The 112,097-nt window shown below is 33.3% G+C and overlaps 3 protein-coding genes across 4 annotated transcripts; 1 reads left to right on the forward strand and 2 right to left on the reverse strand.

The window, feature by feature from the left end:
* Positions 1–34,984: 34,984 nt before the first annotated feature.
* On the reverse strand, positions 34,985–76,999 carry LOC143063428 (uncharacterized). Its single transcript, XM_076235578.1, has 32 exons — positions 76,865–76,999; positions 72,001–72,127; positions 70,540–70,766; positions 68,876–69,059; positions 68,431–68,559; positions 68,053–68,156; positions 66,945–67,042; positions 64,178–64,247; positions 63,502–63,628; positions 62,811–62,966; positions 61,857–62,084; positions 60,344–61,048; positions 59,727–59,834; positions 59,331–59,374; positions 58,170–58,319; positions 53,340–53,605; positions 52,938–53,099; positions 51,970–52,130; positions 51,105–51,167; positions 50,013–50,173; positions 49,329–49,464; positions 48,342–48,524; positions 45,961–46,437; positions 45,218–45,352; positions 44,307–44,384; positions 39,207–40,770; positions 38,197–38,354; positions 37,732–37,872; positions 37,163–37,376; positions 36,696–36,853; positions 36,163–36,184; positions 34,985–35,184 (listed from the first exon to the last, which is right to left on the reverse strand). Exons 1-32 carry the CDS (start codon positions 76,901–76,903, stop codon positions 35,151–35,153), a joined length of 6,609 nt encoding a protein of 2,202 aa, XP_076091693.1. The 5' UTR covers positions 76,904–76,999; the 3' UTR covers positions 34,985–35,150.
* A 78-nt stretch (positions 77,000–77,077) lies between these two features.
* On the forward strand, positions 77,078–95,896 carry LOC143063429 (serine/threonine-protein kinase Nek7-like). 2 transcript variants are annotated; one of them, XM_076235579.1, is made up of 10 exons: positions 77,078–77,198; positions 78,150–78,354; positions 79,368–79,430; positions 85,142–85,252; positions 86,284–86,392; positions 87,271–87,357; positions 87,700–87,807; positions 89,092–89,186; positions 89,812–89,925; positions 91,340–95,896. In XM_076235579.1, exons 2-10 carry the CDS (start codon positions 78,166–78,168, stop codon positions 91,598–91,600), a joined length of 1,137 nt encoding a protein of 378 aa, XP_076091694.1. In that variant the 5' UTR covers positions 77,078–77,198; positions 78,150–78,165; the 3' UTR covers positions 91,601–95,896. The 2 variants fall into 2 exon arrangements, with proteins under 2 accessions (XP_076091694.1, XP_076091695.1); XM_076235580.1 differs by lacking the exon at positions 87,271–87,357.
* A 13,851-nt stretch (positions 95,897–109,747) lies between these two features.
* On the reverse strand, positions 109,748–111,820 carry LOC143063432 (uncharacterized). Its single transcript, XM_076235581.1, has one exon. The coding sequence runs from the start codon at positions 111,753–111,755 to the stop codon at positions 110,151–110,153; it is 1,605 nt and encodes a 534-aa protein (XP_076091696.1). The 5' UTR covers positions 111,756–111,820; the 3' UTR covers positions 109,748–110,150.
* Positions 111,821–112,097: the final 277 nt, after the last annotated feature.

Genomic DNA, 112,097 nt, shown 5'->3' on the forward strand with positions numbered 1-112,097 from the left:
ATCTGAATGGATCCTTCATAGTGAATTGACTAGTATGTAGGTGATTAAATATGTTTTGTATGATCTCAACCCTCCCCTATGCCTCTGACATTTTTTGACGTCATTCTATTGTTGTTTTCGTTCTTCATTTCAGTGATTGGACTATCATATAGCTCTAAGAAACCAAAGGAAGCATAATTGATTCGCTCTAGTAAATGGTAGTTCAAGAACTAAAGAAAAAAACGAAATCAATTCCCATAATGTTTTTCTTCACGTGTACAAAAAAAATACAACCAAAGAACAAATTGAATGACAATTACACACAAAAAAACCCACATTTTATTAAAGTCATCAAGACGGTTTTTTGACTATCAAATTGATTTTAAATAAAGGCAAAGTGGTATACCGCTGTTTCGAAAGTCATAAATCGATTGAGAAAAAACAAATCCGTATTACAAACTAAAACCGAAGGAAACACATCAACTATATGAGGAAAACAACGAAACAGCAGAAACACTAAAGTGCAACAAAAAACCAAAACGGAGTGATATCCCTTTATTGCTAAGGCTTAGCGAGATACCACTTCAGAAAAAAAAATCATAAACATAAACTTCATGATGGAACCTGAGATTAAAGCATTATGTAAACAAATGTCAAAAGATAGTTTTAAATGACTTCTAGAAGATATGCAAGGTATGTAAAAGAGGGACGAGAGATTCTAAAGGGACAGTCAAACTCATAAATCGAAAATAAACTAACAACGCCATGGCTAAAAATGAAAAAGACAAACAGACAAACAATAGTACACATGACACAGCATAGAAAACTAAAGAATAAACAACACGAACCCCACCAAAAACTAGAGGTGATCTCAGGTGCTCCCAAAGGGTAAGCAGATCCGTCGTGTTGCTTATGTAATAAAAAAAATCCAGTAAATAGTCTAATTATGTAGGTCACGTTCATGAAAGGGACGGGGAGTGAAGTTTCGACGTAAGGAACATATCCTATATCATTAGTGAAACGGTTATTCCGTAACGGTCAACCAACTCGTGATGGCGTTCTTAAATCTACGAAGGGATGATTTCAACTTCACCATTTAGAACTCTTGGTTTAAAAGCTTCCTTGTAAGCAGCAACCCTCTATCAAGAAAACCATCATAAGAAATGCAAGCAATGGAATATCGTATCAATTTAACAAAAAAAAGTGGTTAGACCCCGAGTAGGTCCGGTAAGGGCCGATTTCGGCCTTAATTTTCAAGTTCATCTAACGAAAGATTTTAGACACTTTCTAAACACTTAAGTGTCTATTTCAATTGATTCAATTAGTTAATGTGGAAGATTTCAACTTAATAAGTCATTTAAAACGCCCCGATTCAAGCTTAAATATGAAAAATCTATCAAATATGCCAAAAATCGTCACTTTTCAGATGGTTTTTGTCAAAAATGAAAGTGGCCGCATCCGTGTTCATCCTCAATCTTTATATATATCATGTATTATCATCAAATACAACTTACATTTCAATATCATGAATGAACACGAATGCGGCCACTTTCATTTCAGACGGAAACTGTCTAAAATTTAAGTTAAATGCTCCAATAGTGAAGATTTCAGTAATTTAGCATGACTTAATGATGCTAGTACCCGATATATGTGCATTGTGTTGTCAAAAACAGCCCATGTTTATGTAGCAGAAGCATTCTACTTTGCAATAAATATCTAAACGATTACATTTTCACAGTTTTCTAAAACTGCTATATTTTGAGGCCAAAAAGGGGTCTTACTGAACCTACTCCTTTCAAATCAAAACAAAACAAATATGACGTCATAATCAGAGATTTTGTCAAATACAAACACCAACACAAACCAAAACAAAAGAGTTGGGCTGATAATATTACAGATGATCCCAGTCAGTATACAAACCTATATTTCTGACAGAGACCGATGTATTTGGTCCTATTAAACCACTGAGATGACTTACAAACATAGAAATATACAACGCGATTGATACAAAAAAAACCCAGCTGAACGGATAAAGGTATTCAGAGAATCCGTAAGATGAGGCTCGTTTATATGGATAACGGGGAAGACAAACTGTCTCTGTTAGTGACATGAATGAACTTGCATGGCAGGCAAGTTCCACTGCACTCTCAAAATCACCGAAATCCAGGCACTTTACAACCAGATACCAACAGAATTGTAGTGAAAAATGTTCCGATTTCGGATGATGATAGTCAAATACATAGAGCCCTTACATTGCAGGGCTGTGACATACATAGTCTCTTTAGAAAACGGTTACGAGTTAAAGGCAAAGTCACCAACTGCCAAACAGGAGAGAGAATAATAGTAAGTAAGCTGTTGAACAAACCAGTAGCTAGAAACTTACAAACAGGCAAATATATGGCCATAGTTAAGCATACTGGGCAACCTGATTTTGAAAACAGAAACTCTCTCAGTGATAGCATCATAAAACCTTGCTATAAATGCTTACAGGTTGGTAATTTTGTGTATGACTGTCCAAATGATTGGGTATGCAGTAAATTTAAATTACTAGGCCACAAGATGATTGATTGTCAAATTCATTATAAGTTGTAGGCAATAGTGAAAATGATAAATGATACTCAGTCAACTGAACAGGCTGAGAAACTGAAATCTGAGACAAATATGGCAAATAAATCAAAAGGCAGCAATTCAAAAACAACAGATGCTAATTTAAACAATGCAAATAAGCCAAATACTACAAAAACAGGAAAGGGAAAAGCTAGTGTGAATGAGACAAAGTCAAGTAATTCTGACAAAGCACAAGCATATATAGACAAATTTATGAACACACCAAAAAGTCAACGCAGCTATTTGTTGAATCTATCAAATTGCATTGAGTGTCTGAAATAATCATGGAAAAACTAAACTTCAAGTTTCCAATCCTTATTTACTGAGTAACTAGTGTACTTTCTATATCATTATTACATGTGGTTTTCCATTTTTATTTGATCAAAAAGAATATTATTCGTTATTCCTTGTTCTATCTGGTAACTTTGATAGCTATCTATCTGTATGTTTTCAATCTTTCATGTCCTTTCGGTAATGTTTTAGGTCTTCAGAAAGCAGTCAGCATATGCACGGACATTGCAATTACAAAATCTCTATTTAAAAGATGGCACGAAAAAATTATCTCCTTTAAGGAAAGGTTTATCAAAGAAAGAATTATCAAAACAATATCATGTCAATTCGAATTTACCAACTTCGCCCTTTTAATAATATGGTTTATAGTATTAACCTTGGAGTTATGTACTATTGTTAATACATTTTTTTGCAACGATAGATAAAAGAATGTTTGCCTTTGCAAATATCGTGGCGATTTCAGTCATTCTGTTGGTTAAAATAGTAGAGCATTTTGTTTTTGTTAAAATTTATTGCACACACACTCTATTCAAAGACCTTGAAGTTTGGTAATTGTTTTAATGTATTTTTTTGCAATATAGTTGTCTGGAATGTTTCAACAATATGATTTATATCACATCGATCCTAAACCAGTTATTTTGTAAGACAGCAACAAGCTTAGTAGTAATAAAAATCGACGGTAGTCGTTGCAGTCAGCGAACACTGACCAATGTAAACGGTAGTCGTATTGATCAGCACAACGGAATCAATGATTATTTAATCTTAGCAAACCAAGAAGCATCGACATATTCACTCTCAAGATACACATAAAACTATAAATCTGTATCCAGAGATCCTTTTGTCAATGTGTAAACATAAATAAAGGCAACAGTAGTATACCGCTGTTCAAAACTCATAAATCCATGGACAAAAAACAAAATCGGGATAACAAACTAAAACCGAGGGAAACGCATTAAATATAAGAGGAGAACAACGACATAACACTAAAATGTAACACACATAGACAAAATCCCACGAGAATAATATATATAACATCAAAACCAAATACATGAATTTGGGATAGACAAGTACCGTGACACGTCTTATCGCAATGTGAATTTACACTCAAAAATAAGAGAAAACAAACGACACAACGTTATAATGTAATACACACAGAAACGAACTATAATATAACAATGACCATATTCCTGACTTGGTACAGGGCATTTTTAAAGGAAAATATGGTGGGTTGAACCTGGTTTTGTGGCATGCAAAACCTCGCACTTTTATGGCCATGTGTAATATAACATCAAAATGACAACACAGGACTACAATATAAATAAATTGGAGAACACAATTGACAAAGAATCACACGAACAACAGCCAACAAAAGGCAACAAGTTCAAAATTTTAATACGCCAGAAGTGTATTTTGTCCACACAAGACCTATGTGTGACGCACAGATACAAAAGTTTGAAAGCCGAAACGAGTACAAAGTTGAACAGCATCGAGGACCAAAAGATCAAAAAGGTTGTGCCAAAAACGGCAAGGGTTTTCTGTTAAGTTACCAGAAAATCCCTAAAATTTAGAGTAATTTATACTTTTGCAAACAGTAAATTTAATAAAATGAATATTCAAAAGATGTACATGATAAAGCTGAAGTATTAACTAATTACAGGATACAACTGAAATACATTTACATAACCAGACATTTGAAACACAAAAGTAGACACATCCGAATACGTTTAAACCTCTACGCCAAGTGACGTCCTATTTGAAACTGAAAAATGACGAAAAAATGACGTCATTTGAATTAGTAAAACAGAGCATCAAAAAAAGAAAAATGACGTCACATGAGAATGAATAAGATAGAATTAGGATTAATTTAAGATTATATATTTGAACTAAATACTGATATTGCATTTAATAACAAAGCACAAAAAATGTGCAAGTTGGGTCCGGTAAAATATTCTAGTAAACAGATATCTCCTCTGATCTAGAGAAAAAGAATAAAGCACAACTCTTAAAATTTTACAAGAAGAAACTTTATATATCTATTTTCTTAAAGAGTTGTCGACACGGTCATCATAGAAAACTGTATATTAAAAAGGTTGAAACCAGTCATAACAATTTATTATAACGCTTAGACGTAGGCGTTAGACGTGCATCGATTACCAGCGAGACCACTTTCTATCTGAGACCAATGGCAAACTAAATTATACGTCACCGTACAGTTTTACATGATGGACACAACCCTTACCGTATAGCAAGCTTCAAAATATCCCGAAATAACAAAAGCAAACATTTAACTGTAATTTAAATTATGTAAACTTTAGAAGATAGATACGAAAATGTACAGCAAAAAATGGTAACCACTAACATATAGGCTCTTGACTTGGGACAGACACATACATAATGTATATCGGTTTGAACTTGCTTGTGGAAGACAAGTTCTTCTCATAACATGATACGATGATGTAAAAACATATACTAAAATTAGTTGAAATAGGCTTGATTATTTGAAACAGAAATAGACTCGATTGGATGCTGGATATGTACTGATTGATATTAAATGTGTATTTATTAATAGGGAAATTGATCTGATCGATGTTTTGATTTAATTCATTTATTGTCGTGTGTATTTGATATAGCTGTTCGTATCAGCGAGTAATCTCAGATCTATACTTTGTGTCTTTTGTATTGTTAAGGATGCATCAAAACTCGGCTACGTCCGATCTGGGGTTTTTTGTTAGAAGTTTTCGACTTGATGTAAATCTAATAAGTGAAATTATTTTCTACTGGATTTTAATAGTTTGTTCCTTTTATTTTGTGCTGTAATATTACTGTCCCAGATTGGGTAAGGATTGAGTGTCAACAAAAATGATTTACCCTGCACATTCTTTTTATTCATGCCCAAGTTATGGGAATGTATGTTGAATGGTTTGCGTTGATTCATGTCTATCATATTTGGTTTTCGTAAATTGTTTTGTGAAAATTAGGCTGTTTGATTTCTCAATCAATATTTTCATAACGTTCATGTTGGGGCTTTTTATAGCCGACTGTATTGTATTGTTTTTCTCTTTGATGAAGGCCATATGGTTGTCTGTAATTGCTTTCATCCACCTCATTTGAACTTTGGTCGATAGTTGTCTTATTAGCAACCATACCACATATCATTATATTCATATTGGCCATTAATACAGGAAGCCCACCTCCTCCCTCCCCCGATTAAATCACCAATTAATCTTCAAAAAATCAGTATTGAATTGAGATAACTGTAAGTACAGAAAACTAGTTTAAAGCAAAAAAAAAAACATAAAAAAAAAATGGTAAACATCTCATGTCCAATATTAAATAATTTCAGATTTGAGATCTGCCCTGAATGGTATATAGAGGATATAACACCTCCTTCCTCTTCGTCGCAAGTCTGAGATTAAATATTTTTAAATTTGAGACCAACCCTGAGTGGTATAGAGGAAATAAGACCTCCATCCTCTACATTTTATGTCCAAGATTAAATATTTTTAGATTTGAGGACCGTCTTGAGTAGTTCAGAGGACAGAACACCTTCTTCCTCAACATCTCATGTCCTAGATTAAATATTTTTAGATTTGAAGGACCGCCTTCAGTAGTATAGAAGACATAACACCCCTCCTTTACATTTCATGTCTAAGAATAAATATTTTCAGATTTGAGACCGTCCCTGATTGGTAAAGATGACATAACACCTATTTCCTCTACAGCTCATGTCTAAGATTCAACTATTGCAGATTGGAGACCTGCCTTGAGGGGGAAAGAGAAATAAGACCTCCCTCTTTTACATTTCATGTTTAAGATTTAATGTTTCCAGATTAAAGACTCACCCTGACTGGTATAGAAGACATAACCCCTCCTTCCTCTTCATTTCATGTCTACGGTAAAATATTTTTAGATTTGAGACCTGCCCTGAGTGGTATAGATGACTTAACACCTTCTTCCTCTACATTTCATGTCTAAGAATAAATATTTTCAGATTTGAGACCGTCCCTGAGTGGTTAAGATGAAATAACACCTATTTCCTCTACAGCTCATGTCTAAGATTCAACTATTGCAGATTGGAGACCTGCCTTGAGGGGGAAAGAGGAATAAGACCTCCCTCTTTTACATTTCATGTTTAAGATTTAATGTTTCCAGATTAAAGACTCACCCTGACTGGTATAGAAGACATAACCCCTCCTTCCTCTACATTTCATGTCTACGGTAAAATATCTTTAAATTTGAGACCCGCCCTGAGTGGTATAGAGGACTTAACACCTCTTTCATCTACATTTCATGTCCAAGATTAAATGTTTCCAGATTAAAGACTCGCCCTGACTGGTATAGAGGACATAACCCCTCCTTCCTCTACATTTCATGTCTGAGATTAAATATTTGTAGATTTGAGACAGACCCTGAGTGGTATACAGGACAAAATACCTATTTCCTCTACAGCTCATGTCAAAGATTTAACAACTGCAGATTGGACACTTCGCCTTGGGGGGGGGGGGAGAGGAATTAAGACCTTCCTCTTTTACATTTAATGTCTAAGATTAAATATTTTCAGATTTAAGACCCGTCCTGAGTGGTATAGAGAACCTAACACCTCCTTCATCGACATTTCATGTCCAAGATTAAATGTTTTTAGATTTGAGGCCCACCTGGAGTAGTATGGAGGACTTAACACATCCTTCCTCTACATCTCAGGTATAAGATTAAATAATTTCAGATTTGAGATCCACCCTGAGTAGTATAGAGGACAGAACACCTCCTTCCTCTACATCTTAGATCTAAGATTAAATATTTCAAAATTTGAGACGGCCCCTGAGTGGTATAGAGGACATAACCAATCAGGTACCCTCCTTTCTCTACATCTCATGTTTAAGATTAAATATTTTTAAATTTGAGACCAGCTCTGATATGTATAGAGGACATAACACCTCCTTCCTCTACATGTCACGTCTAAGATTAAATATTTTCAGATTTGAGACCCGCCGTGAATGGTATAGAGGACATAACACCTCCTTTCTCTACATTTCATGTCTAAGATTAATTAATTTCAGATTTGAGAACCGCCCTGAATGGTATAGAGGACATAACACCTCCTTCCTCTACATTTCATGTCTACGGGAAAATATTTTTAGATTTGAGACCTGCCCTGAGTGGTATAGATGACTTAACACCTTCTTCCTCTACATTTCATGTCTAAGAATAAATATTTTCAGATTTGAGACCGTCCCTGAGTGGTTAAGATGAAATAACACCTATTTCCTCTACAGCTCATGTCTAAGATTCAACTATTGCAGATTGGAGACCTGCCTTGAGGGGGAAAGAGGAATAAGACCTCCCTCTTTTACATTTCATGTTTAAGATTTAATGTTTCCAGATTAAAGACTCACCCTGACTGGTATAGAAGACATAACCCCTCCTTCCTCTACATTTCATGTCTACGGTAAAATATCTTTAAATTTGAGACCCGCCCTGAGTGGTATAGAGGACTTAACACCTCCTTCATCTACATTTCATGTCCAAGATTAAATGTTTCCAGATTAAAGACTCGCCCTGACTGGTATAGAGGACATAACCCCTCCTTCCTCTACATTTCATGTCTGAGATTAAATATTTGTAGATTTGAGACAGACCCTGAGTGGTATACAGGACAAAATACCTATTTCCTCTACAGCTCATGTCAAAGATTTAACAACTGCAGATTGGACACTTCGCCTTGGGGGGGGGGGGGGGAGAGGAATTAAGACCTTCCTCTTTTACATTTAATGTCTAAGATTAAATATTTTCAGATTTAAGACCCGTCCTGAGTGGTATAGAGAACCTAACACCTCCTTCATCGACATTTCATGTCCAAGATTAAATGTTTTTAGATTTGAGGCCCACCTGGAGTAGTATGGAGGACTTAACACATCCTTCCTCTACATCTCAGGTATAAGATTAAATAATTTCAGATTTGAGATCCACCCTGAGTAGTATAGAGGACAGAACACCTCCTTCCTCTACATCTTAGATCTAAGATTAAATATTTCAAAATTTGAGACGGCCCCTGAGTGGTATAGAGGACATAACCAATCAGGTACCCTCCTTTCTCTACATCTCATGTTTAAGATTAAATATTTTTAAATTTGAGACCAGCTCTGATATGTATAGAGGACATAACACCTCCTTCCTCTACATGTTACGTCTAAGATTAAATATTTTCAGATTTGAGACCCGCCGTGAATGGTATAGAGGACATAACACCTCCTTTCTCTACATTTCATGTCTAAGATTAAATAATTTCAGATTTGAGAACCGCCCTGAATGGTATAGAGGACATAACACCTCCTTCCTCTACATCCAAGATTAAATATTTTCATATTTGAGACCCGCCCTGAATGGTATAGAGGACATAACACCTCCTTCCTCTACATCCAAGATTAAATATTTTCATATTTGAGACCCACCCTGAGTAGTATAGAGGACATAACATCTCCTTCCTCTATATCTCAGGTCTCAGGTTAAACAATCTAAGATTTGAGACCCACCCTGAGTAGTATAGAGGACAGAACACCTCCTTCATCTACATCTTAGATCTAAGATTAAATATTTCAAAATTTGAGACGGACCCTGAGTGGTATAGAGGACATAACCAATCAGGTTCCCTCCTTTCTCTACATCTCATGTCTAAGATTAAATATTTTAAAATTTGATACCCGCCCTGATTTGTATAGAGGACATAACACCTCCTTCCTCTACATGTCACGTCTTAGATTAAATATTTTCAGATTTGAGACCCGCCGTGAATGGTATAGAGGACATAACACCTCCTTCCTCTACATCAAAGATTAAATATTTTCATATTTAAGACCCGCCCTGAGTGGTATAGAGGATATAACACCTCTATCTTCTACAACTCATATCTAAGATTAAATATGTTCAGATTTGAGACCCGCCTTGGATGGTATTGAGGACATAACCCCGCCCTCCTCTACATTTCATGTCTAAAATTAAATATTGTCGGATTTGAAACCCACCCTGAGTGGAATAGAGGACAAAACCCCTCCCCTCCTTTCTCTACATCTCATGTCTAAGATTTAATATTTTAGATTTGAGACTCGCCTTGAGTAGCAAAGAGGACATAACACCACCTCCTCTACATTTCATGTCTAAGATAAAATTATCTTAGATTTGAGACCTGCCCCGAGTGGTATAGAGGACTTAACACCTCCTTTCTCTACATGTCACGTCAAAGATTAAATATTTTCAGATTTGGGACCCGCCTTGAGTGATATAGAGGACATAACACGTCCTTTCTCTACATCTGATGTCTAAGATTAACTTATTTCAGATTTGAGACCCGCCCTGAGTGGTATAGAGGACATAACCCCTTCATCCTCTGCATTGCAGGTCTAAGATGAAATATTTTCAAATTTGAGACTCGCCCTGAGTGGTATAGAGGACATAATCCCTCCTTTCTCTACATCTCATGTCAAAGATTAAATATTTTCATATTTGAGACCCGCCCTGAGTGGTATAGAGGACATAGCACGTCGTACCTCTACATCTCATGTCAAAGATTAAATATTTTTAGATTTGAGACCCGCCCTGAGTGGTATAGAGGACATAATCCCTCCTTTTTCTACATCTCATGTCAGAGATGAAATATTTTCATATTTGAGACCCACCCTGAGTGGTATAGAGGACATAACACGTCGTACCTCTACTTCTCATGTCAAAGATTAAATATTTTCAGATTTGAGACCCGCCTTGAGTGGTATAGAGGACATAACACCTCCTTCCTTTACAGCACATGTTTAAGATTAAATATTTTTAGATTTGAGACTCACTCTCAGTGGTTAAGAGGACATAACACCTCCCTCATCTACATGTCATGTCTAAGATTAAATAATTTCAGATTTGAGACCAAGCCTGAGTAGTAAAGAGAACATACCACCTCCCTCATCTACATCTCAGATCTAAGATTAGATATTTTCATATTTGAGACGGACCTTTTTAAAAATGATTCCAGATATAAGACCCATCCTGGGGGGTATAGAGGACATAACACCTCTTTTTTAACAGATAACACATGAACATTATAGTAAGTTATACATATCGTAACATGTTTATTTTTTGTCTTAAAACATTGTTGTGACGTCATTCTATTGTTTTACCCGTTCTTTATTTCAGTGATTGGACTATCAAAATTACCTAAAAGAAACCATAATGTTACCTTTAGCTGTCCAATATGTTTAAGAATACCCCTCCTCTTTCTTAAAAATATTAGACAGCTTAAGGTAGCATAACTGATTCTTACAGGTAAATGATAGTTCAATCAATGAAATAAAAACTATTAATTACCTAATTTTTTTTCATCTTGTAAAAAAAAAATACAACCAAAGAACAAATGACAATTAAAAAAAACTATTTTATCAAAGTCGCCTTCCGATACAATAATTTTGTCATTCTTCAAAACGTGTCTTTTTTAGCAATAATTCAATAGGTTGATTATGCTCGTTGTAAGTCTTGTTTTTGTTGCTTTTATGCATTTTTTTTCAAATATCTATCCTCGTCCGTCTTTAGGTTACAAAAATTGACTTCTGGTGTTGCTCCTATTCTTCCTACCATAATTTTAAGCAACAATAAAAAGGAAAAAATCAATAAAGTAATGCTTCTAAAATTTGAAATATTTCTTCGTTTTTGCATTAATTAAGAATATACGTTGGCCATTTTATCCATTTTGAAACATAAACGCATGTAAAGGTATTCACGGAAACTATGAGCGGAAAGTATGAGTAGACCTTGCGCACGCATACCTCATGGTACGCATACACTGTGTCTTATTATTCTTGTAGGCTAGCAATAAATGTTGTTTACCTTCAGCTGTACTTTCTTTTTGTTTATTTTTTTAAGTTGAACTATTGTATAAAGGGGCCAACATGTAGGATATATTTTAATGTAATGAAAGTTTATTCACCAAAAAAATGTATATACTTGATGAAAATAAATCTTTGCTTGCATTTTCTTTTGTTTAACCTTTTTCGACATGTTAAACAATGTTTTAAGTAAGATTAAAACCTCCAACAGTCCATTCTGTAAAATATTGAACAGGTCTTCGGCCTGCGGCCTCAGAACTGTCATATATTTTATAGAATGGACTGTAATCGGCTTACATCCCTTACATAAAATTTCATAATTTCTAATAAAATTAGTAGATTTAGCTAACAAAGTCCTTATATTTGAATAAAGTAACATTCTTTTTCAGTGGAAAAACGTTTTAACGTTTATTAGGCTATAATTAAAAATTGTTTGCTAACCCCTCTCTGTGATTAATGTAAGGTAACTCTGGTTAATTTTTCCTACATTCTATCATTATGGGGAGTTACTATAATTCGCAGTTTTCATTGAGTCTTTTTCAAAAAAGTTGAAAATGTTTTATGTGTATGTAGTTTCCAATTATGATTTTTCACTAACTAACATTTGGGATAAGTTTAAAGTTTCTGGAATCAAGTGGTGGCAATGGTGTCCTGTTTTTATGTTTGCGCGTATGTGTGTTTTTGTTATGAGTGTTACACTTCTTTTATGCATTTGTCTGTAGGGGTCGAGAAATGCAGATGAATTAAGACAACATGTCTGTTCCATTTGAGTTCCGACATCATTGTATATACCATATTAAAGCAACCACATGATTTTACAAGTAGCAGGGTCAATGCCGTTTGAAATTATATGCTGCATACAGCAACTTGAAACATTGTATTATTGACAGCAGAATTAAACATGTATTATGCACCTGCATATTGTACTATTAAAAGAAGACAAAAAACTATTTTCATAATAATTATTACCAGAATACGGCGTTTAAGGAGAACAATTTCATGAGTACTTATAATAAGATACTCTATCTCTGATTCGAGAGTAATGCATCTCTGATTCTAGAGTAAACTTGTCTCATCTCACTTGAAAACTTCATGATGACGCGGTTAGTTCTAAGCGACCATTTTCACCAATATATTTTCCAATATATCTATAATAAAATGCTAAGATAGACTTTAATCGCTCTGCCATGCAGCTCGACCCAAGTTTGTTGAATGTGTTTCAAACACTTATAGGTCGCAAGTTTATGCTGTACTGTCTTGGTTCAACCCCTTTTGGTATATAAGGGATAATTACCTTGTTTTTTGGATACTTACGCTTACAAAAAATCTATTTATAAAGAAAATAAGATAGTGTTTTTGAAATACAATTGACGCATGGCATAAATTTTTCTGAAATAAACATCTAGGAAATTAAGCAATATTCAAATGTGTTTAAATCCATCATTTTCTTATTTGACACTTCTGCTTTACAATCATATATTTCATTGAACGTTATTGAACCTCAACAGACGGACTGAACTTTCTTCTGCAACAAAACAAGTAAAGGTTATTGCAATGCGGTGTGTATACGTTTCATAAAAGCATATTGAAAATATAAACTTTCCTTAACTAATGAATGTGCCAGTTGTAAAGAAATAGAAACTATAGAGCATGAATTTTTCGAATGTACAGAAATAAAACAATTTTGGAGAGATTTTTCAAATTGGTGGTATTCAGTTTTTGGAGAAAAACTATTCTTGAATAAAGACAGTGTCATTAATATTACATTTATTATGTAAAGAACACACAATTAGACAGACTGTTCATATCTGTGCAAGCTTTTCTTACATTTTTGAAAAGACGTCTGGAGATATTAGAATATTTATATATTTCTTAAGACAAACACGAGTCATTTGTCAACAGATGGGGGGAATTTATGAAAGCTATTTAATTAGATTTTATTTTTTAATATTGTTATAATATAATGTATTCCAAAGTATTCTTTAGACGTATCATATACTGAATATTCACACCACTATTTAATTCCATAAAAGGTATTTTATAAACAATGTTTTCATATCATAAAAAAAAGGCAACAGTAGTATTCCGGTGTTCAAAAGTCATAAATCGACTGAGAAAAAACAAATACGTTTTAAAAACCAAAACCGAGAGAAACACATCACCTATATATAACATTAAAAATAGACAAACTATACTACTGTGTATGATGGTAATATATAAGCTGCATCTCAAATACGATCGTTTAAATCAAAAATTAAATGAGCTTATCAAAAAGATAAATGTGTAACTTAATTTTAATTAAATAGATGAAACTATATTTACGAAGTTGTCAAACGAATGGAAATGTTATTTTTATATTTAGGTTTCACTGACACCATCTAATTTACATGTGTTTAATATAGCGCTTGGACAGCCACTAATAGTTACATTATAGACCATGTTAGTTATGTTATTGTTGTTTTCTAACTTGCTTGTAAGGCTTATTTTAATTGCTCTGGTATACACTGGTGATTTCAGAGACCATTTTAGAATAACATTATCCTGAGCTGTTTCGATATCCTTTTTCTTAAATGTTTCATTAACTTCATTAGTTTCATTATCGACCTTAGTAGTAATACAAGTGTTGTTTTCTAACTTGCTTGTAAGGCTTATATTGATTGCTTTGGTATTTACTGGTGATTTCAGAGGTCGAATAACAAGTTTCTGTGCTGGTTCGATGTCCAACTGCATGAATGTGTTATTAACTTCATTAAGATACTATAAGTTGAAATTTGATATAAAGTCGACACAAATTGAACGTCAATTACTCGGACTTAGACCTCAAACGAAATTAAAGTCTGATTTCCAAAACCATGTCTTTTGCTGATGTTATCTACGTGTGGAAATATTAAGTCGCTACAAACTGAAAACAGAACAAACGAAATAACAATCGTTTATCTTTAATGTAATATAATTATGAGTTAAACAGTACAATTAGTGTACAATTTATGTAGCTGACACTGATTGACCGACAATTCAAACTAAGTCATGCATGTTCATGCTACAAAAAATAATAGAATAGAATTCATCACAAAATTCTCTGTTTTGGTGATGGTGACTTGTTTGTAGATCCTAATTTAATAAACATTCTTGCAGTTTACAATTATCTTTATCTATAATTTCAACTTGGCCCATCAGTTTCAGAGGAAAAGATTTTTGTAAAAATTAGCAAAAATTAACGAAATATTGTGAAAAATTTACTTTAAAGGGCCATTACTCCGGAAAGTGCTCAATTAAAGTTTTTAGTCATGTTGCCTTATTTGTAGAGCTTACGTTGTTGAACAATTCGCAGTATATCTCTATATATTATAATATACAAGACAATATCCAAAAACTGCAAAATTTTCTTAAAATTACCAATTCAGGGCATCAACCCAACAACGAGTTGTTTGATACGTCTGAAAATATCAGGGCAGATAGATCTTGACCTAATGAACATTTTTACATGTATTAAACTATTAGCATGTCGAAATGTCCTATTGTAATGTTTATTTGTGTATTTCTGTGTCCTGAATGTTCTTGCATTTATTTGTACCTTAGTCCTGTCATGTAATGTTGTCATTTTTATGTTATATTTAACAAATGCCATAAAATTGCGAGGTTTGGGTAGCCGCAAAACCAGGTTCAACCCACTATTTTTTTTCTTAAAAATTCCTGTTCAGAGTCAGAAAAATGACCATTGTTTTACAATAGTTCGTTTCTATGTGTGCTACATTTTAGTGTTGTGTTTCTGTTGTGACTTAGTTGTCTCTTATATTTGATGTGTTTCCCTCAGTTTAGTTTGTAACCCGGATATGTTTTTGGTTTTTTTTTCTCAATCGATTTATGAATTTCGAAAAGCGGTATACTACTCTTGCATTTATTTATTCCATGTCAGATTGTTCTTAATGCATTTTACCGCCACGTTTAGCAATGGCGGCCATCTTGTTTGATGGACGGGGTTTTCAAATGATTTGAGCCAAATTTGGTTTTATTTCGTCAAGTAGTTTCAGAGGAGAAGATTTTGTAAAAGTTTACAGACGACGACGGACGCCAAGATACGAGAAAAGCTCACTTGCCCCTTTTGAAAGAGGGACGAAAGATACCAAAGGGACAGTCAAACTCATAAATCCAAAACAAACTGACAACGCCATGGCTAAAAATGAAAAAGACAAACAGAAAAACAATAGTACACACGACACAACATAGAAAACTAAAGAATAAACAACACGAACCCCACCAAAAACTAGGGGTGATCTCAGGTGCTCCGGAAGGGTAAGCAGATCCTGCTCCACATGTGGCACCCGTCGTGTTGCTTATGTGATTACAAATCCGGTAAATTGTCTAATTCGGTAGGTCATATTCATGAAAGGGAAGGGGATTGTAGTTACGACGTAAGGAACATATCCGATATCATTTGTGAAACGGTTATTCCATAACGGTCAACCAACTCGTGATGGCGTCCGTAAAATTTACGAAGGGATGATTTCAACTTCACCATTTGGAACTCTTGGTTTAATAGCTTCCTTGTTAGCAGGTTGGCTATTAATGAAAGTTCCCGTACTTAATAAAAGCTAGATGAATGCAAATAAAAACTAATAAAAAATCAGGTGTCTAATACTTAAACACCAATCAAAATTCATCTGATAGATTGAGCGAAAAGAGCAAAATACAGTCTAAAGAAAAAAAGAAAGTTTATTCTTAAATGAGGGCAACAGTAGTATACCGCTGTTCGAAATTCAAAAATCGATTGGAGAAAAAAATCCGGGTTACAAGCCAAAACCGAGGAAACAAATCGAATACAAGAGGAGAACCACGACACAACAGAAACACAACACTAAAATGTAACGCACACAGAAACGGACTATAATATAACAATGACCACTTCATGATTTGGTACAGGACAATTTAAGAAAAAAATGGTGGGTTGAACCTGGTTTTGTGGCTAGATAAACCTCCCGCTTTTATGGCAATGTTAAATATAACGCTATAATGACAACACTACATGACAGGACTACAATACAAATAAATTGAAGAACATATAGGATAGAGAAACACACAAATAATAGCTATCAAAAGGTTCCAGGTGTTTAATTGAATACGCCAGACGCGCGTTTCGTCTACACAAGACGCTCAGATCAAAAAAGTTCGAAAGCCAAAATAAGTACAAAGTTGAAGAGCATTGAGGACCAAAAGTTCCAAAAGGTTGTACCAAATCCGGCTAAGATTTTCTGCCTGGGATGAGAAAACTTAGTTACACGGCAATTATCAATTGTAATTGATATACATGATTTTATAGACGAAAACAAAACCAAATGGAAATGAAACAGGTTTAAAATCCACCAGTCATGGAAACAAGACAATTCTATACTAGTACTATGAAAAGGAAAAGAAAGGATAAACAACATTATACAACACTCAAAATAGAAACTAGAGTCTGAGCAACAAGACCTACTCCAAAAAAGGGATGTTTTCATATCCTCCGGAAGAATGAGAAGATGCTGCTGAATTAGTGGTAGATGAGACTTAGTGCTTGTTATATATGACGTGACTCTGTACTTATACATCCCGCCATTGTATTATTGTGATATGGTAGATTTTGTTTTGCTTTGTTGACATATTTGTTTAAAGATGATAACACAATATTGACTGCTACACCCCTATTGTTCACATTTGACCTATTATATCTATTTGTCCTTTTCACACAAAGTTGTCTGAAGGGATTTAATGCGACTGTCATACAAGTGAGAGGTTTAGCTTGGTTTAAAATTAGATTTTGTCCACCATTTTCATCATAATAAATGCCTGTACCAGGTCAGGAATATGACAGTTGTTATCAATTCGTTTCATGTGTTTGAGCTTTTGATATTGTCATTTGATAATTAGTGACTTTCCGTTTAGAGTTTTATTCGGAGTTTTTTTATTTTAATTTTTGCATGTCTTACTTGCCATAATGCCGAATATGGATTTTTATCTACTTTTAGCGGTTTATGTGGCTTCAGTCCTATTTCTTTAATTCCAATTTCTTTATCATTTAATAAGCTGACCACGTTTGTCATGCCTTTGCCCCAAAACGACTCTTTATGTACAGAAGATAAGATATGGTTAAAACTACTGTCACGGACCTGAAATGGTTGTCCCTCAATGTAAGCTGTATTGTTACTTTGGAAAGTAAACTGTACTGGGTATGTTTTTAATTCTATAACAATGTAAATCATCTATTGTATAAAATTTATCAACAGATACGACCAAACTGCACCCAAACGGTTTTTACAAAAACTGACAATAAATTAAAAGTTCATGTTCATTTGTTGTCTTAATAACGTTGAATACTTCCTTTAAAGTTACACAAAACTTGTTAAATGTATTTTGAAAATTGTCAGTAGCTTTTTTTTGCTTGTTTATAACAAAACCTACTGACCATGTGCATATAAATTACTGTTGCATTCAAATAATATCTAAATGGTTTTGAGTTATGCGCATTCCGTGAGTAACAAAGATAAACCTTGCTGAATATCGGATCCATGTATTTATTTTGATGAGTCAACATTGTATATCAATGACAATATTAATTTATAACAATTTCTTGAGACATGATTTGAATGTTTTATGCAACTGGTCAAAAGTCCATACCCTTCGGGTTTAACACAATAATATTTTTATCACAATGTAATAAAACCTTCAAGGTAAACTTAATCTACAAATAATCCTAATCACATGAGTGTTAATAACGTTTACATCCCAGCTACTTTGTTCTAACAGGGATGATCTGAGCCGGATCTTTTTGACTGTCCCTTTGGTATCTTTCGTCCCTCTTTGATTTTACACTTTTTCAAAAGTGGGGCGAGTCGGTAAACAAAAGTGGGGCGATTTTTTTTACAAAATATAGTGTGGGCCGATTGGCAAGTAGGGCGAGTTGAAATTTTTTGATATCTATTCATCGTGTTTGGGGGTCATAAAGGGTATACATCATATAGTAATATATAAAGTATATTGTAATGGTTGTGTGGCGTTCTAAACTAGATTTTATGAATTGTAAATGGTTTTTCGTCTAATCTAAAACAGCTGGGATGTAAAATAGTTATCCTACTCGGACTTGATGTGTCAGTGTTAGATGTAACACTGACACACCGCGTCCTTGTGGGATAACTATTAATGAATCCATGTCCGTAACCAATATAAAAATAACGAGTTGAAAGAACGAAGGCATTACTTAATACTTTTTTAACATATGTTTTCTCGTTGCATTGAAGACCTATCGGTGACCTTCTGCTGTTCTCTGATCTATGTTCGGGTTGATGTCTCTTAAACACATTCCCCATTTCCATTCTCAATTTAATTTCCGCAGACAAAATCTTCAAAATTGACATAGAAGGGAAAAAGTTATGAGATCAGAGAATTAAGTGATTTGAACGCATGGTTAACGATATAGTAGAATTGAAAAAAACATTAATATAAAAAAAAATGGTATCCATATATTTAATTACCAACTGAGATTATACAGATTGAGAATAAAAGAAAAGACCACGAAAGAGTCGCCACATCTCTAAATCCATACTCGCACCATGAATACATATATAATTCCAAAAATTTACTCAGTGAAATACAATGTTCCCAACAAAAACGAATATTATGTTTATCCACAATGCAAATACGGTAAAATCATAATTGTCAATTTGTCTGGTGAGGAAATAATCAACACCCTGAAATGCAATGTGTAACAAATAATAAAAAAAGCATTTTCCTGCAAATAACCATCATAGCAAAAATATTTGACATGTTGCAATATACTCCGATTGATAATGTCCCAAACATATGGAAAAATAATAAAGCAATTACAAAATAATAAAGAAAGTACCAATTGAAGCTTATATATGTTCCAGACTTTCCTTAACCTCATGCACCCTATTCTGTGCGCAGCGCCAATTGTTACATATAACCTTCTTTTTATTCCTTTGAATATTGATCTGATTTGTAATATCCATATTCCTAAAGTTGGTTCTCCTGATTTTCCCTGCAATTATTAAACATTTAGAAATTGTATTATATTTACATCATTTGAACTTTGGTGGATAGTTGTCTCATTGACAATCATACCACATTCCCTTAGTTTTGCATTATAGGAAACTTGTGTTGTAAACAAAGTCCAATGCATTTAAACTTTTCGTTGATATATCTTATTAAAAATGAAACTGGGGATTAATTAAATTGATACCTCTCGATTCTTGATAAACGTACGAAAGTTGTAAATATTGAAATATCACATTTTAGAAAACAATTAGAAATTAAACTACAGGCTCTAAAGAGCCTGTGTCGCTCACCTTGGTCTATGTGCATATTAAACAAAGCACATACATTATAGAAAAGGATAGAATTCATGACAACATTCTGTTTTGGTGAAGGTGACATGTTTCTTTAATTGAACAGTCTTGCTGTTCATAATATTTATCAAAGGTGCCAGGATTATAATTAGTACGCCGGACGCGCGTTTCGTCTACATAAGAGTCATCAGTGACGCTATTATCTCTATCTATAATGAACTTGGCCCAGTATTTTCAAAGGAAAATATTTATGTAATAATAAACCAAACATTACGAAAAATTGTGAAAAATTTACTTTAAAGGCAATAACTCCTTAGGGAGTCAATTGACAATTTTTATCATTTTTACCTGATTTGTAGAGCTTACTTAGCTGGACATTTTTCCTGTTTACAGTATATCTCTTTCTATCATATCATTCAAGATAATAGCAAAACAATGCCAAATTTACTTATAATTATCAATTCAGGGATAGCAACCCAACAACCAGTTGTTTGATGCGTCTGAAAATTTTAGAGCTGATCGATCTTGACCTGATGAACATTTTTACCCCTTTTTAAGAATAGAATTCAAGACAAAATTCTGTTTTTGGTGATGGTGACATGTTTGTAAAAGATTTGTGTAAAAGTTAACCGACGACGACGACGACGGACGCCAGGTGAGCTAAAAAGGGGCTACTTATATTAAAAAAAGGTACTCGCAAAGTAGTTTGTGTTCGTTTGGTCAGATAAAGCAGCCAACAATGTGGTGTTGGTGTGACATGAAGACAAAACGGAAATGCTGAGAGTGCTTCACAGAAAGCAATAAGATAAACAATCATCATAAAGCATGCCGACAATTTGTTGAACAATATATATTGTAAACAGGAAATTTATTAAGATGACCATAAAATTGATATTCATGTCAACACCGAAGTGCTGACTACTGGGCTGGTGATACCCTCGGGACGAAACGTCCACTAGCAGTGGCATCGACCCAGTGGTGTAAAATAGTTACCAAAGGTACCAGGATTGTAATTTAATACGCCAGACGCGCGTTTCGTCTACATAAGACTCATCAGTGACGCTCATATCAAAACAGTTAAAAAGCCAATGAAGTACAAAGTTGAAGGGCATTGAGGACCCCAAGTTCCAAAAGTTGTGCCAAATACGGCTATGGTAACTTTCCCCCAACAAATTCTCGGCATTCCTATGAGAACGAACCGTGTGTCTCCCATAAGCGACCTCTTCTTATTTTCAGATGAGTCGAAGTTCCTTCAGATACTTGTCAAAAACCAGAAAATCAAAGAACCCAGATCATTTAATTTCACATTCAGATATATTGGAGATGTTCTTTCCATTAACATTCCAAACTTTTCTAATTTGGTTCCATTAATATATCCAACAGAACTAGAAATTTAAAACAAAAACAACAGAGACGGCTTCCTCTGCCTCATTTTTAGACTTATAACTCGAATTTGACTTCAGCGATCGCTGTACTTGAATCTATGACAAACGAGACGATTTCTGTTTTGAAATTATCGATTTTCCCAACCTTAGTAGCAATATTACAACTTCACCTGCATACATTTCTGAACTCATTTTGTATTAGATAGCTTGCAACTGCTACTTCCTCTTTGTAAAACACCACCAGTGTCTGAGCAAAAAAGTTAATGAACCATGGGTTTGTCAAAGAACGTTAAGGAACGTATCGTTCTTTTTCTAAAAGTGTGTATTGGAATATACAAAGACCTTGATGATAAATATTTCGTATCAACTTCACAAATAATACACGATGGTCTAGAATAATAGATTATAAGTACTGACTTGATAATAAGTGATAATATTATTTAATTGTCTTGGTAAATTATTAATTTTAACTGGTTTTTTTTGTAATATCTATTTGACGTGGCTCGGTATTTATACATCCCGACATGAATTTATTGTGCTATGCTACATTTTTGTGTTCTTGTCTTTAGTTTTTGTTCATGTGCTTTGTCTAAATGTCTTTTTGTTTTTCTTTGGTGACATATTTGGGTTTTTTTTTTAAAAGTGCATGAGATTACAACACAATGTTGACTACTCCACCCATATTTTTGACATTTGTACTTATTATGCACGTTTGTTTTGTCAATATAATGTAATTTTATTAGACTGGCATACAAGTGAGAGGTAAAGATTGCTATAAAACTAGGTTTAATCTTTTATTGTCTAAAAAAGAAAATGTCTGTACCAAGTCAGGAATATAACAGTTGTTATCATTCGTTAGGTGTGTTTCATCTTTTAATCTTGCCATTTGCTTAGGGACTTTCCGTTTAGAATTTTCATCGGAGTTCGGTATTTTTGTTATTTTATTTTTTAACCATCCTTGTCTTGGATATGTGATATCAATTTTGTGTGTACTTCCTTCAGTAGAAACTTTAATTTAATTTCTCTCTGTTTCCCTGAATAGTTGGGTCAAAAGCTTATTTCGTCTGGTGAAAATAATGTTTAGTCTTTTTGGACATTTTTTTCAAAACACTTGTCTTACCTTGAACAGAAGGATAAGATGTTTAGGTCAAAGAAACATCACTTGTATTGCTGTTCTTTATCTGTCAGTTGGTTTTGTAAATCAATTCGTTACCGTCTTGCAGTAGATTGTCTCATCATTCTCTTGTAATAGAACACCATAAACCACTCAGTTGCATAAGGATAATAAGCCTGATATCTATGATGAATTTATTTATCCATCCGTTAATCCGGTATTGAGTTTCTTATACGTATACAAATCTAATGACAAAATCAGTCGTTTTGTTATATTTCATCAGTTTCTTTTATTACTTTTTAAAATTTCCGACGCATTGCCACTTCAGACAAAACCATCATATTTAGATTTTTTTTTTCTGTCTCCTGTCTTCTGTGTCATGCATATTTTCTCGTTGTCGATAACTTTTGAATAACTGTTTCAATTTTGAAATAACAGCGCGTGTTTACTTTCTACAATATAAATTTTCATAAGCCAATTTTTAATATACTGTGGATTCATTAATTTTCACATACCCTTGAAAATGCAAGGTTTCTGCAATCTACGAAAATTGGTACCCACGAAAATAAATGAATCTACAGTATATGTTCATATTTTAGAATAAGTGCTGGTTACTTTGACATGTTCATATGATCACAATGTTTTTTCGTCAGTTCTAAAGGTATGTACTCCTCATTGAAGACAAATAGTGTCTAAAGGAAAATACGTATCAGTATTCTTTAGACAAATGTAAGTAAGAATTATATACTTTTAAAACATTCTCTTCCGATTTCCCAAAGTCGTAAAAAATATCAAATGTTGCCCGTTTTGTATACACATTTTGATCGGTGGTGCCAAGATTAAAACAGAACAATTAAAAAAAAAAACAGAAAATATACGGACGCCATCACGAATTAGTTGACACATATTGAACAGAATCTGCGTACTCTTTAGAAATAAACAAATAGAAAAACACAAGTAGATTTTATTTCACATTTGTCTCACTCGTCGTGTTGTTCAAGTGAATACAAACACGTTGATAAGTCTGATTCGATAAGTCAAGTGAATACAAACACGTTGATAAGTCTGATTCGATAAGTCAAGTGAATACAAACACGTTGATCAGTCTGATTCGATAAATCAAGTGAATACAAACACGTTGATCAGTCTGATTCGATAAGTCAAGTGAATACAACCCCGTTGATAGGTTTGATTCGATTAGTCAAGTGAATACAAACCCGTTGATCAGTCTGATTCGATAAGTCAAGTGAATACAAACACGTTGATATGTCTGATTCGATAAGTCAAGTGAATACAAACACGTTGATAAGTCTGATTCGATAAGTCAAGTGAATACAAACACGTTGATAAGTCTGATTCGATAAGTCAAGTGAATACAACCCCGTTGATAGGTTTGATTCGATTAGTCAAGTGAATACAAACCCGTTGATAAGTCTGATTCGATAAGTCAAGTGAATGCAAACACGGTCTGATTCGATAAGTCAAGTGAATACAAACACGTTGATCAGTCTGATTCGATAAGTCAAGTGAATACAACCCCGTTGATAGGTTTGATTCGATTAGTCAAGTGAATACAAACCCGTTGATAAGTCTGATTCGATAAGTCAAGTGAATACAAACACGTTGATAAGTCTGATTTGATAAGTCAAGTGAATAAAAACACGTTGATAAGTCTGATTCGATAGGTAACATTCGAGGTAAATAGGCCGAGTTTATGGTTACGACAATTCAAACATATCCATCGTCATCTGTGAAACAGATATTCCAATATTTAACCAGCTCGTGATGGTTTCCGATAACCTTTTTCTGTTTAATTGTTCTAACTGTTTTAGTTTGGTCAACTGCTTATCTTGCCTTAGCATCTGATATAAATGAACGTATAATTGTCACAATTGCTACAAAATGTATTGAAGCCAGTTGAAATTTGGTCTTCTCATCAGAAATTTACTGCGTTAAAGTGGCTAATCAAAACTAAAACAAATTGAATATAATCAGATGCTTTTTCAAGATTCAAAGTTTTATTTAGAGTCGATATTCAATAAACTACATAACACAAGCTCCAGTGAGCTTTTCAAATCGACTTATAACAATTTCACAATACACACACACACAATACAATACACACATACAAAAGTCATGAAAACAACACAATTTTAAACATATAATGCATAGTAAGATACCATAATGACATATATAAGTTAAAAGCATATAGTACACTTAAAACATAGCACAAGTTAATAATAAGATTGCACAAATCATGTAGTCACACAAAAAATAAAAGTAAAATAAAACAGGCATACACACTATATGCATGCACTGCACTGGCATGAGCTGTTACTTGGATCCCATGTTTGTACTAATTTTTTGAATTGGTCGAAAGATGTTTCCACTCGACTAAACATACTTAATTGTCATACCTTGATACTCAGTATCAGAAACCACAAAGGGGAGAAAAGAGAAGCGTCCAAGGGAAAAATAAACAAAAAGTAGAGGACAAAGAACATCAACAATCACTCAGAAAATATATGACCTTATATGCTGTGTAGAACCCATAGCGGTATAAATAGCCACAGTATAACAAAATGTGGAACTACAAAAAAACAGAGAAGAAAACTAATCTAAAAAAAAGATTTTTGCCTTGAACACCTTGTGCATGATAAATAGCCATGAACATTAGCTAGATGAAGTATTAAAATCATACATAGAAGTGACAAGATACTAAAGGGACAATAAATGCAATAAAAGAGGGGCGAAAGATACAAGAGAATTATTCAAACTCATGTGTTTGTATGAATAAAAACAGACAACGCCATGGATAAAAAAGAAAACAACCAATAGACTAACAAATTTACACAAAAACCAACATAGAAAACTAAAGACTTAGTGGTAATGCCAATGAGGAGCTAAACGAAAGAGCATATTCATCCATGTGTAATGTATTTTATCTTTAATTTTGTTTTACATATTTTTTTAATAACATTTAATCTTTTCTAAGGTGGAGTAGTACTTTTAAAATTACTTGACAGATTTAAATAGACATTATCATCAACCTTTGTGCATCTGAGACATGTTAAACATGTTAATGGTTCATAATTTATCTTTGTGTTCTGGCTGTCGACCGATGACCTCGGTCATATTATTAGTTCATCTATAAAACAAGGAACCTTTACATCATAATACGGGAAAAAAAGAGGACATGAGGATAATTCTAATTGCATACGGTATTAATGCATGACTTCTCATAAAGTATAAATATATATTATACCGGTATGTTGTATGCATATTAACTAAAACATCCATTCGGAAGAAACATTTGTTTGTATTCTCATGCAGACAGAAGTTATAACTTAACTTGTTATGTACCATGGATAACATATAACGGGATGACATAACATCATTAAGGTAGGTTAAACATCAAGTCATTTTAATTTTACAAGTTATTTTTGTTGAATTTCTAATTTACTTTTGGAGGGAGTCGTGTTGCTCATTTTTTCAGTTTATTGTGATGAGCTGAAATCTGAGTCTGAATATTGTTTCCACTATTTGAAGAAAACTAAAAGAAATATAGAAGACTTATAATTGTAATTCAATGACTTTACTTTGTAAACCAAAGAATATGTAACTTTGAAATCAAGTAACAAATCTCATTTTCCTACCGAATATTTTCTATGGGCACTCCAGCTTCGTCCACCAACAAAAAAAAACTGACCACCACTAATTAGCACAATAGTACTGTAAAGGGCATTAAACACCAATCAATCAAATGTGAATATCTAGATATGGAACGTTATCATGGAAATTTATCCATTTTACATCATTTTCCAAATGGTAGAAGGACTGATAAATTATTACTGATAATGTTGATAGCTTTTCACTTATTTTGACAGATTTAAATAGACATTATCATCAACCTTTGTGCATCTGAGACATGTTAAACATGTTAATGGTTCATAATTTATCTTTGTGTTCTGGCTGTCGACCGATGACCTCGGTCATATTATTAGTTCATCTATAAAACAAGGAACCTTTACATCATAATACGGGAAAAAAAGAGGACATGAGGATAATTCTAATTGCATACGGTATTAATGCATGACTTCTCATAAAGTATAAATATATATTATACCGGTATGTTGTATGCATATTAACTAAAACATCCATTCGGAAGAAACATTTGTTTGTATTCTCATGCAGACAGAAGTTATAACTTAACTTGTTATGTACCATGGATAACATATAACGGGATGACATAACATCATTAAGGTAGGTTAAACATCAAGTCATTTTAATTTTACAAGTTATTTTTGTTGAATTTCTAATTTACTTTTGGAGGGAGTCGTGTTGCTCATTTTTTCAGTTTATTGTGATGAGCTGAAATCTGAGTCTGAATATTGTTTCCACTATTTGAAGAAAACTAAAAGAAATATAGAAGACTTATAATTGTAATTCAATGACTTTACTTTGTAAACCAAAGAATATGTAACTTTGAAATCAAGTAACAAATCTCATTTTCCTACCGAATATTTTCTATGGGCACTCCAGCTTCGTCCACCAACAAAAAAAAACTGACCACCACTAATTAGCACAATAGTACTGTAAAGGGCATTAAACACCAATCAATCAAATGTGAATATCTAGATATGGAACGTTATCATGGAAATTTATCCATTTTACATCATTTTCGCAAATGGTAGAAGGACTGATAAATTATTACTGATAATGTTGATAGCTTTTCACTTATTTTTACAAGTTTATTGTATAATATAATATGTAAGTAGTTACAATGTAGTATATCTATATCGATACAAAATCTTTATGTTCTGACCAAAATAGGTCACTTCAGTAACAAACATTTGTAAACTACTAGTACCTACATGTTATTTTATTGTTAGGATCTCATACTTTTCTTTTATTTCAGATGAGCAATTCTGATATTACGTGTACATTATGTTCAAAGAGAAACATAAGTAATATTGCAATCGTGTTATGTGCCGTGTGTGAGGAAAGATTTTGCCTGTCGTGCAATGAAGTCCACAAATATTTAAAGACCAGCAGCAGCCATGAAGTCACAGCATTAGATGTGCATAAACATTTACCAACATTTATTTCGTCCTTGAAGCAGACATGTGACAGTCACGGGGAACATTTCACATTGTACTGTCCTACTCACAGGGAGCCATGTTGTTACAAGTGTACAACAACAAAGCACAAGACATGTCATGGATTTCAAACGCTTGACAGTTTAATAAAACACTCATCAACACAGTTTCAACATTTAGAATGTACGATTGATGAATTAAGCATTAACATTGAAAAAGTCTTCAACAATCGAAAAGGAGCATTGAAAAATTTAGATGATAAAATTTTGAATATAGCAAATAATATAAAGACGACGGCAGAGAAAATAAGAGAAAAACTTGACAGCAATGAAAAAAGCATCCTCCATCAGCTGTCGGTTGTTCATTCGAAGTATAAGGATAATTTTGAAACTATGGTTGGTGAACTTCAAGGAAAAAAAGTTGAAATAAAATTGATACAGAAAAATATCAAAGAAATGAGAGACTTCGCTTCAGACTATCAGATTTTTCTTGGTTCTCATAAAATCAAGTCAAAACTTGAAAAAGAAATGAACAGTTTAAGTAAATATTTTGAAAATGATCACAAATTACGACAGAAGAATGTATGTTTAAAGTTTATACCAGGGCAAGTTTTCCATCAGGACAGATTTCTTGGAACGTTAGAAGTGGAGGAGGTCGACTGTGAAATTCCTTTTGCCAAAAATACGAGTTTTGAGACAAAACTACCGCTGAATGTGTTTCATGACATTGATTCCGTTCAAATTCGAACCAATTCGCAATCTAGAATAAAAGAAGGTTCTGCGACTAGAAATCTAGCAGGTTGCACATTCCTAGAAAATGACCAAATGTTGTTAACCGATTGGAGTGAGAACAAGGAACTCCTGGTGTTTGATGAACATGGGAACATCTTGAGAAATATCATTCTGGATAAAAGAGCATTTGATGTAGTTTATATTGGTAATGGCTGTATTGCGATGACATTTCCAGACACGAAACAAGTTGCGGTTTTGAATTTGAAATCTAAACAGGAGAAAATTCACGTTACGTTTGAGAACCGAGTCTGGGGTATCACATATTCCGAAAATAAATTATTTGTTCGAGAATATTCCGTAGGGATTCATTGTCTAGATTTAACCGGGGCTATTCACAAAACAATCCCGGTACATGGTTATATCACTCATATAACTAGTCTAGGCGGGAAGCTGTTTTACACAGAACACACCCCTGATGTTATACATTGTTGTGATTTTAACGGAACAGAATTATGGCATTTGCAGCTGGTTGGTCATGGAGCACCAAAAGGAATCGCAGTTGGAAAATATGGTTTCCTATTCGTTGTATTAGAAAATGAAAGAAAACTTTTAGTTGTTTCACCAGACGGAACACATCATAGGGAGCTATTGAATGAAGAAAACGGCCTACACGAACCACATGCAATCAACTATGACATGAAAAGAAACAAGTTACTCTTAGTTAAAGACAAAACTAGGATGGCAGAGATATATGATGTCTTGTATTGAATTCATCAAATTTTCATTATGAGGGGTCTTTCCTGATAATAATATATTGAAATGTCAATAAAGATAAAGTCGGGAAAAGATTAAATTAATGAATTCATGACAAGATATACGTACACTAAACCAGATCAGAATGTCCTATGATTTATAAATCATTAATCGTTTGGAGGACTTGTTGTTCAACAAACTATCGGCATTCCTATGGGAACCAAATGTGACAACAGATATCTTGACTTACACCTAGAAATTAAAAATGAGGGTCGGTTGAAACACAATTTCACGACAAAAGAGATGATTTCAGTTTGCTGCTCATAAGAAAGCTATTAAACCGAGACTTCCAAATGGTGAAGTTGAAATTATCCCTTTGTAAATTTTACGGACGCCATTACGAGTTGGTTGACCGATACGGAATATCCATTTCAAAGCTGGTAGCGGATATGATCCTAATGTCGTAACTACCTTTCAACGAATGTGACGAACCGAATTCGACTCATTGCCGGCTTTGTAATAACATCAGCAACACGACAGGTGCAACATGTGGAGCAGGATCTTCTTTTGTAGACGAAACGCGCGTCTGGCGTATATATAAAATTTAGTCCTGGTATCTTTGATGAGTTTATTTACAACCACTGGGTCGATGTCATTGCTGGTGGAGATTTATTTCCCCGAGGGTATCACAAGCCCAGTAGTCAGCACTTTTTGTGCTGACATGAATTATCATTGATATTGTTATATTTATAAATTAACTGTTTACAAAATTTGGAATTTTTTGAAATACTAAGGCTTTTCTACCTCAGGAATAGATTACCTTAGCTGTATTTGGCAACACTTTTAGGAACTTTGGATCTCAAAGCTCTTAAATTTTGTACTTTATTTGGCATTTTTAACTTTTTTGGATTCGAGCGTCACTGATGAGTCTTTTGTAGACGAAACGCGCGTCTGGCGTATATATAAAAATTAGTCCTGCATGGTATCGTTGTTGAGTTTATTTACAACCACTTGGTCGATGCCACTGCTGGTGGAGATTTATTTCCAAGAGGGTATCACAAACCCAGTAGTCAGCACGTTTTGTGCTGACATGAATTATCATTGATATTGTTATATTTATAAATTAACTGTTTACAAAATTTTGATTTTTTTTAAAAACTAAGGCTTTTCTACCTCAAGCATAGATTACCTTAGCTGTATTTGGCAACACTTTTAGGAATTTTGGATCTCAATGCTCTTCAACTTCGTACTTTATTTGGCATTTTTAACTTTTTGGGATTCGAGCGTCACTGATGAGTCTTTTGTAGACGAAACGCGCGTCTGGCGTATATATAAAATTTAGTCCTGGTATCTTTGATGAGTTTACTTACCCTTTCGGAGCACCTGAGATTATTCCTAGTTTTTGGTGGGGTTCGTGTTGCTTATTCTTTAGTTTTCTATGTTGTGTCTTGTGTACTATTATTTGTTTGTTTATCGGGGTTTTTTTTAGACATGGATGGCGTTGTCATTTTATTTTCTATCTATGAGTTTAAATGTACCTCTGGTGTCTTTCGCCCCTCTTTTATTGATTATTATTGTTTAAAGTTGATAATTACGATGAACTCACCATAAATACCAAGTTTAAATTGTTGTACCTAAGACACGCACTTCATCTATAAAAGACTCATCAGTGACGCTCGGATGAACAATTTTAAATAAATATATTTGACCCTTGAACTTTTCAATTCAATATTATGGAGAAATGAGGTGAAATGCACATGATTTTTTTTTTTTAATTTCCTGGAAAAAATATGTCTATGGTTTCAGAAAAGGTACCACTAGAATATTTTCATTTTGAAAATATTAATTTCCCCCACCTTAATAGCAATATACCAACTTCACCTGCATATGGGATATTTCCCCAACTTATTCGGTTTTAAAGAGCATGAAGCTGCTACTCACACTTTGTAAAACGTCACCACTGTCTGAGTAGAAAGTTTGTGAACCAAGGGTATGTCAAAGAAAGTCTCGTAATTTTTCTATAAAGTTTCATCGGAAGGTGCCAAGACCTTGTTCATAGATATTCCGTTTCGGCTTCACATGTGATACACGATGGTCTTGAGGTGTAAATTCTGGGTACTGACGTTGTTCGTCTTCTTGGTAACGTGTTATAGTATTCGTAAATTTGTGTTTTTGGTAACGTATTATAGTATTCCCCGATTTTTCTTTATGAATATCCTTTAACTGTTTAGTCTGTTTATGGTTATATCCGTTTGATGTGGCTTTGTACTTATACCTCAAATCCTTGTGTTGTTTTGCTGTGGTAAACATTTATATTCTTATCTTTCGTTTTTTCTAATGTGCCTTGTTTTTACGCCTTTTTGTGTTTATTTATTGGGATTTTATGCGACTTTTAAACCAGTGAGAAGATTGGTTAGCTATAAAACCAAGTTTAATACACCATTTTTTTTTAAGAAAAAGTCCTGTACCAAGTCAGGAATATGGCAGTTGTTATCAAATAGTTCAAGGTATGTTTGCGGGTTTTGGTTGTTTGTTTGTTTGTTTTTTTTTTTGTTTTTTTTTTGTTTTTTTTTTTTTGTTTTGGGGGGGGGGGGGTGTTAATCTTCAATATAGTTGATGTGTTTCCCGCAGTTTAAGTTTGTAATCATAATTTTTGTTTTCTCTCAGTCTATTTAAGACCTATGAACACTGGTATACTACTGTTGCCTTCATTAATGGATTGAAATTCTTCTTTGGACCAAATTTCGGGGATTTTTGTTACATTTTCATTCGCCTTTTTTGCAGTATTTTCTATCAAATAAATACAACTTAAAGCCATGGTTACACCAAAAAAGAGATTGTTTTTAACCATTTTAACAAAAGTAAATACATGGAAGATGATATTTCCGAACATATGCACGTGTATAACACAAACATAAAGCCATATCTGTTCGAAGGGGAAAGGGGGTGGTTAAAAATTATGAGAGTCACTTTGATTTTTTGTCCAGACTGTGTTTTGCTACCTTAGTGAAAAATAAGGCACACGTTCGAACATTAATTGCGTAGTTCGGTTTTAAGAGGTAAAAAGTTGAAGGTTTAGAGTTAGATTTAACTTTAGTTAACGATAACGTTAACACATGTGCAGTGCATTCTAAAAAAAATCACAAGACTAACAAAGGCCAGAGGCTCCTGATTTGGGACAGGCGCAAGCGGCGGGGTTATATATATATATGAGAAATTGCTTCTTGTTTTTGAACACCATTTGAAATTGAACGAGAGAAATACAATGCTCCAACCTAATTGAGGTGATAAAGTCTAAGACTAACACCTGGTTTTCCCGGTTTTCTTGAAAAATTAATTTGCATGGTGAATAAAAATACTCAAGTTCTACCTAGATTTACCCGAATTCGTGACAATTATCACCAACGAAAATAAACCAAGAAAACAATTGGTTTGCATTGTGAAAAAGTAAATTCAATAAAATACTGAACTACGGGGAAAATTCAAAACGGAAAATCCCTAATCAAATGGCAAAATCAAAAGCTCAAACATATCAAACGATTAGATAACAACTGTCATCTTCCGGACTTGGTACAGGCATTTTCTAATGTAGAAAATGGTGGATAAAGCCTGGTTTTATAGCTAGCTAAACCTTCCACTTGTATGACAATCTCGCCATGGGTTAGGGTTATGGTTAGGGTTACACAGACTCAAGTTCTCTTTTTGATTTATCGGAATTCATATCATCAATGAAATGGAAACAAGAAAATATTGGAAAGCGAAGTTAGTTGATAATTGTTTTCCTTATTCATATTATTTTCCTACAAAAGATAATGTATAGCCGTCTTTGATCCCATGATGATTCTGTACACCTGAATATAGTGCTCACCATTGATGTGAAATTGTTGCATTGCAAAACAAAAAGTAAGCATTGGAATAGACATTTTTCTGGTGGACTGAAAGTCATAGAAATTTCATTTTACATAGCAAGCGAAACAAGAACAGATATTATTCTCTTAGAAAAAAATCAGCTCCTGAAGTTCCATTATTGATTGAAAATAAGCTGTGAACTTCCATGGAAAGAAATGAATTTTTGGTTTAAGAAGAGAGCTAATATCAAAAGAATCATACCACGGAGACAACTTTCAAATTATTCTCTAAGTTAATATGTTAATGTATGTCCTAAAAATAAAGCTATGATAAAACAAAAATTGCCACCAAGATGATGGACAACTCATCGCCCATTACAATAGCTGAGATGACTTTCTGATCATAATAAATTTGATGTGAAAAGCCATTTAGATCAAGACAGTATTCATACATAAAACTATCAAGATCCATGAAAATATGGTAAGATAATAAGTACCCTGCCAGAATATAGGCTGCTTCCAATAATCTGATGCATTATTATAGTTGACCTATCGCTTGAAATATTTAAGAAACTTATATTATCTTAAAAAACCTTTATTTAAGCAGTTAACCAGAAATGAAAGTGAAACCTGCCCGACAGACATGATCAACAAACCATCATTCAATATACCAAATATAGTGACGTTTAAAGTATCCGAAGAAGAATGCACATGCTAAATAGTCTTGCCTACTTTACTTATCACTATTTAATATATGTAGAAAATGAAAACTTCACTTCATAAATTTCATGCTTCTGAAGCGCTTTTTAGGATTTACCTTGATCAGGAGCACTTAATGTCAAATATTTGACAAGCCAAGGGTGTATAAGAAACAAAACAGTTGAGAGCTATACGACGAAAAAGGACATAAAAAATAGCCAAATCCATCTAAGGCTATATAGAAAGCATGTCATATAAAATTTAATTACAAGTATAAGAAGTATAACATATACTGAACTCAGAGTAAATGATGTCAGATGAACCCTGTTAGACAGACATGAACACCTTACAATCATGTCATATACAAAATATATCTTGTTTATTGTTTATAGTATCAGATTATTAGACCTATTTTGGAAAAGTGAACTTTAACCAACTATATAAATGAGATCAAGGTTAGATGAACCAGAGACTTGTAATCCTCTTTTGTAAGCTATGAAGAGGAAGAGGGAGAATCAGATACCCTTACTTAAAGTGGGACAGACATCTCTTTTTACAAAAATAAAAAAATAAAGCCAATTTATTGAATAAAATAGAAATTATTTGAGCCAATCTAGTTACACTCTGCAATTAACTCTGTAAGACGTTTTATAAACATGAAGATATGGTATGAGTGCCAATGAGACAAATCTCCATCTGTCGCAACGTACAAAAAGTAATCAATAATATGTTAAAGTACAGCCTTCAACACAGAGCCTTGGCTCACACCAAACACCAAGCTATGAAGGGCCCTAAATTGGCTAGTGGAAAATAAGTCAAACTGGAAAACCAATTATCTAATCTAAATAAAAAACAAGAAACGAGGAAACACTCCACAACTTTCCACACCAACAATTAACAACTACTGATCAACAGGCTCTATACCAAAGTTTATGGCAAATGATATGTTACTGGAAAAAGAAGTTGGCAGAATTATGAATCTATATTGGAGTTTATGCTTATAAGATCAAAACCAAAAACAGATATATACATATGTAACTGTATCTTTCTCAGGAAATAGGTGTATTAGTCTTTCAATCTTTGGTAATTCTAGATATCCTCTAAATGTATTATACAAAGCTACTTTCAAATTTGACTACTAGTTACTATAATTGGTCTGGAGGAACAGAGAGACTTGATTCCTAAATCCATCCAAAAACAAGTTTGAGTCGCAAATAATACTTTTTAGACTATGCATTTGCATAAATGTCTTCATAATTTATTTTTCAAATTCAAATATATTGCTTGATATATTTTAATAAATCACAAAATCAACACATTGTTTAACAACTGTCTTTATAACATTGTGTAAAGTCTTTAATGTGAATCCTTCTCAGGAGGTTGTATCAATGTTTGTCAGTAATTTGTTTCAGTTCTTATAGTTGTCAACCTGCTTATCTCACAATTAAGACCTATATCCAGAGAAAGATGGATTACTTCTGAAAATGAATAAATATTTGAATTAAATAAATTATAAATACAGGCTAGCTACACATGCTTTGCAGCCAAAAACAATCAGAAATCTGATTGGCAGTCATATTACTGATGCCCTACTGTAAAGTATCTTGATTTCCCCTCCCCCCTTAATATTACCAATCAAGCCATGTCTAGTTAACTTTGCAGGTATGTATCAAAACATAGGATATATTTTTAGTACATGTATGAGATTTTGATATACATATATGTTAAACAACTTATAAAAATCTGCAAAACATGTGTTAAAAACATAACAGATAAGACGTATGAATGATTACATCATTGTTCCAGAGTGAAATTAAATTTAATATCTATTTTATAATTTTTACATAATTTGATCAGTATATTTTTCGTCATCATGTATGTTAGTAGATATGTTAAACACATGTTTAACATCCATTAAACATTAGTTATGTGGAAGGAAAATGTATCTTCATTATTAAACACATGTTTAACATTCATTAAACATTAGTTATGTGGAAGGAAAATGTATCTTCATTTACATGTGTTTTAAAACATTTGTTTTACACTTGTTTGGAAGTAAAATCCTTAAATCAGACAATGTTAATTTTTTTGTAAAAATATCAAAGTTGCCATAAACAAGTGTCAAGTGTGCATGTTTGACCTTTGGGAGTACATCAACGCGCATTATGGTGTGATAGGTGCTTACATTTTTACTTTAAACATATATTTTTGATTTGATTGTAAAATTTTCCCAAAGCCTTTCAATATGACTTGAATATGTATTGAACTTTGGGGGTTTTCTTGTTCTAAGAGCATTTTTATTCCTCTTTTTAATCCAATTTTTTTTTTATCTGTATACAAAACTCTGAATATCACTAATTCTAATTTCATAATTTTTTTGTCACAAGTTTAATTCAAATTTCCTTATTTAAAAAAATTGAACATTGACTTATCATGTATATATATATCATACTTACGGTGGAGTTGTTTGGCCGAAACCTGTAATGTATAAACAGATTAAATAATATTATGAATAAACTGAACAAGAATTTATGATATTTTTATATATACAATGTCTATAAAATAAAATTGGTTTTAAAATCTGTATTAATTAAAAGTCATATTACATTACAATTATGTAGAGAAAACTATCCCTTCATGACATACTTTTCAAATATTTCAGTTTTTGAGGTAAAAAAACCCTTTTTCAATACTTTTTTCAAATTAATAAAACAACTGTTGAGCAAGGTGTTACTTATGAGAAGAAGATGTGGCATGATTGCTAGTGAGACCAAATTAACATGGAAGTTACATTCTATAGGTCATCTTACAGGCTCTTGACCCCAATATTAAACACCAATCAATCAAAAACAAATCTAAAGTTATTTGTTTTCTTGAAATGTTGATGCATGTATTTGCATAACATTCTTGAAGCTTTTATACAGAGCATGCAGAATTTTGGACTTTTTCAACAAACTTCACAATCTCATGTATGCTTAGTTATATTTACCTGGTTGTTGCTGAGTTGATCCAAAACCCCCTCCTCCTCCTCCTCCCCCTCCAAATCCACCTCCAGGACTTTGTTGTTGTGACAAAGCACCAAATGTTGGAACATTACTACTCCCAGCTAGAGCCTCAAATGTGGGACTGCTTCCTGTACCACCATATCTAAAATATAAATGTATACAGCAACTCTGAACCAACAATATAAACATAACTCCTCCCTGCTAGAGCCTCAAATGTTGGACTGCTTTCTGTACCACCATATCTAAAAATCTAATTCATTGAAAGTTTGTTAATTGCAAGGTAAAATCTGAATCATTGTGAGTTTGTTTATCAAAAGTAAAATCTGAAGCAATGTGAATTTGTTAATTGGAAAAGAAATTCTGAATCATTGCAAGTTTGATTAATATCGAAAATTAAATCTGAATCATTGTGAGTGTGTTAACATGGAAAGTTAGCAGAAAAATGTCTTACCCTGCAAATCCAGCTGCTTGTCCCTGCTGTGGAGATCCTCCAAACATAGTATTGCCACCGACTGGATTACCAAAAACTGGTTGGCTGCCGAAACCTGTTCCACCGCTGCCACCAAATGTTGTGGGACTACTCCCGAAGGCTTGACTGGTACCAAAAGCTGGAGCAGTTCCAAAGGAAGGACTTCCCCCAAAAGCAGCAGGAGCTCCAAATCCAGCTGAAATACATTCAATATACAAAGACATATAATAAGTCAGTAAGAAACTTTATAATAGTTATTAAAATACACAATAAATATTGATAATATGTATGAATACTGTGGACTGGTATTGCTGAGAGTCCCACTAAACATTGGATGAAAAATATCAGCTCCATGTTCCTTCCTAACATATACCCACAATGATGACCCTGGATAACCTTCTTTTAATAAAGTTCAGATGGTCTTCTACTCAATCCTTTTTCGTTGATTCACATTTTTCAGGTTGAGGGCTTTTATAGCTTGCTTTTGTAATTTGTTTAAGGGCTGTTGGATTTGAAAGCTTGTTTATATTACGTAATGTCTAGAGACTTACATGGACTGGTCTGTTGTGCTGCGACACCAAACCCTGAGGCAGCTACACTACCTCCACCACTGGTAAAACCTCCTACCCCTCCAAAACCACTGGTACTCTTGGCCCCAAAAGTGGAACTACCTTGGTTACCAAAGATGGAACCTGAAGAAAAAAAAATAATGAGAGTTTTATTAGGTCCAAGTTACAATAACAAATTTCAATGTGTTACCTTTCAATAATTGTTAACACACACAAGCATATTTATTAGAAAATCAATCTAACAATATTTGGGAAAACCATATTTCTTGCTACTTCACTATCTGAAGCTAGAAATATTTTGTTCTCCCTCTCTACCCAGTAGTGTTGCAGAAGACCATAGGTTAACTTCAAGATTTCTTTTTGGTTTTGTATGTGGTTGGGTTGCTGTCACATTGATGTTGACATTATCATAATATTACTGTGTAATAAAAAAGTGATAAATATTACCTGCAGAACTTGTTGTAGTAGTACCAAAGGTTGGAGAACCAAATACATTGGTGTTAGCTCTCTCTGCACTGGGTTGGCCACCGAGGCCACCGAAACTAGATCCACCAAATACACCACCTCCACCGGAACTGGATGTGGTCGCTGTCCCACCAAATGAGCTGAAACATACATATACATGGCTTAATAAGTTAATCTATAACAGCTTAAATTCATCTGAATAAGATTTAAATGGCTTCGCCACTTAGTGAAATTCAAAATATTTTAAAAACAGAATATTTCAGGATTCAATGATTTGCAAAAAAGTTACCTCATACTAATTGAAAGACTATAAAATTTCCAGAAATAATCAAGGAACTCAAACCTGTCAATTGTCTAGTGCATAACGACTTACAGGATAAAAATCTTCCTCTGATGAAAATCTATTCTGTAAAGTGTTCATTTTCATCCAAGGAGGACGTAAGTAGTATCAAGCTTAATGCATTTAATACTATGTATTCATCATTATTTGTGGTATACCAATTTTCATTAATTTGTTAAGTACAGGGGAACTTCAAATTTTCTAATTTTTTTTAGTGAAGTAAATATTTACTGAAGATTTTATTGCAATGACACTAAATATTGATGAAAAATATATAAACAATTTTATGTTTGCACACTAATGATCAAGAGTCTTCATTCAGAAACAGTCATGAAAAGTTTTAAATTTCTTAAATGAAAAATAAATACTGTTAATTTAGAAATTATTGCATGCATTTATCATTGCAATTTTTTACGAATGGATAAAAATGCAAGATCAATTTTCGTGATGCAGAAAAAGCTAAATACAGATAAATGCATCAGATATCAGACTGCCAGTTCTTTTTATTGCAATGCTCACCCAGCTGCATTATTCCCATTATTACAAAACTCCCAATAATTTCCTGATTTACAGTAATAGATTATAATAAGGTAATAAATTTAAACCATATTACAGTCGTTTTAACAACTCTAGATATGTAGCCATTTATTACCTTGATGTTTGTCCAAATGCAGTCTGACCAAATGCAGTCTGCCCAAATCCTGGAGCTGTTGTCTTCTGACCAAATGCTGATGTCTGCCCAAATCCACTACTCCCAGATGATACTGGTTGCCCAAATACACTGGTCCCAGCTGATGAAGCTGGTTGCCCAAATCCACTACTCCCAGATGATACTGTTTGCCCAAATACACTGGTTCCACCTGGTGAAGCTGTTTGCCCAAATCCACTACTCCCAGATGAAGCTGGTTGCCCAAATACACTGGTTCCAGTTGAGGAAACTGGTTGCCCAAAAACACTGGTTCCAGCTGGTGAAGCTGTTTGCCCAAATACACTGGTTCCCGCTGATGAAGCTGGTTGGCCAAATAATCCTCCAGCAGGAGAGGAGGTAGTCTGTCCAAACATGCCACCAGAGGTAGGAGTTGAAGTTGACTGACCAAAAAGTCCTCCAGAACTAGAAGTAGAGGTTGGCTTACCAAAAAGACCGCCTGAGCTTGTTGCAGATGTTGTCTGACCAAACAATCCTCCAGAGGATGATACTGGCTGACCAAATAAACCACTAGAGCTAGAAGAAGGTTGTCCAAACAGTCCTGCAGAACTAGTTGTAGTTTGGCCAAATAATCCCCCTGAGCTAGTGGTAGATGGGGTCTGTCCAAACAGACTAGATGGAGTAGAAGAGGGTTGTTGCAGGAACAGATTTTCATCAGTAGTTGTGGATGTTTGTCCAAATGGGCTTGTAGTTGATGTTGTTGTTCCCTGTCCAAAAGGAGCAATGGTAGAGGCTGCACTACTGGACTGTCCAAACGAGGCTCCTGTTGTAGTGGTCTGACCAAATAAACCTGTTCCTGCTGCTGAAGTTGTCTGTCCAAACATTCCAGTTGTTGCACTTGATGTTTGCCCAAATAATCCACCTCCAGTGGCATTACTAGGTGGCACATTTGATCCACTGACCTCATCTGTCACACCTGATGAACTTGTCACTGTTTCTTCACATTTCTCTTTTTGTTGGTTTACGGTTTCACTGCTGGCAGTAGTTTCTGAACTCGTAACAGTTGGTGTCTGTCCATCTGTTGACAATTTTTTACCAAACAGACCCGTATTGTTAGATGTACTTGATTCACTTTGACTGACCACTGGTTTCCCAAATAGACCAGTACTGTCAGAAGTACTTGATACACTTTGTCTGACCTGTGGTTTCCCAAACAGACCAGTACTGTTAGAAGTACTTGATACATTTTGACTGACTGCTGGTTGCCCAAATAGACCTGTTTCACTTGAAGAACTGGTACCAAATACTCCTGTTGAAGATATTTTAGGATCATCTGAAGATGTAGCATGACTTATAACAGGTGATGGTGCTCCTGTAGTAGGAGATCCAAATAAACTTCTGGAAACTGAAGAGCTTGGCTGTTGGTTTGGCGTTGTCACCCCTTGTCCACTTCCTGTATCTTTTGAAGTTTTTGGTGTTGTGTCTACTCCACTGCTGCCAGTTGGTGGTATAGAACCAAATGACTGGGAAAAAGAAAATCCACTGGCTGGTTTGTTTTCATTGGTGGGACCTGTAAAACAAATGTTTATGTTAAATCTTGGTTTCTGTTTCTATAATGTATAAAGCTAAAAGCTAAAATGCATTAGCTACATAAAATCACATAACAAGGCTATAAGACACCTATCATTCATCGTTTGTCGAGGAATTGAATGCATTGTGCGTCAAGGGATAAGCTAATTTTTCAACTTCGCTTTTTGGTGTTTTTTATTTAACACCTTCTGATTTCAATGGAAACCCAATTTATATCATTTACTTATATTGAAAATATGACTAGATGGGTTTTTTTTCATAGAAACAGGTCTCATTTGTTTGTTGGTGTTAAATGCCACAATCAGCAATCAGAACTTAATCTTGGTGGCCAATATTTATCTGTGAATGAGATGAAGAACCAAAGTAGGACTACAATTTTCATATCCTTATCCATAAACATTATTATTAAAGTACATCTCGCCACAATTAGGGTTCCAATGTTATAACTAGGTACTTATATGTTATATAAGTTAGGTTTATACATAGTTTGATTTTAATTACTCAGTAGTCATTATTTTAGGATTTTCCCAGGATGTGTATTTTCTTTGCTGTTGAGATGAAACAGATTTATTATCATATGTCAATCAGTTAGATGTGAAGTTTATCACATGTTCTTAGCAGGAGGTCTAATTACATCAGTTCCAATACAAATATACATGTCTTGTTAATTAGTGACCACTTGTGGCATTTGGCTTCCTTTGTCCTTTGTTTCTTGATACATTAATCTGGGTGCAGTTTTAACTCCTCCCACTTAGGAGTATCCCATTAAGAAGTTGTGTATTAAAAACCTGTGTATGCTGCCTTGAGTATTCATTTATTTAAATGCAGATTAAGCAGTTATAAGAATAATATTGGCTCTAATAGTGTATTAGCTAAAAACTTGCCTCCCACCGACCCCTCCTTTTGCCTTCAATATTGCCATGACAGGGGAATCAATCTCAGCACGGTTTATAGATTTCATTTATGAAATTTTATTACTGGTTGTTTAAAATATTTCACTCATCTCCCAAGAATTTCTGGGGATAAACTGTCAAATTTCATACAAATTCATTCCAACACCAATTCAACATCAACACTACTAGGCTTCCTCATAGCCTCCTTATAGGCTTCCCCATTGTCTCTTTATAGGCTTCCTCATAGTCTCATAGGCATGATAGCCTCTAGGAATGATAGCCTCATAGGCTTCCTGATAGCCTCATGCATTTATTCTGAACCATCGTTCCAATTGGTGTGATGTCAAGCCAGGGGTCTATACTTTGCTACTTTCAGTATGCACATAGCTAGGCTTTTGGTTTAGGCATGGAGCAAAAAATAAATTTTTTTAGCTGAGTAGTTTCCCCAAAGGCCAAATTATAATTGTGATGTATATATATAAAATAAAAGGTGTAATTAAATTATGATTTATTTTTAATTCAAACATGGATACCAATGGTATTGCTACACAGTATTTCCCAGGAGTTTATTACAAGATAGGTTATAGCAGGAACAAGAGGGCACACGCTGAAATGTCTCGCCTTCTTTACTAATCATTCATATTATGTTGATAGACCTAAATATAAAGCTTTATTACAACTGTCACATAAACTCAACATTAACCAAGAAACGAAACATTGATCAATGAACCATGAAAATGAGGTCAAGGTCAGATGAACCATGCCAAGCAGACATGTACAGCTAACAATTCTTCAATACAACAAATATAGTTGACTTATTGCTTATAAATTAAGAAAAACAGACCAAAACACAAACACTTAACACTTAGCAATGGACCGTGAAAATGAGGTCATGGTCAAATAAAACCTGCGTAACAGACTTATAGATCATAAAATATTTCCATACACCAAATATAGTTGACCAAATGCATAAAGTATTAGAAAAATAGACCAAAACTCAAAAACTCAACTTTGACCACTGAACCATGAAAATGAGGTCAAGGTCAGATGACACCTGTCAGCTAGATATGTACACCTTACAATCATTCCATACACCAAATATGGTAGACCTATTGCATATAGTATAAGAAAAACAGACCAAAACACAAAAACTTAACTATAACCACTGAACCATGAAAATGAGGTCAAGGTCAGATGACACCTGCCAGTTGGACATGTACACCTTACAGTCCTTCCATACACCGAATATACAAGACCTATTGCTTATAGTATCTGAGATATGGACTTGACCACCAAAACTTAACCTTGTTCACTGATCCATGAAATGAGGTCGAGGTCAAGTGAAAACTGTTTGACGGGCATGAGGACCTTGCAAGGTACGCACATACCAAATATAGTTATCCAACTACTTATAATAAGAGAGAATTTAACATTACAAAAAATCTTAACTTTTTTTTCAAGTAGTCACTGAACCATGAAAATGAGGTCAAGGACATTGGACATGTGACTGACGGAAAGTTCGTAACATGAGGCATCTATATACAAAGTATGAAGCGTCCAGGTCTTCTACCTTCTAAAATATAAAGCTTTTAAGAAGTTAGCTAACGCCGCCGCCGTAGCCGCCGCCGTAGCCGCCGCCGCCGTAGCCGCCGCCGCCGCCGGATCACTATCCCTATGTCGAGCTTTCTGCAACAAAAGTTGCAGGCTCGACAAAAATTAGGTCTATAATAATGTGAGCACTAAATCCTTAATTTTACATATCATGAGTTCAAATGGTGTGTTCTGAAAGAAATCAGGGGTAATTAAATTATTTAAATTACTATGAAATTACTATGAACTCATTATGTGTGACTTTGAGGATTTTGTTCACTGACACATTTATTAGCGAAATTAAAATGTAGGGCAGAAAGTTACACCAGGATGGTTTAATTGTCAGGTCAAAGAATTTGCAAAAAGATATGAGGTTGGATGTTTGCTCAGGTGTTAACACACATTTCCCTATTGCATAACAGATTACCAAAGAAAAGATACAGTATAAACAACAGACAATTAAAATAAGATTAGAACAGCATCATATCAAACAGAAATAAATTTACCCAAAAAATATTTACAAAGAATCAGAACACAATGCAAACATGGAACAAATGACAAATAAACATATTCAGGATCATTTCTGAGAATTTTGTATAAACTTATGTTCTTGAATGACATTCGTAAGTAGCTCTTGAGTTCTGTATCTATTCCTATATATTTAGAAAAGTTTAGTGTGTAATCATGGCCAGGGGAGGCTCATAGGTTCACTGAAAGGTGCATATAATTGTCAATAATAATAAAATAGCATAAAGCATAGCTAGGAGATAAAATTCGCATAAATTTCACATTTCAAATCCTTTTTTTTTTTATAAATATTTTATTGGTAATACATATGTAGTAACAATGAATTAAAATTTGAACAAAAGTAAAATTTTAGAAAATAGCTGGAAAAAGAAATTTGACTACAAAATTAATATAAATGTTGTGCTTGAGTTTATTTCATACTCATAAAGAACATTTTATATGATTCTTTTGTGAGCTAACTTGTCCATGTAGTGTTTCAACTAGTTGCTATTATGGTTCTAACTACCTTCAATTGTTTCCTTTGACTTTGTGGTATTGTCACTAGATGAAGTCTTCTGAACATTGTGTTTACTACCAAATAGTCCTACAAAAAAATATGAGTTATAAGGCTATCGTGTATTATACATGGTTTCAGATCCAGTAGGATTGTGGGTAATATCCTTATTTGTACACCACACTGAAAACAATGTGACATCATTGGTCAGTTCCATTGCTTATGACCATTCAACCCACTTTGGTGTATAGGCTTGTGAAAATATAACCCAGACTGCATAAGATACTTTAATTCATGCAAAGTATAATAGTAATTTAGTGAAATATTACATGAAAACAAACTACCGGTATAAGACATGGGAATATTTGGATCTTATTTAAATTCATTTAATAAAATTAGAGGCTCTATAGAGCTTGTGTTGGTCCCCTTGATCTATAAGCATCTTTGACTTGCCACTCTCTTACATTGTAGACTAGATTATAATTCATCATTAAAATCTATTTTTAGTTGATAACACAAAAAATATTTAAAAATCATCATTCCATGGCAAGAAATACTTACTGACCATTTCCACTAACCTATTTGTTGACATGAGCTTGATTTATAGTAGATTTTGTCCTATTAATAATTCTTTCATTTTAAAACTTTCTCTCTACCTAGTAAATGTTTCTAAACAATAGGAAAAACACCAAAAATTTAATTTGCTAAAAGGTACACAAGGATATGTTTTGCTGTTCATGTGATAGAATAACAGGTATGCAGGCCACATAATCACCAGGGAAATAGGATGTACCATTCTAAATAGCAATGTTCAGTAATTATTACTGAATACGAGTGGTTCCCATTTAACTGATCAAATCATAACTTCCATAAAAGTCTGTCTAAGTCCCTCCCCTCCTTCAATGATGAAACTTAGTGTTTACCTGTTATGTTTTGTGAACTGGATGCTCCTCCAGAGAAGGAAAAAGAAGAACCAGTTGGCTTAGCTGTGAAAGTGGTGCCATCTAGTGACAACTTTGATGCTGACTTAGAAACATCAGCTGTTGATTCTCCACCCCCTATAAACAGAGACAAAATATATTTCTTAACAATTCTGTCCAAATGTGATGATTAAAGAAAATTTCATTTTCTTTAAAACAAATCTGCTTTAAGAATTTTAACTCTTAAATTTTTCCTAAACAAATCACATGGTATGTGCGTGTGATGTTATAAAATAAATGTATAGAAGCAATATATAGTAATAGAAATAGTTGCCAATACAGATAAAGATAACAACCCAAAATCAAATATTTTCCCTATTTTAGTCTAACAATAGCTGATGATATGACCTTGGCCTTTTACTTATTGATCCCAAATTCAATATAGGTCTTCCTCTACCAATGGGGGGGGGGGGGGGGGGCCTTGGCATGCAAAGTTTGTTAAAGTTTGAACTTTGCTTTTGTATCTAAAATACCTAAAACAATTGCCTAGTTCCCTACTGCACAATACAAAGTAGATTGGGAAATATAAAATTTGACCCCTCCATCCAACAGTTTTTTTATCAGTTTTTGAATCAGTTCATGATTCATTTAGTCAGTTAGCTAACTCAAGTACATTATTTCCAATTGCAATCTTATGTTTATATAAAACCATCTGAAAATTTGGATTTAGTTAAGACAGGTTATACCTAAATCTGAAGTGCTATTGTCTTTTTTTGTTTCATCTGTCTTTCTCCCAGCTGTGAAGTCAAATCCTGCAGAGGAACCTGTGGTTGTAGAAAAAGATTCAGAACCAAAGGTTGAAGTACCAGTTTGTCCAAACTTAGAGGTACCAGTCTGTCCAAAATTATAACCAGTAGAGGGGGTGTTACTAGTCTTGCTGCTGCTTGCAGACGACACTTTCTCTGCTAAATTTGTTGCTGTGGCTGCATTTGATTTAAAGGCAAATCCGTTTGAACTTTTGGGAATGGCTCCACCAGTTGAATCTGTACTACCTCCAAATGAGAATCCTTTTGTTGTATCTGTGCCTCCAAATGAAAATGATTTGGCTGCTGTGCTACCGTCCGATGGTTTTGGAGACCCAAACAAATTTCTGCTTGTTACCACTGGGCTTGATTTGGGCATGTCAGGTCTCACAGAGGATAATGGAGTTGATGTTACCTTCCCTGAAATTACAAAAGATGGATGTAAGTAGAAAATACAAAAGATGGACTTAAATTATGATTTCTTAATCCAGTTTTTCTTAGTACCTTTTCTTATTCCACTGAAAAGAATAAAACAGGAAATGTCAGACTTGTCAGTTATAAAAAAAAATGTTTTAACTCCTACACATTTTTAACAGATAATAACATCAACGGCACAAATAATATCAACAATATTAATACCATTAACAGGACCAATAATATCAACTGTACCAATATCATCAACGGTACCAATAACATAAACGATACCAATAAAAATAATAATTACTTCAGCATTGTAATCATGGTAATTGATTTGTTTAAGCTTTTAAAACCTACCCTTGAAGTTTTCATCTTTAGTTAACTTAAACTTATTGTTTATAAATAACTTACATTTAAAATTCATTGTATATTCACAACTCCTAAACTACAATAATTTTGTAGAAATTTTACTTTCAGTTTTAATAACTTTTATATTATAGAATGTTTGTTGAGAATTTCCTGGAATATTTTTTCCAATTAAAGTAAAATACATACAGGTATATCTATTTTATCTACAATCTAATTTTTCAAGTTTCTTTAACTATTTTACTTCTCTATGCCATGTATAATTATCTTACTTTCACTTTTGCTTTTAATACATTTTTACTTTCATTTTTATTCTTTATAAAGTACAACTTTCACTTTCACTTTCACTTTCACTTTCACTTTCAGATTATCATCATGTTAAAAAAATGTAAACAAAAGTTTATAAATTTCAGGCATCCAAAACACTTTTATCTATTCTCTTCCTCTGGAACACTCAGAGCCAAATATTTTAAAGCCAAAGATGTATAAGAACCGAAACTGTTAAATAGCTTGATGATCAAAAGCACATAGAGAAAAAGACAAATATATCTAAGGTCAACTTTAGTTGCTTGATGACATCGGAATTTACAGTACTTGTTTTAGGGAAAGGTTGCATTCACTCCATACATAGGTTATGCAATTTAACGTCCAATGGCCTTTATTTCAAGGACTAGAACAAATGAATTAATCATACTATAGATTGGTAATACAAGGGAAGGACTAGCATTAAGAGCATAGAAATTTAGAATGCTATTAAAAAATCATAGTTAGTTGTATAAGGACAGAAAGGAGTAGGTCCGGTAAGGGTCGATTTTGGCCTCAAATTTCAGGTCCATCTGACGAAAAATTTTGGACACTTTTTAAACACTTATAAGTGTCAATTTCAGTTGATTCAATTACTTAAAGTGAAGGATTTTAACTGATTCACTCATTAAAAATGCTATGATTCAAGTTTAAATACGAAAAATCTATCAAATATGCAAAAAATGTGTCACTTTTCAGATCGTTTTTGTCAAAAATGAAGGTGGCCACATCCATGTTCATCCTCAACCTTTATGTATGTTATGTATTATCATCAAATACAACTTACATTTCAATATTAAGAATGAACACAAATGGGCCACTTTCATTTAAGACAGAAACCGTCTAAAATTTACATAAAATGCTAAAATTGTGAAGATTTCAGTAATTTAGCATGACTTAATGATGTCAGTATCAGCTCTATGTGCATTGTATTGTCAAAAACAGCCAATATTAATGCAGCAACAGCATTCTTCTTTCTAAGAAATAACTTAAACTTTCCATTTTAACAATTTTGTAAAACTGCTATAATTTGGGGCCAAAAAGGGGTCTTACTGGACCTACTCCTTTAGCCACCTACAGACCCCTCATATATGTTGCAAGAGTTCTTAAGTGTGCATAAAGAATGGCACCCATTCTACCCTTGGCATTAGAATTAATGTCTCCATTCTGATCATAAATGACTGCACAGCCATAAGGAATGATCTGTGAAATTAGTAAGAAACCTAAGTTGTATTTACCAGAGCCCTGGACTTCTGTTTCACTATCACTGGATTCTTGAGATGGAATGTTGTACTGTGATCCAAATCCCTCCTCATCATCGTTAGTTTCTGTCTCGGTCTCATCATCCTCCTCATCCTCTTCATATCCCGTAGAGGAGGGAGGTGTTATGTCCTCTATCCCACTCAGGGTCTGTCTCAAATCTGAAAATATTTTATTTTAGACATGAGAAGTGGACCTTTTTAGAAATAAAACTAGAATGTATACATGCATACAAATACTCCCATCATATGTTACAGGGTTTGGCTATATTAAAACTCCTTTCTCAACTTGTGTTAGTTGTTTTAAAACATGATGTTTAAATATTTCACATTTCGGGTGATTTTGACAAGACATACTATTACATAAAATAAAGAAAACCCAATCATCTGTATATTCTTTGTATTTTTGGGAGTATAACTTGAATATCATAAAATTTATATTATTATAAAAGATCTCAAAATGTAAATATCTATACTTATGCTTACAGGTTTCCCATTTTGTGTTTGAATTGCATTTTTAAGGGACATAACGCTACTGGTATTCAAATGAGTCAAATTTTAAAATGACCTAGCTCCTTTGTTTTCCTACTTCTAATCAGATACTGAAATCATAATTTTTGTTTACTGTTCTTCATTATAAATGGAGTTAACTCTAGCACAACAGATAGTTAAATGTGTAAGATTTTTAATTTGAGCTAGTTTCTAACATGACAAATGTGAAACTGTCAAATCTAATGACACATGCGTTTAAAGTCCTTACAACATCTACAAATTTCAAATGATTTTGTAAAGGCTAAATATATTAGTTATGGAATGAACAGCAATTCCAAAACATATGAATACAAATCTACAAGAATAAAGCTTTATAAAGATGGCAACTACACCAAAATTACAAGAATGGTATTGTTAAAGCTTTTGTTTAGGAGATGTGTACTCCAAACATTGAGTACTCATTATCATTCTTACCATCAGGAGGTAGTACACCATAGGAACGTTTCACTGCATTGAATCCTTCAGTCATTCTTGGTTGACCTTCAAATCTTCCACCTGACTGATTTCTGTCACCTGATATAGTCATGCCTGATTGACCAACATTCATATACTGTAAAGATAAATAACAAATACATTGTGCAGACTAATATAAATAACACGCTGACAAATACATAGAATTAGCAAATTATTTTATGTAAACAGCATACGTTTTAAACAGTGTGTAACCAAAAGTTAGTGTATAATAATATATCATTCTGCATTTGTGCAGATAAAGCTTTAAATCCGTGATGTCTTTCCTTGGTGATAATGCCCTACATCATAGAAAATTTTTAGTGAAAATTCAACAAGAGGATTTAGGTAAACAATCCATTCAAAATTTCACCAAAATTCCACATTATTTTATTTGTTTCCACGATGTTCATCATTTTTTTCAAATATCAACATCTCCAGGCCTGCATCAGATTAATAAAAACTTTTTTATTTTTTCCCTTTTCAAGAAAGGGTGAGAACTCTAAATAGAAGAAACTTAAACTATATGCTTACATCTAAACTAATAAAAGTACCTCAGATTCAATCACCTGAGGTTTAATCTGTCTGAATGGTCTATTTTAACTGTAAAGTAACTGTAAACCTAAAATGTTGTTTATTTTAACTTACAGCAGGTTTAGTCTGTTGGAATCTAATCGATGATCCTGTAAGGCTCCTGGCCTGTTGTTGTATTGATGAAGTCTGATATTGAGGTCTCACATTAGGCTGGCCAAACTGCTGTTGACCTTTGAACCCATTTGTCACTGGAGCCTCATTTTGCACTGCTGATGCTGGAAAAAATATAAAAATAAGTAATGACATGAAAAGTGACAAAACTTTTAAGGAATGCGTATTTTTTCCAATTTAAACAAATGTTTGCTTACAAAAGGATTAGTATGAAGCAGGTTTTACTATGTTTTCCTTCCTGACTCCTGATCACATGATCATACAGCATATCTTTGTCCAAGTCCAATCAATTAGAGTCACATTATTATAATAACAATGTTAGGTCGATTATTTAATTTGTAAAGATGTTTAGTCTCATATAGAGTACATCACTGTGGCATGTGAGATGCTACATTTCACAATATTGAAATTACAATTTGGAAAGCTTTGGTGTGTTGATTAAACTCTCTTATACAATAGAACTAACACCAGATCACTTGGATGAGTAACACTCAATCATTTAAATCTGTGGAGTGAATTCAGATGGTTTGGAAGGGTAAGCAATTTCCTGCTCTGTTAGTATACATAGTCCACAAATAACCTATCCAATTATATTTATCATTTTGTTTGTACTAACATGAGTAACATGACAGGGGCCAAATGTGGAGCAGGATTTGCTTACCCTTCCAGAGCATCTGATATCACCAGGTACATGTTGCTCAGTCTTAAGTTTTCGATGTTATGTTTTGTATACTGTTGTTTGTCTGTTAGTCTTTTTTTGTCAGCCATTGCATTGTAAGTTGAAATATACCTTAGTGCTATTTGTTCCTCATTACTAAAGATCACAAAGGTTCACATAAAATTTTGACGTCACAATAGAAAATACCTGACACCACAAAGGAAAAGTGAATGTTGTTGGACGTTAAAAGTGTCACAGATTCATAAATAGTGATCAGGTTTATGTTGGTGCCTTTAGCCTTTCTTTTGTAGCACCAATCTATGAATCATAACAAGCAAGTATACATTGATTGATGCAATTTCTAAAATTAAATATACCTCTCTGTTGTGTTCTACTGGCAACTGGACTAGCTGTCACAATCCTTGACAATGATAAATTCTCTGAAAATATATAAATCAAAAATGTTTCTGTGAGTGCGTAAAGTATGAAATGATGATTGTTTCTGTCTATCAATGTTACATCCTAAAATAACTCTTAAGGGGGTTCGCGGGTCTAAATCATTTATATAGGATTTCTCTATATTTTTCTATACATGAACTTTATCTTATAGTTAATAGAAAAATTAAATAAAAAAGTGGGGTTACCGTTCATTTTCGCTCACAATCTGCCTTCGAAAGAAACATACATTTTAGTAAAGGTGGTTTTTTTTCTGTTGAAGTAATAGGAGAAATAAAGTTAATATCGAAATAAAAAAAGGAAATTTATTACAGAACTCGCTCAAATTTTACAATAATTTAGTTTAAGAACAGCTTATATGGAAATTATATTAAAAAATATAGGTCACCAATGAGTTAAAAAAGATATTTCAATTTTAAAGCCAAAAAATGGCATTTTCCCACCAAAGGGAGATAATTTGGAACTTTTTCAATGATGTATACATTTTAAAAGTCATCTTGGGCCAACACGAATTGATTGTTTTGAATGATTTTTGTTCCATATGATAAAATAACAACTACAAAAGGTAATAAATAAAATTTGTAATGAAAAACAAATGTTTAATTTTTTTCTGAAATTTTTATACCCTCGAGCCTCCTTAAGTCATATAATATTGAGTTATCAGCAAACCAAAAACAATCTGACATAATAATTTAAAAAACTTATTTTTATATTCATCTTTAAAAATTTCAACAATATATGCCCTTCAGCAGTTTATATTAGATCATTTGATGAATAATAAATTACCTGGCCTAGTAGATTTAATCCTGGGAACAGATCTCCTGGACAAATGTTCCCGAAGTCGAGCCATCTTCTGTGGACTTGTTGTTTCTGTGACCTTACTACTAGATAGGGGAGCAGATTTTGATTCTAGTAGAGAATCCGCTAAAGAAGAAAGCTCAGCACTCCTATAAATATAAGTCATAAATAAAGTTAATTTTCTGTGTCAAAAACAAGATGTACTTTGACCATGCTCAATAATACCACTCATATATATATATAGAAAATATATATTACAATTACTATAAAAGTTGACAAACATTTCGTGCATGTGCCTGACATTTTTAAGAAACAAATTTGGGAATAAGAATGCATGCCTTGTTGCACTAATCATACGCCCACTTGTAATTCAAAGTTTTGGCTCTAAAAAGTGATCAAACATTCTCAATCTCATATCTGCCTTATTGCTGATCAAAAATGAAAAACATTCTGTACAGAAGTGATTGAGAAATGTGCGATGAAAAATTAAATCTATTGACCAACAGTAATCTGCCAAATCTACAATGTGCACACATATATTCCTACTCATCACTGTAACTTAAGATGAGGACCAACTATGAAGTCATTCTGTTCAGTAGTACAGGAGAAAAGTATGACAGAAAATTTGTTGGACAAACAGATGTACAGACAGACAGACCATGGACAGCTTCATGCAATATTGCACCAATTCTTAAAGTTGAGGTATAATAAATACAAACCAGTATACTTACATACCATTAATTAATGTTTAGTCATGAAATAACTTATCAAGTTCAATAACCTAAAGTGCCTTCAATTTTCTGTACAGTAAAATACAAAATGTATGACTACATAACTGAATTCATTTTCTATACAATTTATAAGGACATAGATTTACTTCCATACCCCATTGTAGAAAATAATGATATCAACATGTGCAAGGATTGACGTTCACTTTCTACTACTAATAGACTTACCTCGACTCATTAAAAGTATCCTGCCAAGACGAGGTCTTGTTATAAATCTTTAGTTGTTTTAATTTACTTTCCAGGTCACTAAGTTCTAGATTCTGATGTAGAATTACATTTCTGTTACTTTTGATACTACGATAGATCAAATCTGTGGTTGGTGTTGATATTCTGTAATGAAACGAGCAAAATATCAAGGAATAATGCAAATTGAAGATATTTTCTTATTATGTGAAAGAAAATATAAATAACATAAGAAATTCTTAAGTAATTTAAAAAATATAAAGCAATCATTAAATTCAGTCATTTATATTTGTAAAAGTTTCCCACAAAAAAAAAGTGTACGAGTTATTACGTTGGGGTTTACTCAAAACAAATATTTATACAAAAAGAACACATATATAGACAAACCTTGCATGTTTTTTATTCTTATTCTGATATTCCTGCCACTGATTATCTAGGATAGTATCGCACTCCCTTAGTCCACGGTCTAATATCTGGTACTTCTGTTGTAAGGCCCGAAGCCTTTCTTGGTTAGCGGGGTCCAGGGTTTTAGATTTTAACAAGTGGATATACTTTGGGTCGGTGTTTCTCTGTTCTCTCATTTTACATTCTTCAATCATGCTGTAGGAATCTAACAACAAAGACTTGGTATCCTCAATCTCCTTTGTTTGATCCTATGTAAAATAAAATAGAATGGTCAGAAAGTCATCTAAATATAAATATGTTTATAAAGGGACATAACTAAAGAACGGTAAAAGTGACAAAATTTTGAACTTGATCTGTGTTCTGTGGTAATAAGCATTGTGTATTAGTTTGATAACATTTCATTGAGTCACACAGTTAGAGAACAGAAACCAACTTTGGGACATAAAGACATACGGACAGATGTACGTACAGACAGACAAGGGTAAAACTTAATACTTCCTCCACTACGGTAGGTGTTTAAAACCATGTTTTGTAAACAGCATCTAATTATTATTTATTAATAATGTATTTATACAAACAAGAGTGCACACGCTGAAATGTCTCGCCTTCTTTACCAATCATTGATATAATGTTGATAACTTGATAGTCCTAAATATAAGGCTTTATTACAACTGTCACATAAACTCAACATTAAATAACCAAGAAAACTAAACATTGATCATGATCAGTGAACCATGAAAATGAGGTCCAGGTCAGATGAACCATGCCAGGCAGACATGTACAGATAACAATTCTTCCATACAACAAATATAGTTGACCTATTGCTTATAAATTAAGAAAAACAGACCAAAACACAAATACTTAACACTTAGCAATGAAACGTGAAAAGGAGGTCAAGGTCAATTATAACCTGCACGACTGAAATGAATATCATAAAATATTTCCATACACCAAATATAGTTGACCTTTTCCATATAGTATTAGAAAAATAGAACAAAACTCAAAAACTAAAACTTTGACCACTGAACCATGAAAAAGAGGTCAAGGTCAGATGACAACTGTCAGCTTGACATGGACACCTAACAATTATTCCATACACCAAATATAGTAGACCTATTGCATTAAGTATAAGAAAAACAGACCAAAACACAAAAACTTAACTGTAATCACTGAACCATGAAAATGAGGTCAAGGTCAGATGACACCTGCCAGTTGAACATGTACACCTTACAGTCCTTCCATACACCTAATATACTAGACCTATTCTTATAGTATCTGAGATATGGACTTGACCACCAAAACTTAAGCTTGTTCACTGATCCATGAAATGAGGTCGAGGTCAAGTGGAAACTATCTGACAGGCATGAGGACCTTGCGAGATACGCACATACCAAATACAGTTATTCTATTACTTATAATAACACTGTGCTTAAACGGCCGTGGGTAACTTAAGTTACCCACAACCCAAGATGGCGGGCTCTAAACTTGTTGAGATGATAGTTGATACGAAATCTACTTTTAACAACGTTTTTCATGATCTATGTAAATATTGATAAGAATTTTCAATACAGAAATCACTTACCATCACTACAAATTTGTTTATTTTGACTTCATTTTAGCGCAAGGCCAACTTTTAAAAATTGCATAAGATGTCCGTAACTTATATGTCAAAAATAATCAGACTGTCCGTAACTTTATTTTTGGATGTGGGTAACTTTTTTTTTTAAATTGTAAGATAAGCAATTTCAACACTTAAAGGACAATAAACCTATCAAACCCCTTGATTATTACATAGATTTATACAATAACGATATGCTTCAAACTAAACAAGAGAAAAAAGCAAACAAAAGTGTCACGGATTTTCCGTTAATTTTTTTAAAAAATATTCCCGGGATAAAAGGGGATCTTACGGTACAGCGAAAATTATGTAACATTCTGCTAGCTTTAAAGATTGTTTGAACTGATGAGTCCTTGGTCGGTGTAGCCGCGGAAAAATTGATATCCTTTCCTTTAATTAAATAATTTCTGAATTGTTAGCCAAAAAAGTATGGTATCAAAAATAAGGATTTGCTTATCTCAGGAATAGATTACTCTTGCCGTATTTGTCACAACTTTTTGGAATTTTGGATCATCAATGCTCTTCAATTTCGTACTTGTTTGGCTTTATAAATATTTTGATATGAGCGTCACTGATGAGTTTTATGTATCTTCGAAACGCGTGTCTGGCGTACTAAATTATAATCCTAGTATCTTTGATAACTCTTCACTATACCTAGTGTGATGTGTTGTTGATTGTGAGAGAAAACATGCCAATATCTAGGATAGATGGAAGGCTATATTGTTGAACAGGATTCAGTTTATTATAGCAATAAAAGTAGATTTAAAAGCTTCTAAAAGTTTAATTGACCTTAGGGATTCAATAAGATCAGGTAGCAAACATACATATCTTCTTTAGAGTTGTGGACTGATAAATCTATGTACTTCTGCTAAGGATTGACCTCCGAACTTGTTCTCCTAAGGTCATTTTCATATGTTCACTATTAATTGATAGATTGATTGTTGGTTGCTTAACGTCCAGTGGCAAATATTTCATGCATATTCTGGACGAGAACAAGTTCACAATAAATACTATAGGTATGTCTTGAAATAATAGAAGCCATCTGGGATGATGGTTGGAGACATTTGGACTGCCACTGGAAAATGAGGGTATATTGGATAAGGACAGAAATTTTGCCTTGCAACAGGCCACCTACGGACCCCTCAAAGAATTGTTGCAAGGGTTCTTATCGTGCTCCCCTTACACGAGGCATTGGATTTAACGTCCCCAATCTGACCGGACGTGACTGCGTACTTGATACATCCCGCAAAGCCAAACGGACGCCTCACTTCGGCAAGAGTTTTACCGACGGTCGGAAGGAGACCAAGAGACCATATTGCTATTCCCCAGTCACCCTTGGGGGTGTTCACTATTAATGTAATTTCTACAGTTGGAAATCATGGAAATGGTGAGATTTATAACCTGCATGTCATGATTTATCATCTAAAACTTAAGCAGTTAACAATCTATAAAGCCAGTTGAGCTTTGGATTTTTCCATTTGATAAGAGACTTTCCTTTTTGAATTTTCTTCGGAGTATTTTTGTAATTTTACTTTTTAATGCCGGTACCAAGGCAGGAATATATGCCTGTTATGGCCGTTGTTTTCTATTCGTTTGGTGTGTTAAATTAAGCTTTTGTATTTGCCATTCCATAAAGGACTTTCCGTTTGAATATTCCTAGGAGTTCGGATTTTTGTTATTTATCATTTTTTTTAAATATAATTACACCTACGAATAAAGATTCTTTGAAAGTTACTGACATCATTCTAAAGTTACGGACATCACTATTGGTATAAGGAAAAAAGTTACGGACAAGTTGTTTTGAAGTTACGGACATCATAAGTGTTTTGGAAAATTGTGCTGTAATCGTTTATTTTGTAACAACCAACCATGTTTTTCATTGCAGAGTTTTCCTTAAAGATTTATATAACTTTTTAATTACTGAACATTTCTCTTGCATTCATGGTATTGTAATTATATAGGAGCAAACTTCCTAACCGAAGCCAGGCGGCTCCATCTTGGGCTGTGGGTAACTTAAGTTACCCACGGCCGTTTAAGCACAGTGAATAAGAGAGAATTTAACATAACCAAAAATCTTAACTTTTTTTTTCAAGTAGTCACTGAACCATGCAAATGAGGTCAAGGACATTTGACATGTGACTGACGGAAAGTTCGTAACATGAGGCATCTATATACAAAGTCTGAAGCATCCAGGTCTTCCACCTTCTAAAATATAAAGCTTTTAAGAAGTTAGCTAACACCGCTGCTGCTGCCGCCGCCGGATCACTATCCCTATGTCGAGCTTTCTGCAACAAAAGTTGCAGGCTCAACAAAAAACATCTTAGTTACACATATTTACAACAATTCATATTTAAGAATAATTTTTATACTGGCTGAAGTTGGAAAATAAATCCCCAATGAAAATTAGTAGATTTACAGTATGTACAAAATATTGATTCTTTATACTTATAAACATGCACATTAACAAGTAATATATTAAATTTTCTTGAAAAGGTTGAGCACATCTAATTTGTGTAAAGTTATGGTGATTTTTTTTTTACCTCATATATACAATTGTTATTTTTTAAATATAAACTGTTAACACAGAGAAATGTCTAGCCTTTTTGTTATTTTGGTGGTAAAATGCAAATTTTGAAATTAAAATAGCAAACATTTAACATGCAAACTATGCAAAATATTAAAAAGTCAATGAACCATGACTGATGGGAGCAGGGACAGACTATCGCCAAAGAAATGAGATGTGCCAGTGCTAATACAACTGCATACAAAATATCATTGACCTACCACTAGTGATTCTCCATAAAATGACCTAATCACAAATTGATACATATAAAGCAAAAGTTTCAAAGTCAATAGTCTATGTGTCAAACTAAACCTGATTCAAAAACTAATCCTTTGCTGAGGGTGGTAAAGGGTTATATTAGTGCAACATGTTTTGCCATTTTCATTTCAATTGCAGCAGTGAAAAAGGTATGTTATTCACTGTGTTTCGTGAAATCGGTTGAAAGATCAACGTGCAAGACATTTCTAATTGTTTGTTCATTGGAAATGGCAATTTTATTTCATGTTCTTCCATGTAGATACCCCTCTTTACGCCCCTCTTTACTGTGTGTAATGTTATAGCTACATAAGTAATATGACTGTACATTTTTGGAAAATGTCTACATTTATAAGGTAATTTGTAGTCAATATACCTTTGTCAACTTTTTAACTTCTTCGTTAAACTTTGTCATTTCTTCTGTCTTTTTCTTTAATTTCTCCATTTCTCTTACATCACCAACAGCAACTTTGTTAGACAAAGTCTTAATTCGAAACTGTTTAAGTTCTTCTTCAAAATGGGTCATCTAAAATACAATTATCAATATAATCTTTCCCACAGAAAGTAACCAAAAGTTAGTGTGCAATAAATTCTATTATCCTGATTAAGAGTAATTTCTCACAATTTGATTGGCTGATATTGTCCTAATAAATATCAGTTCAATTTTTTATTGGCATTATCTCCCTTATTTATCACGTCAATTGGAATTATCTCCCTTATTTATCACGTTAATTGGAATTATCTCCCTTTTATCATTGACCTAATAAAAAAAATGAGTTTCTATATATAGTCCTATTATTTAATTTTTACAGTTTTAGATTAAATATCTAAATTATATTTGGTTGATATTGTCCGAATATTGAATTTGAATATAATAATATGTAATATCACAAAATCAGGATAAATTCGTTACACAGACAATTGTCCTAATACGGAATTTATTGGGTCAATAAAATTCTCGTATTAGGACAATTGCACACTGTGTAACTAATAATATTGCAATAAATCATCAAAATTTATGATGTCATCAATGACAAAATCTTAGTTTAAACCAAAAATTATTTTCAAATATTATATTGCTATACAATAAAAGAATTATTGCATGAATATTGGAGAATATTGTCCCTCGTAGAACATATATTGCACTCACAAGCTCGTGCAATATAAAATTCTACTCGGGACAATATTCCCCAATATTCATGCAATAACCCTATATTACTGATGTATCAAGATGGGTCATCTAAAATACAATAATTATACAAGCTATTACTATTGTATCAAGATAAATAAATAACCCAAAAAAAGTTCTAGAACAAATGTCATGAAAATTAATATTTCAAGGTATAAAGGAAATTAATTTTTGCTGAACATAATAAAAAGAGATTTGGCATGTCTGACAAGTATACTCAGAACTTTGGTGAATAGTTGTCGCATTGGCAATCACACCACATCTCCTTATTTTACATCAATCCATAAAATTTGCATCTAGTAAAACAAATTAAATGACAGTATCTGACGAAACTTATTGAAACCTTACCTCTTCCATTATACTTTTTGTGTAGGTGCTGTCAACTGTCTCTTCTGAAAAAATATTAAATAAAGTATGGTCAAAAATGACATATGACACTCTCAGTGTTTAGCCAATCTATTGAAGAATAAGTAAAACGAATAAAAATGACTTATTTATTATATAGTTTAGACTGGAAGACACACATATTCCTGTTTATCCCCCCGAAAAATAAACAGCTGTGCCAAGAGCTCATGATATGGCACCTAATTTTTTCACGAAATAAAACTTGATGAATTGGAAGTTACCTCTAATCATCTTGTATTTGTTTTATTTACACTGATCTGACATTCTGGTGGAAATAATAAGAAATATCAAAAGAAGACTCTACTCTATTACTACAATATCTAATAGAACAGCCCTTACCTTCTTGTTGAGATTGTTGAGGCTGAGATGAAGCTACTCGTGGTTGCACTGTTTTATGTTTTGATCCTTCCTGAGAAACATTTGGTTGTGGCTGACTTTGTTGAGAACCTACAAATATAAATTAATTAAATATACAATAAAAATAGATTGTATGTAAAATTATTGCAAACCAAATGAAAGTTTTCCACAGAGTCATCTCCTCTTGGTCAAGGTATCTAAACTTTTGTCAGTTCTATTGCCCCATTGAATAAATACACTAGCTATTGTTCTCTGTGTAGTTAATTCACTCAGACCTTTAAGTTTCTTTAAGGAGAAATCTCTCACTCATTGATTAATGTATCTGAGTAAAAAAATGGTCTTCTAATTTGATGAAAATTCATGTATTATTAATCCTAGTACAGCATTGATGTTTTATTTATTTATTATAAATATTCGACATTGTTCCTATTCCTTTTTGTCTTTTTGTGTGTTTGACAAATAAAAACTGGAAAATAAAGATATTCAATTAAGGCTTTCTTAAATGTATTATATAACTAAACAAAAAAATGAGAAAATTTCAATAGGAACAATTGCAACAAAGTGTATTATGATGATCATACTGGAGTACAGATACAAACCTTGCTTTGATGCCTCAGGTCTCCCTACACCTCCTGTAGGTTGCCTCTGTGGTAGATTACTACCCGGTGTAACACAACCCAGTCCAGGTCCAGGTTTATATCCTGTCTCGTTAGATGATGCTGTGGTGGGAAATGATTTACTGGCCACTGGAGTACTAAATAAAGATGTCTGAACATTGCTGCTGGCAGGTGGAGCTGATGATGATACAATTCCACCAGAGGGCTTAGCAAAGTTAAATGAGATTGGTGTAGAGGATGTAGAACTAGTAGCTGGCATTGAGGATGTAGAATTACTAGCTGGAGTGGCAGAAAAACTAAATCCACTTCCTGTTCCAGTAGGGGCTGCAGAGAAAACAGATGTAGGGGCTGCAGTAGGAGTTGTTTTTGGTGTACTTCCAAAACTTGATGTTCCACCAACAGATGTCCCAAATAATCCCTGTTTTGTGGATGAGGGTTCACTATTTCCTGTACCAGAAGTTCCTAAAACGGACCCACTGCCAGCTGGCACACCAAACATACTTTGTTTTGGGGCTGATGAATCACTAGATGGTTTACTTCCAAAAAGAGATGCACCACTAGTTTGTGTACCAAATATACTTGGTTTTGTAGATGTTGGTTCACTTGACGGTGTACCAAACATACTTGGTTTAGTAGAGGAAGATTCACTAGTTGTAGTACTGGTAGGTTTAGCGCCAAAATTAAAACCTAATGAAAATATAAAAGCACAAAAATAATGAATGTGAATTGATGAAAAGTGCTTAAAACATTTTTTTTCTTTATCAAGTGATAATATAGTTGTACTATGTTACTGTTTTCCAATGTTGAAAAAAACAGTTAGCATTTTGTTCCAAAAAGCAATCTTTTATCTTTTTGACAATATATATAAAAGATTGCCATAAAAAATCAAAGTAGTACATGTATACATGTATATAGTATCTAAATAACATCTGAAAGAAATATTAAGCTCAATTTGTGCCATATTGCTAGTTGTTGACAAGTGTTATACAAATACGAAATACGAAATATTTTATTAAAGAAAGCTCAATTATGAACATAATCATTAATAGCATAGATACAACAAAGAATAACCTTAACTAAAATTAATACAACACAAGTATCAAAGTATATGTGTTCCAAGGGGAGTAACTCTAGTGTAAAAATATAAGTAATTATATTACATTATAAGCAGCAAACAAAAATTTCACACTTTTATTCTAAGCAAAAAAACACATGTTTATATACTTAGCTATACTTTTGCATACATCAGTGTATTCATTACTTAACAACCACATTAAAGGAACCCCAATGAAAATAAGCAGAAATGCGTTATCAGCAATCCTTGGAAAGATATCAATTTATAAGTGCATTCTGTAGGTTTGTTTACATAAATTTAGCTACTATTTTTATGTTTCATATTTTAAACCACACTTGTAAATATTTGATATAATTCCTAAAAGGATTTAATCTTTTTATTATATAAAGATGCTTTACATCTACATATTTAGGGTCATACCTGTTGACTGAGATGATGAAATTCCAAACCCTGTGGTAGATGTTGCTTGAGATGCAGCTGGTGTCACTGTTGGTGGCGCTGTAGTGGACGATGTGAAACTAAACGGCGATGCTGTAGCTGTGGGTGCTGGTTTAGTTGATACAAACAGGAAACTTGGTCCGGCCGGTGCTGATGGCTGTGTAGGCTGAATACCTGCTGATGGCAGTGATCCTGTAACTACTGGTGATGCTAGGAGAAAAAATATATCAGTGATTTAGTTAGATTATCAAGTCAAGATTATCAATATGTTAAATATTTGTTTTTTTCGTTCATTTTTTGTACATAAATAAGGTCGTTAGTTTTCTCGTTTGAATTGTTTTACATTGTCATTTCAGGGCCTTTTATAGCTGACTATGCGGTATGGGCTTTGCTCATTGCCGTACAGTCCTGTAGTTGTTCATTTCTGTGTCATTTTGGTCTCTTGTGGAGAGTTGTCTCATTGGCAATCACACCACATATTCTTTTTTCATAAGGATTCATTTCTATCCTTCAGATTTATTTGGTGAGTATAAGTACACTATATTTAGTTGCTAAAAAACAACAAATTTCCTATGCTGGTTTGCAGAATTTGTAATACCAGTGATTCCGGTATTCACTAAAATTTCAATTTTATCTCATTCCATGAATAAATGAAATCCACATTTTCACATTAATGCCACTTTTATGCATAAACATTTAAGATACCAATTAATTTATTTGTATTTATTTAACAATCATAACAAATTTTAAGTGTGATGCTTACCTTCATTTATTCAATATCTTATTTTTGTCTATCAAGCCTAAGGAACACTGTAAACTAATTACTTAGAGTTTCTAAGTTGTCAGGTGCTAACGTCTAAATGTGTGTAGATTAATTATCATCTGTTGACCCTTAGAAAAACCCTTTAGGTTGCCTGGCTCCTTTAACAGACATACCTTTAGATTGTCTGGCTCCATCAGCAGACAAAACAGCAGGTGCTGATGTCAATACTGGAGTTTCTGGATGTGTGTAAACCATATAGAAAGGAATTAAGATGCCTTCTGATGATAAGACCAGGAAAATTGGGCATGGTGGCACCATTGTCTCTTCAGCTGAAATAAAAGTACTTAATTTCAATTCATGAGTGTGCTACACTGTAGGTCCAATGGATTCCTTTTTTAACTGTTAATTTTGACATTATCTAAAAATTTATTTCATCTGTAATTTCTTATTCAGTCAATTGTTTGATCTTACAATAGCTGTGAATTTTATCGTTCTTTTGCTTTTGTTAAGAGGGTTTTAATTTTTCAATTTTTTTCTTCTCTTTTTAGAAATAGAATAGTAAAAAAATAAACTGTACGACTGATCCATATTTACTTTCCATGTTTACATCTGAATTGACTTTTTTTGTGGTGTATAAGATATCTATTAAATCAAGGGATTGTAACATGAGCTGAAAATTACTGTAAATTCAGAAATTATTTTAAATCATTGAGAGTAATGAGACTGGGTGAGTATAGCAACAACATATAAGAACTCAACATTCATATTTTCTAAAAAAATCAATATAATCATATTAATAAATGCACAGAAGTGCATATCATTGTACGTATACTGCATGATCACTTATAAAGTAACTTGACTCACTAAGAGGAAGAGGCATCTGAGATGAGAAGTCAATAGCTACACCCATAGTGTAAGCCTCACAATGATCGGCCGTCATTGGAATCTCCGCCCTTGCTGAATCTTCTAAATTCCATCTCTCCATACTGGTCTAAAATGGCAAAAATATCCTTTAAATTATAGCATTTAAACATCAATGACAAAAATATCCTCAAAGATGGCTTATAAAGTCCTAAAAGGGGATCACACATTTTCATTAACATCTAGAGGCTCTTTAGAGTCTAAATGGCTCACCAGACTGAAATGTAAGTCAACACCATAGCCATGGTGGTCATGTTGTTTGATTAGTAAAAAGAAGAAAAAACACAAACTTTATACTTGTTACACTAAATATTTTACTGAATATGGTCCAATGGTTTAAGAGAAGAAATGCCTCTGTATTGAATTCTTCAAAACAATTTTCCAAAATGATAACCAAAATGTTTGATGCTTGGGGTTATGGATACTTCAGGTACATCATTCTGTCAGTGGTCTTATCAAAGTATTCAATTTAACTGATAAACATCCGATTCTAGTTAGGGAGAAAAAAATCTAAGTGGCTAATTATAGATATAGATAAAAGCAAGGACAACTATCTCTTGATGACAATGGACCAAATTTGCCTATTTTGGGTCAAATAGTGAATAACTTGGCAGTATACCTTGTTGTCTAAGTGTTTCCCCAACACAGCTATTTCTATTGCAGTACTTGATGTGGCAGTAATCATCTCCCTGAAAGTATAAACAGAATTATGATATACAGTACAATAAAATAAAATAGGATTAAACCACTTACATCTCCCTGCAAGTATAAATGATACAAAACACAATAAAATAGGAATAAACCAAACTACTTATTATTTAAAGTGTTTAGACTTTGGCTGTTATCTCATTCCAAAAACTAAACAGTATATTTGTCATGAAAGTGTTTCCCTAACACAACTTTTCTTACATACTTTAATCTAATATAGGGGATTCATTCCACTTATTTTCACCTTGCACATAATAAAAAAGATTTTTTTTTTCATTGATATTTCTACATGGCTTACTCTTCAATTCACAGTTGTGGCATTATCATTAGTTTACAAAGAATTCTACTCAAACCAGTGCTAGGGATCATCTTGAACTTGCAGTGAGGTGAGGATTTTTGTACCAAGTTGAAGGCTTTGTAACTTTGAGATGAAGAACAACAACAAATATTTTTTATTGGCCTGTACTTCATATGGCCCTGCAGGTATAATTAAATGAAAAATAAGGTCTAATTCTTTGAAAGTCCAATAGTCCTGCAGATTTTGTGGAACAAGATTTCTAATGACGCTTAAATCTTTTTATAACCAGTTGCTCCGCAGGGCGCAGCTTTATACGACCGCAGAGGTCGAACCCTGAACAGTTGGGGCAAGTATGGACAAAACATTCAAGCATGATACAGCTCTGAATTTGGATTGTGATCAAATTTTTGACATTACATGGTTTTTTTTTTCACAAAACAAATGCCAAGATTTTACAAATCAATTAAAGATTTCTTCTTCAAACTTTTTAAATCTAAAATTAAATAGTTGACACAGCATAGGTTTCTGACACAGAATGAATGTGGTCTAATGAACTTAAAAGGTTTTTTTTTGCCTTTGAGCAATTCACTATGCTGTTGAATATTAATCCTCTCAAAAAAATGTTTGAAGAAATTTTCTTTTTATTTATGAAATCTGAAATGAGAAAAATTTAACCCCCCCCCCTTTTTTCACATCCCCGTTTCCCTTTTTCAAAACTGATATCAATTCAAATTTCTAATGGAGTTTGCAACAATAACTACTCATTTAAATACATCATAAAATATTAAGATGTAAAAAAAACTGCTTGTTATCACTGAATGGTAAAGATTATTTAAATTTATCAGTTGGTAGTAAAAAGTGTATATACATTGTATATTGTATATAACAAAGATTTAAGTTGATTCTGGACAAAGAAAGATAACTCCAATTAAAAAAAATTCTTGCTATTGCACAACATTGTGCAATAGGATATTTCTTGCTTACTATTCTGGACAAAGAAAGATAACTCTAATTAAAAAAAAATTTGCTATTTCACAATATTGTGCAATTAGATATTTCTTGCCATTGCACAATACTGTGCAATTGAAAAGACTTGCTATTGCACAATACTTAATATAATAATTTTAGATCCTGATTTGGACCAACTTGAAAACTGGGCCCATAATCAAAAATCTAAGTACATGTTTAGATTCAGCATATCAAAGAGGCCCAAGAATTCAATTTTTGTTAAAATCAAACTTAGTTTAATTTTGGACCCTTTGGACTTTAATGTAAAATTTGAAATTTGAAAACAGGACCAAAAATGAAGAATCTACATACACAGTTAGATTTGGCATATCAAAGAACCCCAAGGATTCAATTTTTGATGAAATCAAACAAAGTTTAATTTTGGACCCTTTGGACCTTAATGTCATGAATGTAGACCAATTTGAAAACTGGACCAAAAAACTTCAATAATCAAGAATCTAAGTACATTTTTAGATTCAACATATCAAAGAACCCAACCGATTCATTTTTTGTCAAAATCAAACTAAGTTTAATTTTGGACCCTTTGGACCTTAATGTAGACCAATTTGAAAACGGGACCAAAAGTTGAGAATCTACATATACAGTTAGATTCGGCATATCAAAGAACCCCAATTATTCAATTTTGATGAAATCAAACAAAGTTTAATTTTGGACCCTTTGGGCCCCTTTTTCCTAAACTGTTGGGACCAAAACTCCCAAAATCAATACCAACCTTCCTTTTATGGTCATAAGCCTTGTGTTTAAATTTCATAGATTTGTATTTACTTATACTAACGTTATGGTGCGAAAACCAAGAAAAATGCTTATTTGGGTCCCTTTTTGGCCCCATATTCCTAAACTGTTGGGTCCTAAACTCCCAAAATCAATACCAACCTTCCTTTTGTGGTCATAAACATTGTGTTTAAATTTCATAGATTTCTATTTACTTAAACTAAAGTTATTGTGCAAAAACCAAGAAAAATGCTTATTTGGGCCCTTTATTGGCCCCTTATTCCTAAACTATTGAAACCAAAACTCCCAAAATCAATCCCAATCTTTCTTTTGTGGTCATAAACCTTGTGTCAAAATTTCATAGATTTCTATTAACTTAAACTAAAGTTATGGTGCGAAAACCAAGAAAATGCTTATTTGGGCCCTTTTTGGCCCCTAATTCCTAAAATGTTGGGACCAAAACTCCCAAAATCAATACCAACCTTCCTTTTATGGTCATAAACCTTGTGTTAAAATTTCATAGATTTCTATTCACTTTTACTAAAGTTAGAGTGCGAAAACTAAAAGTATTCGGACGACCACGACGACGACGCCTACGACGAAAATTTTTTCAAAATTTGAAGTCGTATAAAAAACTTACCAGGCAGGAATATAATGGAAGAAAAATTTCTTCAATCTTTCTTCGCCTCCGCCATAACATGGATCTTCTAGTGAAGTGTACCTAGGAGGCGCTTCTTTCTGAAAGATACATCATAATACTTCCTATAAAATCTATCTTAAATGTTCAATAAAAATTATAATAGTTTGTGGAAAGTATAAATTACAAAAATGTAAATGACTATCTAATAAAATTTGTAAGGGTTTCCCGCAATCCAGTGTCTCGCCTACTTAAAGAAGCTAATAAATGTGTTAAGACCTTTAACTGCAGATTGTATGTAATGTTAACTGGAAGAAAACTGTGTACATAATTAAGTAAAATACGGAAAAAAAAGAAATAAATTTTTACAAAATGTCCTTCTAGATACTAGCGTGTGATCATATAAAACAAGCTTTTATCCAAGTCTGGTAAAAATCCAGGATACTTTAAGCAAGTTATTAAAATTTCAAAAACTTTAACCACAGAGTGAATGTTATAGAAACTGGCAGAAAAACTAAGATCATTAAAAAGTAAAATAGGAAAAAAAGTTTCTGTGCTAGTTTGGTAGAAATCCAGGATATTTTAAGAAAGTTAATACAATTTCAAAAACTTTAACCACAGAGTGAATGTTTGAGGTTGCCACTGACAACGACAGAATGTAGGATTGCTATGTCTCGCTTTTTTTGACAAAAGTCGAAGGCTCAACAAAAATTAAACTGATAATACCACACTTATAGCTAATGCCTCTATATGTAATTTTTTTTTAAATAAATACCAAAATAAATATCTCAATTCTTGTAATGTTATCAGTTTGGTAATAGCTATATATAGTGTTATCATGGTTTGAGATCGGACCCAGAAAAGATCATTTCTTTTATCAAAATACGATTATTAAGATTTTCAAGGAGATTTCAGAACATAAACAAATATGGCTGGCTGGAAGGTTTTGAAAATTAAAGTCCCAGTACAGAGAACTATTGACCGACGTTAGTCAATTAGGAATGAGCATCTGCTATAACAACCTAAGTATTGACATGCTATTGATAATCTGTTAGTTATCCCCCTTCAGCTTTATAGAAAAGGGAAGTAACTCATATATAGTTATACTCACACTTCCAGTGATTAGGACAACTGTTGGTTGATCACTGACATCAGCATTCTCAGCAATGTACGCCACCATAAAACTAAAAGTTGACAGCCAAATTATACCAACCACTGTAAAATACAAAAACATTTTCCATGTCTACTGCATATATCTGTTTACAAGAAAAATACAGCAAATTTTGTGCTAGGTGACACAATAAATCTATTTTACCATTTTTGCGATATACTGATGTTAACATTTGTTAATATAGTTTGTTATATATATAATAAATTGTAACCTTAATATTTTGTTGAGTACACTTGTTAATAAAGTTCAACAGCTGAATAGATCACTATACATGCTATAGTCAATATCTAATAGGTAACTTTCCTTATAATAGTTTACCTTTCTGTTGCCCAGATAATATGTTTGGACACGTCCATTCCTTCTTCTTCACTAAAGCTTGATCATACTGGGCTAAAAGTCCATCATTCTGTCCTACAACTAACTGTTTTCCTTTTGGACTCCAGCATACTTTAATAATAAAAAAATAATTAAATGAACTCAAATGTTAGGTACTCATATAAGTGCAAGACTTGACTTTTTGACTCTGACAACTTTGTTACATCTTTTTTTTTTTAAATTTGTGCCAAATACAGAAATTGTGTGTATAATCATAAAATTAAACAGAATTCTGTTCATAGCACAAAAATCTGTGTGCTTTGATACTGTTTGGCTTAAAAAAATCACTCCATTTCCAATAAGAAATAAAGATTGAGTGACTACAAAATTCAAAGTTTTGTTTGAACAAAAAAAAATGATACAAATAACAATACAGTGTTGTTCTTACCACATGTTGCCTTTGCCTGGGCAGGTATAGTTGCCTTAATAGAAAGATTGTCGCCAGCTTCAAATATAGACACACTGCCATCCTCCATTACACATACAAGCATTGTAGGGTTTTCTGGATTCCATGCTAAATCTGACAGACCACAATTCAATCTTATCCTCAAAAATGGTTGAGACTGATTACCCTGTAACAAGATAAATATAGATTTCAGACAAATAGTTGTCAGACCTAAATTTAATCTGACCAAATAATAGAATGTTTTTCTCAGTCAGACTAGCATATAGTATACAGAATATTTATTTAAACAATAATTATAGGATTGCAATTCTTTCTAACACTAAAATAAAATAACATTCATGGATCACCCATCATGCCCATTACAAAATTTCCCATGCCTGATGCAGCAGTGATTGTTAACTTTAAAATTCAGTGTCATTCCTGTACTTTCTTTTTTCCAGACATTCAGGAAATGGTATCTGCTTTTATACAACACCAATTTTTATTTTTATTAATTGTGAAAAAAGGAAGATATATATATATAGACAATAACAGTACATTGACTTGACATACATTGTATCAACGATATAAGGATGAGGCTTAGAAACAGGGAAATGTCAAGTCAATGCACTATTATTGTCTTTATACTGCAATCTAAAAAAACATTTTCAATTGTTGTTTATTGTGTTAATGTTATTTATTTGATTTAAATATTGGGGAAAATCCCCCTTTAAAAAGGCCTCATATCACACAGACTGAAAGATATAAAACACGATGAAATGTACATCATTACCGCAATCAATGATGAACGAATTCGTTGCAGACTAAAATATCAACAATAAGCATAAAACATAATGATTTATAGGTTGCAAACAAAAAATAATTAATAAGTGAAATATGTTTTCCCAAAAATTGCAAAAGAAACAAGTTTGAGTCGTTAAACGCATCGTTGTTTACATTGGAAACAAGAACAGGTTGAAGAGGTCGTATGAATAATTAAACATAATTTTGACAATTTCTATTTAAATATTCATGAGGAAAAGTAATATCAGGTCAGTGACTGTATATGGCATAGAAATATACAGTCAACGCATTTTGACTGCTCAAATAGAACGAGTGCAGTATAAATTCATTTAAAATATTGCAACATAACAAATAGATATCTTCAAACATTTTTTTAAAAATTTATTATTCCACTAACCACCAAATTCTGAGCTAAATACCACTCCAACTAACCATGTTTAATACTCATCAATATTATTTAAGAGTTATTAAAACATTTTTTGATGTATGTCATTGGAGAAAATCTGGTGGTACTTATTGTTATTTCTGTTGCAAAATACCATAAATTCAAAAATTTTGCCAGTCCTTTTTAAAATGTTGGTGGTATGCAGCTTCTGATCACAACTCTTGTTATTTGAAATTATGTCTAATTGCTTGAAATACACAGAAAAAGAAACTAGTGCATTGTGTAGTATTTATCATGTTTATTAGAAAAAAATCAAATCTATGAGTTTGTACCTAGAAAAACACTTTTAAAGGATACTAAGGGTTAACAATGCAAGAATACATCAGCTCCATGGAAAAAAAAACAGATACTGGCTCTCTCTGGAGAAATTCTCTTTAATCAAACCTATGAATAAAGACTTTATGTCTATATAATTTACCTGACTGACAAAACTTCTAGTATCATATATGTAGACTTGTGACAAATCTGCACTTTCTACAACCACAGCCAAGCTAAGACTGTCACAACTAAGTGCCAACAATGATGGAGGGGCAGATAACTCTATTGACGCCTGGCAAGGATATTCTTTCACAATTATTTTTGTTCTGTCTTTAGCATGTTCTCTATCAATTCTACTCAGTTCAGATGTCTGTATCACTTTTAATCCTACAAATATGATGAATAGAACATAGGCTCACCAAAAATGAGGAAAAAATTAATCAAAATATCTTTCTCGATACTATCATGACTATCTTTTGATTGTAAGAAGCTTCTGTCCAAGTTTAGTTAAAATTCAGTGTAGTTTATGAATCTAATAAATATTTTAAAAACTTTAACTGCAGACTGGATGTAATGTTAACTGGAAGAAAAACTAAGTCCATTTACAGGTAAAATACTGAAACAGGAACAAAATTTTAACAACATTTCCTACTAGATACTAGCATTTTATCATAAACAAGCTTCTGTCCAAATTTGGTACAAATCCCAGATAGTTTAAGAAAGTTATTAAAATTTTAAAAACTTAAACCACAGAGTGAATGTACATGTAATGTTTCCTGGCAGAAAAACTAAGTCCATTATTGTCCATTTATTAGTAAAATACGGGAAAAAATGGCATTTTTTTTTACAAAATTTATTTCTGGATACTATCATATGATCATGATTATACACAAGCTTCTGTCCAAATTTGGTACAAATTCAGGAGAGTTTAAGAAAGTTATTTAAATTTTAAAAACTTTAACCACATCAGTCATCTAGTGAATATTTGTGGACGCTACTGACAACAACAACAATGACGTAGACGCCATAATGTAGGATCGCTATGTCTCGCTTTTTTGACAAAAGTCTAAGGCTCAACAAAAATTAGATAAGACTGCAATGCAATAGAGATTTTAGCCTTTCATTGGTTCAATTACTATTAATCATATTCATGCATTACATTTACAGTTTACAGTTTGTGCAGATTTTATCCTAAAATTATGCTAAAATCATGAAAATTATTTACCATTGTTTAGATCATACATCTTTTTTTAAATATTTAATGCTATGCATTTTTACCAGCTTTTTAATCATGTATAGTTTACACTTATATGCTTTTAGCTTTAATACTTAGCTTAGCATGCTTATATTCTGCTTATTACCACTATGCTTTTAGTCCTTCATTTTGTGCTGCGTAATTTATTGCTTGTGTATTATGTGTTGTATTGTTTTAAATGTTGTATTGTTATAAATGTCTTGTATGTCAGTTAAAAGCTCATTAGAGCTTATGTTGTTTATGTTTGTATACATTGCCGACTCTAAATAAAGCTTATTTATTTATTTACCTCTTCTACCAGGCAGGTCTTCTAAAAATATGTCTGGCATTGAACCCTGAACTGCTTTTTTTCCCCAAATGACTTACCGTTACTTGTACCAACAAAGACTACTCCATATTTTGAGGAAGCTGCAACTAACTGAGGACTCTTCCCCCTTACTGGTGAATTGCCATCATCTATCTGAAACCTGCATAGCTGCTGATATCTGAAATCCTGATTAAACAAATTAATGGACAATTAATATGTGATCTGTTTTCCATTTATCTGAAGTCTTTATAAATACAACAACATATGATTCAATATCAAATAGAAGTAAAACTTAAAATAACTTTATTACATGGCCGCACTGGCTCCCTGACCTATAAACTATAATTGGAGAAGACAATACTTAGTTGAAAAACTTGTGTCTATCCCATTTGTCATTTTGAACAAGAAAGTGTGTTTCTTCTTCTTCTTCTGTCAGTTAAGCGGCCGCAATCAACTGTCTGATTATTCTGCCACTGTGTGTTGCGCATGAAAGTCCAAAGAAAATTTAATATATTTACATTTTGTGAAAGTTAAGATCCTATATACAGGTGCTCATTAAAAACAAGTGTTTAGGTCTATTTTGTTAGCCGAGCCTTGAAGCATTCAAGACTCGGAGCGGTGGTAGTTGAAAGTGGTAAGGCATTCCATTCCCGTATAGATTTTGGATAGAATGACATTTTCCTTATATCCGTTCTGCAAAGAGGAACCTGGAAACATCCAGTCCTAGTTGTTCTTGATGCTCGGCTTGTTGGAATGAGCCTAGATGTTGCATCTATATTAACTAGGCAGTTAGTAATTTTGTACATCATGCACATCCTTGTTGTTGTTCTTCTCTCTTCTAATTGTTGCCACTCGAGTTGTTTTATCATGGCGTCTACTGATGATGTGTTACGGTATTTGTTGGTAACATACCTAGCCCCTCTGCGTTGTACCATCTCAATTTTTTTCTTGTTGTTTTGTTGATGGGGGTCCCAGACTGCGCTTGCATATTCTAGTGTTGGTCTGACTAATGACTTGTATGCATTTTCTTTTAGTTGTTTGTTACTGATGTTAAGATTTCTTTTTAAGAACCCAATAGTTTTATTTGCTTTTTGGCAGATGTTATGTACATGGGTACTCCAATTTAAATCTGAGCTGATTGTAACTCCAAGATATTTTGCGTCTGATACTCTTTCCAGTACATGGCCATGAAGGATATAATCATTTGTGATTGGCTTTCTTTTCTTGCTGATGGTCATGACATTGCATTTGTCTGCGTTGAACTTCATGAGCCATCGTTGTTCCCAGTCTGATAATTTGTTCAGATCCTTCTGCAGTGTTGTGGTATCTGCATCTGATGTTATTGTAAGATAAATGATTGTGTCGTCAGCAAACAACCGTGTTCTGGATCGAACCCCCTCTGGCATATCATTAATGTAGTAGAGAAAGAGTGCTGGTCCAAGGACTGAACCCTGTGGTACACCTGATTCTACATCAATGAAGCCAGAGCTTACACCTTCAACCACTACCGACTGTTGTCTACCACTTAGGAAGCTCTGGATCCATCTGTTGGTTTTTCCATCAATCCCGTATTGCCTTAGTTTATGGATCAGTAGTGAATTGCTAACTTTGTCAAAAGCCTTGGAGAAGTCCATGATTAAACAATCAGTTTGCTTTCCTTCGTCCAGGTTTTGTGTGATATCATCTATGAACTCGATGAGTTGAGTTTCGCATGATAATTTTTTGCGGAAGCCATGCTGCATAGGATGTAGGATATTATGTTTATCCGAGTGAGCCATGATGTTGCTGGTAATTATGTGTTCCATGATTTTGCAGGCTATACAAGTTAAAGATACTGGGCGGTAGTTTTCTGCTTTGTATTTTTGGCCTTTTTTAAAGATAGGGCAGACGTTGGCTGATTTCCAGTCTATTGGTAATTCTCCAGACTCATATGACTGTTGAAAGATGATGGTAAGTATTGGTGCTATTTCGGTGGCTAATTCGTTTAGGACTTTAGATGTAATTTGGTCTGGGCCAGCTGCCTTGTGTGGATTGAGATTTTTTAGTATTTTCAATATTCCATTTTCTGTGATTTTAATTTCTGGCATAGATGGATATATTTTGTTTAAAGAGCCGCATCTGTCTTGGAATTCCTGATTTGAGAAGCTTGTTTTTTCAGTAAAAGCAGACTGGAACTGTTGGTTTAGTATATTTGCTTTATCCAAAGGATCTGAATGTAGAAGGCCATCCTTTTTCAGTGGTGAGACTTCATTTCCATCACTTCGTTTGTGCTTTATGAATGTCCAGAATCTCTTCATACAGCCACGATTTTCTATGATGTTATCTTCTGGTGGTGTTACAATGGATTCAACATACTTCCAGTATGACCTCCTCAGACCTTGTTGTACCTGGCGTTTGATTGTTTTGTATTTCTCAGAGTCTTTCTTGTCATGAGATTTCTTCTTTTTCTTATACAGCCGATCTCTCTTTCTGATGAGTCTTTTGAGATCTCTGGATATCCATGGTGGGCTGTCCTTGGTTCTAGCCTGTTTGTGTGGGATATTCAAATTAACGCTTTTCTCTAAACTTGTTTTAAATACTAACCATATGTCATTGATGTTACTTTTGCTGGTTGCCATTGTTACAATTTCGTTCTTAATATTATTAATATCTTCCCTCATCTTATCCCAATTTGCCTTGCTGTATAGAGGAATCTTTCTTGCTGCTTGCTTTTTTCTTGAGGGGATGACACTTATTTCAGCAAAGACGATGTCATGATCAGATACCCCTGGGAGTATTTCCACCCTTGTAAAACTATTAGGATGATTTGTTATTAGCAAGTCAAGTGTGTTTGCCTGCCTTGTTGGTTCTTCAACAATCTGTAAGAGACCATTATCATCCAGTATATCTCCGAATCTTTGATGTATTCCAACATGTTGTGTGTTATCTTTTAGGCATTTTGCTTTCCAGTCCCACCCCGGAAGGTTGAAATCCCCACCGGAAACTATGAAGCAATTCTTAATGCTAGCTGTTTGATCAATGCTTCTTTTGTATTCCAAATAACCTTGCTCATTTGCGGTCTTTGGATTGTAAAATGATGATACATACATATTTTTCTGGCCAGCCAATTCTATTTTACACCAGATAATTTCACAATCTGTGTCGAGCTCTGGAACAGGTGAACTGATATATGTATCTTTAATGGCAATAAGTACACCTCCTCCACATAGCTGTCTATCTTTCCGGTATATCTTATAGCCAGATGGAAAAATTTGTGAATCCTTTATGGAGGAGTCAATCCAAGTTTCCGTTCCAATTACGATATCTGGGTGTGTGCTCTCTACAAGATTTTTAACTTGGCATTGTTTTGTCTTTATAGACTGAAAATTTACATTAAGTATTCTTAATGGTGTGGTATTTCTCTTTTTTTTGTAGCAATTCCTATTTGATCTATCCGGTGTTGAAGAATGGATAGGTTTTATTCCAGTTTCAGTAGGTGATGGACTTTTTAAGGATGTATCTGATAGTATACTGAAGTGGTTTGACGTACTGAATGACAGGTCATAACACAAGGTCGAATAGTTTGGGCATTCACACAAGACGCAGTCCCAAGCTACTGCACTATCATTTACAAAGATATCATATGACCCGCTATGCATTGATTGACAGTTTATGTGGTACCATTGGTTGCAAGTGTCGCAAACAATACCTCGATCATTCCATGTCACAGGTTTATCGCATGTGCCGCATGGGTATAATGACTGGTTTGGACCTGGGTTTAGGTTGACATCATTTGATAAAGCAATCAGAGTCATAGACAGAAAGGTCAAGAGAATGTCATCTCTGCTTGCACACTGCTTCTTATTTAGGTGTGCAGTTTGTGTGGTGAGGTCAAGGAACTTTATCATGGCAAATGAGAGGCCATTTATCTTGGTGTTATTGCAAATGACAAATTTGCTATCCACGTCTGGTTGGTTAAAGGTACTGATGACAAGTATGCATGAGTACAAAAATATCTGACGAAATACAAGCATTTTATTGCCTACGCAGTGTATCAACGAGCCAAAATGTTGGACAACCTGTTGCAATGTAGATCTGTCTACTGCTGTATGATCCCCAAGGAATGAGACTACTTCCTTGACGGGACCATTGCTCTAAGGAATGATATACTTCCTTAAAAAGCAATCGAACTTCCAAAGGATAATACACTCCTTTGTAAAAGTTTTCAGGTATGACCGGTGTTTGTGATCGTTGTTTGTTGTTTGTGATTGATGTTTACAAAGGTTGACAGGTAAACACTTCAGACTCAAAAAATTTAATGCTGTCAATTTTATCGCAAAATCGGAGATCTTTACGGTATGGTATGATGTATTGTGTGATGTAATGTTACCTTACCACCCTTTTCACAGTAGAATTTTGCTAAATAATAGAATTTTAAACAAAATTTTCGGAGACTCAAAATTTTCCGCCTGTAATTTAGCGCATGCGCAACACATACAATGTGTTTAAACTTAAAAACATATATAAGTCTTGTTTCCAAAAATCATAGACTGTATTCCTGCCAACTGTCACTATTTGCGAGGGTTTCCCCCTTTAGAGGCTTCCAATTTGAAATTTTGAAAGAGCAATTTTGTCCAAAATTTAAAACAAATCAAACAATTAATCATTGGTATAGGATTGTATACAGTATGCATGCAAGTATGAGGAAGCAAATAAACATCATTAAAATAAATTTGAAGGCCCCTTTACAGGTTGTGTAGGACTTGGAGAGCCATTTTGCACGTAAAACACCCATGGGCATTTTGAAAAGTTGGCAGGTATGCAATGTAAAGTAGGTCTATACTGTTTTTTGTTGCAAAAATTTTATAAAAATGAGTTTCAAAATAGTCATTTCTTCGACATTGTAACACCTGCCTACTATTACACATTACAAACACAACATACCTTCACGTCTCTTTCCGGAGGTTCGTCAGCTGTTGCCATAATCTAAATCTAAACTTTCGCTTTTAAATATTGCAAAATTTGGCCCCAAATTGTAAATATTGCAAAATTTCGTTCAATGTTAAATTTAATCTTTAATATCTCATTATTTCGCAATTTGTCTAAAACGTACAAAAGATTTTGATTTAATTTCTTCGATGTTTTCGTTTATTTTGAACTAAAATCGAGAGGATAACCGAATGACGTTGTCAGGAAAAATTAACTCATGCGCACCAAACACTTCCATTAAATTCCTATACTATTCGGTACAAAAAAACTAGAACGGAAGGTAAACAAGGTAAACCATTCTTTTGTTATCGATAGAATGCGGCAGTTAATTGTACTTCATCTATGAATACTCTGTTGAAATTTTTCCACATTTTCCTACCTGGTACCAGATCAAACAACAACAACCAATCAGATAAATTTATACAGATACATGTATATTATAATAAAAAAAAATGTTCTTTCCAGCATAAAATACACTGGTACTGGATGCCCTCAACCAATCTCTTGTTCAATTGAAAGAGTAATAATCAACTGCTCTATCAATAGGTACACCTTATCGCTATATGTCTGTTGATTACTGGATATTACACAGGTTCATAAAACAAACTATCTGATGCCACAATGGAAAAGTGATTGTTGTATGCGTCGCAGCTGGTATTAGCATTAAGGTGTATAGACCGTATCGCTGTTCCCGCTTCAGCGTTTGACCCAAGAATCTGGCCCACTTGAATTTTGACGTCATACTACAATCACTTTTCCATTGTGGCGTCAGATATTTTCTTTTATGATGTCAGAATTTTAAGGGAACTTTTGTGATACCCAGTAATGGCCGACAAATAGTGATAAGTGTATCCTCTATGGTTGTAATGGGGGACGAATTTATAACAGTAAATTATTTTGCCAAATGCGCGATATGACATTAATCATGTTAATGCAATAATTTGATAATTTAATAGTAATTTTTGGTGCTTGCTGATTAAAAGTAAATGGACTGAATTTGATGAATGAAGTTAAATTCTTTCTGAAAATTAGTGATGACAGCAATTTGACGAAAGAAGAACTTGTAATTCTTTCTAAAAATATTGATTACGGCAATTTAATGTAAACATACATTTTTAAAAAGGGTATGATGCCAATGAGACAACTGTCCACAAGAGACCAAAATGACACAGACATTAATAACTATACATGTAGGTCACTGTACATTGTATGTTACAATATTTAGTTCATTTCTCATTAGGTTAAAGGCTACCAATATGGCTGCCGGGGGTATGGAGCCAATGGACTTAGAAGGAAACCCCTCCCCTACTGATGAACAGGACAGTAAATATGGCTGCCTTGCTAATTTTAAAATAGATAAAAAGATAGGAAAGGGACAGTTTTCTGAAGTATATAGAGCTATTAATAAAATAGATGGCAGTGTTGTAGCATTGAAGAAAGTTCAGGTAAATATTTATAAAATGTAGAACTGACACTCATTTCACAAAAAATCTTTCAAAAAAAATACTTGTACAATTCAGTCATACAATTTTTATATGTAAAGAGCCACTGGTGATTAAACTGTTAGTAGATTGGGATAGAAAATGAATACTAGGTTTTGGTCAAACATGTCAAAGAGACAACAACCCATCCAAAAAGCTCAAACAGCCCAAAATTGTATTGATGTGGAGAGAAAAGCATGAAAATAAGAAAATGTGGAATGATTGCCAATGAGACAGCTATCCACCTGTGTCCAAAAGGTGTGGATGTAATCAAATATAGGTTACTGTACAAACCTTCAATAGTGAGCAGAATAATACAGTATGATCCTGTTAAAATCCTCAACATGACAAAATATGAAACCATTGGCAAGATCTAAGATTCATGGCAAACAATATACATGATTTACATGTATAGGAAAACATAAATTACAGACAGTAACAGCAGTATCTAATCAAGACTGACAGTTTATATCCCTTTCAAATTAATTCAATTAACACTGCATGATCATGATGATAAACTAATAAATGAATGATTTGAAAATAAGTTACACATAATACATCTTTGAGCATGTTTAGTTTTAGTTATATGAAACCATTGGCAAGATCTAAGATTCATGGCAAACAATATACATGATTTACATGTATAGGAAAACATAAATTACAGACAGTAACAGCAGTATCTAATCAAGACTGACAGTTTATATCCCTTTCAAATTAATTCAATTAACACTGCATGATCATGATGATAAACTAATAAATGAATGATTTGAAAATAAGTTACACATAATACATCTTTGAGCATGTTTAGTTTTAGTTATACTATATGCAGATTGAATCATCAATGAACTACATATTTTAGAATCCTAAATACAATTTGTTTTCAATTTATATGATAATGTTGAAGTAAACATGTGATTGAACTGTTACCATTTCTATGTACAATATGCAGAATTTACAGTAAAACCTTTATATTTCAGATATTTGAAATGATGGACGCCAAAGCCAGACAGGACTGTATAAAGGAAATAGGTCTTTTAAAGGTAACATCAGTTTGTTTCTGTATGTGAAATAAAGGAAATGTGAGAAATATTTCATTTGGACATCAATAGTATACAAATTACCATAAGTCTGTATTCCTGTTCTGTTATTGTTTTGACATTCAACTCAACTATTTATTAAACTAGCTATGGTAAAGGTCAAAAACAAAAATACTGAACTTCAAGGAATATTCAAAATGGATACTACTTTATCAAATAATATCTTTATAGATTGTTCTTTAATGTTTTGGTAATAAAGTTTTACTTTATATAATGCATTGAAAATGGATTGCAATGTGATCTATGAATAATTTAATCTGTCTGACTGTCAGTCAACCATCTGTTTCTACGTTGGTCTGTCCGTCAGTCTGGCAAATCAGTTTTCCACACTTTTTTTCATCGTGCTTGAAGTTATATTGATTTGAATTATGGTATATGGGCAGGAATTCGCTAATGCTACTTTAGTGTGACATTGTAAGAAAAAAATAAAAATCATTATAAGCTTCTAAATTTTTTACAAATTATTGCTACAAATGGTGTCCTTCTATTTGTAACCAAAAACATCATTTTTAAACTTGCGTCAGTTTGGAACCAAAGCAAATAATGAATTTGGAGCATGTAACATGGACACTTTTTCCAAATTGAGATTAATGATTCCTTAACTTATTCAACATTCAACATCATATATATTGATCACAAAACATTGTCTATCATCAAAACTCTAAAATGTATAATTTCATTTCTTTCAGAAATTTTGTGAAAACAAGTTTCCTCTACTTTTCTGTCAATGTTACATGCAATGTTTAAGAGATAAATACAGTAAGAATCATTTTCTTTCTGAACACGTAAAGGCTCTTTTTCATTGTGTTACCCTCACATTAAAAAATTGTATTAATATTTTTGCAATTATCTCATTTCTGTCATAAAATAGTGACTTAAATGTTGCATGTAACGTGGACACAAAAAATTAGAAAAATGAACCATGCCAGAATTGACCTTAAAAGATATAAAAAGCCTCCAAACAACCATCTGAATGTAAATTATACAATTATACTGCCACATTTCTCATATATGATATTATTTAAATAGTGGTTAATACCAAAACCATTCACCTAAATTTCAGACAGCAGACATATTTTTTTAACTATACCAGTAGTTATGCTTGTTCATGGTGGTACACTATGGAAGGCTAAATTAAAAGATATGCAAATGTCAAAATAACCAGAAAAATAAAATTAAGACCAAAGATCGATCAATTGATGAAGGAGTCATCCAAAATTTCCACAACATGAAACATTTTTATATCAGTAAGTAAGCAACCCGTTTGTTTATGCACAGGGATGAGATTGATAAAGAGACAACCATACAACCATCAGCATCCACAAAGTTTCTCACTCAATAACTAATACTGACAAAGTAAGGGTACAAAATGATTACATGTATCCCTCATTCATGTGACACAGTTACACTTAAAATAATAGTATGAAAAACCAAGACAAAATATGGAACAAATCTACGAGAGGTTGATACAGCCGCATTTATTGAGAATCTTATTTTCAATTGTTTACATAACTTCTATAAAGAACAATTTGGGTTTCATCTTTGAGGTTGTTATCTGATAGACATATTACCCTATATCTTGTTTTATTTCTGCTGGTTAATCTTACATTTATGATAACTTTTTAAGGTTTAAACAATAAATTTTATTTCAAACATTCAAAACAAGTTTCTTGTTTCTTGTTTTCTGTCTCCAACATCTTCAACTATCTATCTGAAAAAAGAAAAAAACAAAACAACAATTAATCTACCCTCAATCAGAACCAAAATCCATACATCATGTACATAGATTATACAATTTACAATAATATAGAAACTCTCAAATATCTTGTTTCGATTTTTCAATGCCATTTCATCTTGAAAACTTGTTATATTACCTAAACTACAGGAAGCCACAATTAAAAGGGCCCCATAATGACCAGTGTAAAACAATTCAGAAGAGAAAACCAACACCCATTAGACCATAGTCCTGTTTTCAACTTTATTTGGCCTTCTTTTACTTTTTTGTTTCATTAGCGTCACTGAATAGTCTTTTGTAAACGAAAAGCGTTTCTGGCCTACAAAATTTCAATTCTGGTATCCATGATGAGTTTATTATTATTATTTTGAAATCAGGAGCCTGAACCTCTTATAATGCAAAAGATATTCTGGAATGTCAATTATTGGCATAACCATTAAAAAAAAATGTTACAAATTGAATTCCTCATGATTTCTATAATGAGCATCAGTAAATACACATGACACATGTGTTTACTGGTGAATGAAAAGGGATAAATAAACAAGATTTTGAAATAACTATCTTCTACACTGCTGTAGAATGGTCAAATTGGAGATCACTAGTATGTCTGCATACACAGTCACCATCATCTGGTTTTCAGACACAGAACTACTATCTGACTGGCTGAAAGCACCGTCACCACCCGACTCACTAATAGGGACCTTATCAGACTGGCTAACACAGACATCATAATCTGCCAGGCTGATAGGGTTATCACCATCTGACAGGCTGAAAGGGATATCACCATCTGACTGCCTGACAGGGACATCACCATCTGACTGGCTGACAGGGACATCACCATCTGACTGGCTGACAGGAACATCACCATATGACTAAATGACAGGAACATCACCAACCGACAGACTAATATGAACATCACCATCTGCCAGGCTGACTAGGACATCACCATCTGTTGGCTGACAGGGACATTACCCTCTGACTGGCTTACAAGAACATCACAGACTGACTGTCTGACAGGAACATCACCAACTAACTGATTGACTGATATGTACATCCCCATCTTCCAGGCTGACAGGGACATCACCATCTGTCTGACTGCCAGGGACATCACCATCTGACTGGTTGACAGGGACAGTATCTTTTTGCAGCATCTTCCTGAGAGTTTTCTTCATCACATTTATTGCTGATCATCTTTTTCTTTCTTAGGTTTATATTGCCTGTAGATTTTTTTAATTAAAAATTGCATGTAAATTTTCAAGACTGACACCAATTTTGTTGTCAATGAAGAAAATACACTTCTAAAAAGAACATCTATATTTAGAAATAAAGATGAAGTTTGATGGTGGTAAAACAAGTTAAATTATCAATAATCTCTTTATAGAGCAAAGGAGTAAGTAAATGTTATCAGTTCTGTTCATGCGTGTAACATTGACAGAAAAGTAAAAGGTTGTATGTCAATGTTACATACATGAAGACCAGAAAATGAAAGTGGTGTGCTTAATAGTCAATTTTGGAGAAATAATATAATTGCTGCCCAGTAATATCTAATTAATCATTTAGGTTATAAAATGTTATATAAATGTCTGACTTTAAGGAAGTAATACCTTTGCATGTAACATAAAAAAATCTTGACACAAAATATTGTTGTCAATGTTACTAACTAGTGTTAAAAGACAAATTAAACAGGAAAACATGAAAACGCTTTAATTTTGTAAAATAAAAATAAGATAATAGCTCCATATGGCAGTAAGTTTTGTTTACGCATTTAACACTGGCCTGAACATGTAAAAGTCTAAATAATAGACTCTGTCAATGTTACATACACAATTTCTTAATGAAAAAAAAGTTTAATTTGGGTTTACTTTATACATTATTTTTTAAAATAGGTATCATAATAATAACTTTGAATATTAAAAATTAGATTAACTGTTGATTTCAACACAGTAAAATCTTCTCATGTAACACAAAAAAGACCTGATACAAAAATCGTAGTCCATGTTACTCATAAAGTTATCATAGGAGCATCAAAGAAATTGTGTGATGACAATATTTCAGATGTTAGTCATTTATAAACTCATATAAACTCATTTTAAAGCTCATAACACAGGTTTGGAAATCAATGCTTTTAAAACATTATAATTCTGGGTTATGTATGTAACATTGACATGAACACCAACAAATGTTGAGGAAAAATTGCTAGTCAATCAGGAAAAAAATAAACACAAATATTTAAAACTCATTTATTTCTTTAATATCATTTTAATGAAGCAAATTTAAATTTCAACAAGATTTTATTGATTAAATAATTGTATGCACATTTATTAGGTTGTAGCATGTAACCTGGACGCAGAAGATGTGTCAATGTTACATGCCTTTAAACGATAAGAATTACAAGTATATATTGTAAAGTCTAGAAATCAAGAAAGATCAACAACTTCTCTGTTAAGAATTCAGCATAAATTTACATTTGATTTAATATTATGCACTGGCCAATTATGCTTTAAGTGTAATAAAGTAATATTGTTTTTATTCTGGTGTCAATGTTACATTTTATCTTTTCAAATTAAGTGGCCAGTTATCTTTATAATGCTGAGAATGAATACAAGTACTGGTTAATCAAATTGGCAATTAATCTGTGGTATTTCATGTAAAAAATGAGATTGATAAGGCAAACCGTACAAAAAAAAGCTTTTGCATGTATCATAGACACCTTTCCTTGGTAAATATTTTCGTGTCAATGTTATGTACAGAAATCTCTCCAGCAATAAAATGAATATCGTAAGGGTCAAACCTGTTTAAATACAAGATAAACTTATATTTTTGGACAAAATTGCAAAGCAAGTCACACATCATTATCAAAGAACCTAATTTACACAGAAAGTGCATGTAACACTTCATTGTGAGGTTAAATTTACCTGGTTCCACTCTCTTATCATCTACTTGATCACTGGTAGATGCCTAGTGTGAAAGATGACAAAGCCACATTTTAATGTAATTGTCATCGGGTTGAAATGAGAACAAAATAATTATGGTAATGCTTACTATAAAAAGTATACAACTGTTATAAAAAGATGAGTATTATTGGGCAGTATTGACACGAAAATGAAATAAATTTTCTTACCTTCTATATTTTTCAAACTTCAGTTGATTGATAAAAATCATGAAATCCAATTGTACCCATTGTTGACACCTTTCAAAATTTGCCATGCTGGACCAATAACTTGTTTCCAAAGTTAATCAGCTAATGAAAAGGTGCATGTAACATTTGTTGACGGGAAAAGTTACATGCACTTGTCCATTTTCAAACGTATTTTATTTGCAGCAATAATCGGATTCTGTACAAAATGGGGTTTCTAAATGATAGACGGATCATTTTGCAGTTGATTTTCAACTATTATAGTAGAACAATTCTTCAGGCATATTCTAAATATGACTAGGGGTTTTGCCACTGCAGAAATGTCACACTTTTTGTCTACAGTTTTCAACTACCAGCACATAACAAGTGCTGATTTTTTTTTGAATTTTTGAATTGGATCCATTTTTTTTGCATTTGGCAATAAAGACTAACCCACTTTGATATTTAAACAATGTTTATTCTCCATATTTGCATGATTTCTTTATTTTTTAATTGGATAAACATTATTGACCCTAAAATTTCACTAGCGAATTCCTGCCCATATATGGTTTTATAGTGACAAGTTACAGATCAAGTTCAAATTATGTTCCGGTCTGATGATTTTGAGCAGTTATGATCCTTGGACTTATAAATTCACTCAAATAATCAGTTTTCCACACTTTATTTTGTCATGCTTGAAGAAATTGATTTAATAATTGGTATATAGTTTTATCATGACAAGTTATTTTCATTATCAGACACTACATGTTTATATTATTAAAATCATCTTTACTTTATTTTTAGCAACTGAATCATCCAAATGTGATAAAGTACTTGTCTTCATTTATTGAAAACAATGAGTTGAATATTGTGTTAGAATTGGCTGATGCTGGTGACCTGTCCAGAATGATCAAAGTAAGTTCCAGTAGAATAATGATATTCATATTGTGTTAGAATTGGCTGATGCTGGTGACCTGTCCAGAATGATTAAAGTAAGTTCCAGTAGAATAATGGTATTCATATTGTGTTAGAATTGGCTGATGCTGGTGACCTGTCCAGAATGATCAAAGTAAGTTCCAGTAGAATAATGATATTCATATTGTGTTAGAATTGGTTGATGCTGGTGACCTGTCCAGAATAATTAAAGTAAGTTCCAGTAGAATAATGGTATTCATATTGTGTTAGAATTGGTTGATGCTGGTGACCTGTCCACAATGATCAAAGTAAGTTCCAGTAGAATAATGATATTCATATTGTGTTAGAATTGGTTGATGCTGGTGACCTGTCCAGAATAATTAAAGTAAGTTCCAGTAGAATAATGATATTCATATTGTGTTAGAATTGGTTGATGCTGGTGACCTGTCCAGAATAATTAAAGTAAGTTCCAGTAGAATAATGATATTCATATTGTGTTAGAATTGGTTGATGCTGGTGACCTGTCCAGAATAATTAAAGTAAGTTCCAGTAGAATAATGGTATTCATATTGTGTTAGAATTGGCTGATGCTGGTCACCAGTCCAGAATAATCAAATTGAGTTCCAGTAGAATAATGATATTCATATTGTGTTGAAATTGACTGGCATTGGTGATCTGTTCAGAATAATCAAATTGAGCTCCAGTAGAATAAAATTCTAAAGTTTTCAAAAGTATATTATTTTAGAATGTACAATGTAACAAAGGATTAGAAAAGAAATTATAACTCGCACAACTTTGAATCATTTGGACATTTTGTAATGATTAACACAAAGTGTTTGTTATGATTGCCATAATAAATCAAATCTAAAGAAAATATACAAAATATTCTATAATTATTATTTAGTTATATGTATGGAAGACATTTCAATTTGGCCACAATCACTTTCTTTTTATTACATAACAACCAATTAAGTTCTTTTTGGTCACATTTATAGATTTTGAATATACTCTACTGTTTTTATAATTTTCAGCATTTTAAGAAACAGAACCGATTAATTCCAGAGAAATCTATATGGAAATACTTTATACAGATCTGTAGTGCTTTAGAACATATGCATTCCAAGAGAATTATGCACAGAGGTCAGTTCTTAAGGGATTCACACTGCATTTAAAAATGCCATTGAAAGTTTGTGTATGTGTTGTATACTGACAGATTTGTCATCAAAACAATATCTCATGGAATGCTCATCAAATTAGTTTGGTACCAAAAAAAATTTGGGAATCTTATAATTGTTAGAATGAAAATTACGATCAATTGTATTAATCTTTACTATGATTATCAATTTTCAGTGATATGTTTAGATGCAGTGTATATATAGATTCTACCACTCCATCAATATGATACACTATTACTATTTGAGTATCTCAATAATAAGAATTTGCATTCTGTGATTCAGATATCAAATGAATATATATTTGTGTGTAGCTTTACTTAAAATCACAATGATTTACTTCACAATATATATATATATATGTCTTGAAAAATCGTAATCAAAAATGCACACAATAATTTCTGAATTTTCAGTAGTTACAGAATATATGAAAGCAAATGCAAACACATTTTGGTTCAATGTGAAAAATGATTTAATGGAACAACAATTTTCTAGTCATCTGTTTATGTGTGAGGATAATTTATCTCCACTGAACTTCATAAAGTAATAAAACAAATCACCATGTTTTTTTTTAAAGAAAACACTAGCATTGTACTTAGGGTGCTATAAACAGTTTCGTATAAAAAACTAGGGGTTATTCCCCGACTAAAAATAACCATGGAGGGAAACCCCTGTTTATTTACTCAATTGGTGAAAAAGTATCATGTTTTTTGTATTTGATTGTAAAAATTAGTTAACTAGCTTTCAATTAAAACAGGTTGAATGATTGAAATAGTTTTAAAAATTATATTAACTTTACATGTTTTGAGGGGAGACAACACTGTAAACATCCTGTTTTTTTGGCAGTGAAAATTGAAAACTTAATTGCAGCCATTGTAGCTCTTATCGGAGCAGGAAACCGTATGCTGAAACAAGAATTTTTTAAAAGGCCAGGTAAAAACCTACAAATTTCATACAGTTTTGATTATGTAAAATGTGCATGGATCATGTCTTCATGGGTGTGCACATGACCTGGTTTCAAGTTTTTGATGTTCAAATTAGACCTTTTTTTCCCCATGTTCATTGGATGGAATATTTTTAATATATTAAAAGTGCACATTATTTTTATTTCATTATAAACTAGAGAACATTCTGATTCCAGTGATATCTAGTTTTATACAAGTAACTTTATTAATCAGTCCACCACTAAGGGTCACTTATGCATGGTCCCTCAAAATGTGACGTCATAGAAAAAAACTGTTGATTGCACCCTTACCTCAAAATGTTCTTTTTCAGATATAAAACCAGCTAATGTATTTATAACTGGTCAGGGTGTGGTCAAGTTGGGAGATCTTGGACTTGGAAGATTTTTTAGCTCAAAGACCACAGCAGCTCATTCCTTGGGTAAGAAATTGTTTCAAATAATCAGTTTTATGTGATGTATTGAACGTGTCAGTTAATGAAACTCTTAGTTGATAGCGCATGTCTTGTTCCTTACGATTATAGTGCTTACATCTTTAAGCCATAGCTTGTAAAAAAAACATGGTTCTTTATGAAAATAAGGTGATGCAGTATAATTGTTAGAGGGAAAAATATTCACCAAAGACTAAGTGATGAAGTTTGTCATCTTGGTAAAACTTAACATCCAGTGGCAAATATTTCATGCATGTTCAGGACAAGGACAAATTAACAAATTTATTAGCAATACATGCAATATATAGTCGTGTAATAGATGCTGTCAGGGATAGAAATATGGACTGCCTATAAAAAATTAGGGTTTATTGGATAGGCACAAAAAAAATCCTTGCAACAGGCCATTAATGGACCCCTCAAAGAGTTGTTGCAAGCTTCTCAAAAGGATTCTCAAAATACACATCATAGCACTCTATCTACACAAGGCATCAGATTAAAGGTGACCAGACGTGTCTGCTTACTTTAACATCCCTAACAACCAATGGTCTCCCCACTTTAGCAAGGGTTTTACTGCCCTAACAGCCAATGGTCTCCCCACTTTAGCAAGGGTTTTACTGCCCTAACAGCCAATGGTCTCCCCACTTTAGCAAGGGTTTTACTGCCCTAACAGCCAATGGTCTCCCCACTTTAGCAAGGGTTTTACTGCCCTAACAGCCAATGGTCTCCCCACTTTAGCAAGGGTTTTACTGCCCTAACAGCCAATGGTCTCCCCACTTTAGCAAGGGTTTTACTGCCCTAACAGCCAATGGTCTCCCCACTTTAGCAAGGGTTTTACTGCGGAGGAAGACAAAAGTGACCATATTTCTATTCTCCATCACCCTTGGGGAAATTAAAGTTAAAAGATTAGAAAGTAAAGTATTCATACATTTTTTTTGATTTATGACTGAATATTACTATTAAGAAAATCCAGGTTCATTTGTCAGATGTTCTAAAATAAAGAAAACATGGACAATCATTTACCAGCAAGAAACTAGCTATCAAAAACTCAATATAAACATTAATAGGAGTAAAAACAATATATACTTGTAAAACATAAACGGTAATGTATACAGATGCTGTTATGTTGTACAGCTCAAGATTTTAATTTGAAAATGTGTTTGGGTTAAACCAGTTACGAGAGCACAAATCTCTAGCTTTGCACATTTTGATCATATGTGTTTAAAGTAAAACACACAGTGTACTAAGACAATTGATAATGAGGTATTTTGATTACAGTTGGTACCCCCTATTATATGTCTCCCGAGAGAATACATGAGACAGGTTATAACTTCAAGTCTGATATGTGGTCACTTGGATGTTTACTCTACGAGGTAAGATTATCATTAAACTGAAGAAAAAAATTATCATTCACCTGAAGTGATTTTGTTATTTACATCATTTACGATAAGATTTTCAAATTGATCAAAGTAAAAAAAATATTTGCACATAAATCTACATATTTAGAACGAATTTAAGACTGACTCAAAGCAAATCAACTGTCATGACAGGTGTCACAATATGTTTTAATCATATTGTTTATATTTATTTTTATGCTTCTGAAAAGCTTGAAAAGAATACAGTAAACATGTTTTTGCATGTTATTAGGTCTATATAACAACTGACCTAGATTTATGCTGTTTACCAACTAAATAAAATCGTTGACTTTGCCATCAGAATCCTTGCTTAATTTTTTAAAGTTAAAAATGGTAAATTAAATATTAAAAAGAAGATGTGATATGATGATTGGCAATGAGACAACTCTTTAAAAGAGACCAAATGACATAGAAATTAACAATTATAGGTCACCATACAGCAATGTCTATAAATTATTAAATGTCAGCAAAATTTAGAAAAATATCAGTTTGTGTTCATCTCAAGTGAGATTATGCAGAAAAACTCAGAAAGATCTTGTTCTGTTGATATCTGGAAAAAAAATATATATTGTTCTTTTTTTAGATGGCAGCTCTGCAGTCACCTTTCTATGGAGACAAGATGAATTTATACTCTTTGTGCAAGAAAATAGACCAATGTGATTACCCCCCCTTGCCATCTGATGTTTATAGCGATGAGGTGAGTTATTTCCCTTTATAGTTTATCTCCCTTTGACATTTTTGTGTTTGCTATCCTGTGTTACAGCCAGGATTTCATAAGGGCAGAGTGCCAATCCTTGAAATTATAATATGAAGTATATACTTAATGGTTGGTCATAACAAAAAAACAAATAAAATCTCATTAATCTTCAAAAAGTAGTGGAAACTGAAAAGAAAGGGTGCTGGCCAAGGAAAACTATATATGTTAGATGTTTGTTTTAATTATACCCCCGCTTTAAAAAAGGGGGGGTATACTGTTTTACCTCTGTCTGTCAGTCCGTTCGTCCATCAGTCCATCAGTCCGTCCGTCCATCAGTCCGTCCGTCCGTCAGTCAGTCCGTCCCATGAAACTTTCGTCACATTTTTCTCAGGAACTACACATCAACCTTTTCTGTAATTTGGTATCAACATTTATATATGTCAGCCACACCGTGTGATGCGTTTTCAGATTCATCACTTGACAACTTCCTGTTTACCGAACACTTGTCTGATTTTACACATGATAGCCAAGTTGAAAATTTTCGTCACATTTTTCTCAGGAACTACAATACAAGGATTTCTGAAATTTGGTTTCAGGATTTATATAAGTCAGCTATACCGTGTGATGCGTTTTCAGATTCATCACTCCACAACTTCCTGTTTACCGAACACTTGTATGATTTTACACATGATAGCCAAGTTGAAAATTTTCGTCACATTTTTCTCAGGAACTACAATACAAGGATTTCTGAAATTTGGTTTCAGGATTTATATAAGTCAGCTATACCGTGTGATGCGTTTTCAGATTCATCACTCGACTACTTCCTGTTTACCGAACACTTGTATGAATTTACACATGATAACCAAGTTAAAAATTTTTCGTCACATTTTTCTCAGGAACTACAATACAAGGATTTCTGAAATTTGGTTTCAGGATTTTTATAAGTCAGCTATACCGTGTGATGCGTTTTCAGATTCATCACTCGACAACTTCCTGTTTACCGAACACTTGCATATTTTTACACTATTAATATTATCCACTTGCGGCGGGGGTATCATCAGTGAGCAGTAGCTCGCAGTTTCACTTGTTATGGAGAATTTTCACAAATTGTTAATGCACGTACCTGTCTATTGTTGTTAACTGTATAATAGAGGTGAACATACCAAAGGGACATTCAAACTCATGAGATCATAAGTTGAAAAAAAAATGATGCCCTGGCTAAAAAAAAGAAGAAAAAATCCAACAGTACGCAACATATAAAACTACAGACTGACCAACACAAACCCCACAAATAACTTAACTTCAGTTGTGTCTGGGGTTTTTATAGTGTCATTTGATTGCTGTCTCATTGTCATTTATTTCAAATCTTTTTATTTATGAGCACAAATACAAGTCGATATTTGTATAATTACAGCTTAGAAATGTAGTAGCCTTATGTATTAACCCAATACCTGACCAGCGTCCAGACATAACATATGTATACAATGTGGCCCAGATGATGTATGACCATTACACACAGCCAGCATTGAATCCATCCCCCGTCGACCAACAACAATTACAGTTACAACTTCAACAACAACAGCAGATACAACAACAACAACAGTTTCCTCAGCAACAGTTACCACAGCAACAGTTGTCACAACAACAAATTGAACAACAAAAACAAGTAGCTTAAGTGGGTGTTTTTAACAGTCTATGTGATTTTTTTTGATAAATTATCTTTGATTGATATTGAGAACTTTGAAATCATGAAAGATAATTAATTATGATAAAAACAAGAAGCTTAAAGATATTTTTGAACAACAAAATATAAACTCATATGGACAAAATTTGTTTAACTATTTATACATGTTAGATACTTATTTCTGTGTATTGCTGTTTTTTTTATTCAAATCAAAACCTATTTAATCCATTCAAATGTTTTACTCAAACCCTCATGTTAATTGTGTTGGTACAATTTGGTTGTAGTTTGCATGGTGTTCAAATTCATTCTGGCAAAAAGATGTTTGCCCCTTGAAAATCTTGTTGTCTCAATACTAGAATATACATGAAAGCTAAAAATAACTTTTCAAACTTTATTTGTTAGGTTCAAGGGAAGTAACTCTATACTTACCTTTTGTGTTATACAGATTTTCGAAGAAGGTAAAAATGTTAAGAAAAATAATTAAAGCGGTATTTTTTACCAAAATGATTGATATTTGGTACGGGTGGGGCTTGAGAACCATACATTTTTAACAGGTCTTATGTACTCTTTTTTTTTTTATGAAAACCAAACAAGTTCTAAGAATTGGGCATTTCTTTAATCACTGTGATTTTCTCACCAAACAAACAAAAAATATGTCTTTTAAGAAGTTTTGAAAAAAAGCCTTAGAATCATAGAAAGATTTATTTAGTAAGGAAGTAGGTCTTTGGAATATCAACATTTAGTAGCTTTTGTATTATTATGATCTTAGTGAAGAAGACATTCAAGAAAAATTTGTTGTATTAATGTTCTACACTACAGTTGTAAAATGTCATTTCAAAAAATCATTTGTGACCTTTTAACTTTGTGTAAATGCTGAAAAAGGTCAGATAGATATACTGCAGAGTGCAGAGAAATATAAAAACATCTTGATCCATAAAACCTAGTTTGAATTCATATTTTATATGTTTTCTCAAATAGCAAACTTCAGGTCACACATGAGATTTTGAAATGATTTAAAATATAATTTTTAGAGGTTGTTGTTTTGCCAAAAGTTTGTGTCCTTCCCAATTATTAGAATTTTACCCCCAACCCCTAGAGTGTGATTGAAATGGTATCTCATTGTGAGTAGAACTATATCCCTACCACATAGGGTGTGATTGAAATGGTATCTCATTGTGAGTAGAATTTTACCCCCACCCCCTAGAGTGTGATTGAAATGGTATCTCATTGTGAGTGTGTAGTTGAAGGTCCCATTTATCACAATATTTTTCATATATTATCTTCATGTAGTGTGAAACATTTAAGTGATTATTGTGATTGACTTAATCATTGTTATTTTAAAAAGTCACAGAAGTAGTATTTCATGTTAGATTTTATGCATTCTTCCAGGATTTTTTTTCAGCCAAGGAATTCCTGGCATCTATCTATTTTATCTTTATATTGATGTAGAAATAATTTTAACATTTAAGGGAGATAATGAATGTATGTATTTTTACTGTTTACACTTTCTAGTACCACTTATTAAATATAGATGGATTTTTTACGTTTCCTCTCAGCCATGGGGGGTTGTCAGAGTCGATAATATTCTAAATGCATATGGTACCAATCCTATCGAATTGACATTCCATTTCTTTTGTTTCGTTATACAACACCTTCAAAAGAAATGGGTCCAGCTATTGTATTCAATATTCTAATAAATCTTGTTGATAAAATTTCTGGGCAGAGCATTGTTTTTACTTGAAAAATATGAGATCCAATTAAACAGTGTAAAGATTTATTATCAAGTTAAACTGGAAAAAAAATCAGAACAAAAAAGTGATTTTATAGTCATTGGGTTTTAATTTATCTGGCAGGTCAAGGGGGAGGGGGTTTTAAAGCCCCTTTTTTTTGGACGATTAATGCATTTGAATTAAGACATATAGTTGAAACCCCCCTTTAAACCTGGGTTGAAACCCCATGTTGTTAAGTCTTAAGAATGACTATCATGGAAACTTTATTGTTGCACAAAAAATATGTGCCAGTATATATGCATAAGTAACTCCAGTTAAACTCTTGTTTGCTTGTACCACAAATATCAGGCAAATGATTGGTTACTGCAGCTGGCAAATCAAGAATAGTTTTTATGTTAACATACCTGTGTTGTGTCATATTGCAGTCTAATAATTAGTTTTCACTGTATACTATATTTATCAAGTGTACCTGTGAGTCAGTTGATTGTTGAAAGAGTATGTTATGTAGTTGTTAAATCTTTATTGTAAGACATAGTAATATTATTGATTATTGAAAGACATAATAATTTATTGAAAGACATAGTTGTTATTGTAAGACATAGTAATTTATTAATGTTAACTACAATTGACTGTTATTATATATGTGTTTTAATATAAATTTATTAAAATTTATTTCAAGAACAAAACCCATGTATAAACAGATTTTATTGTAAAGGATATGGTTACTATTGTATTAAATGTCACTTTTTTAGACAGACCTTTATAGAAGTGTAGATATTAAAAAAAGTAATTTGTTTTTCTCATTTAATTTCCCTGTTGATGAAAAACTGATGTATATGTAAGGAAAAACTTGGATAGCATATATTTGTACAATTCTTTTATCTGAAACAAACATATGTCATTGTTTAAATTAAATGTGTTGTATTCAAAGTAAAAATCATTCTATATACCTTAATTGTGTAATGGATGTCATTTATGTCCTTTTACTTACACATTTTGGGCAATTTAGAATATGTTTATACAGCGTCTATATGAGAAAAACAGTTTTTACCTTAACTCAATCAAGATAAATCATTGTCTATGCATACTATGTTTGCATGACGTAGTTATGATTGTTTTTTGTGGTGTATGGGGCATTATTTTAACCAATGTACAATATTTGAAGGCATCTGAAGAGCACCTGAACTTGTATTTTTAACCGATTTCAGAGTGTCTTCTATTTAGCTTTATGCCTATAGGCTAAATTTGATTTTGAACATGTTTTTAAACTCAACTTACTTGTGATAAGTTATTTCTACCAGCACTTACTGTAAATTCAATAATTATTGCTTGCATTTGATATTGAAAGTTTTGTAGAATGGACTCAAATGTGAGATTATTAATTGTGATTTTTGAAATCTTCTGCATTCAGTTATATATATCAAGTCAGATATAATGCAAGTTCTTATAATTGCGATACTCATCCAGTCGCATTATTGGCATAAAAACCTTGCAATAATTTATGAATTTACATCACTATACATTACTGAACCATGCATGATGTTAAAGTACAGCACATTATCTCTCTTCCAACTCTTGTATAAAATTATTTATGTGAATCAATGTCAGAAAAAAAGGAATTACATGTGATGAAATCCGTCCAGTTTGACTTTTGATAACTTCTACTTTATTATTTTTGCATGAATTTTATCAGATATTTTTCAATCATTTTTCAATCATGTTTATGTGATAAATATATACACATTAATACCATCTTTTAAAATTATTGTTAAGATCTACAATAGAGATCTTCTTTCTTCTTTTTTCATTCTTACCTCTTACTGTTTTAAACATAGATTTTTTTTCATCCATTTCTTCCTCGTTGAAAAGTTAATTTCATAAAAAAATAATCATAATCATCACAAGACTTGTACATTTGCATGCATCCGATCCAGTTATGTTCCACATTTTATTACCCATCCCCCTTTTTCCAAGGAAAGGACTGATAGCTTCACAATGTGTTTTTTGTTCTTTAGGGCTTACTATTTTTTTTTACACTTTATAATATACTGATCTGCTTTGTAAGAACGACAACGGCTTTGTTTAAGCCTGAAATTTTAAAAAATGCCAATTAAAGTTCTAAAATAAAGTCCTATTTAAAAATCTCAGCATTTTGTTCATAAAATAATGAAAACCTAAGTTTAAAGGTGTATCTTTCTACTCAGTCCTGAATCCTACCATGAGAGATGATAGATGAGTACTTACTTTCTTTAGGGTTTTTGGTACATTTTAAATTTGCGTTGGATAATGTAAAAAAGAAAAATCAGAAAAAAATATGAATTACCCGCCAGTATTGATGTAAACTTTCTCCTGTTATCAGCCTGAACAGATTTTCTGTATATTCTTTTGTTTTTGTTATGAGAGAGTGAAGAAGTTGAACATTCCTTTGATGATTTGTTATTTATTTTGAATTGTTATCATGTACACAGTACGTAATATGTTTCTGGTAAATTTGTGCAATTTTGTAAATATGACACATAACATTAGATGTGAATAAAACAGATATAAGATTTCCTGATGCAGTTTTTTTGTTGTTTTTTTCGTTTACAAGAAGCAGGATTGTTTCGTTTGTTTTGTTGGTACTTAATGCCACTAACACTTACAGTGACCTTGGCCATATCAAGGTGGCTAGTTTTTATACGACCGCAAACAATTTTTTTTTGATCATATAATGGTATGATGTCGTCGACATTTGTGTTGTCTGCGTCGTCCGAAGACACATTGGTTTCCGGACAATAACTTAAGTTTAAGTGAATAGATCTATATGAAATTTTTTCAGAAGGTTCAATACCACAAAAGGAAGGTTGGGATCGATTATTGGGATAATTGTCCTAACTGTATTAGGGAATTAGGGGCCCAAAAGAAGCATTTTTCTAGTTTAAGGATAACTAGAACACACCCGCAAAATCGCGGGGAAATAGAGTGTATGTAAACTGTAAAAAAAATTATACTGACTGGAGAATTTCAGGAGAGATATCAAAAGTCAAAGGTACTTAGGGACTGGGCACTTTTTTTGCCCTCCCCCTATTTTCCAAATACCGATTTTATACCTTCTGTTTTTCTGTACTCTATGAACATGCATATATACTTTAATTACTATACAGAGAATTTCAGGAGAGGTGTCAAAAGTCAAAAGTACTTACATATATATATATACACATCAGTGAACGCCATGAATAGTAAAGAGCACCCCCCCCCCCCCCAAGATGACCATTGGAAATTATAGTAAATTATAACAAATACAGTTATTCATAGTAAATGTATGTATACAGAAATATATCCGCAGTGACCACCGTTGATACAGGGGGGGTGGGTGGGGGGGGCGTTGAAAAAATTTTGTTGATTGTATGGGGAATCACTGGAGCATGAGAGGAATGCCCCCCCCTTTTAGGTCAGTCAGTGCCCCCCTCCCTTATGAAAAGTTCTGGATCCAACACTGTAAACTAATTGATAGTAAATAGCCAATATTATTCATTTTCGTTTCCTCCCAAAATAACCAAAAATGAAACACGTTAAGCAAGGATGATACATGCTAGATCTCAAAATGACAGCAGAAAGCAAATTTATATACTTTATTCATAGTCTTTGTATGTTCAAAGTACAGAAAAACACAAACCGGAAGTCTAATTTGACTTAAAGTTTTGTCCAATGACGGGAAAATATCCGGACGCATTCTTTTTCGTTTTTATCCCAAAATAACCCCAACTGAATGATCATAAGAATGGATGACAAATGTGACTATACATGTTACCTATAGGACACAGAGGCATGCTGATTAATTTATTGTGGAAGGAGGAGAAGCGACACCCAAAATGAGGTCTTCTCGTTTAATAGTATAGATAACTTGTGTATAAGTATTTCAATGGCTCTGAAATTGTACCAAAATGTTTAAAACCACAAGTAGAAGACCTGGATTCATTTATGGGGTTATGGGTCCAAAGTTTAGGAATTAAGGGCCAAAAACAAGCATTTTTCTAGTTTCAAGACAATAACTAGTGCAATTGTATGGATCTCTCTAAAATTGTACCACAATGTTCCATATAACAAAGGGGAGGCTTGGATTAAGTTTTGGATTAATTGCCCCACATATGTAGAAATTAGGGGCCAAAAAAGGGCTTAAAAGAAGCATGTTTCTAGTTTCCAAACAATAACTTGTGTTTAAGTGTATGGATCTCTCTGAAGTTGTACTACAAGGTTCCATAATACAAAGGAAAGGATGGAATTGAGTTTAAGGGTTATTGCTAAAAGGGGGTTTCAATAAGGGGGAGGGGGATTTTTGTTTACATTTTTTTTAAGGGATTCCTTTTTTTTCAAAATTTTTCAAATTTCGAATTTTGAAAAGTTTCAAGAAGAAATCTTCAATTAAACAGTATTGTGCAATAGATTTGTAAGATCTTTGACCACATTTATTTTGTGACAAAAACCTTAATAATGTCAAAAATTCAATCACAATCCAAATTCAGACAGTATCAAACTTGAATATTGTGACCGAATTTGCCCCAACTGTTCAGGTTTCTAGTTCTCTGTGCTGTGTTTTGTGTACTATTGTTTGTCTGTTTGTCTTTTTCTTTTTTAGTTGTGTCGTTGTCAGTTTATTTTCGACTTGTGAGTTTGACTGTCCCTTTGGTATCTTTCACCTCTCTTTTAGAACTTCATCGAGTTTTGAGGTTGTGCCCTTTCAGATTTCCATATATCTAAATGTTCAATGAAGAATCATTCTCCATTGTCTAAGCAAACTTTACCTGGGGAAATTTCAAACTTCTTTCTTCGTGTCAGAAAATATTTTAGTTTAAGCACTGAAAATGTTGCATACAGTGATGCATTCAGGTGACATATAAAATGCAATTTCAGAACTTGAAAGAAAACAGCATGCTCAGTTCCAAGAATGTTGTTTTTATTAATGTTGTTCAAATAAATCAGAACATTATTAATTTTTTATTTCAAACGTTTTTTTGTAAAAATGAGTAAATAATCCTGACAGTTGTGTGACTAAGAAGTTAATTAGTTCCAATACAGTATTAAACTTTAGTTAATACAATACAATACTAATACATGTACCCAACAGAATAAAGTTCTATTAAAATATAATCGATTTAACTTTTAAATGATCTTGGTGTGGATCTTGCAGTAGATTTTGGTGTTCCAACGCGTCCAATGTGTGCCACTTTTTGCTGAATTGATCCCAGGCGAGTTGTAGATTTTACTAAATCATACGGATATTCAACAGATATATCAATCGATTTTAATCTAGCTGATACCATTTTGATCTCGTCCTCCATGGTCTTTGTCTGTGTGCGAATGGCTGCTAGTTCTTGCACTGCCTGAGTATTACCAGAATTTTCTTGTATGCTGTCCAAGAGCATTTTATAGAAATTCAATGTGTTATTCTTTGTTTTGAATGCCTTTGCTTCCTTTTCCAGTTCTGTTTGTTTTTGTGTGTGGAAAGCATCGAGTTCTGTGGCCAAATTATCTTCCAATTCATCTAAATGGGTATTTATCTTTTCTCTAAATTCTCGAAGTCTTCCCTGCTCAAATTTCAATTGGTCATCCAGTTTCTTTTTATTTTGCATTCGACCTTGAAAGAGTTTCTCCGTTTCAGTTTCTAAAGTGTCTACGGCTTTACGCAGTCTCATAGTACTAGGGTCCATTTTTATATTGATAGCAACCTGATGTAAAAGTACTACAGTGCAACCTTTATGCATGACCTTAGCACAAATTGGACAACATGGCGTCCATTCCTCTTTGCAGAAATGAGTCATTTCTTCATTATGATGATATTTGCATTTGCGAACGAACTCAAAATTTCCAGGAGTTAGCATCTCTTTAAGTTTGACAACCGGATGTCGGAGTTTAGTTGTTGTTAAATCTTTATGATAGTCGGCATGTTCATCACACAGAGCCTGAGCACAGTAGCCACACCATGAAGAAGCCTTTGATTCCCTTCCACGTTCCTTACAACGATTACAAGATGGCGAAGACGCACATTTTCTACTCATCAATGTAGAAATTAATGTACTAGTTGGAAGATTCTCGGCAAATTCTTTAGCAGACATATTCGAAACAGTGGCTGCAGGCATTTCGCAGACCGGACATGAAACGTGCGAAGAAGATTTTGTATCCTTTATTTGTTGAACATAAAACTCTATACAAGCTTCACAGAACGAATGAATGCACGGTAAATGTTTAGGACAACACATGTCCTTCTTGCATAAATGGCATGTTGTAAGATTGAGAATAGACTCAAAGGGCGTCTCAGACTTCCTGCTTTGGACAGAAGCAGACGAATGTTGCCTCTTCTTCAGATGTGGTCCTTTTGGAGTTGTGAAGATTGAGCTCGACATTTTATCTTGCTGTCCACCTATTTTGAAACAAACTTACTGTAATTCGGTCCTCAAAATCTTCCTTTTTGATTTTAATATATCAACAAGGTGTCAGCATTATATCTACGTAGACACAACTTTTAGCCTTTCATAAATTACTGATCCATATTAAGAGTAACAAATACAAATATTGAATTAGTTCGTTGCCCATGAGTGATATGAGCAAGTGGAATTTAAATTTTTCGATATTGTTAAAACATTGATACCTTTGTTTTGAATTTTATTTTATTTTACTTCTGTGTTTCTTTACATAAATGATTGTCAATATGTGTATTTCTTACTTTTAATGGTATGATCAAAATGATGTAAATATTGATCTTGACCAGATATTAAGTGAAGTTAAAACTTTTAAATAGTCCAAAATTATGTTACGTAGTGTTCAAAGCCAGTTATCACATTTGTAAATAAATCTTGTTGTGAATAATGGCGAAAATCTGCGATATTCTGTAACCACCAAAAAAACATTTAATTGGATGAATAAATCTGATAATTTAAAATATTTGTTCATTATCACTTCAGTTCAGTTTAAAATGTCAGCCTAGTTTATACATTTTCTATGTTCAAGTTTTCGTATCGTATCGAAGCCAACAGAACCTAAAATGTGCATCATTAAATAATGAATGTAAGTTGCGTTTGAAAATCAACCTTAACTTGGGACATTTTTCAACATCAAAAGCAAAAAATTATCACTTCATCTTATACAGAAATAGTAGCATCCTATATGTCTTTTATTCGTACCTACCTATGACACCCATTGTCCCGCACAAAGTATTACAAGCACTTAAAAGTTAAAATGAATAGAATTGAAATATGTATGAATTATGTATGAATTAAGGAAATGACTCGAAAATCACCTTAAATCAGTGACAAATATTGCACTTGAATATGCGGCCTAAAATGAACTTGCACTTTATGTCAAAATAATGGTGGGAAAATTTGTCTCCTGTTTGTTGCGTTCATAATTGTCATTTTCCCAGTCGTTAGTATATTCATGGATTGTCAGTGTGTGCATGGATTGTCATTATGTACATGGATTATCAGTGTGTACATGGATTGTCAGTGTGTACATGGATTGTCCGTGTGTGCATTGATTGTCAGTGTGTACATGGATTGGCTGTTGTACATATATTGTCAGTGTGTACATGCATTGTCAGTGTGTACATGGATTGGCTGTGTGTGCATAGATTGTCAGTCTGTACAAATATTGTCTGTCTGTACATAGATTGTCAGTGTGTACATGGATTGTCAGTATGTACATGAATTGGCTGTGTGTGAATGGATTGTCAGTCTGTACATAGATTGCCTGTCTGTTCATAGATTATCATTGTGTACATAAATCGTCAGTGTGTGCATGGATTGTAAGTGTGTGTATGGATTGTCAGTGTGTGTATGGATTGTCAGTGTGTACATGGATTGTCAGTGTGTATATAGATTGTTAGTATGTACATGGATTGTCAGTGTGTACATAGATTGTCAGTGTGCACATGGATTGACAGTGTGTACATAGATTGTCAGTCTATACATGGATTGTCAATGTAAACATGGATTAACTGTGTGTACATGGATTATCAGTGTGAACATAGATTGTCAGTGTATACATGGATTTTCAGTGTATACATGGATTAACTGTGTGTACATGGATTATCAGTGTGGACATAGATTGTCAGTGTATAAATGGATTTTCAGTGTATACATGGATTAACTGTGTGTACATGGATTGTCATTGTATTCATGGATTGTCAGTGTGTACATGGATTGGCTGTGTGTGTATGGATTGTCAGTCTGTACATAGATTGTCTGTCTATTCATAGATTATCATTGTGTACATAAATCGTCAGTGTGTGCATGGCTTGTCAGTGTGTGTATGGATTGTCAGTGTGTACATGGATTGTCTCTGTGTATGAACTGTCAGTGTGTACATGGATTGTATGTGTGTATGGATTATCAGTATGTACATGGATTGTCAGTCTGTACAAAGATTGTCTGTGTGTACATGGATTGTCAGTGTATACATTGATTGTCAGAGTGTACATGGATTGTCACTCTGTACATAGATTGTCAGTGTATACATGGATACATAAATTGTCTGTGTGTTCATTGATTGTCAGTGTGTACATGGATTGGCTGTTGTACATATATTGTCAATGTGTGCATGGATTGGCTGTTGTACATGTATTGTCAGTGTCTACATGGATTGGCTGTGTATGCATAGATTGTCAGTCTGTACATATATTGTCTGTCTGTACATAGATTGGTAGTGTGTACATGGATTGTCTGTATGAACATGAATTGGCTGTGTGTGCATGGATTGTCAGTCTGTACATAGATTGTCTGTCTGTTCATAGATTATCATTGTGTACATAAATCGTCAGTGTGTGCATGGATTGTCAGTGTGTGTATGGATTGTCAGTGTGTGTATGGATTGTCAGTGTGTACATGGATTGTCAGTGTGTATATAGAATGTTAGTATGTACATGGATTGTCAGTGTGTACATAGATTGTCAGTGTGCACATGGATTGACAGTGTGTACATAGATTGTCAGTCTATACATGAATTGTCAATGTAAACATGGATTAACTGTGTGTACATGGATTATCAGTGTGAACTAGATTGTCAGTGTATACATGGATTGTCAGTGTATACATGGATTAACTGTGTGTACATGGATTGTCATTGTATTCATGGATTGTCAGTGTGTACATGGATTGGCTGTGTGTGCATGGATTTTCAGTCTGTACATAGATTGTCTCTCTGTTCATAGATTATCATTGTATACATAAATCGTCAGTGTGTGCATGGATTGTCAGTGTGTGTATGGATTGTCAGTGTGTGTATGGATTGTCAGTGTGTACATGGATTGTCAGTGTGTATATAGAATGTTAGTATGTACATGGATTGTCAGTGTGTACATAGATTGTCAGTGTGCACATGGATTGACAGTGTGCACATAGATTGTCAGTCTATACATGAATTGTCAATGTAAACATGGATTAACTGTGTGTACATGGATTGTCAGTGTATACATTGATTGTCAGTGTGTACATAGATTGTCAGTCTGTATATAGATTGTCTGTGTGTACATAGATTGTCAGTGTATACATGTATACATAGATTGTCTGTGTGTACATTGATTGTCAGTGTGTACATGGATTTTCAGTGTGTACATGAATTTGCTGTGTGTGCATGGATTGTCAGTCTGTACATAGATTGTCTGTATGTTCATCGATTATCATTGTGTACATATATGGTCAGTGTGTGCATGGATTGTCAGTGTGTGTATGGATTGTCAGTGTGTATATAGATTGTTAGTATGCACATGGATTGTCAGTGTGTACATAGATTGTCAGTGTGCACATGGATTGACAGTGTACATATATTGTCAGTCTATACATGGATTGTCAATGTAAACATGGATTAACTGTGTGTACATGGATTATCAGTGTGAACATGGATTGTCAGTGTATACATGGATTGTCAGTGTATACATGGATTAACTGTGTGTACATGGATTGTCATTGTATTCATGGACTGTCAGTGTGTACATGGATTGTCTCTGTGTATGAATTGTCAGTGTGTTAATGGATTGTATGTGTGTATGGATTATCAGTGTGTACATGGATTGTCATTCTGTACATAGATTGCCTGTGTGTACATAGATTGTCAGTGTATACATGGATACATATATTGTCTGTGTGTACATTGATTGTCAGTGTGTACATGGATTGTCAGTGTGTACATAGATTGTCAGCGTGTATGTGTATTGTTAATGAGTACATAGATTGTCAGTATGTACATGTGTATGAATTGTCAGTGTGTTAATGGATTGTATGTGTGTATGGATTATCAGTGTGTACATGGATTGTCATTCTGTACATAGATTGTCTGTGTGTACATGGATTGTCAGTGTATACATTGATTGTCAGTGTGTACATGGATTGTCAGTCTGTACATAGATTGCCTGTGTGTACATAGATTGTCAGTGTATACATGGATACATATATTGTCTGTGTGTACATTGATTGTCAGTGTGTACATGGATTGTCAGTGTGTACATAGATTGTCAGCGTGTATGTGTATTGTTAATGAGTACATAGATTGTCAGTATGTACATGGATTGTCAGTGTGTACATGGATTGTCAGTCTGTACATGGATATTCTGTGTGTGCATGTTTTGTCAGATGCATTGTTTCTTTATTGTTAATATATTTTTGTCGAGCCTTCGACTTTAGTCGAAAAAGCAAGACTAAGCGATCCTACATTCTGTCGTCGTCGGTGTCGTCGGCGGCGTCCACAAATATTCACTCTGTGGTTAAAGTTTTTGAAATTTTAATAACTTTCTTAAACCATACTGGATTTCTACCAAAATTGGACAGAAGCTTGTTTATGATCATAAGATAGTATCCAGAAGTAAATTTTGTGAAAATAAAATTCCATTTTTTCCGTATTTTACTTATATATGCACTTAGTTTTTCTGCGGGAAAACATTACATCACTCTGTGGTTGTAGTTTTTAAAATTTAATAACTTTCTTAAACTATCCTTGGTTTGTACCAAACTTGAACAGAAGGTTGTTTATGATCATAAGATAGTATCCAGAAGTAAATTTTGTAAAATGACAAATCCATTTTTTCCATATTTTACTTTAAATGGACTTTTTTTCTGCCAGGAAATAACACATTCACTCTGTGGTTAAATTTTAAAAAAAATTTGATAACTTTCTTATACTATTTTTTATTTGTACCAAACTAAGACAGAAGCTTGTTTATGATCAAAAGCTAGTATCTAGAAGGAAATTTTGTTAATATTTTGTACCTGTGTATCTGTATTTTACTTATAAATGGACTTAGTTTTTCTTCCAGTTAACACTACATCCAGTCTGCAGTTAAAGTTTTTAAAACATTTATTAGATTCATAAACTACCCAGGATTTTTTACCAAACTTGGACAGAAGCTTCCTACAATCCAAACATGGTATCAAGCGGAATATTTTTATCGATTTTTCCTTTGTTGATCCTGCAATTTACAGCAAAAGTAGGCGAGAAACTGGGTTCCGCGGAACCCTTACAATTTTTTTAAGTTTTAGGACAACAAATATGTGTTCCCATGGGAACCAAATGTGTTCCTCTTCTTGTGGGCTTGTTCCTTTGCTCATATGAGGCTAACTTCATACAGCAGCTTCTTAGAAAGTATGAAAAGTTAATATTATCTTTTAATTGCACTTCCCGCTATATAGATGGTGTCCTCTCACTAAATAATTCTAAGTTTGGTTATAATACTGAACGCGTTTATCCCATCTTCCTTGAAATAGAGGATACAACAAATTCAGTTAAGTTTGCCCAAAATCTTGACGTATCTAGAAACTCAAAATTAGGGTCGTTTGAGAACAAAACTTTATGTCAAAAGAGATGAATTTAGTTTCCCAATTGTGAACTTTCTATTTCTATGTATCAACATTCCAGTAGCTCCTGCATATATTATATGAAGTATATATCTCCCGTTTGATTCGATATGCCAGAGCTGGCGTTTCCTATAATAATTTGCTTCATAGAGGGTTTCTGCTAATAAGTAAACTTTTGAACCAAAAATTCTAATTGGTTGTGATTAAATCGTCCTTTCGAAAAAAAAATATACGGACGCCATAACGAGTTGGTTGATCATTATGAAATACCTGTTTCACAGATGACGACGGATATGTTCCAATCGTCGTTACCATAATCCCGTCCGCCTTTCCCGAATGTGACCTACCGAATAAGACTCATCGCAGAGTTGTTACTGCTATAAGCAACATGACGGGTGCAACATGTGGATCAGGATTTGATTACCCTTCTAGAGCACCTGATATTACCCAAGTTTTCTGTGGGGTTTGTATTGCTAAGTACTTTGTTCTCTATGTATGTTTTGTGTATGATATCGTTGCTGTCTTTCGGTCGTTTTCTTTGTATTGTTGTTGCCATGGCGATGTCAGTTTATTTCAGTCGACTTATGAGTTGTCCATTTGGTATCTTTTCTCGTCTTTTCTCGTCTATAAGTTTAGCCGTGAATTTTCTCAATTTGAAAAGTTTCAAATTTTTCATGCCGGTGCCTAGTAAATCTGTCTAAACTGTGGGCTTTCCTAATTTTTAAAGGCCGTACGGTGCTTATATTCACCTCTTTTGAACTCGTGTGTATAGTTGTTTCATTTGCAATCATAATCCATCTTCTTAATTTCACAAGAAATAAATATAAAAAAGACTTTCGGGTAAGTATAAAGAAAACATTACTATTTAATCTTTTTTTCTTAAAAATTAACACAACAGATAAAAAACACATCAACCAATAAAAACTAAATTTAGTCGCACAGTTTTATATTTAAAAAAAATTTTAAACTGCAACTACCATATTTTTTCATCACAAATATTTGTTTGAAATAAAGTTATAATTAAGAAATTTAAATCAATTCCAATACCAGCAAAATTCATAAAAAAATAAGACAGAAAACAAGTTGAAATAAAAAGAAGCGGTGTTCCTTTACGTTGTCACATTGTAACAGTATTTGGTTCTTTCAAAAGTTCCATTTTATAAAAACTTCTTCTCACATCATTGGTTAAGTGAATCGTTTATTTTTTAATTCGCTTTGATTAACGTAAATAATGGCAGTTTTATAAACTTTAAATTATATGGCAGTAATCATTTAAAGCATATATCAACATTATATATCTAATTATAAAGAGTACTTTTCGACCTTCTGAGTGACCAGTGTCCTAGTCCTAAATTACGACCAAATTCTTTAATATGGACGGAACCCATTTTTGGCAGTGCTTTTTCCAAATCATGTACCGGTTGAACAGATAAGTTTGTACGTTTCAAGGTTCTCTTTCTCTGCTGTATATCACAGTTAATACTTTCTGTCTGTTCTCTCAGTTTAGCCAACTCTGTAACGGATTGGAGGCTAGTTGATTTTGAATGAATAGCTTCTAACATTAGCTTATAATATTTTACTGTCCGTAATCTTGTATCAATGATCATTTTCTCATTTTCTAAATCGCTTTTAACTTTTTCGTATTTTGACTCTAGTTCTCCATTTAAGTTTTGTTCTATTTCATCAAGGTATTCGTCCATAACTTTTCGGAAAATTGAAATGTTATCTTTCCCAGCTTGGAGTTGTTCGTCTAATCTTTGCAAATTGCGTTTTCTATCATCTGAAAGCTCTTGAGATTCAGTTTCAAGAAAGTCTAGTTTCGGATCTAATTCCTTTGTAGTGTGATTTCCTTTAATTTCCGGTGCAACCTCTGATATTTGTAGCACGCCTTTGTTAAGGAAATAGCAGGTTCTGTGCTGTATTTTCCCACATATGTTACACGTTGTTGTCCAGTCACGGGGACAAAAGTACGCCATGTCCTCTTTTGGATGATGAACGCATTTTTGGTAAGGGAATCGTAGCTTTGTGGCATCTTGTAGATCTGTTGTAGGGTGGTAGATCTTCATTGTAGTGAGCTGTCGATGCAAATCCATGTGATCGAAACATAACGCATTTGCACAATATCCACACCATTTCACAGCCTCTCTTGTGCAACCATCATTAAAGTGACAAACTTTTTGTTCAATGGCTGGTTCACATAACAGTGTGGAACAAACGGTCCCTATCGGTAAGTTCTCTGCGTACGATTTAGCGTTTAGTTTGCCTAATGTTTGGAACACCATCATTTTGCATTCTGGACAATGTATTTCTATTTTCCCCGGGGAATCCTTGATAATTTTGTCCACATATTTTGTCAGACATGGTTCACAAAACGAATGCAAACAAGGAAGGCACTTAGGTACACGGATTTGTTTGTCGCAAAGGATGCAGAGTAGAATATCCACCACTTTCGCTTTATCGTCTGCTTCTGTATCAGTAATGGCCGGCTCCTCAGCCACAATATTTACAGGTTCTTCTTTTGGAGGTTCGTCTTTCGGCTTCTTGGACGCCATGTTGGACGTAACCAATGGTTATGTTGCATACTGCCATTTAGGTTTACAGAAATGTTGATGAACGATAAAGGTCTCTTCGTATTAATGGTTATTTGACTTTATGTAGGTCTTCATTGTAACTTGATGAATTGTTTAAATGTTATCTACATAGTCCTTAGTAATTTAGTAAACGGTTGGTGTTTAAAACAGTAAACGTTTTCTATACCAGACACGAACTAAACTGACATATGATATTACAAAATGTATTTTAAATTAACTTCAGGTATTTAATGTTATTTAATATTCGAAAATTACAAAAGAATTAATTATACCTCGTTTCATGTAACGATGAAATGCATTGGAAATAAATATTTATAACTAAGGTTAATGCCTTTTATACCATTATATTAACAGTTCATTATTTATTTTTTTGGAAATATATAGAATATTACTTGATATGAATTACACGTGAAGGGTAAATGATGGTTCGATATCAGCCCTTCTACAAAACACGCAGAGGTTTCTGCATTCGACATCAGCCCTTCTGCAAAACATCCAGAGGTTTCTTCATTTTCAATGTGTATGTGCCTTTCCCAAGTCAGTAGCCTGTAATTCATTGGTTGTCGTTTCTTTATGTGTTACATATTTGTTTTTCGTTCATTTGTTGTACATAAATTAGGCCGTTAGTTTTCTGGTTTAAGGTAGATGGGGTGTCTAAATTATAATCCATAGAGTCTTTTAATAATTTGCCAAAATGTAGTTCATATCCTGGGTCACCGGACTTATTTTCACGCTACAGGTTGTTCAAAATTGTCAAGATTTTGTATAGATTATGCATGGAAAACCCATTTTTCCGCCATAAAACGCAAACCACACCATAGAATTTTGAGATAAAATATGAGAAGATAGCTTCAATATTATGCTTTCAGATAAGAAAAAGAAAAAATGGGGTCACCGGACTCGTTTTCTTACTACATGTAAAAATGGGTAAATTCCTAGCACATTCTATTGTAAAAGTAACACTATCTGGATTATCTGCCCCTGCATTTGAGTTGTCTCCCCTTATTTGACAAAGTCAGAAAAAAATGAATCAAACAAAAGAATTCTTATTTTTGCAAAATACAATCATAAATATGATCAAACATGGCATTTTCTATATTATAATGAAAATTCTTACACATAAATTACCTACTTCTATAAAAATTTGCACATTTCATCAAAGATCTAGACCTTGTTTTCTAGTATTTCAAAATCCAAGATGGAGGAAGACACCCTATCTACCTTAAATTGGCATTTCGGGGCCTTTTATAGCTGACTATGCTGTATGGGCTTTGCGCTTTGCAGTATTCACATGATTTAGTCGATGTGCATGTGTTGAAATGATTTCTTTTGTTATTAACTAGGCTCATGCTTAAAATAGCTTAAGCATATACTCAATTATTTTTCTTTCTTGTTTGTATGTCAATATTATTTAATGAGAAGATCTCAAAAAGGCTGCTATCGCAGTTTTTGCATTACTCCTATTGTGTTAGTTCCTTTGTGATTTTTGACGTTGAACACACACACACACATATGGCTTTCAGAACGTGTGCCCTAGAGTATATCTGAAGAAGAATATTCTAGAAACAGATTTACATTCTGTATGTATGTGCCTGTTCCAAGTCAGGAGCCTGTAATTCGGTGGTTTTCGTTTGTTGATGTGTTACATATTTGTTTTTCGTTTATTTTTGTACATTAATTAGGACGTTAGTTTTCTCAGTTGAAATGTTTTACATTATCATTTCAGGGCCTTTTAAAGCTGACTATGCGGTATGGCCTTAACTCATGGTTGAAACCCGTGCGGTGACATATAGTTGTTAATTTCTGTGTCATTTGGTCCCTTGTGGAGAGTTGTCTCATTGGCAATCATACCACATCTTCTTCTTGTTTTTATCTATACCAACAAGAAGTTGTTCTAAATCAGGAGCCTCGTCAGTGCTAGTCCGATATTGCTCCGACAGCGATGTAGGTATACGCCAGAGTTTGTCTTACATGAACTTTCACTGTTATTTCTATAAGAAATGTGGTAATGCTAGCCTTTTTGAAATTTAATCGTGAAATTTCGATTTATATAATAAAATAGAGTTTCTTATAGTTTTACCTTGTTGGATTGTTGTCTTATGTATACACAGTTCATTTTCTGCCATCTATATCCCGATGTAAAAAATCATGGAACTTTACTACACAATGATGCATCGAATTCGATTTCACATTTAAAATTAAATCTGTTTGACGCATTCCTTGCGTATTTTGGACCAAGACTCTAAGCTTAATTAAGATCAATGGTAAAGACAAACTAAAATAACAAAACAACATTTCATAATATTTCTACATAATTTAAATAAATATCTCTTAATAAGTTTAGTTTTGAGGAACTTTAATGCAGTCTGATGCTCATATGTGCTGCACAAGCTGAACAAATTTATTATAGAGTGGATTTTGATAGTGATGTACCCTTAAATAGGTTGGTTTTAGATCTGATGGGTGGCGGTACGGGTGCTAGTTTGTAGGCTGATATCTCCCGCCTTTGTAGCGATCCCATTTTATTGATTTGTTTGAAGTATTCCGCGTAGGTTGTAATTGATACTTCAAATGTTTTGGCTTTTCTTTTAAAGGTATGGATATCACCTTCAACGTTTTTAGTTTGGTCTCTAAGCTGCGACATTTCAGTTATTGCTTGAGTATCTGGCGAGTGTATGGTTATGTTTTCCATCAGGTTCTGATAGTGAACGACAGTTCTTAGTTTGATTTCCGCTTTATCTCTTTCTTCTTCTAAATCTATTCGTGTGCGCTCGTAAATCTCGGTAAGCTCGTCATGAAGGTCATCTTCCAGCTGGTCAAGGTGATCGTTGATGTTTTGTCGTATGGTAGAAATACTTTCACGACCTAACCTCAGCTGTAACTCAAGTTCATCAAGATTTTTTATTCGGTCATCAGAAATTTCTTCGGCTTCTTCACGTAAATTATCTAGTCGTTTCTTTAAAGTTTTAGCATGTTTACTGTCTTTTACTCTTGCTGCAGCGACCGGAAGCGGTACGACACTTCCTTTCTGATTGTCGCATATCTTGTGCAACATCTTACGACAAACATGGCAGCACGGAGTCCATTCCTCTTTACAAAATAAATGCAGATCTTCTTTCTTGTGAAAATGACATTTTTGATAAGGGAACATTAAAGTGTTTGATTTTCCACTAATGTCATCTAGACTCACCGTTGGATGGCGCTGTTTTATTGAAGTTAATTGTTTGTGGTATTGAACATGCTCTTCACAAAATGCAAGTGCACAGTAGCCACACCAAGACACTGCTTTATTCAAATCACTGTTACATACATTACAAAGTCTAGTCCTTGCTGCCTTTTTGCTAAGAACCGTTGAAATAAGGGTACTTGTAGGCAGAGATTCGATATATTCCCGAGCATTAATTCTGTTCCTTGATACAAGAACTACAGCATGACATAATGGACACGTGATCGTAGTGGTTTTCGAACGGTCAATCAACTTTTTTACATATGTTTCTAAACAAGATTCACAAAAAGAATGCAAACATGGTAAGATTTTTGGCATTCGCATATTCTCGGAACAGAGTGGACATTTGACTAGGAGGAACTGAGCCTCTTTTTGGTCATGAGAAGGTCCATTGAGTTCAAGATCTAACGAAACCTCAGTCGTTGCACGTGATAATGATGTGCCACTTCTATCTCCGTCAGTCCTAGGGGAATTCTCTTTGCTATTTATATCACCATTTAATTTTGAATCTTTTAATTCTTCTACATTTTCGTTTACACTAGAATTCCTCGTTTGCTCCGTGTTCTCATCATCTCTCGTTTCACTTGGTTCTTCTTTGTTTGTTTCTGGTGGATCTTGTACATTTCGGGATTCACCGTTCTGACTAGATGTTCTGAACTGTTGCAGATCCGCTCCGCCATCTTGCTGCTTGCTACTGACTTGCTCATACAGATTGTTCTCCAAATGATCTGCTACTGTTTCTTGATGATTAAGAACAATATCTTGCTGTACTCCATCAGCCATTATTAATAGCTTAGTCCAATATTTCAAACCTGTTAAAAAGAAACAGTTTTTACCGGATCTTAAGAGCAGATCATGGGTATGAGGAACTGCGAAGGTAATTTACAGAACCCTTCAAATGAATTTGCGAAACAAAAATACTTGATTTAATTTCTCTTAAAGACAACAATAAAATTGTGAATGAAAATGCATTTGTATCAAATGTGTTTGTCGACATAAACGTGCAGATATACTTCTAATCAAATTCAAAACAAATTTTAACTTCCCATACGACCCTCTTTAGTATCCATTAGTAATATGTCGTCAAACACAAGGTACTATCAAGAACAAAAATATTTTCAAAAA

The sequence above is a fragment of the Mytilus galloprovincialis genome, chromosome 2, assembly GCF_965363235.1.
Source record: "Mytilus galloprovincialis chromosome 2, xbMytGall1.hap1.1, whole genome shotgun sequence".
NCBI classification, from domain to species: domain Eukaryota; kingdom Metazoa; phylum Mollusca; class Bivalvia; order Mytilida; family Mytilidae; genus Mytilus; species Mytilus galloprovincialis.

Coding starts and splice junctions, on each gene's coding strand:
- LOC143063428 (XM_076235578.1), bottom strand. CDS start 76,903: ATGGCAACAGCTGACGAACCTCCGGAAAGAGACGTGAAG. Junction 64,248..66,944: donor TTCCATTATATTCCTGCCTG/GTAAGTTTTTTA, acceptor TTATACTTTCAG/GGAGATGATTACTGCCACAT. Junction 40,771..44,306: donor GTCAAAGGAAACAATTGAAG/GTAGTTAGAACC, acceptor TTTGTTTTACAG/GTCCCACCAATGAAAACAAA.
- LOC143063432 (XM_076235581.1), bottom strand. CDS start 111,755: ATGGCTGATGGAGTACAGCAAGATATTGTTCTTAATCATCAAGAAACA.
- LOC143063429 (XM_076235579.1), top strand. CDS start 78,166: ATGGCTGCCGGGGGTATGGAGCCAATGGACTTAGAAGGAAACCCCTCC. Junction 85,253..86,283: donor ACCTGTCCAGAATGATCAAA/GTAAGTTCCAGT, acceptor TATAATTTTCAG/CATTTTAAGAAACAGAACCG. Junction 87,808..89,091: donor CACAGCAGCTCATTCCTTGG/GTAAGAAATTGT, acceptor TTTTGATTACAG/TTGGTACCCCCTATTATATG.